We start from the raw sequence: 144179 nt of genomic DNA on the forward strand, positions 1-144179 counted from the left end.
CACATGGGGCGATTAATAAATGTTGTTGATTAATTGATTTGTGGCTGAGACATAAGTACTGTCTGCTGCAAAGACAGAACTCGTCATGTATGCTCAGCAAGTCAAGATTGGTGTCTTTGCCGCTGATCGCTTCTGGGGTTTTGCAGTTATTGAGGTAAAGTTTGGATTCAAAACCGGATCCTTGACTATAGAGTTGCCACACCATGGAACTGCGGGGAAAGTGATGTTTAAAAAGTTTTACAATAGATAATTTAGAGAGTGAAATAGAAGTAATTTTTCCCTACTATTTCATTCCTCCCAAATTAAAAAAAACTATGAAAGTGTTAAGTTTAAGGAGAGCACATGGGTGGCTCAGTGGGTTGAAGCCTCTGCCTTCCGCTCAGGTCATGATCCCAGGGTGCTGGGATTGAGCCCCATATCAGGCTCTCTGCTCAGCAGGGAATCTGCTTTCCTCTCTCTCTCTGCCTGCCTCTCTGCCTACTTGTGATCTCTGTCAAATAAATAAATAAAATCTTAAAAAAAAAAAAAGTGTTAAGTTTAAGAAACGGTTTCAGAGATTAATGAACCCAAACTGCCTGAATTGCAGTCCAGTATGTTTCAATATAGTCCTTACGTTATCAATATAAAGAAGGTTGAAGAAGCTAGTTTGTTTAGAGAATAAGCTCTACAAAGGACATGCTAAATTATAAATTGAGAGAACGCTTTCCTACTAAACGCTACCCATTTGTCAGCATCAAACAAACCTTTTTGCCCTTGCCTGAGAAAGCACCAGACTCTTATCAAGTCTTGGTAAGTTTTGAAAATCACATGGTTGTTCAATGCCTCCATGTGGTAGAAAAAAATAATTTAGCTCTGTCCTAGCTTCCTGTGATAGCAACATTCAGGACCACTAAAGTCTAACAATGCTTAGGTCCTTCAAAGGGATCAGTGTTTTTTTAAAAAAGGCCTACAGAAAAATGACCTGAATTGAAGATAAAAGCCCTAGATATCATTAGACTTTATGGAATTGACCCTTCCTTGCGAACCTTCCTTATCTCTCTGTGTAAGGAATGCATTTTTCAGGCAAAGGAGCATCATAAAATAAATCAAGTGCACTGAAATCTGCAGTGAGTCCGTATTTTCAGAAAGCCTTTATAGGAATTCTTTTTAAATTCCAAACGTAAGTTTTTTTTTTCTTTTGACAGAAAAAGGAAATCCTTTCTATCCAGCCATAAGGCAAGTTTAAAAACGCATATTAACAAGTGTTAATTTGCTTGACGGTTCTTTCGATGTGAAATTGGCCAAAGAGAACAGTTGCTTTTATGAAACACCTGAAGTTCAATGTAAGCAAGGAGCCAAAAATAGGAATGCTCAAAAGTTAGACTAGGTCCCTTTCTTCTGAATCAACTGTATCATTTCACCTACTAGGGATCAGTCAACACCTTGATCTTCAAGTGTTTCTACTTAAAAGTACTTGATACTCTAAAGATGGCTTGAGGAAAAGAGTTGGATTATTCTGAGGATAAGGAATAGGTATTAGTAAAAACTGAAGCCCACTTTCTCAAAGCTCAGAGATATCACAGTATTACATCACTTGGGCTTCTGTGACTGCAATCATCTTTTAAATGTAAATTGAGCATTCCTACCAAAGCATCCAGTGTATTTGTATGCATTTGCTGGCTTAAGCACAGCCCACCGCAGAGTTGGGGGAGTGGCAGAGAGATATTTTCCTGGCATACCTTTGATTTCTTTAAAAATGACATAGCATGAGAATGTATTACCTATTTAAAATATATCCAAAAATATAAAATAAATAAACAATGATGATTTTTCTCAGAATGGGGAGTAGGAACTTCAGTGGTGGTCATTGTTTTAAGTAAATGTTGTCAAGTAGTGATTCTTTTAACTTGCTTCCATTTTTTCCACTTTCCCATCTGTCTTGATTGTTAATATGTTATTTTTTTAAATATTTATTTATTTATTTGACAGAGAAAGAGCAGGAGAGCACAAGCAGGGGGAGCGGCAGATAAGGAGAGGGAGAAGCAGGCTCCCTGCTAAGCAGGGATATGGGGCTCCATCTCAGGACTCTGGGATCATGACCTGAGCTGAAGGCAGTCACTTAACCAACTGAGACCCCCAGGCAACCAATTGTTAATATGTTTTTGAAAATATTACCCAGTTTTTTTTATATATATTTTTTATTTGACAGTCAGAAGTCACAAGTAGGCAGAGAAGAAGGCAGAGAGAGAGAGAAGGAAGCAGGCTCCCTGCTGAGCAGAGAGCCAGATGCGGGGCTCAATCACCAGGACCCCGGGGTTATGACCCTAGCCAAAGGCAGAGGCTTTAACCCATTGAGCCACCCAGGTGCCCCGAAAATATTACTTAATTTTTTAAAAAAAGATTTTATTTTGGGGTGCCTGGGTGGCTCAGTGGGTTAAGGCCTCTGCCTTAGGCTTGGGTCATGATCCTGGGGTCCTGGCGTTGAGCCCCGCATCGGGCTCTCTGCTGGGCAGCGAGTCTGTCCCCCCCACCCCCCCACCCCGGTCTCTGCCTGCCTCTCTGCCTACTTGTGATCTCTGTCAAAGAAATAAATAAAATCTTAAAAAAAAAAAAGATTTTATTTTTGAGTAATTTCTACACCCAATGTGGGGCTTGAACCTACAACCCTAAGATTAGGAGTCTTTTGCTTCACCGACTGAACCAGCCAGGCACCCCCAGAGCTCTTTTATATTTAATACCTTTTTAAAAGATTTTATTTATTTATTTATTTTGAGAGCGAATGAGAGTGACAGAGCACAAGTAGAGGAAGTGGCAGGGGGAGTGCAGAGGGAGCAGCAGAGGAAGAGACAGAGGCAGGGAGAGGCAGAAGTAGGCTTCCCGCTGAGCAGAGATTCCCCCATGCAGGCTTGATTCCAGGACTCTGGGATCAGGACAGGAGCCAAGGGCAGATGCTTAACCGACTGAGCCACCCAGGTGCCCCTTAATACACATTTTTTAATGTAATTGAGGCTTTCCCCTCCTCTCCCCACCATATCATCTCTCGGCAGCATGAGTGATAGCCACAATTTTGCCACCAACTTACTGCATGACCTTGAACAAGACATAAGCAGGCTTTCTTTGCCTTAATTTCTCCATCTATAACACTAGAAATTTGAACTTGAATATATCTTAGGCCCCGTCTAGTAAATAAAATTCTATGGTTCCTTGACTCTCTCATAGGAGGCTTTTTATATTTGTCATCAATTCTAAGTCATAAAGGCTCCATGTCATAACAGAATTCCTGAGAATTAGTATCAGGGTGGGATTATTAATAATTTTCTTTGCATAACAGTTAACAAACCATCTTTATCATAGAGCCTCATTTGACTCTTCTAACAGCTCTGCCTGTCAGTGCAGCACAGGTAGTCTTGCTCTTTAGAGACAGGGAAACTGAGGCTCAGGGAGTTCAATTTAACTCCTTAGGCCTTGTAGCTAATAAGTAAAACTGGAAGGTTGCAAATGAATTTTTAGTTTTTTGTGACTGAGACAACTGTATATTTAAAATAATCTGATGTAATGATTAGTCTTTTGAGAGCAGTGAATTCTTTTCTAAACATTTTGAGGTTTTTATTCCCCCTCAATAGGTCATTCTCAAACCATAAAGCACTAACCAAGGTTAGAGATAAGGGCCCGGACACAAAAGAGGGCTACTATCCTTCTAGACTGGTCGTTGGGAAAACACTTCTCTTATAGAGGAGGAGCCCTTCGATTACATGATTTATTTCCCGAGGGACAGATCCAACCCAAGCATCAACAATAAACACAAACTACCATGTTCAGGATTTTTTTTCTTTAGATATTATTATATTTAGTATCCTAGTATGCGACATATGCAAACCAAAATTGAAGAAAAAATTCACCCACTGTCCTAATCATATCAACAAATCAAACCTTTTATTTTCCTGTGTTCTGTCAGCTCTCTTCTTTATACATACATGATTTTTTACTGGTCATACTCATAGTGTGTACATGTATTTTAATGTATCAGAAACTCAAATTTTTGTAAAAGAAAGCCTCAATTGTAATAACTTTATTTCCTTTATTCCAACTCAGTTTATTTCATACTTGCTTATCGTTTTCTTTTGAATTTATATCTTTTTCATTAGAAGCACAAAAATATATACTTTTTTAAAAGATTTTATTTATTTATTTGATACAGAGAGGGAGAGCACAAGCCGGGACAGCAGCAGGCACAGGAAGAGGGACGGAGCAGCAGGGAGCCAGCCATGGGCTTGGTCCAAGGATACTGGCATCATGGCCTGAGCCAGAAGCAGACACTTAACCACCTGAGCCACCCAGGCACCCTACAACCTGGTTTTAGAGAGAATTTTTTGGTGGTTGTTTTTAAATAACATAGAGCAGAGAATGTCATTTAAAAAAATATATATGCTCCATCAGGACTCCTGAAACCAAATGCTATGTGTGGAGTTCTTTCAAAATTTCTATGCATTGGAGTGACTGAGGGATAGCTCTGTCTGAAGGTAGGAGGCTGGAGGCTGATATGATGACCTATAAAGTTTTTTTCCACTTCTTGAATCTTGGCAATTCCCAGTAGATACAGGTTTCCTGCTAAGGATTAAGAAGCATGCCCAATCACTTTCTCAGTCCTGATAAAGTTGGAGTTTCAATGTTGAGGGCTAGAAGGGTTTCAGGTGGGTGGTAAGAATGCTTGTTTTCCTGCTTAGTGGATTTGCCATAAGCTTTATACCTGTTGTGTTGCCTTATGGTAACTGAAGCCACTGTTGCCATGAAAAAGGATGGCAATTTGAAGGAGATAATTTAGAATGCCCATGGAAATCTCTCAGTGGCTCCTTAATGTACCAGATCCTGTATATGTGGCATTGCACATATATCTTCAGTTTCCTTCAACTGAAATGATAAGTGAGAAACTAAATCATAATTTGATGCATTCATCTTTTTTTTTTTTTTTGATGGCTTAATCTTAACCTTGGTAAAAGTGCTACACAGGGAACAATTCATAAGAATTACTGAGTGATTATTCTAAAAATATTATTTGAATAGCATTTATATTATTGTTTAAGCAGGTTCCAGAGTCCCAAAACTTTGGATCTAATTTTCAAAATCCAACTTTCTATTTAAAGTAAACTGACACCAAAAATTCTAAATCCAGTCTAATTCAATAGCAAAGGTAGCAAAGGGTTCTTTTTCCCAGTGATTTCTCACAATTTGTAAGGTCGATACACGTTGGTTTTACCTGTCACGAATCCTTTGTATCACTTTTACAACACACCACCATTTTTTATGAAAAGTGACTAAAAGAATCTAAAATTGTAAAATTGCACGTGCCTGAGCAGAAAACTCCAACTTTGAGATTTTTCTCCCAGGCGTGCCTAAACCGACCTCTGCTCTTAGCAGGTAAATTGCCAGAGGGTGAAGCCAGTGTCAGCTCAAAGGGAAACCCTGTTGTAGGATTTCTTTTATCCCCTTAAACTGATCACTTTTTCGGGGGAGTTTCCACTGCATTCTCTGGTCCAAAGTCCTTCCCACCAAATTACTACCTTCCCTACCAATTTGTCCCCCTCCTTTCCAAAAGCCCTTATTGGAAAGAACTTCCTCTCGTGACCGCCCTATTCCATACAGTTCCTATCGCTCCCAGCGCCCATCTCGGAACGGCTTGCCCTCTCCAGCCCAGGATCCGGGTCCCCAAACCACTTGAGAGAAAATTCCCACCCCTCGCCCCTTCTCTGGCGTCCCGCGGCGGCGCTGGGGTGGGGGAGTGGGTGGGGAGGGGGGTGGGTTTCCCGGGGTCCCCTGTGTCCTCCTCGCGCCCCCCCCCCGGAGGTGTGCAGGGGGAGGGGAGCGCGGGTGGGTGGGACCGGGCCGGGTGGGGGAGGGGTGAGGGCGAAGAGGAGGAGGAGGAGGAGTGTGTGTGCGAGCGTGTGTGGCTGGGGGAAGCCATTGCCTGTTTAATAGTTGCTGTTGCTGCACTTCCGCTTCTCTCCCAGCGAGAGAGAGACACGAGTGGCCAGGCCCAGCCGCAGCCGCAGCAGCAGCCGCCGCGGCGGCACGGAGGAGCCAGACACAAAGAGAGGTACGGGGATCCCCCCTGCCGCCCGCCGCCCCCCGGCCGCGTCGCCGGGCCTCGGGGACACCCCTCGCCGCCTCCCCCGACCCGCGCCTCCCGGACCGCCCGGCACGGGGCTGAGGGGGGGCGGAGAGGGGCCGAGGAGCCCCAGGGGTCCGGGGCCCGCCCGCGGGGGATGGGTAGGGACCCCGGGCCGCGTGGGGTGCGGGGGCCGCCCGCGTCGGGGATGGGGGGGCATTGTGGCTCGAACTGTCAGCGCTGCCCCGGGAGCCCCCCACTGGCCGCTGAGGGGGTCGGGAGCGGGGGAGGGGGAGGCGGGGGAGCCCCGTTTCCCCCCCGGGGCGGGGGCCCGCGGGGATTAACCCCTCCGGGGCGGAAGGGCTCATTGTTATTCCTCCGCTGTGGAGGCCGAGCCCCCCCTTCACCCTCGCCCCACCCCCACTAGGGGTGGCTGTCGGGCGTGTGCTCGGGACCCCCGCCCCAGCCGCGCAGCCCTGGCCGGGCGGCCAAGCCACAGGCCTGCGGGGAGAGGCGTCGGGGCGCGGCGCTTGGGGGGGCCTTGGGCCTCGTCGCCCCTGCCCCCCCCGCCGGCCTCTCCCTTCCCCCACCGGGCACCCGCTCCCCGCCTCCGTCCCCCCGTTTCGGCTTCCTCTCTTACTCCTCTCCGCCCCTTCTCTCTTCTCGACCTCGCCAAACTCCACTCCTGGCCCCAGCTGTCTCGCCCTGATCAGTGGCCCCCCGCGACCCCCGGAAAGCCCACTGAAACAGCCCCGAGGCCAGCACTCCTTGCCCCGCCGAGGCGCTCGGCGCCCCCACCCTGCCCTCAGCCTGCTTGGTTTCTCCCCTCCCTGCCCCGAGGGGAGCCCCGGGGGGCGCGGGAGGGGCCTTTCCCTGAGCTGGTTCTGGTTTTCCCTCCGCGTCCCCCACTTGGGGCCAAAAATAAACGAGCCGCGTCGGATTTGCTAAAGCCTTAATGGGCCTGAAGACTTGGAAAAGCGAGAGGAGGGCGGTGGGCGGCCGGGTGCACCCCTGGCCAAAGCCCTTCTGACAGCACCCGAGTTCCTTATTTACACTGACTGCATGGTCTGTGTGTTTGTTTTGTTTCTCTCCCCCTGCAGGGGCTGTTTGCGGGGTGGGGTGGGGGGTTCGCTATGTCGGATGACGATTCGAGGGCCAGCACGAGCTCCTCCTCATCTTCGTCCTCCAACCAGCAAACCGAGAAAGAAGCAAACACCCCCAAGAAGAAGGAGAGTAAAGTCAGCATGAGCAAAAACTCCAAACTCCTCTCTACCAGCGCCAAGAGGTACCGTACTCCACCCCCAACCTCCTAGGCTTCCTATTTTCCGAACTGCCTCTTGCTGCTTGCTTCGTTTGGTCTGCCTCCCAATGAGGGGTAGCTTGAATGCTCCTCTTGGTTTGCGTGCTGTTAAAAATGAAAAAAGGGCTTGGAAAAGCTTTAATTATTTTACTCTATTGCTTCTGGTTTTTCCCTTTTAATAGTTACCCACGTGCAGCTGTTGTGGCTTGCCTCTCTCATTTCTTGCTAAAGTTTGTAAGAATCCTCATTACTTTTATTAGTGACCCCCAAATCTGATTTCAAACTACTTGTCCTGTTAATCACTAGCTTGTGACCCTTCTCAAGGCTGTCATCCCACTTAATTACTAATACCTGCCCAGACAACTCTATCAGAATGAATTCTGTTACCGTTTTGCTTCCTCTTCACCTGTTGCACTGTGATCTTTTTTGAGTGGAGCTGCATAAACTGCATAAGGAATAACTCCTGTTAGTGGGGTAAAAAATTTAATAGGTGAAAACAGGTGTTTTCCGATGGAACTTAAAGAGATTCTTCTGATTTGGAGAGTTGAGGCAAATGATAAATGATGTAAAATGGGTGTTGTAGGTTGTTTGGGGGATTCTCTTTTTCTCTTTAAAAACTTCAATTTTGCCAAATTAAAGGGAGACTCACTTTTTTCACGATACATCCTCTCATATGCTCTAAAAATTTTTTTTTTCCCAAACTGAATTCAAGCAGTGGTTCTTTTTTCTTTACTATTTTCCTCTTAGTCTCTAAAAGAACCTACTTTTTTTTTTTTTTATCTCAAGCATCCTTCATTCAGTAATATTCTCTGATTCTGGGGAAACCCCGTGCCCTTTCATAAATCCTGCTGCTCTCAGGTGGACAGTCATTAAACTTTCAGGTGGCAAACCAGGAAGACAGTAAGGAATACAAATGGTGGGTTAGATAGGGGTATCTTTTTTAAAGGAACGTAAAATAAAACAGAATGTGAGTCTTTAGTTTCCACTGAGTAGTGAGCCGGGAACTCAGAGTCAAAGTTTGTTCCGTCATTTTTCCAGAAATTTGAAAACTTGGTAAAGTGCTTTGGTGATCTAACCGTGGGGGGAATGAAGGAGAGATGTTAGCTTATTTTAAAGAATATAGAGGTTTAGAGTTAAATGGCAAGATACCTTCGCAAGATTCTGCTTATTTTTGGAGAGGTGGTTTGATGGCACCTCGGCTTCCCAGGAATCCAAACTGGCATTTATTAGTCCAGAACCTGGCATCTCCCCTGCTCACATTGGATAGGGCTTTCCTTAATCTCCCCATCTCCCTACCCCTCACTACCCTGACCTGCAGTACCTGTGCCCCCTGATCCATGCTGGAACAGCTTTGGTACTGACCTGAGTAAGGCAGGATATTTGCTTCAGATTATTAGTATTTTTTGTGTACCAGGATATCACTGGCGCACATAATATATTTGGGGGTAAAAACACAGGTGTCAAATATAAAATAGTCTTCCTTTGTGTCAGCAAATTACTGAGGGAGATTTTCATTACACACAATTTGTCCATTTATGCTAAGGAAGTTTAAAAATTTATTTGAAAATTCCTGGGAAAGAGATTAGTAGGTGTACAAAAAATGAAAGGTGGGAAGCTACAAGGGGTAATTTTACGTATAAAGTTAACATCAGTTTTCGCTCCTTGAATATCTTATGGAAAGAGTGGCTGTTAGTGTTAAAGCAGAGCTAAGGTTAATAGTGAAGGCAAAAAATGGGAGAGGGGCAGCATATCCTGGAAAGAATAAGGGGAAAATTAATGTTAGTGGGACCCTATTAAAGCTGCTCTGTGAAATACGTTGACTTGGAAGTTGAGTGTTGCTGTAGACTTGGAAAGGGCCCATATACCGGGAGATAGAATAAAAAAGCCTGAATTGGTAGACATAAAGTTACTTAACTGCATATTGGAAAGTGGTTTCGTTTGTAGTCCATGGGTAGATGAAAAGCTCCTATTGAGAGTGGTCTGGAAAAGAATAATTCTGTGAAACGTATGTTACTCGTACGAATCTTTTGTCAGTATTACGGAAATCGTGCAAATGTTAGTTGTAGAGATGAAGTGGTTAAAACTGGTAGTATACTTTTTAGGTATTAAAGAAGTAATCACCTTTTCAGTAAATATAGTAGAGGTTGAATTGGCAAGAAGTGAAGTCAATATGTATTTTTATACAAGTTGTGTTCAGGTGGAGGATATTTTTGCTTATGTTCATAGGTCTTAAGGTATAGTCATTCTAACATGCACATAAAGAATCAGGAAACCAGGATTCCAAACTTTTAGTCCAACATACAGTAATGAGTCAAACAGCCCGGGTGTTTGGGAATGTCTCAAAACTGAAATGCTTATTGGTAGCAAAAGAATTTAGCAAGACACAGATAAGTAGATGTCTGTAAAGGCTGTGATCAAACCGCCTTCTAAAGCTCACCAGATTTGTAGGGGGCAGGAAGTGTCCTCCAATAGGAGGGTCTAAAGAACTTCCCTAATAACCACCCTTAATTTCTCTTTACTTACATATGGAGAAAACAATGCCTTCTGAAACCTACTGCCCATTGCATCTACCCAGCCTATCTTCCCACCCTCAGAGAACCTTTGGAAAGAGAAAAGCAACCATTGTGATTCTGATTGCCTTTAGACAGTGTGTGTGTTTAGTTTTTTACTACCGTTCTACCTCCGTGAGATTTTTTTAAGTTGTACGGTAGCCCTTTGGGGTTTTATGTGATAGGAGCAAGAAAGGTTATAAATATAGAAGGTAGATGTCACAGGCTTAAAGGTCTCAAACTTTGTCTTATTAATTGATGCTCTAAGCGCCTAGGTAAGCAGAAGACAAAGGCCAGGGTTTGGTGTGAACTGCTTGGTGGCGTCGGCCTAGGAGTGGGGGATGGGGCTCTTTGTGAAGTCGTGGGTTGGTGCAAAGATAGAAAATGGGCCAGGGGCCGCGGGGAGGGGGTGTATTGTCCCTGGTTTTGTGTTCATGCTGAGATGGAGAAGGAAGGGAGCAGATCTAAGAGAATTTAGAGGATATCCAGGAAAAAGCAGGTCCGGAAAGGGGGGGGGGCGCCTAGAGTGCGAGCGCTTTGCGGGACGGAGGCTGGGTGCACCTGTGCGGGTCGGCTGCTAGTGTCCAGTCTCGCTGGAGGGGCGGGCGGGAGTGTTGGCGCCCAGGGGTCCGCGCGCGCCGTGAAGGCTGGAGGTCCCAGGGCGCGGTGGAGGCGAGTGGGGGAGTCGCTGTGCGTCCTGGCGCGGGCTCTCGCCACCCTTGGTCCGCAACTTCACCCGCGGGTCTGGCGTGCGCCTCCCGAGTTGTCCCGCGCGCGCGGGCTGGGGGAGGGAAGCCCGGGCAGCCGAGCGGGGGCTCGGCCTTGCGGCCTGCGCTGCGCCGGCACCCCGCGACGCGGGGCAGGTCAGTCAGGACCCGAGGGGCCTCGCGGGGAGCGGCCATGTTGGCTTCGTCACTGAGGACGCGGGACGGCCTGGGGAGGGCGCCCTGCCGAGGCGGCGGGGAGGGCATCCGAGGTGCCCGGAGTGGGGGGGGGGGGTGACCCGGGCGGAGATTGGGGCAGCACCCTTCCCACCCACGCGGCGGCTTGGGTTTCTCGGTCCAGGGAAGACGTGCAGCGCAGAAGTGAGTGTGTCCCGGCACATTCTAATGCAACTTGGGAAACGAGTCCGCAAGCGAAGCTTTACAGTGATTTCCTAAATGGAAAACCCCGAGAAATACAACTGCCTCGGTGTGCGAGGCAAGACTGGAACCGAAACATTTTAGATAACAGCAGGAGACCCCGGACCGCCAGCTCACTGCCGGTGGGAAAGAAGTTTTTTCCTAAACTATGGGCCTGAAGCTTTTGATGTGTAGTTTCCGTCTCCCTCAGTAGAACCCAGTTATCATGGCAGGCAGTTAGGGTTATCTGCCAGACCTGTGTGTTACCGGTGGGAGGCTACCAACGCCTTCATGTTTCTTGTGTTTCTCTCTCACTTCCCTGACTCCAGGATTCAGAAGGAACTGGCAGACATCACTTTAGACCCTCCACCTAACTGCAGGTGAGCTTCCTTTCACATTTTTTTCTTTTTAAAAATCTTCTAATCTTTATCTTGGGGGTTTTCTTTTTGTTATTAAAAACTGCTTTTATTTCATGAATTATTTTGGTGCTAACATCAAGTAACAGCTGAAATTGATTAACCTGGAAGTAAAGTTTTGGTGAGCCTCTGACAGTTTCAGTGTCAATGCTGAAGAGAAGTAATGAATTTATCTGGCGTGGACCCTTACACTTATGTAAAACAGAACTGTGAAATGAATTTAAAGGTGTACATTTGGCCTAATTGTGGACCTTGGATATGTCATTAAGGATTATGTAAAACCTTTTTAGATACTCAGGTACATTTTGGTTTAGAAAATTGCTTTGCCATCTTAATCTGTTATTCAAGCTCTGTGTTAAGCTAATAGATCATAGAGTTAAATCACAACAGATTCTCAAGCTTATTTCATTGTATATATAAATTCTGTGTTGGACTTTGGCAGATCAATTCAGGACATTTGTGGCCTTGATAGAAAGGTTTCTTAAATTGTATAGATTTAAGCTCTTCCATGTATACATACGTGTGTATGTATACTTACGTGTGTTTCAGTTTCAAAGCAATTTGATTCCAGCTTTGTGGGGCATTTGCCAATCACTTTATTTTATTTAGAACAATTGTTTTGCCGCTGTTGAGGTAAAAGACTTGGATTTTATTAAGTCAACAGTGAACTGAGGAAAGAATTAATGTGTTGTAATAGGCCATTTATTTAAGGAAGATTAATTCAAATCTTTTACTCCACTAATTTAAAAATTAGGTGTAACATTTAACCTAATCCTCAGTTCTCAGGGTTAGCATTAATGGGATGTCACATATCAGAAGTGTTCTCAACTTAAAAGAAGTCAGTAGGAGAAAATATTCAGTGGCTGTGTGCAGAATTTAAAACAAGCATGTGGAAATAATTCAAGTGGAAAACTAAATGAAATATTTTGTTTATTAACACTGAACTTTCTAAAGTATGGTTAATGGGTTAAATGGAAACTTTAATATTGCCGTTTGGGTTACATATGTTCTTACTGTTGGTCAGGTGTGGGCTTTTCTTTGGTAAAATTTTGTCCTGTTTTGTAAGGAAAGTTGTTTTGAATTTGAAATGCTCTTAAATTATGGTTTGTAACTGAACCACTTAACTTCTTAAGGATTTCTCTCATGGCTTTTAAGAATTTTTATACTAATGAGAAAGTGGAGAAATAGGCAAGGGTTAGGGCTGTGACATTTTACTTTTTTATTTTAGTGGAATCATTGTTCAGATAGAAGCCTATAGCTTCCCTTGGCTGTGTTGAATCCTTGGCAGTCCCCATGGTAGATGCATGCTGTGTAGTTATTGCTCGTGTTTGGTATCATGTCTCTTCCAGTGTGCCTCATGTGAGTTTAGACTTAAGCTGATGAAGTTATACAGTTTTTAAAGCATCTTTCAAAACTAAGAACATTGATCAAAACCTAATGGTTTTCTTGCAGATATGTGCAGTCATCTTTAAAATTGTAAACACTTTGAGGGTTTTCATGGGATTAACAATTTTTAAAAAATGGGAAAAGTACACTTACTTTCACGGCATTTGAGTTGAATTCATGTGTGAGAGATTTGTGCTGCTGAACATGTAGAACTTTTATTCATGGGAAACCCTCTTAATTACCCCTTCAAGATAAAACCTGTGAATGTTAGGGGTGCTCTGGTGAAGCACCAAACTGGATGGGTATTGGATGGTTGGTGTGGGGAGACAAACTGCGACATACTTAAATAAAAATTCCAAAAAAAAAGATTCTTGAATTTGGGAGAAGACACTAGGTATCTAATTTGCAAAGAATATATTATGGTGAGTTTTAAGAATAAAGACTGCTTTATTTTCTGAAAACATTTTTACAGCATGACTTCTTAGGTGATAATGAATTAAAGTTTCTACTTTGTGTTGGCTTACTAGTGTTACTGACTAAATGTCATATAGTAGTCCCAATATTTAGCTACCTTAAATAAATTTGGTTTTGTGTTTTGGTGTTTGTTGGTACCTTTTGGGATTCAGTTATTAAACATTTTAATGTACATTATTTGAGATGGAAGAGGATAATTTGGGGATACTTTTGAAGTTAAAAATGTATGAATTAAATGACATATTGAATGCATTCATGTTTATTTTTAGTAAATCTTTCTGATGTTACTCAGCATGAGAGCTCCATAGCTTGGTCCTTCTGAAACTGTAATTTCATCAACTATGAATTCTGTTTTGAATGAGTTAAACAATTTACTTTAAATTAACCTATTTATGTATTAATCCTTTGTAGGACTGCCTTTTTTCAATCAGTATTCAGCCTGTAGTTTTAAATTTAACCGTGTTACTTTATTAAAATACAACAGTTGGCACAGAGTAACCTCTCAATACACAGTTGATTATTGCAGATCAGTGGAAGAATTGCTTCTCTTGAAGGTGCATTGCTTGCATTCCAGTAATTTTCGCACTTTACTTGGCAAACTTCAAAGTTACTGAACTTAAACTTGTGTGAAATGCAGTTGCTAAATATGTTATAATGTGTGAGCGAGCACATAAAGTTAAATCCTGTGTTGAATATTGTGTTGAGTAGATTTTTTTTTAAGAATGGGGTGCAGGGGCGCCTGGGTGGCTCAGTGGGTTAAGTCCCTGCCTTCAGCTCAGGTCATGATCTCAGGGTCCTGGTATCCAGAACCCTGCAGGATGGGGGGGGGGGTCTCTGCTCAGTGGGGAGCCTGCTTCCCCCCACTCTCTGCTTGCCTCTCTCGGTCTACTTGTGATCCCCTTCTCTCTGTCAAATTAAAAAAAAAAAAAAAAGAACAGAGTGCAGATTATAGTCAGTGACCAGTCGGAAGTTTTTTAGGTGAATATTTAAAGATTTTTCTATATTACCACATAAATCAAATTCTTTGGTATCTGTTTGGTTCTGTGTATGTATGCAGATTAAGTAATAGTCTCCCCACTCATGTACTATGTATGCATTTGGTTAGTATTTTCCTTGCATTTTGGCTGTTTGGGGAAAAATAAACTGTCTTAACTACTGTAATGATTTCCTCAAGCATGCTCTATCCTGGATTTTAAAATTATGCCTTTTATTTAACTTTTTAAAAGTTTTTATTTAAACAAAATGATGCCTTTTAGATATCTGATGAACTCTGGGCCACTAGAGTCAGTTTTGTACCTGTTATTTATAGTCTAGGGCTCAGGCTTTTCTAAATTGTCTAGTTACAGCTATATAACCAATCTGTAGACATGTTTCTATAGATAGTATGTCTGTATGTAATAAATGATATTTTCCCAAATCCTTTAAATTCAGAATTTGTGTAAGGAAATACTAGTATTTTGAGTAAACTATTTATATAGCAACGTGAAACCTAAAAATTCAAATTTTTTTAGAGCTACTCTTTTAGAATAAAATGTCTTTGAGAAGTCATTAAATTTTTCAAGTAAGGTGGAGAATAATAAAAAATAAATTCTTGTTTTATATGACTTTATTTGATAATTATTTTTGTATTTCTTAAATATGTAAACCCTACTAAATAAATGCGTTTTATTTTTCTGGGAGAACTATAGAATCAGATATAGTTGGTTTTAAAGTTTTACAGATAAATCTTTTATTTTTTTTTTTTAAGATTTATTTATTTGAGAGCGAGCGAGTGTGTGTACAAGCATGAGCGGGGCGGGGTGCAACGAGGGAGAGAATCTCAAACAGACTCCTTTCTGAGTGCAGACCTAGACATGGGCTCATCCTACCACCCCAAGATCATGACCTGAGCCAGAATAATACCGAGAGTTGGATGCTCAATCACGAGTCACCCAGGTGCCCCAGCTAAATCTTTTAAATTATCTTTTTAAAGATAATTTAAAGGCTAAAGTGAAGAGCATTTTAAAAACGTAATGGATTTGTTGAAGAAGTTAAAGTTTTTTTAACCTTTTTCTCATTTACTAAAAGGGCCAACTATCTGACTTGCCTATCACATAATATTGTAAAAATTCAAATGAGATGAGAGTTTTCTGTATGTGTTAGATGTTGGTATTATTAGAGTTGCTCATTTAGCTCCTTTTAATTGCTCATTTTAAAAATTAACATTATCTTTTATTGCTTGTATTTTATTTTTTAAAAAGATTTTATTTACTTATTTGACACGGAGAGAGATTGCAAGGAGGCAGAGAGGCAGGCAGAGAGGTTGGGGGGGTGGTGATTCAGGCTCCCTGCTCAGCAGAGAGCCCAATGCCAGGCTCTATCCCAGGATCCTGAGATCATGACCTGAGCTAAAGGCAGAGGCTCAACCCACTGAGCCACCCAGGCACCCCTATTGCTTGTATTTTAAATAGTCTTAAGCCATTATACAATAATTGGAGTGAATGTTCTTGAAAACTTGAGATGTAGAAGTTGCGCTGTAAAAAGTGAAGAGTCCCCCTCATGATCTCTTCTGATCCTGCTCCTTTACAGAGATGCTCCTAATTTGGAGCTAATTGCACTTTGTGTATATCCTTCTAGATAGTTTCTGTTAATGTACATTTTTGTATTTTTCTGGTTTTATAAAATCTGGAATTAGTGGTAATAATAATGAGATGTTAATTTAGAAATCCCAGGCTGCTAAACTTGAAAGGAAAAGAGGCCTTTTCCTTGGAATAGCAAAGGCCTATACATCTTGTCCAAATTTAGCTTGCTTTAAACGGTGGTTTGGGTATAAGAAATGGGCTCAATAGAAGTCCTTTACAAAATCCAGTATCTCACCTGAAAAAAGCCCTTTTTGTTTTTCATTAATCTAATGTTACTAAATGTATTAAAGATAAAAATGTGACTTCAATATCTGAACAGTGTTCAGTTTCATAATAATTTTCATTTGGAGAGTTACCAGTGCAGTGTGTTTGCTTTTATGTGCGCAGAGGCAATGTTGAAAAACAGCGAGAACCAGGAGACTGGAGTGTCAATGCAATCAAAGCCCCTAAACGAGGGTCAAGTTCCTGGAAATTAGATCATCATCTAGGGCCTGAGTGGGTAGGAAGGAAGGTAATTTATCCAGAAGTGAATTGCTTACTAAATAAGTAGGAAATCTTGTGACTGTTCTGTTTACTAAAAGACCATGTGTCTGGATTATAAAACTATACTACTATTGTTCCTCAGAAAGCTAAACAGAATTACCATATGACCCAGCAGTTACACTCCTAGGTATATACCCGAAAAAACACGGAGTTGAACAGATTGTTGTCAGTGTTCATAATAGCCCCAAAGAGGAAACAACCCAAGTATCCATCATCAAATGATTGAATAAACAAAATGTGGTATTTACAATGGAATATTATTTAGCCATGAAAGGGCATGAAGTTCTGATATATGCTACAATGTGACTGAATCTTCAAAAATGTTAACTTAAGTAAATAAGCCAGATACAGAAGGACAAATATTGTGATTCTAGTTGCATGAAATACCTGGAATAGGTAAATCCATAGAGGCAGAGTATTAGAGGTTTTCAGGGCTATGGAGAGGTCAGAATGGGGGATTTATTTCTTAATGGGTACAGTTTCTGTTTGGGGTGATTAAAATTTTGGAAATAGTGGTGATGGTTATACAACATTTGAATGTCATCAAATTTCACATTTAAAAATGATAAAAATGGCAAATTTTATCACAAAAAAGGAAAACCCCTATACCATTGTTGTTGCTGCTTTTTAAAGGGTTTTTTTTTTGTTTTGTTTTGTTTTGTTTTAAATCTCAGAGAGAGAGAGAGCTCTTGAGCACACAAGTGAGGGGAGGGCAGAGGGGTAGGGAGAAGTGGGCTTCTAGATGATCTGGGAGCCTATTCGGGACAGATCCCAGGACCTGGATACTTGGACCTTAACTAAAGACAGATGCTTAGCTGACTGAGCCACCCAGGCACCCCACATTGTTTAAATGTTAGCAGTATTTTGAGGAAAGATGCTTATACCTTACAAGGCCACATATCATAATCTTTATGGATTACTGCACAGGATACTAATATTATATTCTTGTCACAAACCTTGAGTGCTGTTACATATGAAAACTGATGACCTTGAAGGAGTTCATTGTCTAGTGGTAAGAAATGCATGTATGGTTCTTGAGTAGTACTTGGAAACATGAGTATTATTTGGAAGGTAATGAGTGCACATCACATGTTATGAAGGTTCAGAGAGATTGCTTGGCCTGGGTGTGAGGAATAGTGTCTGGAGCACTCAGATAAAACTTCCTGGAGGAGATGAGAAGTGGAGTGGGAAGAGCAAGAGACATCTCTGTAGTAGAGGAAAGGCTGAGAGGGCACTATTAGGTAAGAGTGAATAAACCTCTGGCCAGAGTGGGAGGATAACCAGTAAGAGATAAAGGTTGTGCTCTTCAGAGTCAGGCTGAGGCTTTGAATTTCATTATATAGTTATTGGAGAATCATTGAAATCCTATTGGGCTGGATGTCTAATTCAGTTAGAACTGAGTATCTGGATAGAGACAAAGCAAGGGTGGAGTGGAGTTTGGTGGGAAGCAGGAGACTTGGTAGAGCGCTGCATTCGTCCCCGTGAGAGGCCAGGTGGGCCTGGGGCAGGTGACAGCCATCAAATTGGAGAGTAGAGAATGGGAAAGCAGTGGAGTCTAGAGAACTTGGCCACTGATTTAGAGATGTAGGACTTGAAAGGACTCGGGTTCTTTGGGTATTGGGGAAGATGGTGGTGCCATTAAAAGAAGTCAGTAAGGCAGGAAGAGGAATTAGTTTGGGGGAGCAGAGGGATTATAGATAAATCCTCTTTCCAAGGTCTAATTTGTATGGTTTGTTGACCATATAGAGCGCTTAACATATTGTTGTCATGTAGTAGGCTCAGTAATATTTGTAGTTCCTTTTTTTTTTTTTTTTTTTTTTTTTGAGGGAGACAGTGAGCAAGCACACGTGTTTGGGGGGGAAGCAGATGACCTGCTGAGCAGGGAGCCGGAGTGGCTCCATCCCAGGACCCTGAAATCATGACCTGAGCTGAAATCAGACGCTTAACCAGCTGAGCCACCCAATGCCTCAATATTTGCAGTTTGATTTTACATTTAAGTTTAATGTTAATCAGTCATTGAACTCTGACATCTACCTAATCTAATTTTAGATTAGTTTAGACAGATGGATTATAAACGCCTTAAAATGCAGGGACCATGGCTTTTCTCCTTGATTTTGATCTATGTGTTTTTCCCCCCAACTTTTTTATTTTGTAGAATTTCAGAGCTACAGAAAAGTTGAAATGATGTGCATCCTTCACTCTATCTACCATATACAATATATATCTTCAAGGAATTGCTGTATGCCCATGGCTTTTTTCTTTTTTTTCTTTAAACTCTCTATATTATTTGATAAAGAGAGAGTGTGAGCGTGCGCACGCCAGTGTGCAAGCCAGCACAGGCAAGAGGAGCTGCAGAGGGAGAGGGAGAAGGAGGCTCCCTGCTGAGACCAATGTGGAGCTTGTTCCCAAGACCCTGGGATAATGACCTGAGCCCAAGGCAGATGCTTAACTGACTGAGTCACTCTCTCTTATCTCTGTATGTTTATTTTGTGGGACCCTTTGACAGTGTGTTACAGGCATCATGGCACAACTGTGTGTTTAGGGTACATGCATTAAATCTGAGGTGGGCTGGCAGGGATGCTGAGACTGGACCTGGCTTTGCGGGGGAAGTACACATTAGATTTAAAAGTTTGGGTGGTGGATGAAGTAATCCTAATTGCCAAGAGGAGGAGGTGAATTGAGAATTGTGCTCTGAGGGGTGTCCACACAAGGATAGGGAGATAACGACCTGGACAGAAGCAAAGTAGGAGGAGAGCTGCAGGCCTTAACGGGAGGTCAAGGAAATTTTTTCGTTGGCCTTTGAAGTGTAGAATTAAGAGTGCTCTGTAGGCTGAGAGGAAGAAGCAAGTAGGAAAAAAAGTGAAAATGCGAGGGAGGGAGTTACTGTAATGTTTTAAAAACACAATTTTAGAGAAGGTGATAGAATATGGAACTGAGTTCATAAGTGGAGAGCGTATGTTTAGAAAGGCTGGAAGCCTGAACTTTATGATGGAGTGACAGTTTCAAAAGGATTGGAAGCATTTTTTGTCCTTGAGTAATACTCCAGTTACTTGTATAGGACAAAAAGAAGCAGCATATGTCCCCAGTGCTATTTGGGTAGATTTTTTTTTTCCTTTCTTTTTGGGTAGATTTTAAGTTCCTTGAGAGCAGGGATGTCTTTGCCATCCCTACCTTGTCCAAGAAAGAGAAGATAAACAATACATATTTGTTAAATTAAAACACAGACACAAAAACCTAATTTGAGTCTGATGGCTTAATGGAATGTCTTCATTACCCTCTTTGGAAAATAATGGAAAGAGCTGGGAAAATTGCTGTCACATTTTACAGCTGTCTGTTGCTGGCAGTCTTTCTGAGTTGGCATCCAAGCAGTTTTGGCAATTTTCACCTTCTCGGAATCACAGAGGAACTCTGGACTGCAGTGTGATGCAAAAGACGGGATCAGTGCTTTGGGCTAGATTGAGAAGATGTATAAAGAAAATACCAGTACCTTTGGTTACCATGTTTTGACTTGATAAGATTACCGTTTGCTGACAAGCATGGGTTTAGGCGTGCTAAGTAAATTGGACTTCCTAGCAATGTTCCCCCAAATCCTAAAGCTATTCCAGATAGTCAGTTATGTTATAGATGCTGGCACCCGCCTGAGACATCTGACACATTCCCAGTCATCAGTGGAGTGAAACAGGGTTTCATAATAAGCCCATTCTTATTCAGCCTCTCTTATGCAGCCATGCTGTAAAGTGAAACAAAAGACCTAGTAACTGGTGTCAGAATATGCCTCTAATCCTCTGGGAAACTTCCTACTCTGTAGGCTAAGAACCTCATCAGAGCTCTTTGCTGGAACATTGTAATCAAGGAATTGCTGTATGCTCATGGCTTTTTTTCTTGAAACCTCTATGCAAGTGATTATGGATAGTTTTGTAGAGTCTCTGCTGCACTGCATAGGTGATAAACCTGTGGAAGGCCAAGGTAGTGTTTCAGCCCAGTCAGCAAAGTCCTAGGAAGCCAACGGTTTTCATATGCAGAATGTAATTGAAAGTTGTCACTGGGTTTTGTTACCTGGGGCAGCATACTGTTCACTAATATGTCAATTAAAAAAGTAGTTAAAAACTGAATTCTGTCTGCTTCTAAAGAACCTGAATATGACAAAGGACAAGGCCAGGCCAAAATAAAGGGACTGTATTATCAAGCTCTTAAATAGCATTTAACATTGCATTCGCCACGGATGTCACATCTGACTTGATTCTAGTACTGAGTTGTGTCAGTATTAAATTTTGAATATAAATAATTAATGGAGAGTCGCAGTAGGATCTGCTAGCGTTGAAATGCTGATCATTATGTGTAATACCAGGACATTGGTTGTTTGTATCTATTTAAATAGAGGAAAATTGATGTGGGATGGATCCTAATTAATTTCTTTAAAAAGAGGCATAGAAGCACATTTTCAAATAGCAATAGATAGAGCAGCTTGGAAGGATTTTACTTAGAAAAAAGTTTTAGGGGCACCGGGGTGGTTCAGTTGGTCAGGCATCTGACTTCTGCTCTGGTCGTGATCTCAGAATCCTAGGATTGAGCCCCTTGATGGGCTCAGCGCTCTGCAGGCAGTCCGTTTCTCCTTCTCCCCCCCGCCCCCGCCATGTACAGACACATGCGTGCATCCATGCTCGCTCGCTCTCTCTAATAATTAAAATCTTTTAAAAAGAAAAAAGGTTTTAGACTATAGTTCAGAAAGATTGTACAAGAGTGACAAAAGCGTAAGTAAATTAGATTATATTCATTTAAAATAGGAGAGTCCTCTCTGTCCTACTCAGGTGACTAAAACAGATCTGGCCTCTGGGTTGTGGAACTTGAATTTTATTTTACTTTTCTTTTTCAAGATTTTATTTATTTATTTATTTGACAGATAGATCACAAGTAGGCAGAGAGGCAGGTGCAGAGAGAGAGGGAAGCAGGCTCCCCGCAGAGCCAAGAGCCTGATGTGGGGCTCGATTCCAGGACCCTGAGATCATGACCTGAGCTGAAGGCAGAGGCTTTAATCCACTGAGCCGCCCAGGCGCCCCTATTTACTTATTTTTAAATCACTTTTTTAACATACAAGAAATACATGAGACACAAAGCCCAAGAAAGTGCTCAGTCCCTGAGTTGGCAGTTTAGGGAGGGTTGATGACAATGAGCCTTTCCAGTCTTCCAGGGAAAGACAGGGTTGAGAAGTCACAGTATCACAAGGCCCCTGGTGAACTCAGCACTGGGGCCACTCGCGGCCTAGATTTTCCTTAACCTGGTCCTAGTCCTGCTTCCGCACTAAGCCTCCAGTTTTCAGAAGTCATCCAGTTCCCAGAATGTCTGCTTCCTTTAGCTCCCTAGCATTTTCAATCAGGGGAAAAGACCCTGTCAAGGTATTAGGATGGTGGGGGGAGAGCTCCCTAGTACCTTGCCATTTAGTTACTGTTCATCTGTTGTGCTTAGAACCTAAAGATCGGGAGAGTCTCAGGTTTCCTTAAGGGCTTGTTCGAGCCCTGGCTATTCATGGTGGTTTCTGAGGGCTGTCCTGCTTCCTTCTTGGAGAACACCTGCTTAGAGAGGAGGGAAAACTAGGTACCCAGAGGCAGAAGAGGAAGTTGCTTCTGCCTCTAAGGGCAGAACAGGCTCTCAGGAAGATTTGATTTGGGGCCTTCAGTTTCAAATACTTCATTCAGGTGTTTAACCAGTGGGTTTGGGAGGCTCTCTGCTGCTGGTTTTCATAGGTGTCCTTGCAATACCAGGGGTAGAAGAGTGGGGGTCTGAGTTTTGGATGTGATTAGGACCTTCCAGCTGCTCCCCTGCTGGTAGGTTTGGCTGTGGAGTGCTCTCCACTGGGATGGGAGTATGCAGAATGACGGTGTTAGGTAAATGGAGTCCACCACTTGGGCCAGAAGTTTGTGTGGTGGAGGCTGTGCTGGAGTGACTGGGGTGCTTTTGGCTGAGCCCATCTCAACCAGGAGGAATCAGGTGGGGCAAGGGTGCAGCCTGGGGAAGGGAGAAGGTGCCTGGCCCCAGTTCCTCTTCTGGGTGCACAGCAGCTTGAGCTTCAACTCCCTATGTTGAGTTTCACACTTCCCTGAAACTTAAATTTTAGTAGGCAATACAGACAGTAACCAAGTGGAAGGTTAGGTATCTACAAGTTGTGTTAGCTAATAAGAGAGAAATGAACAGTGCAATAATGGAGAGTAATTGGGGTAGGGAAGTTACTTGGAGAAGGCTTAAAAAGACATTTAGGCAAAGACCTGCTAGATGAGAAGAAAGGAGAAAAACCTCGTTCAAAGTACAAAAAGAACATCCCAGACTGAGGGAAGCACAGACCTGGAGGCCATGAGGTGGGGAGTAGTACCATGTGAGGCGGAATCGTGTAAACCAAGGTAGAGTTTGGATTTCATTCTAAGAACAGTGGAAAGCCATTCAAGGTTTTGAAGCAAGGAGGTGACATTATTTCAATAGTGATTAAAAAGTCTTTTCCTGCCTTCCTTGCTATGTGGCAGATAGCTGGGAGGAAGGCACAAGTGGAAGAACAGAGATCAGCAAGGAGGGTATTGCTCTATTCCAAGCAACTGGTGATGGCAGTTAGGATTAAGATGGTGGCAGTGGAGATGGGGTTAGAACACCTGTATCTGTTGATGGATTGGATGTGGGAGGTGAGAAAAAGGACCAAGAATGGCTCCAAGTTTCTGTGGTCTTAACAATTAGGTAGACAATGGCCATGTTTTACCGATAGGAACAAGACTGGAATAGGACCACTGTGTGTGTGTTTTGGATGAAGGCAGCATAGAAAATGAGTCCTTTGTGGGTATGTTTGGCTTTATTTTTTAATTTTTATTTATTTATTTATTTATTTAAAAGGCAGAGAGGCAGGCAGAGAGAAAGGGGGAAGCAGGCTTCCTGCTGAGTAGAGTGCCCGATGCAGGGCTCAATCCCAGGACCCTGAGATCATGACCTAAGCCAAAGGCCGAGGCTTTAACCCATTGAGCCACTCAGGCATTCCTATTTTTTTTATTTTTTAAAAAATATTAATTTATTTGACAGCACAAGTTGGGGAGGGCAACAGGCAGAAAGAGAGGAAGAAACCGGCTCCCAGCTGAGCAAGGAGCCCCACACGGGGCTCAGTCCCAGGATCTTGAGATCATGACCTGAATCAGAGGCACACAATTAACCGACTGAGCCACCCAGGCACCCCATGTTAGGCTTTTGATGGAGACATCCAAATAAAGGTGGCAGATAGAAAGTAGAAGTTAGATACAGGTGAATGGAGCTCAGAGGAGTATTTTAGACTCAAGTTAATATTCATAAGCTTGAGATACATATACATTTGGGAGATGTCAATATATAGAGGCCCTTGTCTGAGGAATCCCTCAAGCTCATCAAGAGAAGAAAGGTGGAATGAGAAGAGGGTCCTGGATGCAGACTTGAACCTCTAGTTTAGAGGTTGTATAGTCTGAAGGAGAAGCAAAGGGGACTGAGAGATAGAAGGAAAATCAAGAGAGTAATGTCAGACAGCAGCGAGTAGAAAGTGTTTTGAGGTAGAGTGGTCATGAGTGCCAAAATAACACTTTGAGGTTGGGATAGATGAGCAAGTAATCACTGGATTTTACAGATCTAATGTAGAAGAGGTGATGCACAAGAGGGAATGATTTCAAGAAGGAAAAAATATTTGTGTTACTCTACCAAATTAGAAGATTTCATGTGTTTATCCAGGGGAGGTGATTTAGTATTCTCAGATTTTTACACTTTAGCGCAGAACTTCTTAAAACATTGTATAATTATTTTTCTTGGGGGGTGTGTGTGTCCTTTTCAGTGAATTCTCAGATTCGCCCCACCCCCACTAGAAAAAAGTTGACTTCTGCTTTACAAGATTCAAGTGCTTTGTGATCTTTATGGTTAACATTGTAGTATGGATATCAATATGTAAGTGCCAGGTTCCCATATCACATCTTGATGAATCCCATTACCAAGGCATATTTTATAAATACTGGAGAGTGGATAAATTGGAAAATTCCTGCTGCCATCCTTAAATTTTTTTTACATGCTTTGATTTGCATTGATCTTTTTTACTTTTCACACTTGTGGATGCATGAGAACGAATGGGTATATGTGTTTATTTATTTTTTTAAGATTTTTGTTTATTTTGCAGAGATCACAAGTAGGCAGAGAGGCAGGCAGAGAGAAGAGGAAGCAGGTTCCTCGCTGAGAGAGCCTGATGCGGGGCTCGATCCCAGGACCCCGGGATCATGACCTGAGCTGAGGGCAGAGGCTTTAACCCACTGAGCCACCCAGGCGCCCCTATGTGTTTACTTTTAATACAGTGTAGATTATCATATTCAATTTTTTTATCCTTTTAAGACTGTTTATTACGTTTAAGCTTTACATTGAACTTACCTGGAGTTTTGTTTTGTTTTTACCTGGAGTTCTTAAAGCATCATCATATAAGCATCATCTTTCTAATCATTTACCAGTCATATTTTATGGTTTCATATTAACCAGGTACTCTTGATCCTTGGTCCTGTGTAACATAATTAAGATTGTCACTTTTTCTGAGATTGATCTTCTCAAGACACATACTTATAAATTACACACAGTAAGCCAGGGGAGAGTGGGACAACTAGAGTCATTGTTGAATGTGGGTTAATAGTTTCATATAAGAAATGTCACATGATTTAAAGTTTATCTTAATATTTCCCAGCAGAGCAGTATTTGTACATAATAGTCTGTGTATAAAAAATTCAGGTGCCAGATTCCCATTCAAATTTGGGTGTGGGGGACTTGGGGCATGTGATATGCAAACATTCTAAGTGGTCTAGGTCTGGTGTCTTTTTATCCACGTCACCACAAAAGTGATCAATCAGGTGCCTTTTAAAAAGATTTTATTTATTGAGAGAGAGAGAGAGAGAATGAGCACGTAGAAGAGCAGAGGGAGAAGCAGACTGCCTGTGAAGCAGGGAGCCTGATGCAGGATGACCTGAGCCAAAGACATATGCTCAACCAACTGAGCCACCCAGGTGCCCTCAGCTGGGTACTTTACAATATTTTTAGTCTCAGAAACATGGTGTAGTTCATTGACATTATTTTTTTTTCATTGACACTAATTTTGTTTAAAAGTTTTAAAGGTTCTTTGGTTTAAGATTGATGTTTTTCACATTTTCAAATCATTATTAGAGGTTCTCTTCTAGTATGCCTTTATAGTAAATGAGTATTTAGAGGAGAAATTATTTATGGTATCTCTGATTCAAATAACCGACAAATTTCTAAATTAAAATTGATGACATGGAGACATGGTTTCTATTTGGGTTGTAAATTTTTTTTTTCTTGAATAAACAAATTGATTTAATAAAGGTTGATTATGTTTTATGGAGCTCTTAGTATATCAGAACGTCCTGTGGAGTGTGGTCAAGTGCTATTCACTGCTAGGCAATACTAGATGTGAAAGTTGGCTAATAGCATATATAAAAGGAAGAGTTTATTTGCAGAGTTCGGTTTTGCTTTTTTATTCAGTTAATTAACATGTATTGATTTCAGAGGAAGAGGTCAGAGATTCATCAGTCATTATATATCAGTGCTCATTATATCACATGCCCTCCTTAATGTCCATCACCCAGTTACCCCATCTCCCCACCCCCACCCATCAACTCCCAGTTTGTTTCCTATGATTAAGAGTCTCTTATGGTTTGTCTCCCTCTCTGATTTCGTCTTATATTATTTTTTTTCTCTCTTCCCCTATAGTCCTCTGTTGTTTCTTAAATTCCACATATGAGGGAGACCATATAATTGTCTTTCTCTGATTGACTTATTTCACTTAGCATAATACCCTCTTGTTCATGTTGTTGCAAATGGAAGATTACATTTTTTATGGCTGTGTATTATTCCATTGTGGCAGGTTGTGTGCAGGCATGTTCCTCGTGTGCACATTTTCCACATCTTCTTTACCCATTCCAGATAGTTTGGCTATTGTGGACATTGCTGCTATAAGCTTTGGGGTTCAGGTGCCTCTTCGGATCACTACATTTGTATCTTTTTGGTAAACATCCAGTAGTGCAGTTGCTGGGTCGTGGGTAGCTCAATTTGCAACTTTTTAAGGAACCTCCATATGGTTTTCCAGGGGAGCCCCACCAGCTTGCATTCCTACCAACAGTGTAAGAGTGTTTCCTTTTCTCTGTATCCTCACCCCCATCTTTTGTTTCCTGACTTGTTAATTTCAGCCATTCTGACAGGTGTGAGGTGGCATCTCATTGTGGTTTTGATTTGTATTTCCCTGATGCCAAGTGATATGGAGCATTTTCTCAATTGTCTTTTGGCCATTTGTATAAGACATGGTTTTTATTTGTATAATATGAAGCTTTAGGCTCAGATCCTGGTGCTGGAGATCACTGGGTGAGATGAAGGCAGCTGGATTGCTGTAGGTAGGTAGTGACTCAGACTGTCTTACAAAGGGATACAGAGTTCTGGGAACATTGAGGGTAGAATTAAGACATTTTCAAGATTGGGAGACACCCTTAAAGTTCAAAGTATTAGTTGGAATGACAAAAGTATTAGGCATTGCCAGAGGGAAGCAAATGATAACATGTAGAGCCACAAGTATTTGGCTCCATAGGAGCTTTGCTCCCCAAATAACTTAAATTTCTCCTACTACACATAATCCTTCCTCCTCTATGGGAATACATCTCAGTTTTCCAAGGTAATTTATTGGAGTTGGCTTTATAAAATTTTACTTCGTAGTAGACTTTGCTAGAAACACTTATCCTAAAGAAAAAAGAGATGTTGAATTGGTATACATCAAAGACACTGGAAGAAAACATTTGTTTTTATAACAAGCACCCAGGAGGATGTTTTATAAACATGAAAGATAACTTTCCTCTAACCTAAGTATTTCAAAACAAATATATGTTAAGTGATTATAGTAATGTGTGAGCAGAGACTAGCAGTAAAGACAAAAATATCAACTATTACCTAATAGTATATGATACTTCTTTAGCCTTGGTCCTTTTTCTGAGTAATTGTTTCTGTGGAAGTCTTCCGAACACAGAGCTTCAGTTTTCAGCAGACCGGTAGCCTCCCCAGAAGTTGTTAGTATTTTGAGATGTTTTCACATCTGAAGTGTTTATTACATAGAAAACATTGTCAGCTGATATGGACCAGCCCTAAAATAAACCATATGTTGAGGACACAATTCTTGTTAGAGCTGAAATTTGAAATTGATTTCTGTTCTGTCTGGCCATACTGCTAGGTTTTGTGTAGATGCAGGGCTTTCTGCTACTATTTTTAATTCAGCTATTTATACTTCTCTATATATTGGGAAGGGGTTTTGTATTTAGTACCTGCAAATTAAAACACATGATTGTGGGGGCACTTGTGTTGCTAAGTGTGAAGTGTTTGACTCTTGAACAGGTTCATGATCTCAGGGTTGTAGAATTGAATCCCATGTTGGGCTTTGCCTGGGCGTGGAGCCTGCTTAAGGTTCCTTCTCTGCCCCCTCCCCCCAAATAAAATAAAACATATGATTGTGAAAAAAAGTAAAAAGCTATTAAGATCTTGGAGCCTGTGCCTGAGTGGCTCAGTTGGTTGAGCATCCAACTCCTGACCTCAGCTCTGGTCTTAATCTCAAGGTTGTGAGTTCAGGTCCTGAGTTGGGCTCCATGTTGGGCCTACTTAATTAAAAAAAAAAAAAAGCAAAACAGATCTTGGAGCCCAAATTAATATTTGTGGTAGAAATTTTGTAGCTAAAAGGACTGGCTGCTCCCTTCTCTGTGCTCCTTTGTGTCCTAATTATTACGTTACGTGGTGTGTATTGATAAATGAGTTTTTATCCATTCTCCATTCTGTTGCCAGATGACTGCTGCATTCTTCTTTTTCCACAGCCATTCCTGAAACCTTTCTACGTGATTTTTTATTCCAGTCTAGCTCTCACTGCTTTCCAAAGATACACACTCCCCAGCCCTTTTAGTAAACCCCTCCAGTGCAGTTATCTTCAGTTCTGAAGCTTCCTTGATGATCTCTGGCAGGTCTCTATCTACTGTAGTGCATGGTTTGAGGGAGATAACATTTGCACATTGTCATTTAACCTGGAGGTGCATAAAAGAAATGCTACCTTGTTTTTTTTAAGGGGCTATGTCAAATCTCAGGATACCTAATGACATTACTGCAGGGTTAATTTGCATTTTCCTTTCTGTTGAAATCTTTGACAGTTCACTCTTGGATTTCTGGCTTTCCTTACACCCTGGTTGCCCCCTCCCCCTCATTGTACCTTCTACAAAAAGAGGATGAGACACTCAGGTGAAGTTTTCTCAGCAATTTCTACTGGACATGCTCACTTAAGTTAAAAAAAACAGTTAGTAGGGACGCCTGGGTGGCTCAGTTGGTTAAGCGGCTGCCTTCGGCTCAGGTCATGATCCTAGCGTCCTGGGATCGAGTCCCACATCGGGCTCCTTGCTTGGCAGGGAGCCTGCTTCTCCCTCTGCCTCTGCCTGCCATTCTGTCTGCCTGTGCTTGCTCTTGCTTCTTTCTCTATGACAAATAAATAAAATAAAATCTTTAAAAAAAAAAACAAAAAAACAGTTTGTAGACACTTGACTTTTTGAGGGAAGAGATGCAAATTGTGTGCATCCAGACTATATATATGAATTGTTATTGGCCTAACTTTGAAGGTATGATTCATTTCCTAACAGGTATTTACCAGGCCTTCTAGAGTAGTAATTAGGTTCCTTGAATGAGTTTTTAAAATATGTAACTTACTGAACACACATCATTTGCATCATGAGAATTGTCTGTATTAATAACAGTTTTTTGTTTGTTTCAGTTAAATCTTAGTACTAGTTTTGCCAAGTGTATTGGGGCCTGGCAAGGTTATCAGTGACTCAGCTAAGGTGGGCGGGACAGTCTCCTTCTTAGTCCATTTGTGTTCTCTGCCTGTTACTACTGTGAACGAGGCTGAGCAGTACACATCACTGAACATGCTGCCAATGCTTTGGTCTCTGCCTGACCTGGTCTTTTCTATTGTGTGGTCCTTTGACCTAAGATAACAGCTGTAACCAGCTGCTCCTCACTATATTCATGTGCTCATTCTAACAATTGCTGGGCATTTCCTATAGAGCAGTAAAAAAGACCACGTCCCTGCCCTTATGGAGTTTACACTCGTATGGAGGGAGGACAGTTTAAAAATGCACAAAAGTGGGGCGCCTGGGTGGCTCAGTGGTTTGGGCTGCTGCCTTTGGCTCGGGTCATGATCTCGGGGTCCTGGGATCGAGCCCCGCGTCGGGCTCCCTGCTCCGCAGGAAGCCTGCTTCCCTCTCTCTCTCTCTCTGCCTGCCTCTCTGCCTACTTGTGATCTCCGTCTTTCAAATAAATAAATAAAATCTTTAAAAAAAAAAATGCACAAAAGTGACATCTGGGTGGCTCAGTTGGTTAAGTGTCTGCCTTCGGCTCAGTTCATGGTCCCAGGATCCTGGAATTGAGTCCTACATGGGCCTCCTTGCCCAGTGAGGAGCCTGCTTCTCCCTCTGCCTGTTGCTCCGCTGCTAGTGCGGGCACACGTGTTCTCTCTCTCTGACTTAAAAAATAAAAAAAAATATTAAAACAGGGTAATGGCATAGCAAGTGGCTGGGCAGATTGGGTCATTGTTACAGGCCATTTTAGGGAGATGACCCTTAATGATGACAAGGATCTGGCTATGAGAAGGGCATTTTAGGCAGAAAGATAGCCAACAGGTGTTACATGGGGAAGGCCAGCAAGAATGGCCATTGTGAGTGAGGATGAGAGTGGTAGGAGATGAAGCAGGCAGGAGTCAGATTTTATCAGTTTCAGTAGAAAGCATTGGAGAGCTTTAAGTAAAGGAATGATAGACCACCACACTTGACCTATACTTGAAGAATAAGATTCTCATAAAATTTCCAACTCCTAAAAAAAGAGTTTTTGAAGCTATTCTTTGTAAGTATCCTTTTTTTCTTTTAGTTAACAGATTTACTCACATTTTCTTGTACAGCATTTCTGTTACGTCTACATGTAATTGATATATTTATCATACCTATTATGTCTAAATATCTCTACCTATTACATCTAGAACTTTCATAAAAATTAGAGACATGCTACCCAAAATTGGCATCTAAACCTATGAAGGGAGGTATAACAGTATTCATCTTGTCTTGACATAATGGTTGGGTTGAAGTGTGGATGCTTTGTAGTGGGTATATAGCATTCAAACCCAACAAAAGCAGCTTGTTAGTTGTCTTTGTAATCTCCTTGTCTGGCTTCCTCACTGTGGAGTTGAAGTGAAGATAGTTTGAGTCTGCCAGTGTGGAAGCATCAAGAGTTTGGCTTTGTACCTCTTTAAGAACAGGAACAGCAAATGAAAGCTTGAGGAAGCAATGAAGAACCCTCAGTGGTCTGGGAGGCAGCTTGCCAGATTTCCTCTAGTCCCCCCCTTGGTTGGTTACTCATGGTAAGGAAAAGATTTATCTATGCAATGGGAAGCCTCTTATCAGTGTGATATGACTGTATAGTAGGATGCTTTCCAGTTTCTTTGATTTGGTAGATGCTTTTATGGAGTAATAATTTTGCCGTAATGCTTAGTTAGAATAACTGAAATATGTGGACTAAAGGGGACATGTAGGACAAACATAGGTGTTAAGGCTCTAAAACAGATTAGAGTAGTGATATAAACATTCTTAGACATGTATTTGCAATTTCAGTTACTAAAAAAATTAAGTTATTGAAACCTTTTTTATTAGCTTTTTTATCCTATAAAATGAAATGTAATTCTAGCATATCTTAATATTACAGGAGATACAGGGTTGCATTGATTAGGAATTAAATCGTTTCTTAATGAAGGGCAATTTTTCTCACTGAAAGACCAGTTTTTTAATGATTTTTCCCCCCTTGAACTAATAATAAACAGCTAAGAGAAAGGCCCCTTAGGAAAATTTTTTTCCCCCACTTATCCATTATAGAAAAATTACACAGGTCATTCAGAATTCTTAAGGGGACAAAATTTCAGTGCAAATATAACATGGGTATTTGCTTAAAGGGAAATGAGACCAATAATATAAAATAATCAGCATTCTGAAAAACTTCACGTAGTTTGTATTGGACTTTGAAATGAATTTTAGTATTTATTTATTTATTTATTTATTTATTTATTTATAGATTTTACTTATTTGACAGAAAGAGTATACAAGTAGGGGGAACAGCAGAGGGGGAGAAAGAGAAGCAGGCTCTCCGCTGAGCAGGGAGCCCGCTGTGGGGCTCTGGAATCATGGTCTGAGCCAAAGGGAGACACTTAACCTACTAAGCCACCTAGGTGCCCCGAATTTTTGTAATTATATTGTAAAATGACATCAGTGTGTCCAGTATTCTGCATATTCACTTTATACAAAGTAATGAACAGTGGAAAACTTGATTGGTGGTATTTTGGACAACTCTTTTGACCTACCATACAAATCTTAGCTTCTTTTTGCTTCATATTCTGTGCTGTGGAGATTTTAAAAATAGAATAAAACTTAAATAATAATGATAGCCGTTAACCTGATGTGAATATGATTGTTATTCTCATTTTACAGATAAGACAAGCCTCAAATGTTTAAGTAGCTTGCTGAAGGACACTTGGTTCTCCAGTCATGAAGCTATTTAGGTCCTGGCCTTCAAAGCCTTTATGCCTAACTCTACTGCCTCTTGTAGTAGCTCTATGAATTATATAGGCTTTACTTCAAATTGTTGCTTGTTAAATTTTACTTAGCAAAACTGTATTTAAATTTTAAAAGATAGGCTTATTTTACAGCCTAGCTACTAATACTGTTTCATCAGGCTGGCTATTTACTTCTAAATGTTCTCCTTAGGTTTGAACTTTGTGGCATTCCTCTTCTTGAAAGTTTAAGGCCTCCAGTTGCTCTTCAGATGAAGTGCCCGAAATAATATATATGAGATTTATATGATATAAACTTCTTACCACCTGATTCCAGTCTACTGTATCCCCATCTTATTGTTTCTCCACCCATTACTTAATACATTTAGTCTGCTCCCTGGAATATTTCAGGAATATTTCATCTCTCAGTTTCTGTCCTTATTATTCTTCAAGACTCAGATAAAAATGATTCATTCCACACAACTCTCTCACCTGTGTCCTGTGACATATAATTTTTTTTAAAAGGTTTTATTTATTTATCTGACAGAGATCACAAGTAGGCAGAGAGGCAGGCGGGGGGAGGGGCGGACAGGCTCCCCGCTGAGAGCCCAGTGCAGGGCTTGATCCCAGGACCCTGAGATCCTGACCTGAGCTGAAGGCAGAGGCTTTAACCCCTGAGCCACCCAGGCGCCCCATGACATGTAATTCTTTACAACATTTATCACATTCATAACTATTTGTGTCTATCACTACAGTAGACTAAGTTCTTTAAAATCTGATTTTTTTATTTTTATTGCTTGTGCTTAACACCAGGAAATAACGAACAATTTGAAAGAGTAGCGAAACAAATTACAGTATTTGATTAGCAGTACAGTAGTTGTGTAAATGTTATTAGGGCATTTCTTTAGATATTAACATCAGTCACTGAGAAATTATTATAGTCAAGTTGAAGGTGACTAAACCACGAAGTCTGTTTTAGTTTTTTGTTGATTAAAAAAACCAAAACAATTTCTGTTTTATGTTAAGGGCAATATTTACCCCTAAGATTTTATTTATTTATTTATTTATTTTTATTTGAGAGACTGTGCGCATGAGAGAGCGCACAAGGAGGGAGGAGCAGAAGGAGAGGGAGAGAAGCAGGGAGCTGAGCAGGGAGCCTGACTTGGGGCTCATTCCCAGAACCCCAGGATCATGACCTGAGCCGAAGGCAGACACTTAACTAACTGAGCCACTTGGGTGCCCCTATTCTTAAGATTTTAAATACAGGTTTAATTTTTAAGAAAATATGGTATACCTAGTGATACAAAAGTTAGATCAGTTTTACAGTTTGAGAAGATGGGATCGTTATTTGGATATTTGCCTAAGTTAGTTGAAGCATTTGCTAAAAAAGGCAGTGGTGTTGCAGTCAAATGTTAGAGTAATAGCCACCATCAAAAAAAAGGACTTGAAAATTTTTTACTACAATATATGCTGAGCATTTATGTGTCCATGTGCACAGCATTGAATTAGAATGTGTGGAGATACAAAAGTATGATACATGCTCTTCACGTGGAATGACAAAACAAATAATAAGTAAGACACTATTTATTATTTTTATTATCCCCTTTCATCTAAAATTTTTTTTTTAATTTTTTTTTTTTTCAAAGATTTTATTTATTTATTTGTCAGAGAGAAATCACAAGTAGTCAGAGAGGCAGGCAGAGAGAGAGAGAGGGAAGCAGGCTCCCTGCTGAGCAGAGAGCCCGATGCGGGACTCGATCCCAGGACCCTGAGATCATGACCTGAGCTGAAGGCAGCGGCTTAACCCACTGAGCCACCCAGGCGCCCCTCATCTAAAATTTTTGTCATGTGGTTGCAGCACTATCTAATCCTGTCCCTCTCCATGCACATCTGTAACTGAGTTTTTCAGTGGTTGGAGAGGAAGAGAGATTAGTGAATTTGCCTGGCGGCTAGGTTGGGGGGTGGGAGAATGAAAACCCTCCATCAGTAGCCTGAGGGGCAGTCCCTCCCTCTTTTCTTCGTAGAGGTAAAATGTGAGGGTTTTTACAGATTGAGGGAGCAGAAGGGAAAGGTTACAGACCTTTTGAAGCTCTAAATTGAGCTAATGAGAGAAGGTGAGGGAAAAAGAGTTGAAGAAAGGGAATGGGTCTAGAAGAGAGATTGTATACTTCTTGAGGTTAGAAATGGGGTCTTTTCTGTTTCTCCCTACAGGTTTCATTTGGTAACTTGTACAGATAAGAAACCTCTGAAAGAAAAACAAAAGAAGAAAAGGAGATAGTCTCCTCCAGAGAGTTTGTGACTTAGCATGGATTGACGGGCTTTGCTGGTTCTGGGTCCCTAAGACAAGGAGCCCTAGAGTTTGCCATTATTTCAGAATTTCTGTAGAGAAGCCCTAGCATTGTTAGAATATACTATATGTTTTCCTTCTTTCTCATCTCCTTTTTATTGGTTAGATACATACTGGAATTTTGGCTCCAGAATGATTTAAAAAGATTTTTAAAATTTTTTAATTTTTTTAATTCATTTGACAGAGAGAGAACAAGCAGGGGAGTAGCAGGTGTAGCAAGAGAAGAGGGAAAGCAGGCTCCATGCTGAGCAGGGAGCCTGATGCACGACTCAAGCTGTGGGCAGACGCTTAACCAACTGAGCCACCCAGGCGCCCCTAAGATATATTTTTGCCAAGAAAATCTCTCTCAAGAAAGTCATGTCTGTATGATTCTTTATGGCCTTTATTTTAACCTTTATTCTGATGGCCCTTTAGACCCCTCTGTTTATTTTTTTTTTAATGTTTATTGGTACATTATATTTGTTTCAGGTGTACAGCATTGTGATTCAGTATTGAACAACACAGGTTTGAACTGTGTGGGTCCACTTAAAAATGGATTGATTTTTTTTTTGTTAAGTTTTTAATCTATTTATTTGACAGAGACACAGCAAGAGAGGGGCATAAGCAGGGGAGTGGGAGAAGCAGGCTTCCTACCGGGCAGGATGCCTGATGTGGGGCCTGATCCCAAGACCCTGGGACCATGACCCAAGCCGAAGCCAGACGTTTAACGACTGAGCCACCCAGGCACCCCCAAAATGGATTTTTTAAAAATTAAAAAAAATTAAAATTTTAATTTTAAATGAAAATTAAAATTTTTAAAATTAAAAAATTGTATTTTTCTTATATTTTCTTAATAATGTTTTTTTCTCTAGCTTACTTTATGAGTATATTTTATGTATACTTCCATGTATACATAGAAATGTACACAATATGTGTTATCAAACTGATTGTTACTGGTAAGGCTTCCTGTCAGCAGTAGGCTATAAAGTAGTTAAGCTTTGAGGGGAGTGAAAAACTTATATGTGAATTTTCAGTTGTGTGTGTGTGTAGCGAGGTAGGCATCTCTCCCCCTCGTGTTCAAGAGTCAACCCTTGTGGAATGATCACCACAGTAGGTAGTTTCCAGAAAAGAAGATTTAGTTTCCAAAAAAGAAGATTTTTTCTTATCATGAGAACTTTGAAGATTTACTCCCTTGTTAGCAACTTTTAGAATTGCAGTCTGGTATCATTAACTATAGTCACCATGCTCTATATTACATTTCCATGACTGACTTATTTTGTAAGTGGAAATTGTACCTCTTGACCCCTGCTCCTGCTCTGGCAAACACCAATCAGTTCTCTATATCTATGATTTTTATATTTTTTTTAAAGATTTATTTATTTGGGGGTGTAGGGGGAGGGGAAGAGAGAAAATCTCAAGTAGACTCCCACTGAGTACAGAGCCAGACCCTTGGGGCTGGATCTCAAAACCCCAAGATCATGACGCGAGCTGAAACCAGAGTCAGATACTCAACCAAAATTCATCTCAATTGCTATTTCGTGAAAAGATGTAAGTTAGGCTGCTTAAATATTACCTGAGAGCTTTCAAAAAGTATAAATTACAATGAAACATCTACTTGTAGGAGAATAGATAAATTATTGAGTCTCCATATGCTGGAGATTTTAGTGGTGTATGTGTGTGTTATACTTAGCATATGCTGTGAATAATATAGGAATAATATAGTAACTACTTTTTCAAGTTTTTATTTTTACAATAACTGTGTGTGTGTGTGTGTGTGTGTAGTCTCTGGGTGTCCCCAGCTTTAACCCCTTTAAGAACAGAAACCCTAGAGATGGACACGTTTCCCAGTCCTCTGTGTAGTGGATGTTGTTGCCACATGACTAAGTTTGGGCTAAAAAGATGTGAAAATAAGTGATGCATTTAACTTCCAGGTCATTTCCTTTAAAGGGAAGCACCCTACACTGGACTTTCCTTTTCCCACTTGCTGAGAAGTTGTGACAATGTGGACAGCCACCTTAAACCCAGAGGTAGAGGCAATACTATGAGAATTGTAGGACCACCTTGGCAGAGAATCTCTGAATGTCAGCCCTGTACTGAGCCACCTCTCTTCCTGAAAATAAACATAGATCAGTGAATTTATTTATTTATTTATAAATTTTATTTATTTGTCAGACAAAGATCACAAGTAGGCAGAGCAGCAGGCAGAGAGAGGGAGAAGCAGGCTCTTCACTGAGCAGAGAGTCTGATATGGGGCTCGATCCCAGGACCCTGAAGCCATGACCTGGGCCGAAGGCAGAGGCTTAACTCACTGAGCTATCCAGGTGCCCCGATCCTTTTTTTTTTTTTTTAAGATTTTATTTATTTATTTGAGAGAGAGAGAGAGAACATGAGAGGAGGGGAGGATCAGAGGGAGCAGCAGACTCCCTGCTGAGCAGGAAGCCCACTGTGGAGCTCTATGCTGGGGCCCCAGGATCATGACCTGAGCAGAAGGCAGACTCTTAACCAGCTGAGCCCCCCAGGCACCCTAAACATAGATCCTTTTTAAGCCACTGAATTGTTAGGTTTCTATTAGGACATTTAGCCCATTCCCTCTGAATACAACATGATATTTTTAATTTCTTATGAAACAGGAAATCATTAAATTAGTACCTATAAGAAATGCCACACCTTGGTGCCTGGATGGCTCAGATGGTTAATTGTCTGCCTTCAGCTCAGGTCATGATCCCGGGGTCCTGGATCAAGTCCCACATAAGGCTCCCTGCTCCGTGGGGAGCCTGCTTCTCCATCTGCCTCTGTCCCCTCCCTATAAATATCTGCATAAATAAAATCGTTAAAAAAAAAAAAAAGAAATGTCACACCTTCAGTTATAAAAACAGCAAGCAGTATTCACATCTACCCTGTGCCTGGCCCCAAGGTAGGTGGTGGAACTGCTGTACAAATAAGAAGGTTGCTCTATTGAAGCTTTGGACATTTTTAAAAATGAGATATAGTCGACATATAACATTAGTTTCAGGTGTATAACATAATGATGCAGTATTTGCGAATTTTGTGGAGTGATAACCACAGTAAATCTAGTTAACATTCATCACCATACAGTTGACAAATTTTTGTGTGTGATTAGAATTTTTAAGATCTACTTTCTTAGCAACTTCCAGTTACATAATACAGTATTATTAACCAAGTCACCATGTTGTACATTACTGACTTATTTTATAAGTGGAGTTTGTACCTTTTAACCCCATCCCAGCCTCTGGCAACCACTAGGGAGTGCTTTTTGTTTGTTTTGTTTTTTTAAGATTCTGCATGTAAGTAAGATCAAATATTTGTCTTTCTCTAACATTTCAGTTAGTTAGTTAAGATCTACCCCATGTTGTTGCCCATGGCCAGATTTCATTCTTTTTTATGGTTGAATAATAATTCATCGTGTGTTTACACACACACACACACACACTTCATTTTCTTTTTCCTTTTGTCCTTTGATGAACACTTGGGTTGTTTCTATATCTTTGCTCTTAATAAATAGTGCTGCAGTGAACACAGAGTACAGATACCTTTTTGAGTTAGTGTTTTCATTTTCTTTGGGTAAATACTCCATGTGTCTTGGCCATTGTAAATAATGCTGCAGTGAACATGGGGGTGCATATATCTCTTCAAATTGGTGTTTTTGTTTTTTTTGACTACATACCCAGAAGTGGGATTGCTGGATCATATGGTAGTTTAATTTTTAATATTTTGAAGAATACTGTTTTCCATAGTGGCTGCACCGATATGCACCAACAGTACACAAGGTGTAGAACCCTGTTATTTCCTAAATGCATGTGCTTAATCTCTGGGCCATACTTGGTCCTAGTTCAATCAGGATGATATTCAAATTTTATTCTAAATCCTTTTTTTGAAGTTGTCTTACCCCTTCACAGGACCATTGACAGGTATAGAGGGTCTTGATCATTGCATATCATATAAATCGATTGAGGGTTCACAAATGTCAGTCAGCCTTCTTTGCCCAGTCCCCATTACACACAAAATAAAAATCACAAATAACAAAGAATTGTAATGTTTATAACCATCAGTAATTTTTTTTTTTTTTTTGCAAGCTCAGATCTTTTGAAATAAAAACATACAAAAAATCTTTAGGTTTAGAAACCCAACAGAACAGAATGAGGAGTAGTGTGAATAAATACTGGAGTGGGGGCAGGTTTGGGGTTTTGGATGCATGGAAGCTCTTCACAAGAGAACAGTGCGATGCTTGGAGCAGTGGATTAGCGGCTGCTTTTCCTTGTGCTCTTACCTTATTCCGCTTCCCCATTCACCTGCATGTGGAGCCTCTCGCTGCCTGCCAATGGTGTTGCCTTGCCAGTGCACTCTCTGTCCCTGTGTCATGGGGAAGGGAGTGTGTAGAGCCGAATGACTGGTCACAGTCGGAGCACCTAAATCACAGCAATAGATTCCTCATGGAGCTCTTGGTCACCGAACAACAAAAACAGTAATAGCTCATTCTTTTTAGGCTGTCATTGTGGGTCAGGCTTCATTCTAAGGGCTTTAAATGTAAAAACTGATTTAAAATTTAAACCATTCCTATTAGTGAGTGTTGTTCTTGCCATTTTACAGATGATGAAATCCAGGTGTAGGTTATATAGGTAGCTAGTAAGTGGAGGAACCCGGAGAGGAGCCCAGGCAATCTGGGCTCCAGGGCCTGTGCTCTCAACCACTTCACTGTGGGGAGAATTAGGGAGTCAGTCTGGTACCACTTTTTGTTATTAAGACTCTCTATGTGCAAGTAACAAAAGTCTAATTCTGACTCATTGAAATAAAAAGATGAGATCATTGTAAGGATATCCAAGTATGTGACTGATAACTCAAAATGTTCTGGGTACCAGAAACAGCGGAAGCCAGGGATTCTTTTTTCTCATCTCTGCTGTTCTCTACAAGTATGCTTTATTTTTTTTCGTAATGCAAACTGCTACTGACTGTCCCAAAGCCTGACTGGAAGAGCATGGCCTCAGATGAGGTGGTACAGTTGGGTACATGGGAACAGCAAAAACTAAAACATTTTGAAGTCCGGTGAATTCACAGTTTTTGTAACTAAAGTAAATAGCAGTATCCAAAATGAGTGTTCAGGTCATAAAATTAGCTATTCATTCATGGAATTTAGGAAACAACTGAGTTAGAGTACTACATAAAAAAATAGGTTCTCGGGACACCTGGGTTGCTCAGTCGGTTAAGCATCTGCCTTCAGCTCAGGTCATGATCCCAGGGTCCTTGGATTGAGTCCAGCATGGGGCTCCTTGCTCAGGAGGGAGCCTGCTTCTCCCTCTGCCTGCTGTTCCCCCTGCTTAATCTCTCTCTCTGACAAATAAATAAATAAAATTAAAAAAAAAAAAGTCCCCATTTCATTTATTGTTCACAAGTTTTCACCTATAATGCATTTCACTCATTAAATATCGGTATCTTCATGTGTCCACAGCTGTGCTGGGGATATTTATAAACAAGACAGATAAGGTCCAGGCCTTGTTGGAGCTCTCAGTCTGGGAGAACAAGAGATTTTAAACAAATAAAGGGGCTTTAAATGTTACTCTGAAAACAGCAAATTATTTCTGTTCTGGTGAGAAGCATTTCTTTTTTTCTTTCTCCAAAAGAGCAATATTGGCTTTTCTTGGAAATTTTAGAGCTGAAAGGGAACTTAGTTTTAGTTCACGTCTTCATTTTATAAATGAGAACTCTCAGATCTAGGGAGGTAATGTGACTTAAAAAGGCACAGCTGAGGACTGGTATGGTTGAGGATAGAGCACCAGTCTTCTGATTACAGCCCCTGCATGTGTAAGTGACATGACAAGATCATGCACAGAATCCATTCATTGAGCCCACTTTCATTGATTTGCTTTATGCTCTCTTTGTGCTAGATTGCTGGGATTATTCAAAACAAAGAAGATAGAGCTCATATTAATTATTTGGCATTCTAAAACAAAAGACATGCAATTTTTGGGAAAAATATTTATAAAGGAGTTACTTATTTAGCATATTGATTAGGATGGCAGGTCTTAGAATCAGATTGAGCTATGTAAATTTGGGAGGAACACAAATATCTGTACTTCAGTTTTCTTATCTGTGAAATGGGATAACAATGTTTGTCTCATAGGTTTTGAGGATTTAAAAATACATTGTATGTAAATTACTTGGAACAGTGCCCTGATTGTAGTAAGGCCTCAATTCATAATGACTGTTACTACTTTAAAAAGCATTCTTCAAAAAAAATTTTTTTTTCACTATTTTACAGATGAGAAAGTTGAAGCATAAAGAAGTAAAGTAACTTGTCCATGAAAATAAAGTAACTTGCCCAGCTAGAAAGTTTGACAGCCAGGATTTAAAAGCAAGGAATTTGAACAGGTGTGCTGTTTAGACTTAGGGGGCCGAGTAAGAGAGGTTATTTTTCAAACCTAGCATCAGAACTAGGCGTACTCTCAAAATTCTAAGCATCCCATGATATTAGTGTCACACAGATAGATGTTTAAATATTTAGTGATGTATTTGCTTTCTTCTGAAGTGAGGAGGGACTACATTTTGGGAATGTTGCCCACTACATCCAAGTCCAGCTTGATGTATATTTTTATTTTTAGTGTTGGCTGATCCCACCTTTCAATTCAGAGGTTTATGTGATGTTAGAAATCACAACTGTCTTGTTGCATTTTATAAGGCATTGAACATAGTTTGTGTTTGGTTGGGTTTAATCTTTGGCTTTTTTTTTTTTTTTTTTTTTTTGGTTAGGGGAGTAGCTTACTTGTTTGAGTAAGAATGGTTTATTTGATAAGCACCCTTTTTATAAAATCTTTTGAAGAACTTTGGGTGTAGAGAGAAGTAATATATGGTATGTACCTTCACTAGAAGACAGAGTCTGATAATTTGGAGAATTGAGAATCTTTATCATTCTGTTGAAAAATGTCCCTTTCTTTCCATGGTATTGTTGCTCTGTTTTACAAGTTGATAGTTTTAAATCCCAGCAGGAGAAGATTTTCATATTGATTAGTGGTTTAATAAATGATAGCTGGCACATAACTTTTAAAAAATTTAATAAGAGTTTCTTTTAAGCAGCATATAGTTGGGACTTGATCTTTTCCAATCTGACAGTCTGCCATTAAACTGGAATGTTTGAGCCATTTACCTTTAATGCTTCTTTTGATGTACTTGGATTTGAATCTCCTGTTTTAATGTTTGTTTTCTGTTTGTTCCATCTGTTGTTTATTCCCTTTCCATTTTTCCACACTTTATTTTGGGTTGGGGTGGATTTTTTTGTTTTGTTTTTTTGATCAACATATGCCTTGTTGAGTTAGTAACTATACCTTTTTGTTTTGTTTTTTAGTGGTTGGTATAGAGTTCGTAGCATACCTCTTCAGCATATTATACTGTCAAGTGATATTATGCCCCTTCTTGTAGTATAGGATCCTTTAACATTTCTTCCTTCCAGTTATAAACCCTACGATACTTTGTTACTGTTTTTGCTTTAGACACTTATTTTTTAGAGGGATTTAAGAAATAATTAAAATTTATCTTTTCCATTTTGGGTGTTCTTTAGTCTTTTGTATAGTTTCGGATATACACCTCATTATCTTCCACTTGAGGGACTATCTTAACATTTCCTACAATCAGTTCTGCTGGTGATGAATTCTTCTGGTTTTTGTACACCTGAAAAAAATCTTTATTTTGCCTTTGTTTTTGAAACATTTTTGCTGGGTGACAGTTTTAACATGTTTTCTCAGGTCTTTCCCCTTTTTGTATATTAGGCTGTTTGAAGTTTTTCCACAGATCCCTGATGCTTTACTTTCAATGTCTGTGTGTGTGTGTGTTGAGTAATTTCTATTGCTGTGTTTTCAGGTTTATTCATCTTTTCTTTTGCAGTATCTAACATACTATTAATCCCATCCACTGTGTTTTTCATCTCAGATGTTATATTTTTCATTTAAAAGTTTGATTTGTGTATTTTTATAATTTCCATGCCTGCACCTGACACATTCAGGCATTTGTCTATCATTTTGAAATTGTCTATCATTTTGAACTTGCTAAATAGTTATAACAACAGTTTACTGTCTTTGTCCGTTAATTTTATTCTCTCCAGGGTGCTTGGGTGGCTCAGTGGGTTAAAGCCTGTGCCTTTGGCTCAGATCATGGTCCCAGGGTCCTAGGATCAAGCCCTGCATCGGGCTCTCTGCTTAGCGAGAGGCCTGTTTTCCTCTTCTCTTTCTCTCTGCTTGCCTCTCTGCCTACGTGTGATCTCTGTCAAATAAATAAATAAATAAAATCTTTAAAAAAAATTATTTTATTCTCTCTGTCATTCCTGGAATTTTTAATGTTGATTGGTTTTTCTCCTCACATTTTTTTTAAAAATTATTTTTTGTTTATATATCTGTCAGAGAGAGAGAGATCACAAGCAGGCAGAGAGAGAAGCAGGCTCACTGCCGAGCAAGGAGCCCAACGTGGGACTCAGTCCCAGGATCCTGGGATCATGACCCGAGCCGAAGGCAGCTGCTTAACTGAGCCACCCAGGCGTCCCTCTCCTCACATTTTTGAACTCCTTTCTGTATCTGGGAGTTTTTTTATTGAATACCATATGCTGTGAATCATAACCTTTTTGGGTGCTGGGTATTTTTGTATTTTTAAATATATTCCTAAGGTTTGCCATTAAGGTCACATGCATTTAATTTACTTGGAAATAGATTGATCCTTTTGAGACCTGCTTTTAAGCTTTGTTAAGAATGGTCAGAACAGGGTTGCCTGGGTGGCTCCGTGTCCTAGGATTGAGGCCCGCATTGATCCCTGCTTGACAGGAGGCCTTCTCCCTCTCCCACTCCCCCTGCTTGTGTTCCCTCTCTTTCTGTGTCTCTCTCTGTCAATAAATAAAATCTTAAAAAAAAGGAGTGATCAGAACTGTGATGAAAGCTAACTTTTCACTTCTACTGAGGCAATACCGATTTGTCCATCCCTACATTGCAGGGGCAATTGTAGGCCTTCCTATGTTCATTTTTCTTTTTCAGGAATCATTACCTTGAGCCTGAACTCCCTTGATGTCTATTGTCTCCAGACTATTGTTTCATCTGTTTTGGCTTTTGTTATTGTTTAAGGTGGTAGGGTAAATTTGGTACCTGTTATTCCATCTTGGCCAGAAGCTGAAGTGACTATAAAAGACCTATGACATTTTTTGTAAATAAAAATTAATCATTAGAAAATAGTACTTATTTGTTATTCTATACATTTATATGGATCATATTTACTTTCATAAATGTTGGTGAACTGTTTGAAAAGATTGAAAGGAGTTATTTGAAGAATTAAACTTATCTTAAATGGCTTGTGCTTAAAATTTTATATGCTATAATGAGTAAGAGATTTTATTTGATTCATGTTGATGGGGCACCTGGGTTGACTCGGTTGATTGGGCTTCTGCCTTTGGCTCAGGTCGTGATCCTGGGGACCTGGTACTGGGCCCTGCGTCAGGCTCCCTGCTCAGTGGGGAATCTGCTTCTTCCTCTCCCTCTGCCCCTGCTCTCCCCCCCACCCCCCGTGCATGTGCGTGTGCTCTCTCTCTCTCTCTCAAATAAATGGATAAAATCTAAATAAATAAATTCATGTTGATATTTGGAGACTGATACTGTTTCTGGCCATATCAGCTGCACTTTGTGATTAGAATTTTTAGTTGTTTTAGACTTCTGATATTTTTTAATCCCTCCACTCATACTGGTTTTTAGGATTAGATGTGTGTTGAGAGCATATTAATTCTAATATAATTACAGGTCAAGCCACATTAGAAGAACTTACTGTAGATGTTGATTATAATAGAATTTAGATAGCTACATTATTACAGATTACATTTCTACTTCAAATTTCTGTTGGATATGTAAATATATTTTAAATCTAATGAGAAAATGTAAACATCATAAAATCATCTTTTATACTTTTTTATTTTTAAAAATTGCCTTTTCTAAACCAATGTCATCCAGTTTTGGGATTCTGGAACCACATTTGTAGTCACTATTAACCAAAAAAGCCACATGACTACTTTTTTTTTTTTGGTTAAAGATTTTATTTATTTATTTATTTGACACAGTGAGAAAGGGAACACAAGCAAGGGGAGTGGGAGAGAAAGGAGCAGAGAGCCCGATGGGGGGCTCGATCCCAGGACCCTGGGATCACGACCCGAGCCGAAGGCAGACACTTAATGAACCGAGCCACCCAGGCGCTCCAACACATGACTACTTTTGAACACAGTGTTATGCTGAACTATTCTGACGCAAATTTGAAATCCTATGGGTTAGTGAGTGAAAATACCACATGCAACTGCAAGTCCCAGTTTTATATCATTGTCCTAGATCTATTTGTTTTGTGGAAGTGTGTTTGGGTGGTAGTGGTTTAGAGTTCTAGTAGGAGAGGGGTTGATGGTGGGTGGTGAGGGGTAACTGCTGTCGGAGGCTCCAGCAAAAAAGGAGTCTCCCAAAAAAGTCTGACACAGAACTTAGTACTTTGATTATTCTAGTGGTTGTTAACACTGTGATTATTCTAGTGGTTGCTTGTTTACCTTGAAAGATTTATTACGACTAGATGAAAGTAAGTATGGTGTAACTTTTAGTTTGACTTACTTAAATGGGTGGTAAATCTCAGGTTTAATAGACTCTCTGTTAGGATCAGGTAAGAAGGTAGATTTGAACTGTTTCATGGCCCATTGAAGGGATCTTTGGTCTTAACGGTGGTTCTTAGAATAGATCTTTTCATTTCAGTATCTTGTATCTGCTTTAAATATCCATAAATTCTTTCACATTAATCTGAAGATAGGTAAGCAATGCTTTAGGCCTCCTTTTGTTATATAAACTGAATTCAGAGCTTGAGGAAATAAAACTGAGTCTATTCTTATATACAATTTTGTATCAAAACCTAATAGCAGTTTTTGTGATAAGAAATCTCATTACCATGAGTTACAAGTGTATTTTTAGATTTTAAAAATTTTGATCTTTTAAGTTATACATACGATTTTATACTTTTCAAGAGAATGAAAATTACTCATTTTAGAACACTAAATGAAGTAGACATTTAAAACTTAGACTCTTCGGGGCACCTGGATGGCTCAGTGGGTTAAAACCTCTGCCTTTGGCTCAGTTCATGATCCCAGGGTCCTGGGATCGAGCCCTGCTCGGCGGAGAGCCTGCTTCCTCCTCCTCTCTCTCTCTCTCTGCCTGCCTCTGCCTACTTGTGATCTCTCTCTGTCAAATAAATAAGATAAAATCTTAAAAAAAAAAAAATCTGTTAAAACTCAGACTCCTCTGGAATAGCTACTCAGAGGTTCACTTTTTCCTTACTTGATATCTAACTTTGACCTCTAAGAGGAACAATGTCTTATTTCCTTTAAATAATAGCCTTATAATACTATAGTTATGGTATAAGTACCATAAAGTTTACCATGTGCTATTATTATATAGTTTATATGCTTTTTATATTAAAATATATACATAAATACAATACCATGTATTATTTACAATATATCAATGTATATACTATATATAGTCTATATAATGCATTATATATATATATATAATAGTAGTATATAGTATAATATAAAGCTGCTTTTATGTCAAGAGCATAGTTTGTAGACAGCTTCCTTCAGATTTCTAAGATTAAAACTGACTTTTTTGGAAAGCCATCTATCACCTAAGGGTAAAGAAGGGGACAGGGGAGGCTGTTAGGTTACTGTAATACCTTGCGTTGGCTTGATACTAGTCTTGCTAACTACAGGATAGACAATTCTGTTAAAATACTTTTTGATGACATTCTGAACTATGCCCAGCATCATGCTGTTAAATGAGAGGGCCACTGCACAACTCTGTGGAGCACTGTTCTTAAAACATTCTAGATTTTCTGAGTTCTTGTTTGCTCGCAGAAATTTATCTTAAATCTTTGGTGTCTACTGCTATTGGGTAGATTATACTGTTTTGCTTTGTGTTTTAAAGAACTTATTTATTTGGGAGAGAGTTCATGCAAGCATGAGGAGGGGCAGAGGGAGAGGGAGAAGCAGGCTCCCAGCTCAGCTGGGAACCAGACCTGGGGCTCTATCCCAGGATCCCAAAATCATGACCTGAGACAAAAGCAGACATTTAACTGAGCCACCCAGGAATCCTGACTGTAATGGTATTTTATTTATTTATTTATTATTATTTATTAAAGATTTTATTTTATTTTATTTTTTATTTCAGTGAGAGAGATCACAAGTAGGCAGAGCGGCAGGCAGAGAGAGAGGGAGAGGCAGGCTCCCCGTCAAGCAGAGAGCCCGATGTGGGGCTCGATCCCAGGACCCTGAGATCATAACCTGAGCCAAAGGCAGAGGCTTAACCCACTGAGCCACCCAGGCACCCCTGTAATGGTGTTTTAAACTTAAAAGTATTTATTTAATTTTTGTTACACACAGGTTACTTTCAATCAGTGAGAGCTATAGTGATTTACTCCCTACCTTCTCCATCTTACCTTCCACAGTTACTTTCGCCTCTACTTCCTGTTAGTTTATTTTGTCTTAAATCAGCATCTTTCCACTTTCCTTAGAGCGTTCATGATTAGCACTGCATACATCTTCCATGCCACAGTCGTTTTTTTTTAATGCCATAGTCGTTTTTAATAAATATGTGGCATTTATAACAATGGACAATTCAGATGACTCTCATATCTATCTATAGCCGTCCTCAGCTGCCCTCTGGAGTTCGTGTTTTCAACCAAACACCAGAAACAAACCTATCTAAAACTTAGTTCCTTCACCCAAATGCTTTTCTTGTGTTTCTTTATCTCTTTAATGGGTATCCTACTTTTTATTCAAAATACAGACGATACCATCTTTATCCTGCATTGTGGTTATACCAGTTCAAGATGTCTTCTTGATACTTCTTTTACCATTTATAATTTTCTTTTATGCTTAGGGCTCTTTCACTGTTACATGCCAAACTGGTGTATGTAAAAATAATTTTAGTGGTAGAGTGTGTGTGTGTGTTGTGTTGTGTTGTGTTGAGAGTGGTCTCTCCCAGGTGCAGGCTGCAGTAGCTAGCTTGGTGTTTGTTGGCGGTTTCTCCACCACAAAATAAAAACCGAGAATTTGTATAAACTAAGTGCCTTTTTCTCCTTTTCCTTCTTGCTTATTTTATTCCATTTTATTCTTATTTTCTGGTACAATTAACCTGTAGTGCACTCCTTCTAATGTGTTTCTGTACATTATTAATATGTCTTCTTGCCAATGCATTTAGTGTATTTGTATTTTTAACTTATATAAATGATACTATCTCATTTTGTTTCCTGCTTTTTTACTAAGCACTATGTTTTAATCTCTCCCTGTTGCTCTGCAGAGGCCTAATTTGTTGCTCTGAACTGCTACCTAAAATTCCACCAGGTACATTTCCATTCTGTTTGTAGAAGCCCAGTTGGTTCTAGCTCTCCCCCACCACTGGCAGAGCAACAGGGAGCATTCTAGCATATGCTTCTGTGAACCTCTGTAAGAATTTAGCCAAATTGCAGAAGAATCACAGAGTTTGTTGAAGTTCACTTTTACTTAAGTTGTGCCACATGCTTCTCCAGAATGATTGTGTTTTTCTGCGTGCCTGCTAGTTGTGGGGCATGAGAGTTCTTGTTTCCCTGGATCTCCCTGGCATGGTCGGATTTTCAGCTTTTATCATTCTGTAGATATAAAGTGGTATTTTATAATGTGATTTGCATTTTCTTGGATTATACCACTTTATGTTAGTCTCTTGTCTTATACTTGTTAGATTTTTATGTATCCTGTTCTGTATATTGCCTAATCATAATCATTTGCCTACTCTTTCTACCAAAGTTCTGTTTGGATACGTTAGATATTAAACCTTTTTCTAGGTTTTGCATATGTCTTCTCCCTCTCTGACCACTATCTGTTAATTTTATGGTGTATAGATATTAATTCTTCATTATAAATTTAATTCAGTTCCGGTCTGAATTCCAGTTGGATTTTATTTTTTGAGGCAACTCTATAAACTTAATCTAAATTTAGGTATGGAGAATGTGTTCGGAAACAGGTAGGTCAGTCTTAGAAAAAGAATAAGTTGGGAGGGAGTGGTTGTTGCATTACCAGATATATAAAGATGTGCGTCAATAGTACCCTGTTTTTCTTGCCCTGGTCTTATAGGGTACTAAGATAGACAAATGAAGATGAAGAGTGCTGAGAGATAGACACATGTGTTTTTGGATTTTAATATATGATTACCATGGTATCAGAAAAACAGTGGGGGAAAGGATGGAGCATTTAATAAATGGGTGTATGGAAAACTGACTCGCATATGGAGGCAAATAAAACAACTCCTACCCCAATACCATATGTGAGGAAAGTTCTAGATAGATTAAAGGTCTACATGTGAAAGGTAAACTGTTAAAGTAGTTGTTTTTGGTGGGGGAGATTGGTGGTAAAAAAGAAAATGTGACCTGTAGGCTAGGAAGGACTTTGTAAACCTATCTTCAAAAGTGCAAATTTTAAGATAAAATGAAATCAATTTATCACATGAAATTAAAGTGTTCTGCTTAATGGACTTCTTTTTTATCTCAGGATCTAAATGGCAGTGTGCACTGCATGCCTTTAAGGAGGGAAGGCTGAGTTGGTTGTGCATGTATGTACTGTGTTGGCAGAAGGAAGGAAGCCTCTCTGTTGTCTGAGGTTGCTCACACCTTAACTCAGCTATGAAATTAGATGCCTCTACTGATAATTTCCCCTTTTTACAAGTGTCTATAGAGAAATAGTCTAGATCATTTTTTTCTAAATATATTATCTATGACAGAATTGTACCAGGTGGTGGTTTAAAACAGTGGTTAAAAATTCATTTTCTCAGGTGCCTGGGTGGCTCAGTGGGTTAAAGCCTCTGCCTTCACCTCGGGTCATGATCTCGGGGTCCTGAGATCGAGCCCCACATCGGGCTCTCTGCTCAGCGGGGAGCCTGCTTCCCCCCTCTCTCTGCCTGCTGCTCTGACTGCTTGTGATCTTTCCCTCTCTCTGTCAAATAAATAAACAAAATCTTTTTTTTTTTTTAAGATTTTATTTATTTATTTGACAGAGAGAGATCACAAGTAGGCAGAGACACAGGCAGAGAGAGAGAGAGGAGGAAGCAGGCTCCCTGCTGAGCAGAGAGCCTGATGCGGGACTCGATCCCAGGACCCTGAGATCATGACCCGAGCTGAAGGCAGCGGCCCAACCCACTGAGCCACCCAGGCGCCCTAAATAAACAAAATCTTAAAAAAAAAAAAAAAATCATCTCTCCCTCCCCTGTTGTTTCAGTATATGGATCTACCCTTTTCTGAAAGCCTCTACAGCAGAGGTTAGCCAACTTTTTCAGTACAAGTCCAAATAGTAAATATGTTAGGCTTTGCAGGCCCTGTGGTCTGTATTTAAACTGTTCAACTCTACCCATAGTACAAAAGCAGCATAGACCATACATAAATGAAGGAACATGGTGGTGTTCCAATAAAACTTTATCTATAGGCACTGATAAGATACTAGTGTCACAAAGTATTATTTTCTTTAAATTGTTTTCAGTTACTTAAAAAATGTAAAATTTGCCATTCTTACCTTAATGAACAAAGCAGGCAGTGGGTCTGATTGGCCTATGTGAGTTATAGCTGGCCAACCCTGCTCCAGAAGGGTCCTTACTCAGCTGAAGTTTGGAAACTAGTCCTTGGGATTATCTAATAAAATCGTTAAACTCTGCTATTTTGGGACATTTCTTGTTTTATAATAAACTTCCAGTACTTATGAGAGAAAGTCATTCTTAAAAGTCAGGAAGGAATGATTACATAAATTTCTTACGGTCTGATGCAACATTTGATTTTTTTAATTGTTTCTTAAACATGTTCAAGAATGGATAGTGAAAAGGGAAACTGGAGTATTTAATTATATTTACTGTATCCTGAAGTATACCATTCAAGATGGAATTGTGAAAAGATGAAAAATGGAAGCAGCATTTGAATTTTTTTTCTTCCCTATTTAAAATAACAGTAGTATGGTATCTAGTTTTTGTTTTTGTTTTTGTTTTTTCCCTTTTAAAATGATTTATCAGGATGAACAAATATCTACTACCTTGAAGTACTCTAAGGACAGGGACTGGGTATGCTGTGTGAGGTCAAAATGTTAGTCATGATAGGGGTCCCTGGGTGGCTCAGTCAGTTAAGGATCAGACTCTTGATTTTGGCTTTGGTCCTGATCTCAGCGTTTTGAGAGCGAACCCTACATTAGGCTCTGTGCTGAGTGTGGATCCTGCTTAAGATTTTCTCTCTCTCTCTTCTTCCTCCTCCTGCAACTCCCCTGCTTCATGCATGAGCCGGCTCCTTTTCTCTAAAAAACAAAAACAAACATTAATCATGTTGTTATACACTTATTGATACTTCCAAAAGAGGAATTTACTATAAAATTTTTTTGTAATTTTGGGGCTCCTGAGTGCCTCAGTGGGTAAGCCTCTGCCTTTGGCTCAGGTCATGATCCCAGAGTCCTGGTGTCTAGCCCCACATGGGCTCTCTGCTCAGCGGGGAGCCTGCTTCCCCCCCCCCCCCTGCTTACCTCTATCTACTTGTGATCTCTCTGTCAAAAAAATAAATGAGATCTTTAGAAAAAAATTTTTTTGGGTAATTTTTTCCTTAAGTTGGTGGAATGGTTCTCCTGATGGATGTTATAAGAAGAATAAACTTCTTCTCCCTTTGATTCATTAGTAGGGTGATCATATAATTATCATTGGTAATTTTAGGGCAGTAGGCATAAAGCAGGATTATCCTGGGCAAATCAGGATGCATATGCGTAATGACTCAGTTCACCAGGCACATACAATACTAATTAAAATAAAGCATGGGTCAGTCTTCTAACTTCTAGATGAGAGGAAGACATCTGGTAAATTAATGTCCTGCCTCAGTAGAACATGATGTCAAAATAAGCACTTTCAAAGAAAGTAAGGGTGGTGATAAATATGAGTAAGATAATTACAACTGAAATGAAATGTATTTTTACCTCAAAGGGTAGAAATACCCTGTGGTTTTAATATCTTAAAAATATATTTCAAAAAATAGGTATTTCATACATCTGTATATGTGTTTGTGTGTATTGTGTACATTGTAATTTTTAAAAAGTTTAGTTTGGAGGTAATGAGTGCACATGATAAGACAATTCAAACAATTGAAAAGGGTATAGAGAAACAGTTTTCCCATTTCCACCCTGAAAGGCAGTTGCTGTTGCCAGTTTCCTGTGCAAGTACGCATATATTTTATCTATAGAAACACATTTGGGGCGCCTATGTGGCTCAGTTGGTTGGGCATTGGACTCTTGATTTTGGCTCAGGTCGTGATCTCATGGTCGTGGGGTCGAGCCCTAAATCACACTCAGCATGGAGTCTGCTTGTCCATCTCGTACTCCTCTGCCTCCCCTCTTTAAAATAAAATCTTTTAAAAAAAGAAATACAAACACGTATTCCCCTCCACTACCTCCATTTTTTATAAACACAGATGGTAATATGTTAGAGACACTGTTCCACATCTTCCTTTTTTGTTTTTTTTAAGGATTTTATTTATTTATTTGAGAGAGAGACAGTGAGAGAGAGCATGAGTGAGGAGAAGGTCAGAGGGAGAAGCAGACTCCCCATGGAGCTTTGAGCCCGAAGCGGGACTCGATCCCGGGACTCCAGGATCATGACCTGAGCCGAAGGCAATCGTCCAACCAACTGAGCCACCCAGGCGCCCCACATCTTCCTTTTTTAACTTAGGATATCTTGGACTTTTCCCAGTGTTTTACAACAGGCCTTGGGTATCGTGATTTATACATGAAGAAACTCAGGCTCTGGGTTTAAAACTTGTTTTAAGGTAATGCATATTAAGTAGTTAGTTAAGCAGGTACTTAATAAATGTTTGGTCCCATTATGTTCTCTTGCCCAAGTATGTCTTTATCTTAAGGAGCTCAGAGGAAGATAATTGCAACACAAATTCAAGAAAAATAACAGGAGAAGTAATTATAAATGTCCAAATCAATATGTGATACAATCATGAACTGCCCTGGCAGGGTCAGACATGGGAGAAATAAAAGTGTAGTCAGGGAAAATTTTATAGACATTAGGAGATGGGGAAAGGATTTAAATGGAAGGCCAAAAGGGGAGGACTTTATTAACATTTTGGGAAATGGCATTGTTTTTCATAGTGGGTATACTATTTTAGATTTCCATCTAGCCAATACACTTCTTATCTGTGTTTTATTATAGCCAGCTATTAGGTGCAAAGTGGTATCTCATTGTAGCTTTTATTTGCATTTTTCTAATAGCTAATGATGTTAAACCTTTTTTTAAAATGTGCTTATTAGCCATTATATATCTTCTTGGGAGAAAAGTTTGTATCCTTTGCCCATTTGAAAATTTGCTTTGTCGTTTTATGACTGAGATTTAAGAGTTCTTTATATTCCGTATAAAAGTTCCTTATCAGATACATGATTTGCAAATATTTTATTCCATTTTGTCAGTTGTCTTTTCATTTTCTTGGTGGTGTTTGCAGTCCAAAGTTTGTGATTTTTAATGATGTCCAATTTATCTATTTTTTCTTTTGTATGTGCTTTTGGAGGTTGTAGCTGAGACACCATTATCTAACCCAGGGTCACAAATATTTGCTTATTTTCTTCTAAGAATTTTATAGTTTAGTTCTTACATTTAAGTCAGTGCACCAAATTAATTTTTTATGTATGGCGTGAGGAAGGGGTCCAGTTTCATTCTTTAGCATGTGGTTATCCCATTATCCCAGCACCATTTGATAAAAAGACTATTCTTTCCCCGTTGAGTTGTCTTGGCAGCCTTGTCAAAAATCAGTTTACTCTGAATGTGAGGGTTTATTTCTAGACTCCCAGTTCTGTCCTGCTGACCTCTATGTCTAGCCTGTGGCCAGTACCATACTGTCATAATGTCTGTAGCTTTGTAGTAAGTTTTGAAATTGAGAGATGTGAGTCTTTAACCTTAGTCTTTTTTTATTTTAGTTTATTTTTTATTTTCAGCATAACAGTATCCATTATTTTTTCACCACACCCAGTGCTCCATGCAATCTGTGCCCTCTATAATACCCACCACCTGGTACCCCAACCTCCTCCTACCCCCCGCCCCTTCAAAACCCTCAGATTGTTTTTCAGAGTCCATAGTCTCTCATGGTTCACCTCCCCTTCCAATTTCCCCCAACTCCCTTTAACCTTACTCTTTTTGAGATTATTTTGGCAGTTCTGGATCCCTTGCATTTTCATATGAATTTTAGCATCTGTTCATCAATTTCTGTAAAAAAACAAAAATCTAGCTGGAATTTTTATAGGGATTGCATTGAATCTGTAGACTAATTCAGGAACTCTTTCTATCTTAATGCTAGATTTCCATCTGTCAATATAAGATGTCATTTCAGTTTATTTAGGTCTAACTTAATTTCTTGCAAAAATGTTTTGTAGTTTCCAGTATATATGTTTTGGACTTCTTCTATTAAGTTTATTCTTTTATTAAAGGATTTTGTTTGTTTGTTTGTTTGTTTGTTTATTTGACAGAGAGAGAGAGAGAGAATCACAAGTAGGCAGAGAGGCAGGCAAAGGGAGGGGGAAGCAGGCTCCCTGCTGAGCAGAGAGCCAGATGTGGGGCTCTATCTCAGGACACTGAGACCGTGACGTGAACCGAAGGCAGAGGCTTAACCCACTGAGCCACCCAGGTGCCCCTAAATTTATTCTTTTTGATGGTATTATAAATGGAATTAAAATTTTTTATTTTAGCGGCCCCTGGGTGGCTCAGTTGTTAAGTGTCTGCCTTTGGCTCAGGTCATGATCCTAGGGTCCTGGGATTGAGCCCCACATCAGCTTCCTACTCTGGGGGAGGCCTGCTTCTCCCTCTCCCACTCCCCCTGCTGTGTTCCCTCTCTTGCTGTGTCTCTGTCGAATAAATTAATAAAATCTTAAAAATTTTTTTTATTTTGCCATTATTCATTGGTAAACAATATAGAAATACAGTCAACTTTTGTATGTTGATTTTTGTACCCTACGGCCTTACTTAGTTTGTCTGTTAATCTAATAGCATTTTAGTAGATTCCTTAGGATTTTCTCTGTACAAAATCATGTTATCTATAAATAGAGATAGTTTTAATTCTTTTTCTTACCTAATTGCACTGGCTAGAATTTCTAGTACAGTATTGAATAGTGACAGTGGGTGTGTTTGTCTTGGTCTTGAGCAAAAGCACTCAGTCTTTCACCATCTAACACCACGATGTTAGTCTAACACCACGATGTTAGGTGTCGGTTTTTCACTAGTGTCTTTTTAAGAGCCAAACTTTTAAATTTTTATAAGTCCAGTTTGTTGATTTTTTTCCTTGTATAAGTCATACTTTTTGTGTTCTAGGAATTCTTTGCCTGCCCCAGGATTATAAAGATATTCTCCTATACTTTCTTCTTGAAGTTTTAACTTTTTTTTTTTTTTAATTTTTTATTTTTTATAAACATATATTTTTATCCCCAGGGGTACATGTCTGTTTTTTTAAGATTTTATTTAAAATCTTCAGATTTTATTTAAAGATTTTATTTAAAATCTTGACATTAGCAATCACAAGTAGGCGGAGAGGGAGAAGCAGGCTCCCCACTGAGCAGAGAGCCCGATGTAGGGCTCGATCCCAAGACCCTGGGATCATGACCTGAGCCAAAGGCAGAGGCTTTAACCCACCGAGCCACCCAAGTGCCCTTACAGTTTTAACTATTAAGTTTTAGTTTGTTATACATTTGTCTTCATAATTCAGCATTTAAGATTAAATACATTTAGGAAAGTTGGCAGGAAAAAGGAGGCATTTGTCATGAATTATTTGTTTTTTGAAAATGAGTAAATTGGTGAGAATAACTACATGTAATCCAAAAGCCCTGCTTTGTACAACTTTTTTTTTAAAGATTTTATTTATTTGACAGAGATCACAAGTAGGCAGAGAGACAGGCAGAGAGAGGGGGAGAGGCAGGCTTCCTGCAGAGCAGAGAGCTCGATGTGGGGCTCGATCCCAGGACCCTGAGACCATGACCTGAGCCGAAGGCAGAGGCTTAAACCACTGAGCCACCCAGGTGCCCCTGTACAATTTTTGCATTTGTTAGTCTGCCACTGCTCCTCAAAACACCCTGGTGGTATTTTGGGGGGAGCACACCCTCATGACTGACATAGATGTTATTTGTTCATCTAACATTCCTTTAGGGTACCACCACCCCTCATTTTATAATAACCCTTTTCATTCCATCAAGAGTCTCTCCTGACCCCCAGGAGTGGTACATGACTCAAGCCAGCCCACCAGAGCTCTGCATTCTTCTAAGAACAGTGATTATTTCAGAGTGGGGTATGTGACCTAATCTGAACTGATAGGAGCTGTGGCAAAAGTATTGGGGAGGGCTCTTTAAAAAAGGTTATCCCTTTTCCTGAGGTAGCTGTGAGTTGGATGTGAGTCTTAAACTTCTGATGTCTACTTTTCCAAGCCGCCACGTGTGGAGAGCCTATCTGAAAACATAGTTGAGGTCATGAGCTCTTAATGACTGTATCCCTTTCGGCCCTCCCTTGGTGTTTTATTTTTTTTTTTTTATTAGAGAAAGAGAGCACATGCACGCATGCACGAGTAGAGGGAGAAGCAGACTCCCTGTTGAGCAGGGAGCCTGATGCAGGGTTCAGTCCTGGACTCGGGGACCATGACGTGAGCCAAGGGCAGATGCCCAACTGACTGAGCCACACAGGTGCTCCCTCCCTCCCTTGGTGTTTTAAATTATGTGGGCCAATAAATTCTTCTTTTGGCTCAGGGTCATTTAAGTTAGGTATCTTTGCTTGTAACTGAATAGGTCCTAACTAATTAGCTATTAGTCTTTTCAAAAAAAGGTCTATATCTAGGAATTTAAATTAGGATCTGTTTCCTTAGTAGATAGTAAAGGAATAATAATTTTTATGTGTGTGTTGTGGGAGGAAGCCGCACCTTTGGCCTTTACAGAAGCTAGGAGGTTCTGTTAAATACCTAGCGTCGTGATACTGATTTCATGGAATACTGAATTTAAATCCTATGGTTAAATGAGAATTAGTGAGGACTTAATCTTTAAATGTCTGCTTTTAATGAATATATGGATTAATTACTCATTTGACCAACTTCTTGATAGTATTTTATGGGAGAGTTAAATGTACGATAGAAGCTTCACATTTAATTATGAGAGCAGGTTGTTCTCTGAAATCTTAGAATTTTCAGGTATAACTTATATATTTTTATTTATAATTTCAGGTATAATTTTTTATTGCTTTAGAGTAATTTGTGAGATTATAATTTTGAAATTAAAAATGAGGAATATTTTTTCAACTTAAAGATGCACAGAGTAATTATTTCAGGTTTGTATCTAATGTAGAAATGCAGAGTTCACTGTGTAGTGGTGAAATTAAAACATGCTTAAAGCAATCTTTGGGTTTAAAAAGGTAGGTCTATCAAATGTCTCTCTCTCTCTCTTTTTTTTAAAGATTTTATTTATTTGACAGATCACAAGTAGGCAGAGAGACAGGCAGAGGAGAAGTGGGAAGCAGGCCCCCTGCTGAGCAGAGAGCCCATGTGGGGCTAGATCCCAGGACCCTGAGATCATGACCTGAGCCGAAGGCCTCAGAGGCTTAACCCCCTGAGCCACTCAGGTGCCCCAACATTTGTAGTCTTTTTTTTTTTTTTTAAGATTTTATTTATTTGTTTGTTTGACAGATCAGAAGTAGGCAGAGAGGCAGGCAGAGAGAGAGTGGGGGAAGCAGGTTCCCTGTGAGCAGAAAGCCCGATGGGGGGCTTGATCCCAGGACCCTGGGATCATGACCTGAACCCAAGGCAGAGGCTTTAACCCACTGAGCCACCCAGGTACCCAACATTTGCAGTCTTTAGGAAGCATTTCCACTGTTCTTGCAAGTGTATGTTTTTAAATTTTATTTAATCAGAACGTACCTTAATAATATGTTAACATTTGTATTATTTGATTTCAGTATAATACTTTCGTTAGCTATGTGGAATTTTACCATATTAATTTTGACCTTTAAAATGAAAAGATTAGATTGATTATTGGAGAGCCAAAATGTAGCTTTAGATTTTTGTGATAGCCATTATTAATACTCAAGTAGTCATTATTTCTATGGAAATGTTAGCACTTACTGCTTTTAAAATAATTGTGTAGGTTTAAATAGTGCTGTAGGGTTCAAAGCCACTTTGTAGTACTTCCTTTACTTTTTCTCAGTTTAGTTCAGTGAGGTGGTATGTAGGAGAGTATCATTGGCCACACTTGCCAGATAAGAAACTGAGGGTTGAATTGGAATTTGTATGCTGTTCTTATTTTCAAGTTCCTTGTGTGTTTAGTTGTATCTTACTATGAAGTGTACTTTTAAAGGTTTTTGAAAGCACTGTAACCCTTTCTTAAAACAGATTTCAGGGAAATCAAGCATTTAAAACATCAAAACTTTCTTCCCCCATCTGGAGTATGGTTTGAAAGTCATTGCTTTGTAGTAGACATTATTTTTCTAGTGTGTTGCTGAGGCCCAATATCTGTTAAGTTAATGCTAAGAGTTACTGAATTTGTATCAGATTTTGATTTTGTCTTCTGCTTTCTCCTTCCATGAATGCCCATTAAGTCCACTCTGGACCCCCAAACCCTCCAATGAAATGCATCACTCTTTATACCATTGCAAGGGGAGCTCCTTGGGGTTTGCCCCTGTGCTTTGACAGATTAACAGGGAAAGGCTTTAGAAAGGGGAGAGGGGAGATCAGAGGTAAGAGGAGACTTAAGCTGAGAATCAGAAAACTAATGTCATGATTGGCAAGAAAGTTTCAAGAAGGCAGGGTTGATAAGTTCTTGACCAAAAAGCTGATGAAGAAAGTCAGAAATACTGTTTGAGATTGGAAGGTCATTGGTACATTTAAGAGAACAGTTGACTGGAATATTGAGGTAAAGCAGGATTGAATCTTAGGTGGAAGCAGGAAGTTGCCACTAAAGGGCCAGGGAAAACTAGACCCGTAGCTTGAAGGGAAGTGGGGGGTAAGGGGTATTTAGGAGTATACTTAGGAGTAGGCTTTATTTAGTTGTGTTTCTCTTTTTGCATGGAAAAGTTTGAACTTTTTGTAATGAAGTGCTGGATTCAGTGATAAAGGAAGAGGAATTTGATAGACCACATGTTTGTCTTGGAAAGATGCACATATACTTCTGAAATGAAGCGGGAAAAGAAGAAATAGGGAATTGAAGATAGGGATTTTCATGTGGGAGAATCAAAGTTTGAGGGAGCAAGGGATACCAAGATAAGTGAGAAGTCCTTATAAAATAACACATTTAGTGCTTTAGGATGTTCTTTCCAAAGCCTATATCTTTTTGGTTGCCTGTCAAACTAGAGATGTATACCAGCTTAGACAGAATAACAGCAAATTTATTTAGGAAATAGTTTTGGCACAAAGAGGTTTCACTTCACCTGCCACTTGAGGGACTCTAAACAGTGTGTGTCAGCCTGCTGACAGGCAGGACTTCCTTGTGATTTGGGAGCTATTTGTGAACCTTCTGTGCACGTGGAAGTGGCTGCTATTGTGTGTGTGGTTCTCGGGGAGGAGTCTGAGTGATAGAGGTGCCACTGGGCTGCAGAGGGTTTGGCAGGCGGTGGCCTTAACCTAGGCCTGCTGGAGAGCTGAGATCCTGAGGACACTTGAAAGGTGCTGGGCTAGTTGAGCCTCAGGCTTGGGACCAGTCCTTTTTGCTGTTTAAGTTGCAATGGCAGGGGCGCCTGGGTGGCTCAGTCGATTGGGTGATCGACTCTGGTCATGATCCAAGGATCCTGGGATCAAGCCCTACCTACATGGAGTTCCCTGTTCGTTGGGGAGTCTGCTTCTCCCTCTCCCTGTCTACCACTTCCCCTGTTTGTGCACTTTCTCTTTCAAATAAATAAAAGCTTAAAAAAAAAAAATTGCTATGACAGATACCAACCACCCAGGGTTACAGGCAAAAGCTGTTACTACAGTACTAAATATTAAATTTCAGTTCACAAGGGGCTGATATATGGTTGCTAATTCTATTTTGTCTTGCAAGGACATTGAAAACAAAATTACCATCTACTGTCATCAACATTTCACAAAATGGAAGATAATTTTATCACAAAATAGGAAGAACTGGATATCAGAATGGATAGAACTTTATTTTAAATAAAATTTATGAAAAACAAATACTTTATCCTTTTCCCTTTATTCTTTACCTTTTGGTGAAAAGTTTGTCTTAGAAATGTGTGTAAGAATCACTGACCTACATCACTAAGACTGTTCATTTTGGGAAATTTGTTCTAAATACTTGTCCTCTTTTTTTTCCACTTCACCTCACAAGCGAAAGAACGGGAGCTCTTATGGTGGAAAGCCAGCATGTTTGCGTGCATGTGTGAGAGGGAAGGAAAGAGAGAATTGCCTGTGTGTTTATATTGGCCCATTTCTAAGCCACCTGCACTTGAGTTCACCTTTACTCCATTCCCTTTTATCCGTCTTCTAATAGTCTGCTTTGTGTTTTAATAATTTGTTGTTGACCCTCCTCTTAGCTGGGAATTTTATGAGAACAGACAGCAGACATTTTTGTGACTCTTGTAAGAATTTTCTCCATAGCATAATACTGAACAAATACGGTCTAAATGGATACTTTTAATTGGTTTATTGTATTCTCATAAAACAGATTAAAATTTATCTTACAATCTCAGTTCCATGTCTAGCAGCCCCAACTGCCAGAGCCACTGAAATGTTCCTTTCCTTCCCTTTGAGGAGGCAGTTCTTCTCCAGAACCGTGCTGTATGTACATTTTGCACGAAGCGAATGTGTAAGGGTCTCTGGACGTGGAGGATGGCTCTGATTAACATGATTATTGCTGAAGGACAAAGGCATTTTGCTCGACCAGACTGGAACTCAGAGGCTCGTTCCTTTGTCAGCCTGCCTGCTCCAGCAGCTGTCTGTCTGCTCCTGGCTGCCGAGCGCTCTCACTGCGGCTGGGTACAGACAAACGAACGTTCTGTCCTGCGATCAGGTTTCTGTGGGACTGGGACTGCTGTCGCAAGCTGCTCCTCCTCCCAGGCTGTTGAGGGCACCTCGCAGACTTTGCTGTCTTGCGAAACAACTCTTGACTGCTTGGATTTTGTCTTATTGCTTCAGCAGTGTCTTAGTTGGTGTGCCTCCCCTTGGCTCTGTGTGGCGCTCATCGTTACTGTAGGCGCACGTTCACAAAACACTGAAATGGCTAAATATGGACAATGCTTTTTTGGTTAACTAAATTCTGCTAGAGGTATTAGTGGTTAAAAATCCGCTGGATTTTAGAGGCTAACCTGAGTTTATGTTGGAATTCCTTTTACCTCCTGCTTATGTGGTGTTGAATGTGCCTGTTCATGAGTCTTTATAAACTGTGAGCCCTGGTTCTTTTTAAAAGAAACACAACCCAACCAAGTTGCCAGATAAACTGATAAGATGTGTTTCCTTCCAAAATACTTCCATCTTTATTTGCCATAAAGCATAAATTCGATTTAAATAAAGCCATAAAGCCATTTAAAGGGTGTTTTTAAAAGAATATTAAACCTGGTATTTTTTTAACTTTTTGGAAGAAACCTAGACGGTATCTAAAATAGCATGTATGCTGTATTTTTAAACTACATATATCAGCAAGCAAGTATCAGTTAAGCATATAACTAATGATAAATATTTTCTGAACTAAAATCAGCATACATGGTTTGAGAGTTTTCTGAAATGTTAATACCGTATTGAACATGCAGGAACATACACATAAACTCAAATTTTGTTTATTTAGCAAATGGTGACTTAACTAAGTGCTGCATGGTAGTGTTTGGGATATCTGGTTAGCAATGCTGCCAGGAGACTGGGCAGGCCCTGCAGAGACTCTTAGGGTTTCTTCCTGTTCAGTGGGAATTGGATGTAGGCATGTATGTATAGATATAGTCAGAGGATTTGGTTTATTGATAGCTCTTAGGGATTGTCACAGTGAAGTACTTAGGATTTCCCCCAAGATAATTTTGCTCGCAACTGTCACTGCTCTAATCCAGGTTGTTAGATTTCTGTAGTCTCCTAATTAGGCTCTCTGCTTCATTCATTGAAGATTGAATTTGTAGCTTCCTATTTCTGAATAGGTTGATGTTTTCAGTATTTAGAATTTTCTACTTCTTAAAACAGTGACTGTTTTTCACTTCACTCCTGTAGGTGCAAAGCTGTTAAAATCTAAATGGTTTGGTAGGCATTTAAGGTCCTCTGATTTATTCTCATTTAGTCTTTCCATTTCCAACTACATTCCTGCAGAAAACACATGTGTACCAAAAAAAGTTGTATGTTTTCTCTCTCTCTCTTTTTTTTTTAACCTTCTTTCTTCCTTTTTTTGGAGATTATAACTTTACCCTACATTATATTTTTGAAAATTTTTGGTTCATTGTGTGTATGTGTTTAATTGAGGTATTATTGACACTATGTTATGTCAATTGCAGGTGTAGAACATGGTGATTCCACAATTCTATATATTATGCAGTGCTCACCATTGTAGGTGTAGTTACCATAATAAAATATTACTGAATATATTCCTTTTGCTGCATTTTTACCCCTGTGACTTACTTGTTTTATAACTGGAAGTTTATACCTTTTAATCCCCTTTGCTTATCTTGCCCATCCTCTACTACCATTGTTTCTGGCAGCTATCAGTTGTTAAGGGTCCTCCCCCCATCTAGGAGTCTGTTTCTGGTTTTTGTTTGTTCACTTGTTTGCTTTGTTTTTAGAGATTTCACATATAAGTAAAATCATATGTCATTGTCTTTCTCGGTCTGACTTATTTAGTGTAATCCCCTCTAAGTCCATCCATGTTGCCTTTTCATTTCTCGATAGTTTCCTTTCCTGTGCAGAAGCTTAGTATTTTGGTTTGTCTCTGGCTGGCTTGCTTATTTATTTATTTATTTATTTTTTATTTGACAGACAGAGATCACAGGTAGGCAGAGAGGCAGGCAGAGAGAGGAAGGAAAGCAGGCTCCCTGCTGAGCGAGAGCCCGATGTGGGGCTCTAATCCCAGGACCCTGGGATCATGACCTGAGCCGAAAGCAGAGGCTTTAACCCACTGAGCCACCCAGGCGCCCCTCTGGTTTATTTTTGCTTTTGTTTCCTTTGCCAGAAGAGACCTGTCCAGAAAAACACTGCTAAGGCCCACATCCAAGAGATTACTGGCTGTGTTTTCTTTTAGGAGTTTTATGGTTTCTGATCTTGCATTTAAGTCTTAAATCCATCTTGAGTTTATTTTTGTACATGGTGTAGAAAGTGGTCTAGTGTCCTTCTTTTGCATATAACTGTCCAGTTTTCCCAACACCATTTGTTGCAGAGACTGTCCTTTGCCCATTGTATATATTCTTGCTTCCTTTGTTGTAGATTAATTCACCATATAATGGTGGGTTTATTCTGGTTCTCTATTCTGTTCCGTTGATCTGTATGTCTGTTTTTGTCCCTGTACCGTACTGTTTTTATTACTATAACTTTGAAGTATAATTTGAAATCTGGGACAGTAATACCTCTAGCTTTGTTCTTTCTCAAAATTGCTTTGGCTGTTCATGGTCTTTGTGGTTCTATATGAATTTTAGGATGGATTGTTCTAGTTCTGTGAAAAATATTCTTGATATTTTTTTTTATAAAAGATTTTATTTATTTGACAGACCTCAATCGCAAGTAGGCAGAGAGGCAGGCAGAGAGAGAGGAGGAAGCAGGCTCCCTGCTGAGCAGAGGATCCCCCCTTCCCCCCACTATGTGGGGCTCAATCCCAGGACCCTGGGATCATGACCTGAGCCGAAGGCAGAGGCTTTAACCCACGCACCCAGGCGCCCCAATACTCTTGGTATTTTGGTCGGGATTGCATGGAATCTGTAGATTGCTTTGGGTAGTATGGGCATTTTAACAATATTCCTCCAGTCTAGGGGCATGGTTTGTTTTTCTGTTTATATCATCTTCAAATTCTTTCATCAGTATCTTTCAGAGTATAGGTCTTTCACCTCCTTGGTTAAATTTATTCCTAGATTGTTTATGATTTTTGGTGTAATTCTAAATGGGATTGTTTTCGTAAGATCTTTTTCTGCTACTTCATTATTAGTGTATAGAAATGCAACAGATTTCAGTATAGTCTGTATCCTGCAGCTTTACTAGATTCATTTATTCTGATAGTTTTTTGGTGGCGTCCTTAGGGTTTTCTGTATATAGGATTATGTCATCTGCAGATAGTCAACAATTTTACTACTTCTTATCAATTGGATGCCTTTTGTTTCTTTTTCTTGTCTGATTTCTGTGGCTGGGACCTTTAGTACTATGTTGAATAAAAATGGTGAAGCAGACATCCTCATCTTGTTCTGATATTACAGGGAAAGCTTTCATTTTTTGACCATTGAGTAATGTTAGCTGTGGGTTTGTTACACGTGGCCTTTATTATGTTGAAGTATGTTTGTTTGCTTTCATTTTTAGTTTCTAAAAGCCCTTCTTTCTTTTCTCCCTGCCCCCAGTTTATTGAAATATACCATCGTATTAGTTTAGGGTGTAGAACGTAGTGATTTGATATATGTGTATATTACATAATGACTTTACCACAGTAAGTTTAGTTAACACCCATCACCTCCATTGTTTCAGTTTTTCTTCCTGTGATGAGACTTTTAAGATCTACCTGATAGCACCTTTCAAGTATATGATACAGTATTGTTAACTATACTATATATTATATTCCCAGAACTTGGTATCTTATAACTGGAAGTTTGTATCGTTTGACTGCCTTCGTCCATTATCAGCACCTGACCCCTACCCTCCTTTTTCTTTTCTGAATACTGTTTTGTTTTACCCATATCCTTGTTTCATCAGTGCAGTATCTTCTGTCTCTCTGGATATTAGTAATTCCATTTATTTTGAAAATTTCTTTCTAAATTCTGTTTTCTCTAATTGACTGTCTTCTAGTTTGTTTTGATCATCATTTGCCATTTTAGAGAAGAACCATGTTCCTTGGTTATCTGTTAACTTAGTTAGGGAGACTTTTCCTCTAGGCTGTTTACATCCCCCAAAGGAGACTGCCTGGAGGGTAAAGGCCAAGCTTTGTTCTGGGAGCTGAGAAACAAAACTGGGGATCTTATTGTTGGCCATGCATAAGCTCATTGTCAGTACAGCACCTCTGCCCTCATCCATATTAATGTCCCCTGGTTCAGAGACCCTCAGTTTTAAACCTCTCTAGAAAATAAACCCCAGTCAGGCAGGATAACTATTACTGTATAACAAACTACCACAACTTTAGCAGTTCAAAACAGTACATACATTTTAGTATGTACAGTTCACATGGGTCAGGAGTTGGGGCACAGCTTAGACCTCTATTCAGGGTTTTCTGGGCTGCATTCAAGGAACCAGCTAGCTAGCCTGTGTGCTCATCTGTTGCTCAGGGTTTGCTTCCAAACTTACACAGTTGTGACGTGGAGTTTACTTCCTTGCAGCCGTAGGACTGAAGTCAGTTGCTCTCAGAGACCACAGCAGCAGTTCTCTAGCCCTCTCTTTGGGCAACTGATATCATAGCAGCTTGCTCCTTCAGGGCCAGCAGGACAGTCTTTCTCTTGTCAGTTAAGACCGAGTCTTATGTAATAACAATTTACAGAAAACATAACCTGATCCAAGAGTGGTGTCCAATCAGCTTTGCCTTATTCTGTTAGGGAGAAGCAAGTCATAGCTCTGTCCATCCATGCTCTCATGGAGGAGGTCAGAGTGTATTAGCGGGAGGATATCATGCTGCCCATCTCAGAATTCCATCTGTCACACAGGGTCTTGGAATTGGACCACTGATACACACTTTTAACCAATTCTTATTTTAAAACCTCCCCTGCCTCATTCTCAACCTCCTCAGGCACCACAGATTCCTGAGTCTTTAGGGAGGGTTATGTGGTCTACCTGGGCTTGATTTTTGGCTTTTTTCACAGCCACTTTAGGATTCAGCTTCTTGGATATATCATGTCGAATCCTTTACCACTTGCCAGTTTGCCTCCTAACTTCCAAACTTCTGTGAATATTATCCCCTTTCCTTTTCTTCCCATCTTTGTAGGTTTATGCCTTTAAAAATCTTTACTGTCATATTGTCGGAGTTTGGGGAAGGAGTGAAAGTTGGTATCATGGGTTCAATCTATCATCTTTGTGTTCTGAGATAGTTGTCTTCTCCCTCTGGGCCAGTATTTAAATTGGGGTTATTTTTTTTCCTTTTAAGAGGGAAAAAATAAGAAATTAAAACTTCCCCTCTCATTTCATTTTTCATGTCCTTCTCTTCTTTAACTTTATTTTCCAATTATGTATGTGGGCTGTTAGCCACATTTTGTACCTCTCAGCCAAGCTCCTCACCTTTGGCTTGGAACATCTGCCTCCTCTCTTTCAGAACTTTTCTTGCCTTTTGGCGTTTTCCATAAGACTTAGCCTGAATGGACATAAACCTTAGCAGTTAATTCTCTGCGAGTGTTTTTCATATAAAATTGGGAATTACTAGCTGACGTTTTTGTTAGGACCCTTTTCTGTTTGGGCATTATGCTCTGCACTCCTGTAATATATTATTAAATATTACATGGTGAGAATTTTTTTTCGGAAGCACCTGATTTTAGCATGTGGTAGCATATGCACTGTGTGTGTTAGTTTACAAGTCAGAATGGTAGCTGGTCAGTGGCCACTGGTGAAGGTCACATGTGTCTGCTTACCAGCACTTGGAGAAAATTTGTTAGACTTAGTCGGCTGTGAAATGTCCCATGTGGTTGCTCCCACTTGGGCCGCTTTAGCAGCTGCTGCAGCACCAAGTTTTGTTAAAGCTGTTGTCTCCTCTCCTCAGCTAGAAGGTATGTAGACAGCAGGGCAGAGACTTGGTGATGAGGTTTAGCAGTGAACAAGAGGCCAGAACAGACTCTCCCCTCCAAACGCAGCCCTGTATTTGACCCATAGGGCATAGTCCCTCATTCACACTCTCAGCCCTCTGCAAATATAAGCAGCCTGTGCTTTTCTCTCCTGGCCTTCTGGGGCCAAGAAGGAAACCAGTGACTCTCCAAGTGCAGTAAATAGTTCTCCTCACCTTCTGACCCTGTGATTTCCTGGTGGTTCTGAGCTGTAGATCCTGCAATGGAGAGGGAGGGAACAAAGAGGTTGCAGAGGCCTCAGCTTCACAGAGCATTGAGCAGTGGGTGATATTGTATCCTCAGGCAGGAACTCGACCTCCATTTCGGTGGAGGTCATTCATTCCAGTGATTTGCTGGACCTCCCAGTGCCACCATGGACTAGAATGGAATGGAGTGGAGTGGACCAAACAGACTTCTGAGCTGGGAAAGTAGGTATCATGTTCCACACCTCCTTTTTAGCATTTCCCCCCACTTAAAGTTCTTTAAAAAGAAAGAAAGAAAGAAAGAAAGAAAATTGTATTGCTTATTCTTTTTGCAATTTAAGAACATAACATCTGGACTATTATTCAGTTGAACTGATGCTTGTTTCCCAAAACCATCTTTGGTTTTCATTAAGCTGGGAGTTCTCAATTTTTATAGTTGTCACATTATTATTAAAATCCCCTCTCCTCCACACTAAGTAGTACTCCATGTGGTATGTACTTAAAAAAAAAAAAACTGAATCAATTTTTAAGAAATTTTAATAACCTTCTAGCAGGTCACAAGATTTTCTTGTTTGTAATTCTAGCTTCCTTCCAAGTATAAAAGACAAATGAAATAATAAGGTAGGAAAGGCAGAGTAGTAAATGTGATTAAACAAAATTGGTAGGGAGTCCAAAGCAGATAATTATATTGGAAACTCCATGGATGTATTGGGGAAAAAAATCACTGTGGGAAAGAAAGCCTGGGTTGTATTGACCAGAAGTGTGATTTCCTAGCTTTAGGAATTTGTACAGCCCCATCACTTAATGTTAACTTAACCTTCTGAATGCTTCCCCATCTTTAAAATGGGAATAACGAGGGGCGCCTGGATGGCTGTCAGTCAGTCAGGTGTCTGCCTTTGGCTGCATTGGGCTCTCTGCTCAGGAGGGAGTCTGCTTAGAGGAAAGAATGATTTAAAAAGGTCAATTTCTCTGTACATATTATTTTTCTCCTTTATCTACTTTTTAAGGCACAATTTACCTGCAGTTAAAGCCATCCACTTCAGATATTTTGTATCTTAATAACTATCAGATAAATTGACTATTAGATATCTCGACTATTTAGACATTGAACAGATCATCTTTGCTAACTGTTGGTATTTGGTGGGTGTGTCTGCTAAGTTGGCTGTCAGATCCCTTTGCCATGTTTTGAAAAATATTTGTGGGCTGTTATATAAACTTGAGCCCCTTTGCTTTACACTGTTGAAGGGTTTGCATTCTCTCCCTGGGTTCAGTCTCTCTCTCAGCACCCTATCTGGAGCATGGTATAAAGTAGAGTTTAGGGGAGGGCCTGATTTGAAGAGAGGAGGGAGGAGATGGCAGGATAGAGCGGTAGTGTCGGTAGAAGCTTTTACAGTAGTAGGGCCAGATCTGTCCTTTAATGAGAGACCACAGGACACCTTAACCACAATAATAGTTACTGACGGCTTTCACAGGGCTGTAAATTGGAGATGGGAGCAGTATTACTCATTTCCTGTGAATGACTGTTGTAGATCTTCATCCAAAGATGCAGTACTTCACTGGGTCACTATTGCACACGTATTTGGGCCGTGACAGGCAGGAATGAACTTGTCAAAAGTCACCCCTCTGAGACCCTTAGCAACTCTGTTCTCAAAACTACAGTCTACAGAAACTGGGCTGAAATTGCCTAGATTGAGTATCCTGCATCCCTGCAAATGTGAAGTCCTGGTTTTCTAGGCAGAAACCATCCTTACCCAGGGTAACCACAGTTACTTCTTTATTAGTTGACTTTCTCTGTTGCTAGGTGAATTTGATTTCATTTCTTCTACCCTTTGTTACATTCTTAAGAATGGAAATCCGTTGTTATTGTAAAATAAATCCCCTGCATCTCATCCTGCAGGTACAACCTTGATCAATAGTTTGGTTATGTGGTATGTCTTATAATGAAAATGAGGTTGTTTTGCACACTGTTGGGAAGTCTGCCTTCTCACTACACATTATATTGTGGATTTTTTTTTTAAAGATATTTATTTATTTATTTATTTATTTCCCTAGAGAGGGAACACGAGCAGGGTGAGTGGGAGAGGGAGATGCAGGCTGTCGAGCTGAGCAGGGAGCCTGATGCGGGGCTCTATCCCAGGACCCTGAAATGACCTGAGCTGAAGGCAGACGCTTAACGATTGAGCTACCCAGCAACCCTCATTGTGGATTCTTAAAAACCCTGTTGAGTATGTGTACCTTGTGTCATTTAAGTGCTGCATAGTATACTGCTGTATGGTTGTACCACAGTCTAGCCTGCCTCTTATTGATAGTTTAGCTCATTCCAAACTTGTTTCATCATACACAAGGTTCTTATAAATAGCCTGGTACTGTAGCCATGTGCATGTTCCACTCATTTCCTGAGGGTAAGCTCTGAGAAGCAGAATTTCTGTGTCAAAGGGTATATTGGATTTATATTTGAATATATTTTACTTAATCACAATCTATGATTACTAATTTACTCTCCCACCAGCAATGGGAAAGGATGCCTATTTCATCATCCAGTTAACACAGATTTTTCAGTCTATTAAAATGTTTGCCAAACAAAACAAAAAATATTTGCCAGTCTTGGGGCATCTGGGTGGCTCATTCGGTTAAAAGCATCTGCCTTCAGCTCAGGACATGGTATCAGTGTCCTGGGATTGAGCCCACATCATGCTCCCTGCTCAGCACTCTGGTTCTCCCTCTCCCTGCCACTTCCCCCCGCTTGTGCTCTCCTGCTCTCTCTCTGTCAAATAAATAAATACAATCGTTAAATGTTTGCCAGTCTGATAGGCAAATGTGCCTCCGTGTTTAATTTGCATTCCTTTGAGTCTAAGTAAGATTGAGAATTTATTGGTCATATGAGTTCTTTTGAGAAATGCCAGAGTCCTTTATCCATTGCAGTTAGTATGTTTCAGGTTTTTTCTTTCTTTACTTTTTTTTTTTTTTAAGATTTTATTTACTTATTTGACAGAGATCACAAGCAGGCAGAGAGGCAGGCACAGAGAGGGAGAACCAGGCTTCCCGTCGAGCAGAGAGCCCTATGTGCGGCTCTATCCCAAGACCCTGAAATCATGTCCTGAGCTGAAGGCAGAGGCTCAACCCACTGAGCCACCCAGGTGCCCTTTCAGGTTTTTTCATAGTCAAGATATTAACCCTTAATCATGTACTGCAGTTCTCTTACCCCTTTCTAATCTGTTTGTCTTTCTCTTACAGATTTTCTGCTTTTTATGTAATCATATCTGTTCATCTTTTCCTTAGTGTGTCCAACTTCAGTGGTCTGTCAGCTTTGCTTTCCCCAGGAGATCCTTAAGAGGAGAATTCTAATACAGGTAGTTTTTTAGTGGTGTAAGAAATAAAGGTAGAGGTGGGAAGGAAGACAGGGTAGGAAAGACTGTCAGTAATGGATGCCTTTTATTAAGCGCTCCCAAAGTGAAAGTTGCCAAAGGGAACTCTGGGTAAAAGCACTTGCCTCAGAATTGTCCCACTCCACCATCAACTATTGGTTAAGGGTTATTCCTGGGAAGTGTTCACAGAACAACCTAAAAACTACGTGGTGTAAAACAGCAGCCACCATTTATCATAAACTTCTGGTATATCTAGGGGCTGGCTGGGCGACTGGAACTATCTGAAGGCTTCTTCACTCACAAATCTGCTACTTGGGCCAAGAAGACTCAAATGGCTAAGGGCTGGAAAACCTGGGGCTTCTCATTCATCCCTCATATTTGGTCTTTCCATATGGTCTCTCCAGTAGGTAGGCTTTGGGGTAGTCCTACTTCTTACATGGACTTTACGGTTTCCAAGTTGCAGAGAGAGGGGGAAGGGCAGAGAGACCAACAGCTTCTAGTTCCTATTTAAAACTTTTCGTTTTGTTTTTAATTGTTGCCTAGTTGTGCTGATATTAAAGTAATCTGCCTAGCCATTCTCAAACCTTTATTATTTTAGGACCCCATTATACACTCTTAAAAATTAGGGGCCGCAAAGTGCTTTTGTTTATATGGTTAATTATTATGGGCTTTACTGTATTCAAGATTAAAGCTGAAACATTAAAAATATCATTCATTTTAAAATAACAAAAACATGTTAACATTTTTAATGAAAATAATGTTTTCCAAAGCTAAAACACCTAGAAGAGTGGCACTGTTTAACATATACGCGAATTGCTTTAATGTCTGAAGACAGCTAGATTTTTTATCTGCTTCTGCATTCATTCTGTTGTCATATCACACCTTATGTAGTCTCAGGAAAACTTCACAGTACAAATGTGAGAGGAGGAGAGTTAAAAAGGCAAATTGTTTAGAATTGTGAAAATAGTTTTGACCTGGTGGCTTGCTGTGAAAGGGTGTTGGGAGAAGTGCCAATCTAGCCTTTCCCAGATGTGAATGTCGGCTTTAGCTCCAAACATCTTTATTCTCCAAATCCACATAAGTTCTGTACTGAGGGAAGTTGTAGGGATCTGGACTTAGGATGAGAGACACCGGCCTCAGGTGTTTAACCCAAATCCCTGGAAGGAAGATGCCCCTTGAGGATGAAGAATCCTTAAAATTGCTACAATTAAGAGACTGGCAGGGCAGTTCCAGGCTGACTAGGTGGTGTAGGAAGATGTTCTGAGACGCCCTTTGTCTCACTTTTAAGAGCAAAAAGGGGCAGTAAAAAGTTAAAAATTATTTTTATTTTAAAAAAAAAAAAAAGCTTTACCAAACAAGAGTTCAGATCATGTGATAAATGACCCCCTGCCTCCAAATCACTGCAGCAAGATGGTGCAGGCAGTTTTCTCTGCTCAATGGCAAGATGTTGAACCTGCTCCTTGTGCATTTACACTGTTACTTTGCACATTTCCCTCTGACCGTGCCACCCCCAAGTGCCTCACCTGCAGTGTGAGATTGGCAGCATTTGCATTGTGGAGGCTGTGCAGTTGAGTGTGAGTGAATGAGAAACTGAACTGTGGTCATTTCCTAATCAAAAGATATACTGTAGAATCCTAGAATTGAGTCAAACCTGGTAAGTTCCTTTTTGAGAATTTTTGTATCCTCTGAGTAGCTTTCCTTGCAACACTGTTGCTTTTAAGGACCTGCATTAAATGTGTGGAAGGTACAAGTGTTAACAACTGTACTATATCCCCTACAAAAGTCTAAACAAGAGATTCTGCTTTCCTCATTTAGCCTCAGTACAGTTACCATCCCAATAGAAGAGCTGGTTGTGCTTTTATAGGCCTTGTGAACTGATTACTGTAAGAACCAGAGATTAATAATTGATTTCTACTTACTCACTTAGATAGCAGTGTTACATATGCTAATATAAGCAATGCAACTAAAAAATCAGGACTCAAAGCACTTGACTGTAAGGTGCAGATATCCTCCTCTGGATTATTTTAGTTTCAGTAGAGGAGGAATAGCTTTAGAACTTGATTCTGTTCTGGCCCTGTTTTTCTAACTTCTCTGGGGAAAGAGCAAATTAGAATCGTTCTTAAGCTTGTGTAGTTCTGCAGAAAAGAGCTATTGTCTGATCCACCTTTGTCCTGACCACCTACGTATTTAACCTTGTATAGAAAAAAAAATGGTTTTTGAGACACAAGAAATGCCAATCTCTTATTTAATTCTCTCTAATCATTCCTATGTGCCATTCTCTACCCTTCCCCACCCCAATTCCTTTTAGGCCCTTGACATCTAACTAGCTTGAATTTTACTTGCTTGGTACTTTTATCCCCTACTTTGTATATCAGCAGTCCAAAAGTTAAAGTATGATTTTTATTTTAATTTTTCTTAAGACTTTATTTGAGAGAGAGCAAGCACGATCAGGGGGAGAGGGAGAAGCAAACTCCCTACTGAGCAGGGAGCTGCATGTGGGGCTCAATCCTGGGACCCTGGGATCATGACCTGCGCTGAAGGCAGACACTTAACTGACTGAGCCACCCAGGCTCCTCTAAAGGGTGATTTTTAGTTCAGTTTACTAAACACTATCATTATTCAGCCATCCCTCCCTGACAGTAAGGACCCACTGATGTCCACAGTGTTGTAGATCTGCTTGTTTCACTATCCCTACTGTTGTCTCTTTCAAATTATTATGAAACGAGTTTTCTTTTAAAATTGTGTCCTTACTCCTACATCTGATTTTCTTTCTTCAAGACTGGAGTGTAGATTTCCAGAAAGCCTGGATTGTTTTCTAAAGCAGCAACATATAAGGTAAAAACACAATTGAATGGCTAGCTGAGCAAGATCGAGCTCTTGTAGTGTTTTGTTATTTCACCAAATTTGACAGTATTGTCAACGTAATTCTGAACAGTGGTACGTATTTTACCAGCTAATTAAATATTGCTAATTACTATTATACTAAGCCCTGGTAGTATGTGTGGAAAATCACTATTCTCTAGAGACTTAAAATCTGATCTTTGAGAGATTGTATAGCCACATAGCTGTAGCAATGTATGTAAATACCTGCCAATCTGTCCACTTTCCGGTTTGGAACAGACTTCAGAAATAAACTCTACAGCTTCTATAGGCCTAAAATCAGATTGAAAAGTTGTATCAAATTCCTTTGAAGGTTTATCCCCTTTCTGCTGGGAGAAAGGCACTATTTCCTCAAAGTCGATATGACATGATTTGGGGGGCCTCCATGGGAACACCATTCTTAGTGGACATGGATCATCTTGTTCTAGATCTTAAGTGTGTTGAGTCTGTTTTCCTCCCATGTGTAGGAAACTGTAATCCCCTATTTGGGCCCACTTTGTTCCAGTGCAACTGCTTAGATATACTGGATACTACTGATGTGAATTCTTACATAGAAGTCATTTAGGTTGGCCTTTAAACTGTAATTCTTCCAGGGAATGGTAACCTGGATGTACATCCCCTGCAGTACCACTTTGTAGGAGGCCTCTCTTAGTTATCCCCGTACCCACTTTGTAATAGCAATGCCACCTCACCAAACCATGTCACTCGTGTGTTAGTAGTCACCTTACTGAGGTTTTCTGATTTTTCAAGTTCCTTCTGCCACTCACTTCTAGGTTACAGAGAGCAACTGTTTTATGGAGGGATGGCGAGAACAAGATGCTTTTTTTCATTTTTTATAAAATTCCTCTGCATGTGCTATATAGATGTCATGGAGAAGGCAGCTTTCATTCCCTGGAGAGTAGTCGGTCTACTGGGACATAATTGTGGGCGATGAGGATTCCCTCTGGTAGATTGCTGCATTCATACTATTCTGTCATATTCTCTTTTCATTTCTTAGCAGAAGAAGAGTAAATTAAGAATGGATTTTGAATAGTGGGTTGTCAGGAATATAGATTTGATTGTGGGTCTCTTCCTATAAGCATTTTCTAAGTTCTCTATATGGTACTTAGTAAGCGTTACTAGGGTTGATACTTGTTTCTTACTGCAGAGAATTACAGGTAGTGAAGGAAAGAGCTAGAAAATATATATATATATATTAAGATTTTATTTATTTGACAGACAGAGATCACAAGTAGACAGAGAGGCAGGCAGGTTCCCCGCTGAGCCTTGGAGTGCCCTATGCGGGGCTCCATCCCAGGACCCTGGGACCATGACATGAGCCGAAGGCAGAGGCTTTAACCCACTGAACCACCCAGGCACCCCAAGAGCTCGAGAATATAATTGGTAATTTAAACAGATCAAAAGGTAGAGTTGGCATTCATTTGCCACTTAATGTCCTCTGTAGCTAGAATCTCAAAGTTTTAATGGGCAAATTCTGATGCGTTAGGTGTGGGGTGGAGTCTAAATCTGCATTTCTAACAAACTTCCAGAGGATGCTGATGTTGCTTTGTCCAGGGACCACATTTTGAGTTATCAGGGGTCTATGGAACGTTTAGGGCATATGCAAATCTGACTTTTAAAAGCAACCCTGGATATTGATTTCTGCCCCCTCCCCCTTCCCACACACAGCAGTAAAACAGATAAGAGGATGGGCACTAGAGCCTGACAATGGATTCAAACTGTGAAGCTCTTACCTTATTAGGGCTACCTTGATCACATTTCTCTAAGCAGGATTCTCAGCCTTGGCACTATTGACATTTTGAGTTGAGAGAATTTTTTTAATTTATTATTTGACAGAGAACACATAAGCAGGGGGAGAAGCGGGCTCCTTGCTGAGCAGGAAGCCTGATGTGGGGCCTGATCCCAGGACCCTGGGATATGAGCCAAAGGCAGACCTGACCCAGGAGCCCCTTGAGAGAATTCTTTGTTGTGGGGGCTATCTGGTACCTGGTACATTGGAGAATGTTTAGCAGCACCTCTGGCTGTCATCCACTAGGTGACAGTAGCACACTCCCTCCTAGCTGTGACATCCCAAAATAATCTCCAGACATTGTCAAATATCACCTGGGGGCCCCCACCATCCTCTACTGAGAATGACTGCTTTGGGAGCAGTGAGAATGTAGCAGTTTGGAGGATTTTACGACAATACATTTTGTATAAGCAACTGGTTTGAGAGGTTACTTGGGATTTTTAGGTGGTTAGAATGAACTTCTCAGTTGATCATGAGCCTTTATCTACCCTTTTTTGAAATATGCCGACACATTTGCTAACTTGCTCCATTTTTCATTTATTTTGTGCTATTGCTATCCAAATGCCTGTCTTTAGCATGTTCCTTATCTTTTCATCTTCCCAGCCTTTACCCTCAACTTTTTTTCCCCTAAGATATGAGACCACATAACTAAGCTTTTTAGAATTATGCCAAAAATAATATCTGAGTTAGGGTTTCTTTGTTAGTGTGCAGGGGTCATCTCTCCCAATAAAAATTTTAAAAACTGATCAGATAGAAATATAATCTTTAAAAACACTGATTATAATTTCACCTTACTTCCAGGATGTTCTTTAAAAACTGAAATGCATCTTCGGTTGCTGTTGAAATGGAAGAAGAGTAGTCTATAGTAAGTTAGTATTGAGGATGGGAATGGGGGAGGACTTAAAACAACAACAACATGATTTTAAAACAAATTAAAGCTTAAACATTAGCTTATATGATCATCTTAGAAATTTTCAGATCAATCCAGAGAGCACATCAAATTCTGGAAGACTGCTCTGATGACAGTTTTTCTAACTGGTTTTCTTTCTTAGGATTATACCTTAAATGACTTGTATGGATAACATTTTATACTATTCAAATGCTATTACTAATAATAGTGTTAATAAGGCATAAGAAGTAGGACATGTAGCCACCTTGTCCCGTGGTTACTAGAAGAAACATGGGTTTCAAGCATTAAGGGAAAGGCTGGTGGAGGTAAGAGTCCTTGTCATTGAGTTTGTTGCTGATCAGTCAATAGGCTGATGTCCCTTCAGAAGAAGGTTGTGGTTCATGACAATTCTTGCTGTTAATGTTAATGTATCTCTCTGAAGTCAGAAACCATTACAGAAGTAAGAAAATACTGAGTCAAAAATAGGAATGATTTTTTTTTCTTTTCTTCCTCTTTTTTTTTTTTTTTAAAGTAAACTCTACACCCAGTGTGGAGCTTGAACTCAAAACCCCAAGATCAAGAGTCGCATGCTCTACCAGCTGAGCCAGCCAGGTGCCCTTGACTATTATTTTTCTTAAAATGTTTGCCACAGCTCTCTTTATTTTGACTAGAAGTAAAAAAGACTGAATCAAGGCCAGAATTTTTTTCTTTTGCCTTGTGTAAGAGTTTATTTTGAAAGGGGTTTTTGTTATGAATAAACTAATTCTCTAACAAAATGTCAAAGGCAAATAAATGCATGGTCTCCTTCCACCTTCTCAGTCTCAGCCTCATGTGAAGATTCTAATCACAGTTAATGTTGCAACATCTTCAAATGGGGACTTTTTTTTTTTTGTTCTCATTCTCTTAAACACCCCCATCTCCCATACTTTATATTCATTTTAGTAATTACTAATTTAGATCACATGCTATTCTAAAGTACACTTCCGTAAGTGTTTCAAACTTAAGTTGTATTTCTTATTGTGAAACTAAAAGGTTTCTTAAAGGGTGGGGACAGAAGGTTGGTAAAGAAATATGCTGACCTGTGGGTAAACCTAGTTAGTCATTTTATAGAGAAGAGGGTGGGGTGCTGGAATAGACCTTTCTCTGTAGTGTCCCAGGTAAAGATTCTTTCCTCATTCACCTTCACAGTAGCGTTCTGAAAGCTGTAAACTTGTGCCCTCCCCTCTCCCCCCAAAGGTCTCTTTACCCACCTTCTAGACCAGTAGATCCTTAACTTTTACAGTGAGAACCTGGAAGGAAAAAAAAGGGGGCAGAAGATTTGCAGGGCCATAATTTTTGTTTCATTCTATGATTAATAAAATGCATATGACAAAAAGTTTTATGAATTTCTCCAGTAACAGCTTTAAGGTGAGTAAAATTTTTCATCAAACAGCAATGCTTTGTCCTTCCAATGGGTTCTCATCCTTCCCTGTAACTCCCAAGTCCCCTGGCTGAGGACCTGTAGATAAGGGATCCATGCTGTTTAGTTTCCTACAGGGCTCTTGTTGCATGCTTTAGGATTTCAACTACATTTCATATTATTTCATTTAGTATTATTTTTCTTAATATAGCCCACTTTTATTATCAGTTTTCAAAGTTTAATGAAGCATGTTACTTTTTAAATTATAGTTATATTTATATTGTATACTTAATGCCCTGTCTTTTTTTCTGAACTTTCAGAAAAGTTTATACCCCAGACTGAAAGCTGATTACACACAAGTAGCCACCTTGATTTGAATATCTACTTGTATCATAGGTGATAAGCTGTAATGTTAAAGCTTATGTTCTGAACTGATTGTCTTTCAGTAACTTGTACCAGTGATTCCCAGAAGCAACCAATACCTGTTTAAAGATCACCATAGATTCTTAAGTCCCTTCCGAATATTCTAAATTCAGTAGGCCTAGGATGACAGGTCTCATCCTCTCACTTGAAAGTTCTATAGGTGATGTTGAGGAACAATGAAGTTTGGAAAGTACGTTTTCCATAAAATCCATAAAAGCTGATATAGTGCTATATTGTTAAACCTTTGTTCTTTTTTCTGTACCGAGGGGCCAACAGCATCGGGCCCATGTCAACATGTCACCTCTAGGGTTAGATGGTCTTTACTGTTATTTTTTCTGGGTCTCTTTCTTAGCATTACTAAGCTGACTATGAGGTAAACTGTATGGAATGCTGCTATTACTGGATTTTAGATGGCCTAGCTTCTCCTTCAGGCCTTGGTTCCTCATCGGTAAAAAAGAGGTTTATAGCAGATGATTGTCTTTGCCTTTTAGCCTTTAAACCTTAGATACTATGAACTAGATGAACCAGATTAAATAGGATAGTTCATCTGTTATCTGCAACCTCTGTATCAGTGGTGTCTTTACCTCATTAGTCCACTTTTCAGTTAATTCTAGTCTGGTAAACAGGTGTCCTGGCTGGTAATGGCCAGTGTATATATAGACTTTTTGTCCAGATACATCCACTGGATGCAAACACGTAGGCAGACCAGATAACCAAGGACCAGTTCTAACCTCAGGGTTTGAAGCTGTATCAGGAGAGTATCCTTTCACTAGAGGTTACCTCATGTTCCTAGAAGTAGAAAACTGATTAAAAGTTCTCTCTACATCCCACCTTGTGCAGTCTAAAACAAGTCTTTTAATAGTTCTGAAGAATACCAATTACAAAGGATATTAAAGGACCATACTATTTGAATTAGTAGAATAATTCATAACTGTTATTATTATGATCACTACCATTTAATGAGAAACTGCTGAGTCTCTTTTTCTACAGAGATGCCACCCCCCATTTTAATTATCAAAACATTCCTGAGAATTTGTGATTTAGGTTTAGTGACTTGCTCAAGGTCACATAGCTAATAAGTGCTCAAGTCATTGTCCAAGCTCTATGCCTCTTGGCCAGTTTGGCTCTACTCTTCCCATTAGCTCATGTTCTTTTATCTGTATTTTATCCCTCCTTTTTTGCCACATTATGTTTTCTTCTCCAGCTTTTGTTTCTTTTTGGTTTTCTTTTGTAAACTCATTCTGAAAGAAAAATCTGTAGTGGGTTTGTAGAAAGTGTAGGGCCCAGGCAGGTCCCCGCCCCCCTTCCCTTCCTCTAACCTTTCTCTTAAATGAAGGAATTGAACCTCATCTCTAATCAGTTAGCAGAGGGCATCTTGAAGACAAGGAGTTCTTGTCTTGTTCATTATTGAAATCTCTGCCATTTAACTTCGTGTACATGTGCATTCAAGAGTGAATGAATCCAGTTCATACCATCCATTTGTTTAAAATAGCAGTTTGCCTGCTCTGTAGAAATTTTCCTGTGTATTGACTGGGATATACAAGTCTCTCCAAGTAAAGACCTTCCTGCTGACACACCTCATTATCCTTGAAGCAACTATCAGTAGCTAGGTTTGAGAAATCTGAGCTAAAACATGTAAGTTAACCACATTAGTACTGTCCTATCCATGCTGTGGGAAGTCTTTTTAAATTTAGTATCTAAAACCATTTCCCAAACTTGTCTTTTCCTCTCTCCTCAATAGGAGAGTCCTACCCACACTTGTTTTTATTATTGTACTTGGATACAGAGCAGAGCACTCTACAAGCCAACACAGTGCTTCAGAAGGGTATTATGGTATAACTAAATATAAATAACAGTGATTTAACAGGGAAAGGGATAAAGAAACATCCCCACTCTAATATTTAGAGAACCTGATTACAGAATTTTATACATTGAAAGGCAAATGGAATAACTTGTCATTGGATACTCGGTCATCCTTGTGTTCCTCCCACCCGACATGGTTTATAATGTAAAAGGTACTAAAATCCATTGGACTCCTTTTAGGATAAGATTATGGGAGTAGAAGAGCAAGGAACAAGAACCCCAGTCAGTGGGTCAAAAATGAAACTTTATGCTTAAAGTGGTCATCAGAAACAAATAGCTGTGAGCAGAAACCACTGAATACTGCTTACGTTTTCTTATGATGTATCCAGGAGAGGTTTGAGAATTGAAGAATTTCTTGCTTATTCACAGCTTAAATATGCTTAGAATAGTTTAAACATTCTTTATCCTTCAGTTTACTTGACCTAAGGCTGATGGGTTTGTTGTAGTCCAGAATCAGATTGTGTGTATCTGAAAGACACTTCTATTTTATGGAGAGGATCCCCCCATTAAATAAAAAGGGAGAGAAGAGGTTATCTTTTTTCCTTTTTTGAATACCCTATAAAAACTTGGATAGTGCCACCACCTGCTTACCTTTTGATGTATTACTTCACAGTGCTGGTCCCAAAGGTGATAACATCTATGAATGGAGATCAACCATTCTGGGACCTCCAGGATCCGTGTATGAGGGTGGTGTATTCTTCCTTGATATCACTTTTACACCAGAATACCCCTTCAAGCCTCCAAAGGTAAGAATGTCCCAATTTATAGTTAAATTTACATATTGCTATGAGAGACTATTGAAGGTTTTAAAATTGAGTTTTAATCACAAAAGGTAGATTTCTGTTATATCAACAAATCTCTAAGTACATTTGGATGGACACAAAATACTGCACTGGGAAGGGGAGCTTTGCCTCTTGCAGAGACCATAGTTCTAAAAGTATGTGCTTTGTTTTGATGGTGCTTAAAATTCTGCTATTTTTAGTGACACAGCTGTATCACTGTGTGACTGTATTTTCCACTTAGAAAAAAGTTACTGAACAGTTAAAAATGATTTCAAAATACCTGTGCACTAAAATAATGAGAAAGAATCTCCTACCAAAGACTTGGATTCTGCTCCTTGTCATGTTTTGGTCTTGTTCAAATTCTTAATTTCCAGGCTTCAGTTTTCTAATCTAGGATAGTATCTCCTATGACATTCAATCTATGATTCTTATTTATACTAAGTGGAAATTTTTACTTTGGAATGATTCTGTGTGTCTCACACAAAAAAGTTAGGAAACCAAAATAAAGTAACCCAGGCTCATATGGCTTGTGTTAATTTGTCTACTACTATGATCCTTACCCATTTCTGGCTCCTCATTTGTGGAGACTCCATTACAGTGATTCTGTGACCTAGGTAGACGGGATATCTGTGGGATCTAATGTAAAAATCAGAAAAAGCAGAAACAAATCTCATCTTCATTTTTTTTATAGCCTTTATACCTAAACATCTTGCTTTTGTTTATGTACACACTGTGTTTTAGCTGTTTGAATTCATTATGAAGTTTATTTTAAGGCCATGTAGTACCACCAGCTAACACAAGAGGTCAGCAAACAATTAGCTATTTCAAACTTGAAAAGTTAGGAAAATATTTAAAACATTAAAACTGTTAGAATAACTGAAGTTACCTTGCTTTTTGTTGATGGATATTACTTTTGAAATGACAGAGTGTATCAATGAACATTCTAATCTCAGATTAAAGTCGTTTAACCTATCTTACCAGCTTTAAACTCTATTCATCTTTTAAAATTTAAAATTAAAAAATTTTAAATTACAGAATAGCCACTCAACTGAAAAACAATATAGTAAAAATTTCATTGTTTGCTGTTTAAATTTTAATACTGTCTCTTTTTTTTAAGGTTACATTTCGGACAAGAATCTATCACTGTAATATTAACAGTCAAGGAGTTATTTGCTTGGACATATTAAAAGATAATTGGAGTCCAGCACTAACCATTTCTAAAGTTCTCCTTTCTATCTGCTCCCTTCTTACAGACTGTAACCCTGGTAAGGTTAATATTTTTTTTCTTCTTTCTCACCTGAAAAATACTTGTTTTGATAAAGTACAAGGACCTTCAAAAGAACAAAATGTAGGGGGCACCTGGATGGTGTAGTCAGTTGAGCATCGGACTCTTGGTTTTTAGCTCAGGCTGTGGGATCAGGCCATGTTTGTCCCTCCGCTCAGTGTGGGGTCTCTTTTAGGATTCTCTCTCCTTCTGCCCCTCCTGCTCATGCTCTCTCTCTCAAATGAATAAAAAAAATCTTAAAAAAAAAAAAAAAGCTAATCTTTTTTTCAAAGAAAGTTTTAATCAAGAGAAGTTCAATCTACTAGTTGAAAAAGGCAGTAACTTCTGTGCTCTAGAACAAGAGGTTTTAAATTTTTTCATACAGTTCTCTTAAATCACATACTTACAACTAAATGTTGAGTCATTGCTTAACCTCTCCTGTGCCTTCTGGTTCACTGAGTACTTTCCCTAAAGCTGGTGTTCAATTTCGAAAGTGATAATTCTTTGCTTAATAGTGATTATCAGACTGATTGTGGGGGGTGGGGGAGGAAGCTTATTCTTTTTATTATTACAGATTCTATTTAGGTTTCAGAGCAACACTATACTTAATTGTTAAGGTCCAGGTTTTGACCTGGTAACCTGGCTTTTTCTAAGTAACTAGCATAGATGTAGTGTTATATTGCAGTAGCCCAGAGGACTACAGTATTCCACCAAGTCAGGTGAATACAGTTGGATTCCATGTTCATTGCAGCCTTGAAGTTCTAGTTTTTATTGAACTTACCTAGTAAGAGCAAAAACACCTCTAATTGGGTGGTGTTTGCTGGGAGAAAAATAGAATGAACTAAGGCAATAAAGCCACACTAGTACTAAAGCCTGAGCATTCTGTTTTGCTGAGACGTTTTCCCCTTGCAAGTGCCCAGGATAATGGAACGGTGTTTCAAAACTGTTTTTTCACAAATACTTTGCATACTTCTTCCCAAGCCATCACTGATTTATTTGCTAAAATTTGAAACATTCTTTTCCTTTCTCCAAAGTAATCTACATTCTTTTCTTCCAGCTGACCCTTTGGTGGGAAGTATTGCCACTCAGTATATGACCAACAGAGCAGAACATGACAGAATGGCCAGACAGTGGACCAAGAGATACGCTACATAAATTGGGTTTTCACATTCTTACATTATTTGTCTGTCACAGAGAGAGCTGCTTATGATTTTGAAGGGGTGGGGGAGGGTGGGAGTTGGTAAAGAGTAGGGTATTTCTATAACAGATATTATTCAGTCTTATTTCCTAAGATTTTGTTGTAACTTAAGGTATCTTGCTACAGTAGACAGAATTGGTAATAGCAACTTTTAAAACCGTCATTAGTTCTGCAATATTAGCTGAAATGTAGTACAGAGAATAGACATTGGGTTCAGTTGCTTGTAGTCTGTAAATTTAAAATAGCTTAATTTTGTACAGGTTACACACATGGCCATTTATGTAAAATCCTTCAAGACTACACTTTTTTGTTGTTGTTCAAAAAAATTGGAACTTGTTTTCCTTTCTTGGGAGGGAACATTGATATTTAACAGTTTTTAGAGACTGTCATCTCATATATATAAAATGGATACGTGGCTATAAGACACCATATAGGAAATGAGTAGTTATGTATTTTATTTTATATGCCAATCTACTTTATTGTGACAAGATAAGAGGTTTGAATCACGACTTGTGAAAACCTGTAGTAAAATACCTTAAGCTGTTAACTGTAAGGTGTGAAATAGGAGTTGCTCAGTGGATTGGTTATATGTTGTGGACTACTTAAGTCTGCATTTGTTACTGTGCTAATAAACAATATTAAAACAACCACCTAACACTGCTGTATTCATTCACTTTATTTTGCCTGTGTTTGTAGTTTGTAGATTCTTCTAAACTTGGTAAGGCTTTGCTACTACACAACCTACAAGTACTACACACTGAATAATGTGCAAGGACCTAGGTTAGTTTTGGTGTGCTACTCTGTTTCTTAGGTGTCTTAGAAAAGGTCAGAGATGGATTCTCATGGCTAAATTAATACATCTGAGGGCCGATTTGGCAGTACCTAAGTGTGTGTGTGTGTGTATATATATATATATATCCAGTAATTCTGTTTCTTTGCGTGTACTCCAGAGACTTCTTAAAATCACTGTAAAAGTATTTCTTCATCTCTTTAAAAATAATAGGAAAGAAACCGAGATCAACCTCAGGTAATGACTTAACCATTATCTGAATAGTTTTTTGGGGTTCCCCCCCAAAATTGTGATGAGGAGGTTTAGCCAATTAAACAGAAGCAACACTGGCTGATTTACAAGTTTTGTATTATACAGTTCTTGGTTTGAACTCTCACAGAAATGAACCAACTAAATCCACTATACCTAGCCTTAAAAGTATTCCACTTAAATACGGGATGAGACTCTTAATCTTGGGGTCCTGACTTTGAGCCCCATTGGTAGAGTTTACTTTAAGGTTACAGTGTACTAGTTTTTTTAACATGTCTTTTTGCTGAACAGCTTATTTCATATTTTACATATAAATCAAATAGCTAAGGGAGCTATTTGACAGAGCCTGGGTGGCTCAGTTGGTTAAGCATCTGACTCTTGACTGTGGCCTTAGGTCTTGATCTCAGGGTTATGAGACTGAGCCATGAAACCTGCTTAAGATTCTCTTTCCCTCTCCCTCTCCTCCCTGCCCCCACTTCTTTAAAAAAAAAAAAAAGGCTGCTTTGCCAGTTGAAATACTAAGTACAATAGTGTCAACTTGCAAAATATAGTTAGTCCCATGGCTCGGATATTGCCAAAATCTTCAAAGAATACCACAGCACAAACTCCGGTATCTAACAAGACTACCTTAAGTCCAATATTTTTATGATACGTTTTATTCCACATGACTGTGTATCCAGAAAACTACTGCAAAAGGCATAGTAATACTTGTGGAAAATGGAAGCTTTAGTGCCTTTCAGTGCTTAGCGGTTTTCTAAAGAAAGAGCAAACGCTTTGAACATACTTCCACCACCTACTACCTCAAGTCATGCTAAACATAGAATTTGAACAAAGTTAAATCATGGGTTTTGTTCTACTTAGCAGGGTCTCCATGAGATAAAATTTAGTTTAACACCTAAACTGTTTACTGGTTGTGATCTAAAAATGACATTAGATGATTAGTGAACTTCTTAAAAACAAAATTATATTTAAGCTAATAAGTTTGCGGAGTTATATAGAAAAATGGGTTTCTGGAACAAGTTGGGGGTTGTGGAGCTACTGCTCACAGGTATATCTGCATACTACCCAAACTTTATTTTACTGTTTAGACAAGTACAACAAAAGAGCAGAGGTGCTAAGTTCAGGGACAAGTTTCAAACAATGACAATGCAAATCTGTTATTTCGTATCAGGCAATAAACTTAGTCCAAATAATTTATAACCTAAAGTGCATCAAATTACTTAAATTACTTCTTTAACGGTTTCCTAAGGACCAAAGTAGATGCAAATGGCCTGTTTTAAATATGTTCATGGACACCTAAGGCAATCACTATTCAACAAACAGTTGTAGCATTACTGATTTTTAGTTTTCCGAGTTAGAGTTCCCTTTGTTTTTCCTCCCAGGCAAAGGAAAGCTTGATTTGCTCTGGGGCTGGGTAAGTTTGCTGGCTAAGAGAGTGAATGGCTCAATCAGTGTTCTCCGATCTGTAACTGTTACCTCCCACAGGCGTACTTTCTCACTTCTTGCCCACTGCTGTGCCACCTCAGCATCCACTTGTCTCTGCTCAGAAAGGTCAATTTTGTTTCCCAATACGACAATTGTCACCTGAAAGGAAGAGAAAAAAGATTACACTTAGCCAACATCAGTTCCTAAGCAAAATAGAAAAATCAAGAGAACTGTCCTGTTGAATAGAATTGCTGCTTCAAGACTGATTCTCAGATATGACCTGAGTCAACTTAGTAGGACATTAACCTCATTCTTCCTGAATGCATATTTGTTAAAAATACAGATGCTCTACACCTTAACTAGGAAACATTTTAAGTCATCAGTAAGTGAAGTTACTTAAGTCAGAAATGAATAGAAGCTAAACTTGGGGCAATTAATACCTAAGAAACAGACAACAGTTTCTGAAATGTGTCCACATTTCAGTGTAGCTATACCTGCTGTTTGGGAAATCTGCAATATCTACTTCAAAAAAACAAAAAAGGACCAAGGCTGTGAGAGTTTACCCCTAGAACCTAAGTTCTATGAGAACAGGAACTGTTAACTCCGTTCACATTATTCCTGATCACAAATAAGTGCCTGATGCAAGTGCTAAACGTGTCGAATGTAGGGACCAACAGCAGTATTTTACACTAAATGTAAGGCAGTCAGTCCTTCCCTTAAGCTTGAATGCTTATTCTACACCATGCAGTTTCAGGCCACCAGAACACAGCAGTCACAAGGCAGTCAAAGCTCAGGAGGAGGGGAGGTCTGGAGGAGAGAGAAAATCCAATTTTCAGGCCCTTGACTATATAAAGAAGACAAACAAGATCATGGAAAGTAGAAGGGCAGTAAGAGTTTATTACAGAAGGCACCTCTGAGGAACAGCTTTGAATGAGGACATACAAGCCACTGCTGTGTTTCTGCCTTAAGACAGCTCTCTCTGCTCCAGTTGGACCGTGCCTCCCAGGTAGGATGGAGCAGCAGGCCCAGAGCTCTCGTTTTCTTGGCAGTTCTCGTATTCCTTCATTTCTCAACGGGATCTATCCCTTCAGGCTCTCCTGTCATTCTTCATCACTCATGTTTTCAGCTTTACATCTTATCTCCTATTCCGATCTCCCATCGCCTACCCTGACCTATCCAGTTGCAGAAACTGTTCCATGTTGCCCCTAGACTCAACAAAATCCCCCTTCTGTCCCCATATCTGCTTTGAATATTCCCTTCACCTTTTTAGCTGAAACTGGCTCAGCTCTGTAGTACTTACCACCACAGTGAGCATGGGATGGAAGGGGTAACCTTGTCCCTCAATGCCACCTCCAATAATGTCCTTCTCTAAGAACCCTAAAACTGAAGGCTGGTGCTATTAGTCTAAACTACCTACTGTGTGTTTCCCACCCCCATCCTGCCGCTACTCATTAAAGACCTGGCTCATGGTCACCCCCACACTACTTTTATCTTAAGTCCTAGTGACTTCACTAACCACATGGATGACCCTTCCCAAATAGCCTTAACCTCCTCCTGACTTTGGCCATTTCCTCCCATGAACACACCCTACTCTTGCCATTATTAATGCTCCCTTACGTGGTCCCAATTCCAGGAACCCACTCCCACCTCTGCCTTCCTAGTCCATGCCTAACGCCCTGACTACAACAATCCTCAACACCAGAAGGACCTACAACCCACTGGCTCACCCACCTTTATCACTGTCCTTCAATCCCTCTCCTAAGTTCTCAGCCCAGTTTAGATTCTTTTAATTATTACCTTGCCATCATCATCCCATTATATTCACCTGGTCAAACCCCTCCCCCAACCTTAAATTTAACTCTTAATTGTACTGACTTGAAGTGAGCTGGTGTTCCCCAGCAAATACTGTAACAGCTCCTATCTTGGCCCTCTTCAACCTCCAACATCTCTTCTTTCCCCACGTTATTCTCTCAGCTGATGTCTGGACTATTTCAGTAGGAAAACAAGCAGTTAGAACTTTCACCTGCATCCACCACCACATCTAACAACCTACCATCTTCTACCCCAGATAAGACTGTCATTCCGGCAATTATTCCCCTCCCCATCAATTTCCTCCTCTTTTGAATCATTCCATGAGTATGCAAACACTAGCTCTTGTCTAAAAAAGCCCTCTCTTTTACACATCCTTCTTCAGCTCCTGATTCCCTTTAAAGGACAATATATTTACCCTTTGACTCAAAACTCTTTCAAAGAGCTATCTTTGCTGTGTCCAATCCTTATATCCAGTCCAATCAAACTTCATCTCACTGTTTTACTCTAATTATTTAAAAAACATCCCAAGTTTCTAAAGACTGGCCACATGCTAGTCCTCAGCTTTCCTGACCTATCTGCACCATGATGCAGTCTGACCTCTCTGCTTTTTAAACTGGTTTCTCCTCAACGGGTAACTGTTTTAAGTGCTCCGGAGCAATAGCATTTCACAAAACTTGCTTCTCACCTTGTTCTCCAACTATGTTGTCTGTTGTCAACACAGCAGCCAAAATGAACATTTTAAAACAAGTCAAAAGATGTTTAGCCTTATTTGTATTAAGGAAATTGAAACTACTAAAGTACCATTTTCACCCCGAAGATGCACAAAATCCTCAAACACACACCGTTGTTAAGACTGGAGAACAGGTACTTTCATACCCTTGTTATGGTCAGTAATTTGAGAATATATCCTTTGATTCAAGAACCCCATTTTGGCTGATCTTACAACTATAAAACATACAAAATAATAAATGTGTAAGATTATTCATTGTAGCATAGTTCATAATAGCAAATGACTGTAAATAGCCCAAGTGTCCCATCAGTTTGGAACTGGTTAAATAAGTATGATACAGGGGCGCCTGGGTGGCTCAGTGGGTTAAAGCCTCAGCCTTCAGCTCAGGTCATGATCCTCGGGTGCTGGGATCGAGCCCCGCATCAGGCTCTCTGCTCAGCGAGGAGCCTGCTTCCCTCTCACTCTCTTCCTGCCTCTCTGCCTACTTGTGATCTGTCAAATAAATAAATAAAATCTTAAAAAATAATAAGTATGATAAGTATGATACATCCATACAACGAATATGCATCAGTATTTTTTTTTTTTTAAGGAATCTGAATACTGCTATGGAAAGGACTCCCAAGATACATTACATGGAAAATAAAGTGCGTAACACTGTCCTACCTTTGGTGTAAGAAAGTAGGGGTTGGGGAAAACTATATGTATATTCCTATTTGCTTGTATTCATAGAAGGATGCTCCAGAACAAGTAAAGTGATAAAATAGTTAAAAAAGCATGCTTGAGGTGCACCCTGGCTGGCTCAGGTGGTGTAGCATACGACTCTTGATCTCAGGGTCATGAGTTCAAGTCCCATGTTGAGCACAGAGCTTACAATCAATCAATCAATTGATAAATGAATAAAAAAATAAATGAATAGTATGCTTGAGATAAAGGAACTCGGTGGTTGAGGATAGAGGTGGGAACGAGACCTCACATTAGTCCTTTTTATATATCATTTTTATTTCTGAACCATGTGCAAACATTACCTATTCAATTTTTTAAAATCAAACATGAAAATAAATAAAGCAACGTAATCTATTATGTCTTTCCTTTGCTCAAAACCAGTGGCTTCTGATCCAAAGTGCGGCCCTCATCTCCTACCATCCTCCTCCTAGCCCAGTCTGGCCTCACTGTTGTTCCTGAACATGACAAAGCAAACTTTCCCAGACCCTTGCGCCTGCTAGTTCCCCCACTTGGAGCCTCCACACGGGTCTGGCTCCCTCCCTCATTTTTTTCAAATCTTTGCTGTAAGTCACCTTATCAGGGAGGCCTTCCCAGATGGCCCTACAGAAAAATAGTACCCTTGCATCATGCTCTACTCTTAATTTTTCTACATAGCATCTGACTCTTTGTGATACAAATGTGTGTGTTGTCTGTTGTATTGCCTGCACCTCACCTAAAACAATGCCAGGCATATAGTAGTTGCTCAATATGCATTTGTTGAATGAATGTGCTTCTTAAAATCTCCGTAACAACCATAGGAGAAAGGTACTATTATCCCCATTTTATGATTAAGGACACTGAGGCAGAAAGTTGAGAAGCAGACCCAAGATTCAAGTACCAAATATGAATGGTCAATGAATCACTCTTTCAACTTTTGGGGAGCAGGGAGGAGAATATGAAGGATACCCTGGAAAATAACAACAGCATTTATGTGTTTCGGTGGGGAAAACGGGTGGGAGGAGAGCATCCATCTGCTACCTGCCTCTACGTCTTTTGAAAACTGAACCTTGTGACTGTAAATTATTCACAAAGCAAGTAAGTATTCAGAATAATAAAATACCAACAACTCAGATGTCCTTCAACGAGTTAATGGTTAAATAAACTTTGGTACATAAATACCATGGAATATCACTCAGCAATAAAAAAGAATGAACTACTGATACATGTAAAACTTCGATGACTCTCCAGAGAATTGTGCTGACTGAAAAATGCGGATACCAAAAGGTTACACACTGTATGATTCCATTATGTTAACCCTTCTGAAATGACAAGGTTACAGAAATGGAAAACAGATTAGTCAGGGATTAAGGGAACAGGATGGGAGGAAAGTGGTTATAGCAAAAAAAGATAACAGGAGGGATCCTTGCAATGATGGAACCGTTTTCTGTATCTTGACTATAAATGTCTTGGTGGTAACATTATACTAGTTTTGTACAATGTTAGCACTGGTGGAACTGGGTAAGGGATCGCTGTAATTTCTTTAAAATTGCATGTGAATCTACAATTATCTCAAAATAAGTAGTTTAGCATAATAAATAAAATATAAAAATCTAGGTTAAGAACATCTTAGCCAACGCTGTTAACCAATACATTATGTGGTTCCCTAGATGAAAGGGAGTCAGCCATGTGAAGATATGGGGTAAGAGCTGCATTAAGAGTTCCAGGAAGGGAACCAGCAATTGACAAAGACTTAAGAAGGGAACAAAGTTATCACATTGAAAAAAACGAGAAGTAGGGGCACCTGGGTGGCTCAGTGGGTTAAAGCCTCTGCCTTCAGCTCAGGTCATGATCTGAGGGTCCTGGGATCGAGCCCCACATCAGGCTGTCTCTGCTCAGTGGGTAGCCTGCTTCCCCCCTCTCTCTGCCTGCCTCTCTACTTGTGATCTCTGTCAAATAAATAAATAAAATCTTTAAAAAAACAACAAATAACAAAACAAAAACAAGAAGTGGACCAGTGTCCCCAGAGTGCAGTGACAGAGGAACAAAATTATAAAAACAATGGGGCGCCTGGGTGGCTCAGTGGGTTGCGGCCTCTGCTTTCAGCTCAGGTCGTGATGCCAGGGTCCCAGGGTCCTGGGATCAAGCCCCGCATCGGGCTCTCTGCTCGGCGGGGAACCTGCTTCCTCCTCTCTCTCTGTCTGCCTCTCTGCCTACTTGTGATCTGTCTGTCAAATAAATAAATAAATCTTAAAAAAAAAAATTATAAAAACAAGACAAAGAGGATAGGTACGGGCTGGATCAGTTAAGGCTACAGATCACAGTAAGGAGCTTATTTCTAAGTAGTAAATGAGTATAATCCAATCATTTTATTTATTTATATGTATTTATGTTTATATTTATTATTTTCTGCTAAGGCTGAAAACAATCCTGTTTAGGCAATAAGACAAAGAGAGCCCTAGGAAACACTGATCCCAAACAATATGAAGTGAACTATGTAGTATTTGAGACATCATGTCATTAAAATTCAACTTGCACATGGCAGCAAGCAAAAGCAGAAAGTCAAATGCTGGTCCTGACTGAATTCATTCAATCCTGTATTTCCTGGGCTAAGAAAAAATATTATGAAGATTATAGGTACATGAATACAATTTAAGGCTTTTTAATATTGTTACTAACCAAAAGTCCATGCTACAAGTTAAATATTACAATTCATAGTTAGCATTTTTAACAAACCCACTTACCTCCTTTTTGTCTTTAAACTTATCAATTTCTTTCTTCAGAAGTTCTACTCTTTGAAAGGATTCAAGGTTATTCACACTGTACACAAGAACAAAGCCATCAGCAAATGAAAAATAATGTTTTGGAAGCTCCACACCTTCCTGTAAACCTCTGGTGTCATAAAGATGTAACTGTTCCTTTACTCCCCGATCTGTTTCCACTGAAGCCATATATACATCTTCCATTGTTTCACAATCTTCCATTCCTGGGGTTAAAAAGAAATTATTCTCATATTGAACCATTATGCTGTACACCTGAAATTAATAAAGTGTTAACTCAATTAAACCTCAATAAAGAAAAAATATTATTCTTTTTGGATAACTCAGTACCAATTAGTATTTTCCTTTCCTTTAGAAGTTTGCTTTCTAGAGGTTTCCCTATTTACTACATGTAAGAATTATATTTCCATTTACCAAATTTCTTTAAAGTGAAAGGTAGTTGTTACAGTAAGTGAACAAAGAGGCATTAAAATATATTTCGTCTGATTAGAAATAAAAGTAGAAATAAAAACTTGGCAATGAGACTTGGTAGTAGGTATTTTTTAAAAAGTAACTGTTTACAAAGTCAAAGAACTTAGTACCGAAATTGGAGAATTAAAGGCAGATTTTATTTTTTTTTAAAGATTTTTATTTATTTATTTGATAGACAGAGATCACAAGTAGGCAGAGAGGCAGGCAGAGAGAGAGGGGAAAGCAGGCTCCCCGCTGAGCAGAGAGCCCGATGTGGGGTTCGATCCCAGGACCCTGAGATCATGACCTGAGCCGAAGGCAGAGGCTTAAACCACTGAGCCACCCAGGCGCCCCTAAAGGCAGATTTTAAAAGCAGCTTCAACAACTAAGTACTTCCATTTTCTTCTCCATCACAGCCAAGGACAGAACCTGTGGTAATTTTGCTACCTTTATTCCATACAACTTCCAGTATTTCCAGAGTCTATTTAAGGGACTCAAAAATTGGTATGTCATGTCTGGGCCTGAGCACTAGGCTTGAGTTCTCAAGTACCTACTGGGCATTTATATGTGAATGTCACTGTAATGTGAATGTTCACTTACTTCACTGTCTATAAGGACTTCAAACTAACAAAACCTCTCTCTCCTCCCTGCACTTGTTCTTCCTCCTTGCTTTCTTTCCTTTATCGCCATCTCTCCCTGGCAGTCTTCAGAGTTCTTGCTGACCAAGAAGAGTGGATGAAAGTTATCAAAAATCAGCCACTCTGCTGCTGGAACACCTGTTTTATCTGTTGTTTCCTTCATTCCTGTTGGCTTGTTATATTCACCTGAACGACTGCAATAGCTCAGTAAACACCTGGTAATAGACCTCCTTCCCAAACGTCACTGAAATGTGAACTCTACAGACCCTCTCCTGTCCCTTGTACCAGTAATACCACCTTACACTTCAATTTTTCCTTATCTTTCCCCTCAAAAATGCGACTGTCAATGCTGAGAGCCAACACTGGCTTATCTGTCTTTACAGCTCTGAGGACTAGCAAATTGACTTACATACCTAGAAAGGCCTTAGTAAATGTTTGCTGAATGAATGAATGAATGAATGAACTCATCTCATAACTGATGTCCTAGTTTCTGTTCCCTTCTGGCTTGAGTGATCCTTTTAAAATGCATTTTTGTTTGTGGCATTTGTATGAGTTTTGTCTCTTCAACTAGTCCCACATCTTTGAGAGAAACAAACCATTCTGTGTACATAGCAAGTATCCAATAATCATTTGTTGATAAGGGAATTAAGGGGAGATTAACACTCTGAATTTTAATGAACAGTGAAGAGGCTTATAAGATAGGTTATCTAGAGCCCCAGGAACTATCTTCCTTTTTAAATATGAGCTATATCCAGAAATAAAATCATGTGAATAACATCCTATGCCAATAAAACATACAGGTATATCCCAGACATTTGCTGGTTCTGTTCCAGACCTCTGCAATAAAATGAGCATCACAATATAATCAGTCTTGAATTTTTTGGTTTCCCAGTGCATATACAAGTTAGTTTACACTACTCTGTGAACCAGACTAATGCCATCTTAGACAAATCTGCCATGACCACTCAGTGATCTGAAGCCTTCCAGAGCAGTCTTCCCTGCCCCATTCTGTTTTGCCACACGCTTAAGCACACCCTTGGCGCATAATGTCCTTGATCTGCTCTGGAGATTGGACTATGATTCTCAAACATTCCTTCCCAGGTGGTCTTCCAACCTGTACTCCTCATCCTTCGGGCGGTAAAAGCAGGTCTCATAGGAGGTGGAGTTGCAGAGATATACTTGCTTGCAGCTGCCCAAGAGGGACTTCTGTTCAGAAGCCCCTTTAAACCATTTTTTGTCAAGTTGGACTTGTTGGCCTTTTTCTTCAGTCTTATGGCTCCTCTGGCCTTTGAATATCATTTTGCCTATTACTTCCCTTTCACAGAACGGTTGATGAACCAGCCAGGAGGAGCCCAGAGACTGAAGAATAGGCAAGGGAATGAAGCTTCTTTTGGGGGAAACCCTGGAGTGGCTGACCACAGCAATGCGGGAAGGCACAGTCTGTCTGCTTGATGGCTATGGATTTCTGCATGGGGACACTCTGAAAATGCCATATGGATTAGAGCTATTACAAATAGCTCTAATCTCTAATATCTAATATGTAATATCTAATAATCATATTGCATGATCCACTAGGGTAAGGAAGGCCACCAAGCAATGGTGGGTTGGCTGCTCCTGTGGGCTCTTCAGGATGCCATCAATGCCTGGTTCGGGGCAGAAGTGAAATAAAGGAGCTGGAGAGAGAATTACAACTAGAGAAGGACAGGAGACTATCTACATCCCTTTTGGGTCCTAATTTGGTAGATACTATCTAAAACCAGGATGCACAAATTGAGACTTTAGTGTGTCTGTCGCTTTGTTTGCCCTAGAGGGCATAAAATGTGGCAACCTCAGATTACAGCCATCATTTGAAGCCAGTCTGGGATGCTAAACCATGGAACTCATGGGAAACATCTTTGTATGCCAGGAAAGTAGGATGTGTTTTCAGTAGGAGAAGGTATGAAAAATGGAGATGCTTTTTTATTGAGGAATAGAAAAATAATTTTGTCCTAAAGAGGATCTGATAGTCTGGAGAGGAATAAAAAACAGGACAAAATCAGAATGGAGAAAATCGTAGAAGGTCTGTGGAAAAGGAATATTTGGAAAGGAATTTTATGTGTGACCAAGCTGGCTAAGATTAAAATGGATTTATATTAAAATGAGTTTTAATATCAAAAGTTGATGAAAAATTAGAATCTGGTTTTCTGTCTGTTAAAAGGACATATAAATCTTAAGTGTTTTTTTCCAAACATAAGTGGAAAAAGCTTAAGCCATCTATACAGGTTACCTTACCTTACCTTATTCCATCTACCAAAAAAACAAATTTAGATGCAACATTTGAGTGAGTTTTGTACCTACTTCATGCCAGTAATTTTAAAGCAGAAGCTATAAAGTTTCTGTATCTGTATGTATGTGTGTCTATATGTATGTGTTATGTAGTATTTTCTACCTCTGGATGGTATTGCTAAAATTTGTATTAAAAGAAACCTCTATTTAATTGGCTTAAAGAAAATTAAGCATTACATAATTTAAATTCTCAAATATAATAAAAATTAACCCAAATGTTCTTTAAGTTCATGGGATCTAACATAATTTTTCTTAAAGTTTTAAGTTTGTTGGTTTAATTAAAATAGGTATGTCTTCAGAGTTATCAACATCAAATATGATTCCAATAATCAAATTTACTAGTTAAGTTCATGTTCATCTATTACAGTTTGTCAGCAAAAATAACTTAGAATGTTGGTTGATTTTGTCTAATGTCTTATGAAATTTTCACAGGTCATCTAGACATAATTGTTAGTAATACAAAGACTGAACAGATAAAAAGTTTTAGGCAAATTTTTAATTAGCTTCCCAAATCTTCCTGGTGTCTTGGAACCTTAAAGTTTTGCTAAGTGAAGAATGCTGGTATAAGAGTTCACAATTGCTTACTTAGTTTTTACTAGAAATTAAGGTTTCTGAGGGTTAAGAATTTTATGTAATATATGTAATCAAAGCTGTTAGAAATAAGGTTACTCTAAAACAAAGGCGCCATTAGGGTAGCCCAAAAGCAAATGTGGCATAAACTGCTGGCAGTGGGCATAAACAGAGAAAAGACAGACTGCCAACCAAATACTGTTCTAGTGGTTTCAAGGAAGGAGTTTACTTCTGCTCAGCAATTTAAGCCACTGCCCTCTATCCACCCCTGGGAAAAAAACTAAGCCACAAGTGATTTCTTACCAGGGCCAGGTACCCCCTTGCCTGGAGAGACCAGGGATGGGACCAAGGTTGCTTCCATGTAAGAGTAACAGGGGGCAACAGGAGGTCCCGAGTACAGCTCACAATTTACTGGACACCATAAAATAAGCAAAAAACCATGTCCTGAGTGGATACCAGAGCAGAATGTACCCTAATTCATGGCAATTCAGAATGGCATTCAGGGCAGCCACCAACACTCATGGAGGGAAAAGCCTGGGTGGCTCAGTTGGTTAAGCATCTGCCTTTGGCTCGGGTCTATGATCCCAGGGTCCTGGGATGGAGCCCCAAATTTGGCTCCTTGCTCAGCGGGGAATCTGCTTCTCCCTCTGCCTGGTGCTCCCCCTGCTTAATGAGCTCTTTCTCTCTCTCTGACAAATAAATAAAATCTTGGGATGCCTGGGTCACTCAGTCAGTTAAGTGTCTGCCTTCAGCTCAGGTCATAATCTCAGGGTCCTGGGATCAAGTCCCACATCAGGCTCCCTGCTTCTCTCTCTGGCTGCTGCTCCTCCTGCCTGCTTGTGTGCTCTCTCTGACAAGTAAATAAATAAAATTTTTAAAAATAATAAATAAATAAAATCTTAAGAAAAGAAGAGCATAAGGGGAAAATGCACAACAGTGTGCTTGAGAATAAAAGTCCAACTGCCCCTTATGAGGTTTTCGTTTCTCCAATACTGAAGGATATATTAGTCAAGGATATTCTTCTGGGAAAAATTACTACAAAGCTCTGTAGGAGAATTTCACATTTGATTTACAGTAACTAAAAGGATCTTTTAAAAAAGATTTTATTTATTTATTTGAGAGAGAGTGAGTGAGAGAGAGAGAGCATGAGAGGGGAGAAGGTTGAAGAAGCAGACTCCCCGTGAAGATGGGAGCCCGATGCGGGACTCGATCCCACAACTCCAGGGTCATGACTCAAAGCAAAGGCAGTGGCTCAACTAACTGAGCCACCAAGGTGCCCCTAATTAAAACTATTAAGGGGAGATGCAAGTTGGGATCCCGTATTACTCCCTCCCAGGTTATAAATTAAAGCGATACTGGTTGTTAGGAGGATTTAAGGAAATACCTGCCACTATAGGGGAATTAGCAAGAGTACAAATAATCAGCCCGGCACAAATTCCCTATAATAGCGCTATATGGCCTGTGAAGAAACCAGATGACATCTGGAGAAGGACCTTAGATTATAGAGAACTAAATAAGGTTGTACTAATATTACCCAAATCACTGAACAGAATTTACATGGTGTATGTAGGCTCTTACCATGTGGTTTCAGATTTAGCCAATGCTTACTCCCCCACCCCCCGGGTGGCTCAGTCAGTTAAGTGTCTGCCTCCACAACCTCAGGGTTGTGGGATTGAGCTCTGCATTGGGCTCTCTGCTCAGGGAACCTGCTTGTCCCTCTCCCTCTGTCTGCCCCTCTCACTGCCTGTGTGCTGTCAAATAAATAAAATCTTAAAAAAAAATTTATTTGAGAGGGTATACGCATGCACATGAGCATATGTGGGAGGGCAGCTAAGGGAGAGGGAGAGAGAGAATCTTAAGCAGACCACGGCTGAGCACAGAGCCTGATGCAGGACTTGATTCCATCACCCAGAGATCATGACCTGAGCTGAAACCAAGAGCTGAACTGACTGAGCCACTCAGGTGCCTTCCCCTGCCCCACCCCCAATGCTTTCTTTAGTATCCTTTGCATCCCGAGTCACATGAGATGGTTGACAACAGGTATTCCAGACATCGCCACAAAGATATTTGCCTAGCTCCACTATCTGTCATGGTAGGCCTGCTCATGACTTGTCTTTATATCCACCACTACTCATGGTTAAAAGGTACCATATGTCAATGATGTGATGCTAACCTTTGGAGACTTCCGTTATTGTCTTTTCTTGAACAGTCTCTGCTCTCATCTGAACAAGCAAGGATGTGCCATCAAGCCACAGAAAAGTATAAGGCCCTGGGCCAGTAGTCAAGTTTTTGGGGGTTACCTGGTTAGGTTAACTGACAAGGCTCAGTGACTGACAAGATCCAACAGTTTCCCATCCCTCAGACAGTTAAGCAATTGCAAGGGTTCCTAGATCTCCGGGGTACTATAGGGCCTTTAGCCCAATTTAGCACATTGCCTATACCCTCTCTACCATCTGGTGAAAAAGGAAGCCGACTGGCATCAGGAAGAACATCAAGCTGGCTTTGATGAAGCTATTAGTTACTCAAGCACAAGCCCAGGAATGCCTTTACCTAGTGTCCTCATGACCCTAGATGTGACCAACAATGTCAAATGGGATAAGCTGGGCATTTTGGCAGGAACAGCACAGAAAGTTAACCCTGTTGAACTTCTGATCACAACTCTGGAAGGGAACAAAGATCCAATATTTTCCTACTGAACAAGTAAGTATAGGGGGCTATAAGGCCCTTCAACAAGTAGAGCCCCTAACTGCCACTCTTCCAGTAACCGTCCAGACTGGGTTGCCTATAACAGGGTGGCTAGATTATATATTCACAAGACTGGCCCTAACACAAGCCCCCACATTGCAAAGATAGCATGCTTACCCACAACAGAGTGTTCTTGCCAACAGTCCCCTGGGAGCTGAATTACATGGTATTTTGGAGCCAGAAGAATATGAAACCTTTAATGGCCATCCCCCAAAAGCCTCCTATGGAAACCCCTCACAAGTAAAAGGCACATATCCTATTCCTGAAAATACTTGGTATATGGGTAGCTCTCCTAGAAGGAATCCTAGTCACTAAACTGCAGGAATAATCCTACTCCAGACTGATACTGTCCAGTTTGAGATTGCAGATAATAAAAGCAGCCAATGGGCTGAACTGAGAGCTGCCTAGATGGAAGGTATACATGAACTCTGACTCCTTACCCTCTGCATGGATAGTTAGGCTTTCTATAAGGGCCCAATGGGCTCAGGCTGACTGGGAAGTTTTACAGAAACCATTATGGGGAGAATTATGGAAGAATATATGGAATATAGGACCCTGCTGCCTCCCATACTGTTTTCCATGTCTCAGTGCATAGGCCTGTCTCACACTATGGGAATACTGAGGCAGACACCTTAGCAAAAAGCAGGGCCCTTACCTCCATGCAAAGTTCAGAACTGGCTACGTGCTTTTATAAGCAGTGGGCATTGCAATGTAAGGGGGACTGAAACATAATGAGGGGAGCTGGCATGCCCCTTTACTATACTGACTTCCCAGCAGTATCAGTAACTGATCTGCTCCCATTTGAGAACTAGAAAGCTCCACACATCACAAGATACATACATCACGCAATCAAACTGCTTTTAGATTGCCAAACTGATTATATAAGCCCTCTAACCATAAGTCAAGGGAAAAAGAACACCCTAACTTGTGTGGCTATGGCCAGGGCTCATCTAAATCCTTCCCTGTAAAAGGGCCAATCAAAATGCTGCCATCAATGCCCTAGAACAACTTAGTGCCATATACAGATATCCTCAAAGGATAGACTGTGATATGGAAACACATTACACTAGATATGATGTGAGGACGTACATTGGTGGTTTCATTTTCCCTATAGTCCACAAGCCACCAGGCTAACTGAAAAGAAGAATGGCATTCTTAAAGCTCAACTCAGAGCTCTCTTACAGATGCCATGGCTGCATGGATAGACAAGTCTTGCCAGAAACCATACACTTGTTAAATTCAACTGAGACCATCTGAGGTGACCATTTCTTGCCACAGTAAGAAATGCCCGAGAGAGCTAAGGAGGTCCCCATTGTTCCTGCTGGAGTTGGGGCCGAAAACAGTCAACACATACATATTCCAGACAAGCACCTATACTGAAAGGCTTTAAGTTGCCTTTCATGGTTGATTGTACCACTTTTAATTTTACATGTACAGGCTGACTCTTTGGCCACAGGGCAACATACCTGGTATGTCCCACCTACTCGTGCACCACAGGCTACCTCTGTGCTCCTGACAAAGGGCAAAGGCAATAACAACATCTCAACAGAGGGAGAGAATCTCCCCTAGACAAGTACCTACTACACATTTATTCTTTTATCCTCAGCCTGCTGCTTCTCATGTTCTGATAAAGGAGACCCTTTCCTGCAATGAACATAGACATATGTGGATGGTTTACAATGAGATTCATGCTAGATATGTGGTTTGCTCCCCTTTTCATAGGTCTCTTCTCCTGTTGCTATCTACATTACTGCTGTGGTTTATGCCTTCAACTTGAACACAATCTGGCAAAGGAAGCTACTGACAAGTGCCACTCTCTGATGGCTGAGGGAATACTGCAGAAAAGGTGGGCATGAGAGATTGTGAGAGCCAGATTTGAGAGGTGGAGTGTGTGAACCAAACTAACGTCATCTTGGACAAATCTGCCATGATGACCACTCTGTGATCAGCTTTCTTAAGCACAGTACCCCCCACCATATTCCTTCTGTTTAACCATACCCTTCACTAGATCCTTAGGGCGCAATGTCCTTGATCAGCTCTGGAGATTGGACTATGATTCTCAAACATTTCTTCCCAGGTGGTCTCCCAGCCTTTCCTCCTCAGCCTCTAAGGCTATAAAAGCAGGTCTTATGGGGGGTAGGGTTGCAGAGATCAACTTGTAGCTACTCAAGACACATCTCTGTCTGCAAGTCCCTTTAATAAACCATTTTTTGTCAAGCTTGACTTGGCCTTTTTCTCCAGTCTTATGGCTCCTCTGGCCTTTGGAGATCACTTTGCGTGTACCACCCTTTCATGCTGGTCTATTAAGTGTGCAACAGCATTATGTCTAAAAAAAGTACATACCTTAATTTAAAAATAATTCATTGCTAAAAAGTGCTACCATCACTTGAATTTTCAGGGAGTTGTAATATTTTTGTTGCTGAAGGGTCCTCAACGTTGACGCCTGCTGACTGACTGGGGTGGTAGCTAAAGGCTGGGGTGGCTGTGGCACTTTCTTAAAATATGACAACAGTGAAGCCTAGCACATCAAATGACTCTTCCTTTCACAAAGAATTTCTCTGTAGCATGTGATGCTTTGATAGCATTTTTAAAAGATTTTATTTATTTATTTGACAGAGAGAGAGAGAGATCACAAGTAGGCAGAGAGGCAAGCAGAGAGAGAGAGGAGGAAGCAGGCTCCCCACTGAGCAGAGAGCCCGATGTGGGCTTCGATCCCAGGACCCCGAGATCATAACCTGAGTTGAAGGCAGAGGCTTAACCACTGAGCCACCCAGGTGCCCCTCTGATAGCATTTTAACCCACAGCAGAACTTCTTTCAAAAACTGGGAGTCAATCTGGGGCACCTGGCTGGCTCAGTTGGTAGGGCATGCAGCTCTTGGTCTCAGGTCCAGGAGTTCAAGCTCCCACACTGGGCATAGAGAGCTTACTTAAAAAGAAGAGACAAACTGGAGTCAATCCCCTCATACCTTGCTGCCTTTTTTAAATTTAATTTTTTTAGTACTCTCTATACCCAATATGGGGCTCAAACCCACAGATCAAGAGTCACACACTCTTCCAACTGAGCCAGCCAGACACCCCCTTGATGCTGCTTTTATTAGATCAGTTTATGTGATACTCTGAATCCTTTTTTGTTATTTCAACAGTCTTCACAACATTATCACAGAAATAGATTCTATCTCAAGAAACCACTTTCTTTGCTCATTCATAAGTAGCAAATTCTCATCTGTTAAAGTTTTATCATGAGATTGCAGCAATTCAGCCACATCTTCAGGCTTGCTCCACTTCTAATTCTAGTTCTCTTGCTAATTCTCCCACATCTGAAGTTACTTCCCCCACTGGTCTTGAGCCCCTCAAAAGCATCCATGAGGGCTGGAATCAACTTCTTCCAACTCCTATTAATGTTGACATTTTGACCTGTTCCCATGAATCGTAAATGCTCTTAATGGCATCTAGAATGTCAAATCCTTTCCTGAAGGTTTCAAGTTGGAGCAAGGTCCTTACTCTTTAGGCGGAAGAACCTGGCCAGTGAAAAAGGAAAATTCCTAAACATACTAATATCCAGTGTTCCTTCAACAAATGCTCTACTGGATCACCTTACGGTGAAACTCCAAGTCATAAATCCTAATTTCACTCTTAGAGCTTTCAATTAGCTTTTCAGTTTCCCATTCCTAATTATGAACAGATAACCAAGGATTACCAGATAGTTGAGGAAAAGAGACCAAAAATCAGAAAAAAGCACCTTAAAGGGAAAAGACTATGCAAAGAAAACAAAACACTACAAAATATTTACTAGAAGGGATAAGATAGGGCACCCATGAAGTAAGAACAGGGTACTAAGAAATGAAAACTCAAGAGAAGGGCTAGAATATAAAGATGAGAAAAACTCAGAAAGTGAAACAAAATAGTGAGAGATTAAAAACAGAAGTGAAATTCAAAAATTAGAGGACTAGTCCTCTCAAAAGAAAGTTCCAGAAAGAGAACAGGAACACAGAAGAGGGAAAGCCTCAAGAAAACAATTCAGAACTGAAGAACATCCATTTCCATATTGAAAGAGCCCACTGAGTGCCCACTATCACAGATGAAAACTAATTTGATACACCACTGTGAAACTGCAGAACACTAAGGACAAAGAAAAGAACCTACAAAAGCTTCCACATCCAAACCATCAAGAATCATAATGGCTTCTCAAAAGCAACACTGGAAGCAAAAAGAGAATCTGGTAAAATTGAAAAAACTCATCCTCTCTGAACCAGCAATTTCACTCCTACATATATAACCCAGAAATTGTCCACATATGGGGCGCCTGGGTGGCTCAGGCCATTACGCAGCTGACTCTTGATTTCGGCTCTGGTCAGGATCTCAGGGTTGAAAGATCAAACCCATGGTTCAGCTCTGCACACACTCAGCACAGAATCTGCTTGTCCCTCTCCCTTCCTCTTTGAGCCCCATCCCCCCACCCACCTCACACACCTGTGCATGCACTCTCCACCTCTCTCTCAAATAAAGAAATAAAATCTTAAAAAGAAAAAAAAAAGAAATTGTCCATATAATAGCTGGGCTAAATGTACAAGGTTGTTCATTATTTCTAATAGCCCAAACTGGAATTAATCAAAATGTTCATCAAAAGAGAAGTGATACAATAGCCAAACTACGGAAAGAACCTAGAAGCCCATCAACAGATGAATGGATAAAGGAGATGTGGTATATATACACAATGGAATACTACGCAGCCATCAAAAGAAATGAAATCTTGCCATTTGCTAACAATGTGGATGGAACTAGAGGGTATTATGCTTAGCGAAATAAGTCAATCAGAGAAGGACAACTATCATATGATCTCCCTGATATGAGGAAGTGGAGATGAAACGTGGGGGGCTTGGGGGGTAGGAAAAGAATAAATGAAACAAGATGGGATCGGGAGGGAGACAAACCATAAGTGACTTTTAATCACACAAAACAAACTGAGGGTTGCTGGTGGGAGGGGGGTCGGGAGAGGGGGGTGGGATGATGGACATTGGGGAGGGTATGTGCTATGGTGAGTGCTGTGAAGTATGTAAATCTGGCGATTCACAGACCTGTACCCCTGGGGATAAAAATACATTATATGTTTATAAAAAAAAATTTAAAAATTAATTAAAAAATACATTAAAAAAAGAAGTAATAAATTGAGGTATACTCATATAATAGAATACCATAAGCTTTCATGAAAGAAAATTTTTAAGTATTTTATTTATTCATTTGAGAGAGACAGTGAAATAGAGCAGGAACAAGGGGAGAAGCAGAACCAGACTCCCCACTGAACTGGAAGCCCGATGTGGGGCTCAATCCCAAGACCTGGAGATCATGACCTGAGCTGAAGGTAGACGCCCAACCATCTGAGCCACACAGATGCCCCAAGCCCTTATGAAAATTAAACCATAGCTACCTTCAACAATACAGATCAGTACTAACAATACAATATCTTACAAATATAATGTTAAGCAAAAGAAGCCAGAAACTGAAGAATTTATACAGAATGATTCCACTGACATAAAATCAGTAACAGGCAAAAGTAAACTGTATCATTTAGTGATACATATATAAATGGGAAAACTACAAAGAAAAGGAAATGATTAACTAAAAGTTAAGGGAAAGGCTGAGTTGTGATTGGAGAGAGAAATATGGCAGCTACTGGAGTACTCTCTATTCTACTTTTTGACCTGTATGGAGATTACACAAAGGATTGTTTTATAATTATTCATTAAGCCATTAATATGTTTTATGCACTTTTCTATGTTGATGAATTTGATGAATTTTATAATAAAAAAAGAAAAGATGATAATGGAGCAATGCTTGCAAAATTCTGAAAGGAAATTATTCTCAATCTAGAATTCTATACCCTTCAAAATTCTAATTTTGAGAGTAAGAGACATTTTCAAACATGAAGGCTGGGGTGCCTGGGTGGCTCAGTGGGTTAAAGCCTCTGCCTTTGGCTCAGGTCATGATCCCGGGGTCTTGGGATCAAGCCCTGCGTTGGGCTCTCTGCTCAGCAGGGAGCCTGCTTTCCCCTCCACCTCTCTGCCTGCCTCTCTACCTGCTTGTGATCTCAGTCTGTCAAATAAATAGATTAAAAAATATATATGATGGCTCAAAAAAAATGTGTCATGCACATTTCTTCAGGTAACTATTTGAGTAAGCCCTCCATCAAAATTATCACATACTCATAGAGAGATGAAGACTTCAGATCCAGAAAACACACCCTAACACAGAGGTACAAGAAATCACAGGAAAAATAGAAAATACCACTATTCAGAAGCTCCAGGATTACTACTGGCATAGTAGTACCAAAATAGTACCATAGTAGCAGGCATAGAGGGCACTTTAACAACTGTCATCACCTTGATGCTCCACTCCTGTACAACCTCTTCAACTGACAAAAAGTCCTGTAAGATATGTTCCACCAAGAGGGTGTAAACCCAAAAAAGATAAGAGATCTAAGACACAGGACTCAGGGGTTCCTGGATGGCTTAGCTGGTTAAGCAGCTGACTCTTGGTTTGGGCTCAGTTCATATTCTCAGGGTTGCAGGATCCAGCCCCACGGCAGGCTCCACGCTCAGTGCAGAGTCTGCTTGGGATTCTCTCTCTCCCTCTCCTTCTGCCCTTTCCCCTCGTATAAATAAATCTTTTTAAAAAATAAATAAATATATATTTTTAAGGATTTTATTTATTTGCCAGAGAAAAAGAGAGAGAGAGAGAGAGAGAACAAGAATACAAACAGGGGGGAATGCCATGCTGGGGGAGCAGCAGGCAGGGGGAGAAGCAGGCTCCCTGCTGAGCAAGGAGCCCAATGCAGGACTCATCCCAGGATCCTGGGATCATGACACGAGCCGAAGGCAGATATTTAACTGACTGAGCTACCCAGGTGTCCCTAAATAAATTTTTAAAAAAGGAAAACAAACAAACAAACAACAACAAAAAACAAACTAACTCAAACCCAGGAAGAAAGGTAAAGAAAAGTTCCATAGTGATAGCTGTGTAATAAGCTAACATAAGAGAATCACTAACTCCTGGAAGGATAATCTCCAAAGGTGGAGGTATTTGATGTAGCTGACTTTGTAAAAACTGAGAACCATGTGTACATGTGGAAGAATTAGCAAAAGAATAAAACTAAAGAGATGACAAAGCAAATATCAGCCTCCAGAAAAATAAAAATAAAGAAAAGAAACAATCATAGTACAAACTATTGATCACTGAGAAAATTTACATGCACCAGCAGTTTTTAAAGTGTGGTCTAAAGATCCCTCAGTGTCTCCTTTCAGGGAATCCATATGCACCAAAATATTTTCATAATGATCAGAGACATTTGTCTTTTCCACTGTGTTGACATTTGCACTGATGATGTGAAAACAATGGTGGGTAAATCTGCTGGTGCATTAGGACAAATCAAGGCAGAGTACCAACTGTATTTATTAGTAGTAGCATTCTTCACCACCTCATACTTGCCATTTGGGGGGGAAAAAGCCAATATAAGAATGTTCTTGACAGGGGCACCTGGGTGGCTCAATGGGTTAAGCCTCTGCCTTTGGCTCAGGTCATGATCTCAGGGTCCTGAGATGGAGTCCCACATCAGGCTCTCTGCTCAGCGGGGAGCCTGCTTCCCCCTCTCTCTGCATGCCTCTCTGCCTATTTGTGATCTCTCTCTCTGTCAAATAAATAAATAAAATCTTAAAAAAAAAAACAAAAAAAAGAATGTCCTTGACAAATCAGTAAAAATTTACATATTTTATTAAATCTCAAATCTTGAGTATACACATTTACATTTTTAAATATTCTGTGTCATTAATGCATAAAGTATTCTGCATGATGAATTGTGGTAATTGGAGGAAAAGCTCTTGTGTTTGAGTTGCAGATTGAACTAGCCAATTTTTTTTTTAAAGAAGGACAGGAAAACTATGTTATTTGGGGTATTTGATAGATGTTTTCTAAAAATGAATAAGGGGAGCTTATCATTTTTGAGAAATATAACTGACAATATTTGTTGTCAATGATAAAATTTGAGCTTCTGAGTGAAAATAAGAATTGTACCCATCACCACGAACTTGATAGCTTCTTAATACTGGTAAGATTGGTGATGACATTAATAAATATTATTTGGAAGATCTGCTTATCTCAGTGAGCCAGTATTTTTCAAATGACCAATTCATGATGTTTAAAAACCAGTACTGGGTAAAAATGCCATTTATAGTTCAAGATAGATCAATAGAGTAGGAAAAGTTTACTAACGTGGTTTCCAATAAGCTTTAAGTAAACATCACTTGTTGAGTTTTAGTGAAATAGCAAAGAATACTGACAATTATCTGGAAAGGCTATAACATACTTCTACTTCTTCCAATGATTTATCTGTGTGAGGCAGGTTTTCTTCATATATTTCAACTAAAAAAAATATACCACAACTGATTAAATACAAAAGCAAGTAGATATGATAATCCGGCTGCCTTATAGTAAGCTGAACATTAGATTTTTTAAAATGTAAATCAATGCTCATTCTCTCACTTCTTTGAAAATATAATTACTTTTCATAAAAATGTTATCTTAGCATATAACAGGTTTATTAAGCAATAAATGAGTATTTTTAAAAATTCCTCAGTTTTAACTTCTAACACAGTAAAAATATTGAATGATAAAGCCTACATAAACAAAACCTGTTTGGAATTTTAAGAAGATAAAGAGATTTTATCCCCTGGACATAATTTATTTTTGCACAGGCATAAATTAGAATTGGGAGGTAAAAAAAATTAAGAATCAATAGTGCGGGGCACCTGGGTGGCTCAGTGGGTTAAGCCGCTGCCTTCGGCTCAGGTCATGATCTCAGAGTCCTGGGATCGAGTCCCGCATCGGGCTCTCTGCTCAGCAGGGAGCCTGCTTCCTCCTCTCTCTCTCTGCCTACCTCTCTGCCTACTTGTGATCTCTGTCAAAGAAATAAATAAAATCTTAAAAAAAAAAAAAAAAAAGAATCAATAGTGCGGGGGCTCTGGGTGGCTCAGTCAGTTAAGCATCTGACTCCTGATTTTTGGCTCGGGTCATGATCCTAGAGTTGCGAGATGGAGCACCACCTGGAACCAGCTTAAGATTTTGTCTCTCCCTCTCCCTTTGCCCCTTTCCCCGTCTCTAAAAGAGAAAAAAAAGGGGGGGGTGCAGAGAAACCATAGTGCAGTGTTTGTGACAGGGGGATTCTGAAACCAAAAATTCTCAAAAAGTTTGAGAACTGCAGGCACTGGCATCATAATAAAAACCAAATATGGATTTAACCAAAATTGTTAACTATTATTTTGGGAAGCTGGAAGAGAAGACGGGTCAATAAAAGATCATCAAGACCCATCAAGATGGGTCAATAAAAGAAATGTGCTCTGAGCTACTTGCTAGAGATAAATACTTTGAAGATCCATGGTTCCACTTATCTAACAAACCTCATTTCATTCTAACCTGTAATGTCTATATTCCTTACTAAACGATGATCTCCTTAAAAAGACAGAGATATGGTCTACTTCAATTCTGCACTTTCAAAAGGTCTCATTACAGCCTGTATCATACCGCAAGTATTTACTAATTATTTAACTCAATGAATGGAAAAATGAATGTGATAATCCATTCACAAAATTAGGTCATATTAGAGCAAATAAGAGTTTCTTCCATTTTTCAAACTTTTATAGCAGAACTGGAAAGTCCTGTTTGAAACTTGAATAATAGATCATTGTTCAGTGTATTCTTAGGTCAGTGATTCTATGACTCCAACGCCACTATTTATTATATAAATACACGGGAAACTACATATACACATACACATTTGTACCTGTTGTAACTTACAGCAAATACTCCTGAATTTCCATAACAAATATTATTTTTTTTCTCTCCCCTACTTCCCCTGCTTTTCAGTTTCTGTTGACTTCAACCCATTAGTCCTTATGGATTATACCTCATTTTTGATACCATTACCCATCTTTAGGTTAGCATGGCCAACAAAAGACCCTGAACAGTTCCCAGAACCTACAGAGAAACTAGAAAAAAATAATCTTACCAATAGTATGATTTCCATAAAGAAGCTGCTCCAAAATTGCTGTTTTCCCCACAGATAACAAGCCACAGACCACAACCTTGCAGCCCTTTCCCATCTTCTCTCAGGATATAACACTGTGAAAAGAATAAAAGATCTGTGAAACTGTATACTGTTTGAATCAACCGTGTTTCCTTTTTTCTATGTTTAAATAAGTCATACATATGCAAGGGGAAATGCCAAAAATAAAAAAGGATATATACAATAAGGCATAGCCTTCCAAACCCATTCCTAGTCTGCCATTTGCTCCTTTAGAGCGATCAGTGTTACCAGTTTCTTACACATTTTTGCAGAGGTAATCTAGATAAGCACAAGAATACATGTAGATACAAATATACGTTTCTTTTAAAAAAACACACACATTTTCTTCAAAGAATATTTCAACACTAAGTCTACAGAAATCTAAATCAAATCCTAGATGAAACAAATTCTTGAAAAACACTGCCTGCTCATCAATATTTACCTGGAAAAAGCCCAACATTCAAACAAAAATTTAAGGAGGCATGAAGACAAAAATTTGGATAGAGAATGGACATGATTTTTTAGAGAAACATTAATGCTATTAATGCCATCCGTCTTTTCTCAGGAGAGTGAAAAACTAGGCTCTCTTCTTCTTGCTTCTTTTTGAGTCATGCTTTTTTTTTTTTTTTTTAAGATTTTATTTATTGGGTGCCTGGGTGGCTCAGTAGGTTAAGCCTCTGCCTTCGGATTAGGTCATGATCTCAGAGTCCTGCGATCGAGCCCCGCATCAGGCTCTCTGCTAGGTGGGGGGCCTTCTTCACCCTCTCTCTCTGCCTGCCTCTCTGCCTACTTGTGATCTCTCTGTCAAATAAATAAAGTCTTAAAAAAAGAAAAAAGATTTTACTTATTTGACAGAAAGAGAGAGAGAGAGAACAAGAAGGGGGAGCAGCAGGCAGAGGAAAAGGCAGAAGCAGATTCCCCGCTGAGCAGGGAGCCCGATGGGGGGCTGAATCCCTGGACCCTATGATCATGACCTGAGCTAATGGCAGATGCTTAACTGACTGAACCACCCAGGTGCCCCCAAAAGTCTGTAATTTTTATAACCCAAATTAGCCACAACACCAACCTGCTGACAGGAAAAATTTTATTGCTACCATTATTGCAGCACAGTAGTAACACAGCACTCATTGCCAGAGGAGTACAGTACATTTTACCAGTAGAGAAATAATCATCACTTAATGCAATGTAGCCATTATTTTCTGGTGGCATGCCTGGGGTCCTTCCAAATAGTCCCAAGAATACTTATCACTTATTTCTATGAGAACTACTTCTCTTAAGGGACATACATTTGCTCAGGGTCCTGAGATCGAGTCCCACATCAGGCTCTCTGCTCAGCGGGGAGCCTATACACACACACACAAATACATATATATTATATTTACTTTTTAAATATTTAAAGTCATCTCTATGCCTAATGTGGGACTCAAACTCATGACCCCGAGATTAAGAGTTGCATACTCTACCAACTGATCCAGCCAGGCACCATTTTTAAAAATATATTTTCAACATAACTGCAATAGAAAAATTCTCAGCCTTTATTTGTAAGAGGAGAGCTCTGTGACACACTGATCATCTATGGTATTATAGCTCCCATGTCAGCAGCTATGGACTATTTTAAAAGGTTTTCTACACCTGAATTTATGATTAATCTAATGTCATCTCATTGATTGTAGGATTCTACTCCTTTTGCATTTTGTGATCTCCTATAAGTTTATGATATCATTGAATCTTTCTTTCAAAGCGTTTTTAATGATAATAGTTAAAATTTAAAGGAAGTTGCCACTTAACCATGCCACCAACCAAAAGGATAAAAAAGAAATCTGTCAGATAAGAAAAATGATGGCAGCATAGAGCAATTCCATTGTCAGAAAAGGTTGCTACTGGAATCGAAATTCTAATTTTTTTATTGTTATTTCCCATCCCCTGAAAATGTCTTAGTCCCTGCAGAATTTCTAAATACCTTACCTTCTCTTCTTTTCCTGTTCAATAAGAAAATGGCCCTTTCACATGTCATATCAATCTTCAAACAAACACAAGTGCTTTAAAAGGGCAGGTACATGCTGCAGTTAAGTGAACTAGATAGTTAAAAGGAAAAAACAACCCAATTATTAACAGCAATAGACTCCCCATAAAAGAGAGGCAAATATGAGTTCTGGGGACTCCAGCAAACTGGGAAAATGCTGAAACCAACAGAATCCTGAGAAATCCCAATCGAATACTCCACTCTTAGGAAGTGGTCTTAATATACTTGCTTTAAAAGTGGCATATTACTGCAGCGCCTAGGTGGCTCAGTCATTAAGTGTCTGCCTTCAACCTGGGTCATGGTCCCAGGGTCCTGGGATTGAGCCCGCACTAGACTCCCTGCTCCTCGGGAAGCCTACTTCTCCATCTCCCATTCCCACTGCTTATGTTCCCTCTCTTGCTGTCTTTCTCTGTCAAATAAATAAATAAGATCTTTAAAAACTATATAAATAACTAAAAGTGGCATACTACAATTACACTTCGATCACTCACTGCTAATAGGATTAGCAGATGAAGTGTGTTAAAGATACACACTACTTTTAGTGTATGTGTGTGTATAAATAAACTGGGGGAGTTATTTTAGTCTATCAGAGAATCTCCATCAAAGGCAAACAGTAAAAATAATTGAACAGAGGGTACTCAAACACTTGGTAAGGATTTTAAGGTATTTCATAAGGAAAGAAGCAAGATAAAACAGAATAACCCATGTTAAATATTTTATACCATTAAAAACAAAACAAAGATGAAAGGATAAATATGATTAATCAAAGTACAGCTGAAACACTCTAGGTTCTAAGTCGTTGTCAAGTGGGAAACAAAATTACCTAAAGCTGAAGGTTAACAACCTGCTAATGAAAGTATTAATTTTTTTTAATAGTATCTAATGTTTTTTAGTAGCCTCCACACTCAGCTTTGAGCCCAATGCAGGACTTGAACTCATAACCCTGAGATCAAGATCTGGGCTGAAGAGTTAGACACTTAACTGACTGAGCCACCCAGGCATCCCAGTTAGTGCTTACTGTAAAGCACTAGTTAGAACTACTTAGTACAGTCCCTATCCTAAGTAACCGCTGAACAATAAAATTCAATCTGTGACCTATTAATCCTCATCTGATATAAATGACTTGAGAGAACAGCCTTAACAGGCAAAATCCAATGCAGTCTTAACTGCATATTGCTTTGCTTTCCAGGCTAATCAATAATGTTTCTAGAGAATAAAAACATGACTTGATCCATTCCTGTGGAAAATACTATGCTTGGTCAATAACCCCTTTAACGAGCTATCAGAAACAGCTGCTCGAAACTGCCAGTACTTCTGTTTTTCTAAGGAAATCATTCTTTTATAAGTTAAACACAACTTTTTTTATGCTACTAAAACAATATTAATACTGAAACACTTAACATCACAGAGAGATGTTATAATCATATTATGAAGCCTCGCATGGAGAAAACTTTTACACTGTGTATTTATGCAAACAGCAGGTACTGTGTGCAACACTTATCCATATATGAATAATTTTACATAAACATACATTTAAAAGGTTTTGTAAACAATACTGCACATAATAAAATATAATGAGCAGATTCTAGCTTACCATTCTTTTATTCATTAAATATTCACTGAGGTCTTACCATAATGCCACTCATGAGGGACAAACTAGGGGGGCAAAACCAGAAATGATACCCGCCCTCAGCAATCTCAGAGTCAATTGAAAATACCAATCCAAATCTTACAAAACTACTAAGAAACTACAAACTGCAAATGAAGAAACAAAACAGCAAAAACTAATTAAGGAATTAGCAGAAATTATTTGCATTGCCAGAACTCCTTTCCAAATGATTCATCCAACTTTGTAGTCATTTTTTAAAAGTAATCTCTATGCCCAACATGTGGTTCAAACTCGACCCTGAGATCAAGAGTCACATGCTCTAGAGGCATCTGGGTGGCTCAGTGGGTTAAGCCTCTGCCTTCGGCTCGGGTCATGATCCCAGGGTCCTGGGATGGAGCCCCGAATTGGGCTCTCTGTTCAGCAGGGAGCCTGCTCCCCGCCCCTCCTGCATGCCTCTCTGCCTACTTGTGATCTCACTGTCAAATAAATAAAGCCTTAAAAAAAGAAAAAGTCATATGCTCTACTGACTGAGCCAGCCAGGCATCCCTTTATTTTTTTAATTAATTAATTTTTTATAGCCAATCATTGACTCATTTTTCTTTTTATACCCCACATCTGATCCACCAGTAAAGCCACCACCTTTGGAACACATCCAGGACTGGACCACTTACTTACCAGGTCAACTAATGAAGTGATCAGAGGAACCAACTTCTCTCACCTGGTCTCTTAAGGATGTCTATGTGATAATCCCCAAAACCTGTGAGTATTTTATTTTACAAAGTACCAGGAACTTTGCAGCTGTGATTAAATTATGACGCTTGAAATGGGGAGACTATACTGGACTATCATCTGGGTAGACCCAGTGTAATCACATGTATCTTTATAAGGAGAGAAGTGTGTCAGAAAGAGAAACAGAGAGTACAAAGATGCTATACTGCTGGCTTTGAAAATGAACAAAGGGGTCAGAAGCCAAAGAATGCTGGGAATAGCAGGGGCACCTGGGTGGTTCCGTTGGTTGAGCATCTCACTCTTGGTTTTGGCTAGGGTCATGGTCTCAGGATCATTGGACTGGCCCCTCAACCCACTTTGCCCTCCTATGTGGAATTGGCTTGTCTCTCTCCCTCTGCTCTTCTCCGTGCACTGGTGCCTACCCCCCTCCTCTCATATAAATAAGTAAAATCTTTAAAAAAAAAAAAAAAAGGTGGAAAAAGCAAGCAAATGGATTCTCCCCTAGCTTCTCTAAAAGGAACACAGCAATCTGATTTCTGACCGGTGTAAGACAACATATTTGTGATATATTAAGTTTGCTGTAATTAGCAAAAAGAAACTAATACAACTTCCTAGTCTCTCTGCTTCAACATTTTCCCTTCCTAGGGTCAAAACTGCAATCCCAATAATCCTTTAAAAATGTAAGTCACAAGAAGTCACCCTTCTGCTTAAAATCTTCCAATAGTTTCTGATCTCAGGCAGTGTGAAAACCTAAGAACCTCCATCGCTCTCATGTTATCTGCTAGTTTCCCTTACGGTTCATTCCTGCCACGCTGTCTCCTTGCTGTTTCTGTTTGAATCAAGGCATACTACAGCCTTGGCAATTTTCCTTTTGACTGAAATCAGCCCAAATCTCCAAGGTTCACATCCTTCCGGGTTTTTCCTCAAACGTTATTTCTCAGGAAGACTAATCCCGAATATTTCATCCAAAATTCTGACCCCACCCCCACACCAACACTCTCCTTTCTCTCCCCTTAACGTTTGTCATTAGTACTTTTTACCGAACATAATATGTATCTTATTTATGTTTATTGCCCATTTCCAAGAAAGCTAGAATTTCTGCGTTCACTATTGCTGCATCCCCCAGCAGCTGGGACACTATCTGGCACGTATTAGGCATTTCATAAATATTTGCTGAATAAATCAATGAACCATGTGAGGATTCCTGCAATGGTAAAGCTACAATTAAAAAAAAAAAAAAAAGGAAAATAGGGGGGAAAAAAAAGGAAAATAGGGGGGAAAAAAAGGGAAAACCCCGCTAATAAGTTAGAAGGTAAACTACATGAGTGCATCAAAAATGAAAATATTCTGGAGACGCAAAAAACTGGTTAAATGTTTCTCAATAAAATAACTCAACCCAAAACGCCAGCATTTTCTCGGCATTTCTTCCCCCAAACACTCGCACCTGCAAACCAGGTCTTGGCATAAAAATATTTTGCCTTTCTTAAAAAAAAAAAAAAAAAAAAAAACTGGTTCTGACGTAGCAAATCTGGGACCAAGTCGGCAGGAAAGGCACGAAAATGGAAAGGCGCCGAGCCACCCGCGTACCCCTCCCTAACCCCCCCCAGTTCCCCACCCTCCGACCCTACTTGAGGGTAAAATCCCCCGGAACCCGAGCCTGCAGAGGCTGAAGCCCGAAGGCGGGGCGCGCGCCCCCACCCGTGAAGCCCTGACAGCACGAGCGTGTTATCTGGCTTGCTGGGGTGCAGCTAGTGGGATAAGGGGGATAGATAGCGCCGCACTGGGATACCCGCCGCGACTCCCCAGGTGAGGAGCCTGCGGCGCGTTAAGCTCTTCTCTGTACCTCAAGACACAAACCTTAACACCTCCACAGGCTCCAAAGACGCGGTGCTTCGGCAGAGTGGCTCCACGACCGGCTTCGGCCACGTGAGCCCCGCCCCCAACTTGCCTCCTCCCCTACAAGACCGATGCGGACGCGGCCAGTCGAGGCCTAACCAAGGACTCTCGCTCTTTGAGCAGCCCCTGCGTCTTAAACTCAAATCCTGAGGACCAGAGGGGTGGGATAATAAGGGAGGCTGCGTCCAATCCGGGCCGAACTCCGCCCACCAGGCTCGCTGCCGGAACTACATGTCCCATGAGGCCGTGAGACCTGAAGCTTTCCACCGGAAAGAGGCTCGCCGCTGAGGGGGAGGAGCCCAAAAAGGATTGTGGGAGAAAGGCTCTTTCCTTTCCGTCGGGCGGCAGCCATCAGGTAGGCTGGGTTGCTGGTATTCGGTGTTGCATCCGCCGCTCATCTCCGTTCGCTTCAGCCATCCAGACTCAGGGACCCTGCGTCCTTGGAGCTCCTTCTGTGTCCTGTGCGGCGCGAGTTCGATCGGGATGCGGGGCTGCGCGGGCTTGGAGAGGCGGCTCCCGAGGCGGGCTGGGGTGGTGATGTGATGGCGGCGCGAATTCGAGCGGGCCCTGTAACGTGAATGAAAAGGAAGCATGGAGCTGAGGAAAGGAAGGCCGGGCCTAGACGGTCCTAAAGCGAGGCCTGTGGATTGAGTGCAGTAGTGGATTTTCCTCGAGACATCCTTCGGGGATAACGGCCGCAGCACCTTAACCTATGGTATCGGCGAGGTTTCTTTGCAGGCCAGGCCCTAGGGGACACCGACTGCCGCATTCAGCGGCCCTCCTCATTGCTCAGGTCTGGTGCCATTCATTCATCAAAAATGTACCGAGACCCTTCTTGGCGCTGCTCCGCGCTAGGGTCGCAGAGGTGACAGAGCTGTTTTCCTGGGGCGCAGCTATTCCTGCAGCTCATGGAGAGCCGTTTTCAGCCTCAGTGGTTTTCTTGTGGCTGGTGGGGAACTAAGATGGACGGACGCGATCGTCTCATATTTTAAATGCATATTTTTTTAGCTCAAAGGTAGGCCAAGATGGGCGCTTACAAGTACATCCAGGAGCTATGGAGGAAGAAGCAGTCCGATGTAATGCGCTTTCTTCTCAGGGTGCGCTGCTGGCAGTACCGCCAGCTCTCTGCGCTCCACAGGGCCCCCCGCCCAACCCGGCCCGATAAAGCGCGCAGGCTGGGGTACAAGGCCAAGCAAGGTGAGTAGTCTCTGGATCCTTGGATAAAGTGGTCTTCCTGGGGAAATGCTAGAAGACTGGTATTTATACGAGATACTATGGCTCCAATATCTCCGTGTAGAGTGGGAATGAGAAGTTAGTCTTCTTGGGTCACAAAGTACTTGGGAAAACAGTGGGATGTGTGTTTTTAGAGTAAGTCTCAAGTGGTAATTTATTTTATCTTCAGGTATGTAGTATTTGGCTTACAGCCCAAAATACATTCGACATTGCAGCAGTTAGTAGCAAGTTAATGAGTCTTCATCCGTCTGGCTTTTATAAGACCACTGTAAATGTGTTTGTATAGGTTATGTCATATATCGGATTCGTGTGCGTCGTGGTGGCCGCAAACGCCCGGTTCCTAAGGGTGCTACCTACGGCAAGCCTGTCCATCATGGTGTTAATCAGCTCAAGTTTGCACGAAGCCTTCAGTCTGTTGCAGAGGTAAGTGATTTTTCAGCAGTTGTATCAGTCATCTGGAAATGGTGGAGAAGAGTTAGAGGACCTTTGTAAAGTGTTGCTGTCGAAGTCATAGTCTTTGTTATTGTGTCTTTGCTTGTGTGTAATGGAACGTGTTTTAAGGTTAGTGTGAGCCTTGGAACCTAAGCTTTTGAAGGGAAGTGAACTTTGTTTTGAAGAACATACCTCCCCAGGTGTACAGAAGCTATGCATTTGTTCATATGGCTAATTTCCGATGTTCAGTTGAAAGTTGTCTTTCTGGGTTAGTAAATGAAGCTGTGCTCTCTCCGAGAGCTTGACAAACAAGGGTTTGTTGCCTTCTGTAAACTGAAAATTTATTATTTTTAAAAGAAAAGACAAAGACATTTTATATTAAAGAGACCATTGTGACCATGCAAAGCCTAAAATAATACACTCATTAAGATTTTGTATGAAAACTTCACTGATCCCTCAGTTGTCTTAGAAAAGGACTAGGTTCCTAAATTTTGTTAGATATTACTAACATTTGTGCCTTGGTCAAGGAGAGGGTGATAATAGGCAGTGGTTTCAAATAAGAATGTTTCATGTGTTTATTGTAGTAAGTCTTACTCATATTTGGGGTCCTGGCCTCTGGGAAGATGCTTAGCAAATATTCAGGTAGCTAAGTGAACAGTCCTAGTGAGTTTCTTGTCTGGTATGGTAAACTAAAGGGGATTTTTCTTAATTTCCTACTGTGGGAAACAGACTGACCTTGAGCCTTTTTTTCCTATTACAGGAGCGAGCTGGACGTCACTGCGGGGCTCTAAGAGTCTTGAATTCTTACTGGGTTGGTGAAGATTCCACATACAAATTCTTTGAGGTTATCCTCATTGATCCATTCCATAAAGCTATCAGAAGAAATCCTGATACCCAGTGGATCACCAAACCAGTCCACAAGCACAGGGAGATGCGAGGGCTGACATCTGCAGGCCGAAAGAGTCGTGGCCTTGGAAAGGGTCACAAGTTCCACCACACTATTGGTGGTTCTCGCCGTGCGGCATGGAGAAGACGCAATACTCTCCAGCTCCACCGTTACCGCTAATCAAAGTAATGTTTGTAAAATTCTTACCTAATAAACAATTTAGGACAGTCATGTCTGCTTAAAAGTGTTCTTTAATTTGTCTGTTAAATTTAGTTGTCTGCAGATTGTTCCATGAATGCATTGTCACATTATGAACGTTAAAGTGCAATAATGTGTGAAGACTAAGTGATGGTGTATCTTGTTTTTAATAAGATAAACACTTTTGTCTTTGCTTTATCTTATTAGGGAGTTTATATGTCAGTGTTTAAAATACTGTTTGGTATAATAGGTATAAAATAAATTCTGTAAAAGTGGAATGCATAAGCTAGCCATGTAGATTTGTTGGTGCATGTAATGAAACCTACAGCTTCATTGGGGTGATGTAATGCTTTGGTTTACTCTCAAATGGCTGTTATTAGGGGTTTGGAAAGAAGAAGCTTTTAAAACTGGACCTAACTTGGAAATGTGAAGACTATCCTAATCTTTAATCATGATCATACGCAAACAGCATTAACTAGGAACTACATTTTTTATACTGAATCCAATATTCCAACTATGTAACTGTTGCTTTGGAAAGGATACTTTAAAAGAATCCCACCAATTTTTTAAGAGAATTGAATAAACCTACCTGTTACAGGAAGGTTTTCTTAAAAATGAAAATACATCCTGCTTAACCAAAGCAAAATTGCCTTGGTCTCCACAGGACTGTTGAAGTTAACATAAAATGTGGAGGCTCCTGGTTGTATCCCATAACTCCATAGGATCTGTGGAATCCTGAATTTCCTGCAAAGCGGTTAGTTAATGGTCTCTATGAAAACTGATGGAAATTGAACATTAGGTAAATGAGAAGACTAAGATAATGTAAGCTAGTAATTAGTGCTAGAATTGGGAAACTGGTGGCCCTCAGATAACCTTTGAAGTGTGAGGATAAAAAATTAAAGTTGGCTTTGATTAGAATCTTAAATACTTTATCCATGGTCTTTGTGACCTTTATGAATCCACTAGCCACCTCAGGAGAAAAAAGGGTTGGCTTTAAAAGTATGTCCTTGCTCATTCCAAGTCCCAAGTTCTCTTGGATCAACCCACTTAAACATTCCCATAGGCTATTGAGAAAAGTCATGTAGTTGGTGTCAATACAAGTCTATAGTTTACAATCTAATCCGTACATGTGTTAGCCCAGTCATTTTTCTCCTTAATTCAAACCCCTCAAAATCTGCCAGTCCCATCAATTGTGCCCATGTTGATGTTCAGTATACCACTATTCTGTGTCCATTTTGTCTTACAGTAGATGAGGTTTTTGTTTTTCAGGGTGAATTTGGGTGTGTAGGAACTACAGGAGAGGAATTGCCCCAATTTTAAGTTCGCTAACTTAATCCGTAGTTTGATTTCAAAATCTAATTGCTGGTTTCCTTGAACCAGTTTTTACATTTTTTTTTTTAGGGGTCTTAGGCTCAGTTAAATGATGACCAGAAAAAGGCTCAAAACCTCTTGAGACCTAAATTCCTTTTCCACTCAGAGATCCTAAACCATATATATATTTTGTGTGTAGAGGTTGTTCAACTAAAGGAATAAATGTTTATTAAACTAAAATGGACCTGTTATCTTTTGTCATCTAATGCTAATAAGCAAGCCAAACACCCTAACCTACAAAAAATTGTAATGGCAGAAACAGTCACTTTGAGAGAAAATAAAATGTATAGTATTTAGTCTTGAGAATTTTTTCCTCTTGGTTCTTTGGTGCTTGTGTGAATTAGAAAATACCCATTTAAATGTTTTTTCAAACAACGCTAATTTGGGAAAGACAACAGGGAGGGTTCAGGCTAAAGGTCAGTGTTCCTTATTTCCAAAAAGGGCTTGCTTACATTCTTGGTACTCTATAGTTTGCTGTCCATTACTGTAGCTATTTAAGTGTTGTCATTCCAGTGCTAGAAGCTGAAGTCCTAGATGACTTCCGTGATCTTTACACACTTCCCCACCACTGAATTCATGTCCTACTGCTCTCTTGATACTGCAGTGTCTTTGCTGTTCTCAAGACAAGCCAAGCACTCCTAATGTCTTTGTGATGAGAAAACTCCCAGATCTTAAATGTCACTTTAGAGGCTTTCCTGATAATCCAACAAGCATCTTCTTGTTTACGTCAATGTAAGTGTGATTAAAAAACACCTAAATCAAAACTTTCTTTAGAAATAGAGCAGTTGGCTTCTTACAACCCCACAAAAGCAGGTTGTACTAATAACAACTCTTGTGATCACACAAACCTAAAGATGAAGCAACTTGCTCAAGGTCACAAAGTGGCTGGCTGAATTCATATCCTCCCAATAAGATTAAAATTTTGACTAGGTAATACATTGACATGTCTAAAAATTCAAAAGGTACAATTAAGGTTGACAGTAAAAGTCTCAGGTCTCCTCTGGAGACAATCTGATCAGTTTTTTGGATTTTCATCAGGAGATTAATACGTGCACAAAAAATACTTTGATTTTTACCCAAATGTTAATATTGATTTTTTTCATTTAGTTACAGAGAGCTTGTTCTACATCACTTTATGACTGCATGGTATTCCATCATAACAGATGCATCATAATTTGATGTGGCCACTTAACGAAGAACATTTAAAATTACTTCCAGTCTGTTGCTTTTACAAAATTTTTTTGCATATATCAGTCTTATCTGTAGGTTAAATTCCTAGAAGTAGAATGGCAGTTAAAAACTATTGGCAGAGATTCTGCTCTACCAATCTGATAGGAAAAATGGTATTCTTACCTAGTTTCATTTTTGCACTTAAGAGTGTGGCAGAGGCAAAGCCATGTGCGCATCATAGTCTTTTTTTCCCTCTGGACACATACCTAAACTATGTTTTCCTGGTCCTTTATACAATTAGGTTGGAGTTTTATGACATTCTTGGAATGAACACAAATGATTTATTACTTCTTCCAAGACAAGGGTTGGTATACCAGTGGAGGCCAATAATCCAAATAGCATAGCTACAAGAGGAAGAAAACTGCTCAATCCCTATCAGACTGGACAAGTGAGAATATTTTGTGTTAAGCCGCTGTGTTAGTTGTGTTCATTCTTATGGCAACCTAGCCTCGCTTGACCCTAACTAATTGAATAAGTAAAGTTGAGCCTTATTTATAAGAGTTGTGTTTGGGGGCGCCCGGATGGCTCAGTTGGTTGAACCTCTGCCTTCGATTCATGATCCCCGGATCCTGGGATGGAGTCCTGCATTTGGCTCCCTGCTCAGCAGGGAGTCTTTCTCCCTCTGCCTGCCTGTCTCTCTTTCTCTCCCCCTCCCCAGTCTTGTCAAATGAATAAATAAAATATTAAAAAAAAAAAAAAAGAAAGAAAGAAAGAAAGAAAAATGTTGGCCTTAAAAAAAAAAAGCCTTAGGTTTGCTTTACAGTGACCTTTCTTTATAATCTTTTGTCCATTTTTCTACCAGAATCCATACTGTATTAAATGGAGGGTGGTTGCTAGCTTATTGCTAACCATCATTACTCTGCTCTTAAGAGCCTATAGCTGGGGGGCGCCTAGGTGGCTCAGTTGTTAAGCAGCTGCCTTCAGCTCAGGTCATGATTCCAGCCAGGGTCCTAGGATGGAGCCCCACATTGAGCTTCCTTTTTGGTAGGAAGCCTGCTTCTCCCTCTCCCATTCCCCTTGCTTGTGTTCCCTTTCTCGTTGTGTCTCTCTGTCAAATAAATAAAATCTTAAAAAAAGGCAAAACAGCTTAGAGCTGGACCAGTTTCCCACACCATACACAAAAATAAACTCAAAATTGATAAAAGACCTAAATGTGAGACCTGCAACCATGAAAATCCTAGAAGAGAGAATAGGCAGTAATTTTTGACGTTGGCCTTAGCAACATTCTTCTAGATATGTCTCCTCAGGCAAGGGAAACAAAAGGAAAAATAAAGTATTGGAACTACATCAAAATAAAAATCTGCATAGCAAAGGAAACAATCAAGAAAACTAAAAGACAACCTACAGAACAGAAGAAGCCATTTGCAAATGCTCTATCTGATAAGTGATTAATATCTGAAATATATAAAGAAGTTGTACAACTCAACACTGAAAAAACCCCAAATAATGCAATTAAAAATGTGCAGAAGACATGAACAAACATTTCTCCAAAGAAGACACATAGATGGCCAATGGATAGATGAAAAGATGCTCAGTATCACTTACCATCAAGTAAATGCAAATCAAAACAACAGTGAGGTTTCACCTCACACGTGTCAGAATGGCTAAAATAACACAGGAACACAAGAAACATTGGTGGGGGGGGGGGTTGTGGAGAAAAAGGAATCCTCAGGGACACCTGGGTGGCTCAGTTGTTAAGTTGCTGCTTTTGGTTCAGGTCATGATCCCAGGGTCCTGGGATCAAGCCCTGCAGTGGGCTCCCTACTTGGCAAGAGGGAGAGCCTGCTTCTTGTTCTCTGATTACCCCTGCTTGTGTTCCCTCTCTCACTGTGTCTCTCTCTGTCAAATAAATAAATAAAATCTTTTAAAAAAAGAAAGAAAGAAAAAGGAATCCTCATGTACTGTTGTTGGGAATGCAAACTGGTGTAGCCACTGTAGGGAAAACAGTATGGAGTTTCCTCAAAAAATTAAAAAATAGAATTACCATATGACCTAGAAATTCCAGCCCTGGGTATTTACACAAAGAAAATGAAAACACTAATTTGAAAAGATATATAGACCCCTAGGTTTATTGTAGCATTACTTAACATAGCCAAGATATGGAAGTAACCCAAGTGTCCATTGATAGATGAATTAATAAAGAAGAGGTTGTATATACACATACACAATGGAATATTATTCAGCCATAAAAAATGAATTATTGTCATTTGTAATAACATGGATGGACCTAGATGATATAATGCTAAGTGAAATAAGTCAGAGAAAGACAAATACTATATGATTTCATTCATATATGGAATTTAAGAAACAAATAAACAAAGAGAAAAAGAAAAAAAACAAATTCAAATACAGAGAACAAACTGGTGCTTACCAGAGGGGAGAACCATGGGGGTGGGGGGTGAAATAGGTAAAGGGGATTAAAAGTACACTTTCTGTAATGAGAATTGAGTATAGGATTTTTGAATCACTATATTGTATACCTGAAACTTATATAACACTATATGCTAATTATATTGGAATAAAAATATTCTTTTTTAAAAATATATTTTTCTTATATATTTTTTAGAAAGAGAGAGAGAGAGAGCACGAGAGGAGAGAGGTCAGTGGGAGAAGCAGACTCCCTGGCGAGCAGGGAGCTGGATGTGGGACTTGATCCTGTGACTCCAGGATCATGCGCTGAGGCAAAGGCAGTAACAACCAACTGAGCCACCCAGGTGCCCTGGAATAAAAATATTCTTGAAGGTGACTTTCTATAGAGTAAGTTCTGGAAACTCAGCTGTTCATTTTATCCTTTTGATTCTGAGCTGTGATTTCATCTCTAAATTCTGAAATTGCTAAGGGATATTAGTAGGTATATGGTATCAGTAAGGCAGACTTGATTAAGCTATAGTAAAAAGCATTCCCCCAAATCTCAGTGGCTTAAAATAATAGGTTTATTTCTTGCACATATTAGGTTCATCATGAAGGTTCATCATGGTCCCCTCTCTAGAAACCAGGCTATTAGAGTAGCTGCTATCTGGAACATTGCCATGTGCCCAAGGCAAAGGGCAAAGAGCACAGTATAGCATGCCCTGACTTTTAGTGCTTCTGCTGAGATTTTCAGAAGCAAGTCTGAGATTAAGGGGTAAGGAAGTGAAATCTTACCATGTGTCTGGTAGGAGAGGAAGAACCATTTTATTTGTGAATAACTCTAATAGCCATCACATACACTAATCCATTGATTTTCTTTTGTCCTTGTATATGTGTGAGGTATTGTGGAGAAGAGCTGGTATATGAAGGGGGCAGAGCAGAAACTACTGCCATCCACCCTGGCAAAGAGGAGTACTCTGTAACTGACATTGTTTAGAATTGTCAGCATGTAAAGGTAGTAAAAACAGTGATGACATTTAGCCAGCTTTTGTTGTTTTTAAACTCTTTACAGAGAATGCAACCACCTACTGAGTTGATTTTTTTTTTTTTTTAAATACAAATTAAGGTTACCTACATACAACTCAGCAAACAATTTGCCTGCCACTTTATTATGTGACATGGCTTCTTTCTGGAAACCACACAAATATTTACTGGAAAATACTTTAGAATTGTGCCATCCAATGTGGTAGCCACTAGTCAGCTGTGACTATATTTAAATTAAATACAATTTTAGGGGATGCCTGGGTGGCTCAGTCGGTTAAGCTTCCGCCTTCCGCTCAGGTCATGATCCCAGTGTCCTGGGATCTAGCCCCATATATGGTTTCCTGCTTAGCTGGGAGCCTGCTTCTCCCTCTCCCTTTGCCCCGACTCCTGCCCCTGCTCCTGCTCTCTTATGCTCTCACTCTCTCTCATGTGTGTGCTCTCTCTCTCTAAAAAATAAATACAATCTTTAAAAAAATTTTTTAAATAATTTTAGAAGTCAGTTCTTCAGGGGCACCTAAGGGCTCAGTTGGCTAAGCATTCAACTCTTGATCTCAACTCAGGTTTTGATCTCCGGGTCATAAGTTCAAGCCCCACATTGGGCTCCATGCTGGGCATGGAGCCTACCTTAAAAAAAAAAAAAGTCAATTCTTCAGTCCTACTAGCCACATTTCAGGTGCTCAACGGGCTACACTGTTTATCACTTTGGAAAGCACAGAAAATATTTTAACCATCAGAGAAAGTTCTGTTGTACAGGTCTGCTGCTTTAGACCCTTGACATTCTTTTCTTTTTTGTGGTAATTCTCAGTAGGTAAAAATGAGGTATCTAACGTCTGGTTTTCCCATACAAAATCTGTTTGATGCATACATTTCTTATCAGAATAATATTTATTGCCACGGATTTTTAAGGTGTGTATGATTCCATTTCCTTTGTTGGGTTGATATTGGGTTTATAGAAATTCTAGACAAGAGTTTTATCCCATGGGGATTTGGGTTGGCTCAGTTAGCAGAGCATGCGACCCTTGATTTGTGGATGGTGAGCTCAGGCCCCACATTGGGTGTAGAGCTTACTTTAAAAACAAAAACAAAAACAACAACAACCAAAAAAGAGTTTTATCCCATCACCATTAACTATACAAGAAGGAACTGCTACAACTTTCTAAGAATGAATATTTGGGTTGATAAAGACCTTACTTTTCCACAGGCTTCAATGTAGCCTGCATTTTCCACTCCCCCCCCCACCCCAACTCAAGTACTGGATACTCAAAATAAGTTTATAAATATTCATTATTTGGAATAAAAACAGTCATTGGATTTGTCCTAGAAGGGCTAAGCTGGGCTGAAATACCAGTTGTGAGGTGATACGCAGCCACAAATTATATCTTGACCACCCCACAGAGACTCACCCAAATTGGCAGTTTTGCCCAGCAACCTTCTCCCCACAGCCCCATCAATACCTTCTAGTTCAGCCTTGGGAATGTTGCTTGAACATTAACCTCATTCATAGATTTTAGCTATTGTTATTAATGCTGCAGTGAACATCATCATTATACATATAGTTTTTAATCTATTTTTATATAGGAAAAACAAAACAGAGGCCTTTATTAGGAAATACCGATCAGGTTACCTTAAAAAAGTCTCTGCAAAGGTGGCTTGGTTAGCTTGTACCTTCAAAACTCATAATTAAAGCGTTCAAATTTAATGAAACATCTGGAATTCATACTTCACAGCTCACTCTCAAATCTTAGTGAAGGAAGACTCACCTTTAAAATTGATTGAACCATTTAATTTGTTGTACCATGACCATCTGAACTCTTTTGCTTGCAATTCTCATTGCAAGCAAAAAGAGGTTGATTATTTGGCAATCCTAGTTGATTTAGAAATAGTAATTGATAGGTAATATAATTATCAGCCATCTAATCACTAAACTTCTTTCTCTGAGACTGTAAACAGACCATTTAAGTTCCAGAGGTTGATTTTTTTTTTTTTAAGATTTTATTTATTTATTTGACAGAGATCACAAGTAGGCAGAGAGGCAGGCAGAGAGAGAGGAGGAAGCAGGCTCTCTGCTGAGCAGAGAGCCCGATGTGGGACTCGATCCCAGGACCCTGAGATCATGACCTGAGCCGAAGGCAGCGGCTTTAACCCACTGAGCCACCCAGGCACCCCAGTTGATTTTTTTTTTTTAAAGATTTTATTTATTTATTTGACAGAGATCACAAGTAGGCAGAGAGGCAGGCAGAGAGAGAGGAGGAAGCAGGCTCTCTGCTGAGCAGAGAGCCCGATGTGGGACTCGATCCCAGGACCCTGAGATCATGACCTGAGCCGAAGGCAGCGGCTTTAACCCACTGAGCCACCCAGGCACCCCAGTTGATTTTTTTTTTTTAAGATTTTATTTATTTATTTGACAGAGATCACAAGTAGGCAGAGAGGCAGGCAGAGAGAGAGGAGGAAGCAGGCTCTCTGCTGAGCAGAGAGCCCGATGTGGGACTCGATCCCAGGACCCTGAGATCATGACCTGAGCCGAAGGCAGCGGCTTAACCCACTGAGCCACCCAGGCGCCCCAGCCCGGTTGATTTTTGTTTGTTTGTTTGTTTGTTTGTTTTTTTGGTAATCTCCACAGCCAACATAGGGCTCAAACTCCCAACCCCGAGATCAAGAGTAGCATGCTCGTCCAACTGAACCAGCCAGGCACTCCCAAAGGCTGATTATTAACTAAGCTAGGAAGTTTCACTTATCAGAAAGGAAAATCCCAAATATGATCACTCACATTAAAGAATTCTGTCTGTTGGCCTGTAGTTGGATTCTTTTAGAATCTATTGCTGCTAACACACCCACGTTAGTATTGTGATTAGGATTAAAAAATAGCTGAATGTTCCACCCCTTCCCAATTTAGTTCTCTAATTTGTTCATTCTTGGTCATTTTTGTATGGTATATGTTGGTATAATGACTGCTCATAGATTTGATCCTCTATGTCCTCACCATACCCTGGCTCTTCCCTTTCTTAAAATTAGTCAGTGAAGAGAGAATTGGAGGCCCCAGTATAGGATCAATAACAAAACCTAAGAACAAGTTCGAGAAGTGCCTAACTCAAAGATCAAAATCACACTGAAGATGTTAGCCACCAACTAAAAAGTTTGCCTACTGAAATGCATCCTACAATGTAATGGTAGAAATAAATATGTGTAAGGCTACAATATCACTGATTGTTTTTATGTGACATGCAAAATACTTTTGAAGTTTTGAAAATGCTTTGAGCAACAGCATTATTGCTGTTTCAGTATGGTGCTCTTCCTCTTATTATTCTTCATAAATGTCATTATATTTTAAAAGCTACTGCCTTTATTTCTATCTCAAGAAAGAAAACTCTCAAATAAAGAGCCTAACCTTACACCTAAAGGACCTAGAAAAAGAAGAACAAAGAAATCCCAAAGCCATAGAAGAAAGGAAGTAATAAAGATTAGAGCATAAATAAACAAAGTAGAAACTAAAAAGCAATAGAACAAATCAATGAAACCAGGAGCCGGTTCTTTGAAAAGAGCAGCAAAATTGATAAACCTTTAGCTAGATTCATGAGAGAGAGAGAGAAAGAGAGAGAGAGAGAGAGAAGTCAAATAAACAAAATCAGAAATGATAGAGGAGAAATAACAACTGACCCCACAAAAATGCAAAGGATTATAAGAAAATATTATGAACAATTATATGACAAAAAATTGGACAACCTAGAAAAAGTGGATAAATTCCTAGGAACATATAACCTCCCAAAACTAAATCAGGAAGAAATAAAAAAGCTGAATAGACCAATTACCAACAATGAAATTGAATTAGTGTTAAAAAAACTCCCACCAGGGGCGCCTGGGTGGCTCAGTGGGTTAAAGCCTCTGCCTTCGGCTCAGGTCATGATCTCAGGGTCCTGGGATCGAGCCCCACATCGGGCTCTCTGCTTGGCAGGGAGCCTGCTTCCCCCTCTCTCTCTGCTTGCCTCTCTGCCTACTTGTGATCTGTGTCTGTCAAAGAAATAAATAAAATCTTTAAAAAAACAACAACAACAGGGTGCCTGGGTGGCTCAGTGGGTTAAGCCGCTGCCTTCGGCTCAGGTCATGATCTCAGGGTCCTGGGATCGAGTCCCGCATCGGGCTCTCTGCTTCCCTCTCTCTCTCTCTCTGGCTGCTTCTCTGTCTACTTGTGATTTCTCTCTGTCAAATTAATGAATAAAATCTTTAAAACAACAACAACAACAACAACAACAACAACTCCCACCAAACAAAAGTCCAGGACCAGACAGTTTCACAGGTAAATTCTACCAGACATTTAAAGAAGAGTGAACACCTATTTTTCATTAACTGTTCAAAAAAATAGAAGGGAAGAGAAGGTTCCAAATTCATTTTGTGATGCTAGCATTACCCTGATACCAAAACCAGATAAAGACATCACAAGGAAAGAGAACCAAAGGCCAATATCTCTCATGAATATCGATGTAAAAATCCTCAACAAAATAAAAATCCTCAACAAAACAAAAATCCTCAACAAAACAGAATCCAAAAATACATTTTAAGAAACATTCACCACTATCAAGTGGGATTTATTCCTGGGGTGCAAGTGTAGTTTAATATTTGCAAGTCAGGGGCACCTGGGTGGCTCAGTTGGTTAAGTGTCTGTGTTTGGCTTAGGTCATGATCCTGGAGTCCTGGGATTGAGCCCCATGTCAGGCTCTCTGCTCAGTGGGCAACTGCTTCTCCCTCTCCCTGCCACTCTTCCTGCTCGTGTTCTCTCTCTGTCAAATAAATGAACAAAATATTTAAAAAAAAAAAGCTTTAAAAAATAAAATAAAAAATTTATTTAAAAAATTTTGCAAATCAGTGTGATACATCACATTAAGAGAAAGGATGAAAATTATATGATCATTTTGATAGATGCAGAAAAGCATTTGATAAAGTACAACATCCATTCATGATTAAAAAAAAAAAAAACCTCAACCAAGTAGGTTTAGAGGGAACATACATAATAAAAGGCATAGATGAAAAATCCACTGCTAACATTATATTCAATGGTGCAAAATAAGAGCTTTTCCCCTAAGATCAGGAATAAAACAAGGATATCCATTCTCACTACCTTTATTTGACATAGTACTGCAAGTCCTAGCCACAGCAATCAGACAAGAAAAAGAAATAAAGGTATCCAAATTGGTAAGGAAGAAGTAAACGTTTCACTATTTATAAGTGACATGATACTATATACAGAAAATCCTAAAGATTCTACCAAAAAGCTCTTAGAACTGATAAATGAATTAAATAAAGTTGCAGTATATAAAACCAATATACACAAATCTGTTGCATGTCTATATGCTAATAATGGAATAGTAGGAAAAAAATTTAAGGAAACAATTCCATTTATAATTGTACCAAAAATAATAAAATACCTAGGAATAAACTTAAGAAGGTAAAAGACCCATATTCTGAAAACTATAAGACAGAAATGAAAGAAACTAGAGATGACACAAACAAATGGAAAGATATGCTATGATCATAGATTGGAAGAATAAATATTGTTAAAGTGTCCATACTACCCAAAGCAATCTACAGAATTAATGCAGTCCCTATCAAAATATCAATAACATTTTTTCACAGAACTAGAACAGATAATCCTAAAATTTGTATGGAACAAAAGATCCTGAATAGCCAAAGCAATCTTGAAAAAGAAGAACAAAACTGGACGTATCACAATCCCAGATTTCAAGATATACTACAAAGCTATAGTAATCAAAACAGCATGGTACCAACACAAAAACAGACACATAGATTAATAGAACAGAATAGAGAACTCAGAAATAAACTCATGATTTTTGGTTAATTAATCTATGACAAAGGAGGCAAGAACATGCAATGGGAAAAAGACAGTCTCTTCATCAAATGGTGTTGGGAAAACTGGACAGCAATACCCAAAAGAATGAAAGTGGACCACATTCTTACAATATACACAAAAATGAACTCGAAATGGATTAAGGACCTAAATTTGACACCTGAAACCATGAAAATACTAGAAGAGAGCATAGGCAGTAATTTCTCTGATGTCAGCCATAGCAGCATTTCTCTAGATATGTCTCCTCAGGCAAGGGAAATAAAAGCAAAGATAAACTACTGGAACTATATCAAAATAAAAACTTCTGTTGGGCGCCTGGGTGGCTCAGTGGGTTAAGCCACTGCTTTCAGCTCAGGTCATGATCTCAGCATCCTGGGATCAAGTCCCACATTGGGCTCTCTGCTCGGCGGGGAGCCTGCTTCCTCCTCTCTCTCTGCCTGCCTCTCTGCCTACTTGTAATCTCTCTCTGTCAAATAAATAAATAAAATCTTTAAAAAAAAAAGAAAAAAACACTTCTGCACAGCAAAGGAAACAATCAAGAAATCTAAAAGACAATCTGTGAAATGGGAGGAGATATTTGTAAATGACATATTTGATAAAGGGTTAAATTCCAAAATATCCAAAGAGATACAACTCAACACCAAAACCCCAAATAATGCCATTACAAACGGGCAGAACACATGAACAAACATTTTTCCAAAGACACATAGATTAATAGAACAGAATAGTGGACAATTGGCCAGTGGACACATGAAAAGAAGCTCAACATCACTCGTCATCAAGTAAATGCAAGTCAAAACCACAATGAGATATCACCTCATATTTATCAGAATAGCTAAACACACACACATGCACACACACACACACACACGCACACACACACACACAGGAAATAAGCCACATTCAAGAGAGTGTGGAGAAAAAGGAGTCCTCATGCACTGGTGGTGGGAATGAAACTGGTGTAGCCACTGTGGAAAACAGTATGGAGTTTCCTCAAAAAATTAAAAATAGAATTATCATATGATACAGAAATTCCAATCCTGGGCATAATACTATATGTTGCCTAGAATCATATTCATATACAGTATAGTTGCTAGTACTAAAAAACAAAACAAAAGTCATTTCCTTTTTTAAATAAAATAAAACTTTAATCTCCAGGGCTTGTAGATTGAGAATGGTTTCTAAGTGGGATTGGGTGGCCAGACTATTCAAGATCCCCTTTATCTTCTAGAGCTCTTTGTGGTCATCTCTGTCACCATGCTGACCTCCTTGCTACTCTGTAGTGTAGCTGGGAACAGGAGAAACTATTCGAAGAGAATTTTAGAAGAATCAAGAGGTTAACAAGAAGGAAAGACCCACACACATATCCAACTAGGTAATCTAGTTTGGGGGAATTTGGCTGGCTCAGTTCAAAATCTTTAAAAAAAAGATTTTATTTATATATTTGAGAGAGAGCATAACAGGGGGACAAGCAGACTCCTCCCTGAGCCAGGAACCCGATTCAATCCCAAGATCCTGGGATCATGACATAACCCAAAAGCAGATACTTAACCAAGTCAGCCACCCAGGCACCCTGAACATGTGACTCTTGATCTCAAGGCTATGAGTTCGACCCCCATATTGGATATAAAGATTACTAAAAATAAGTAAATGAATAAATTAATAAACTTTAAAAAATGTGATTTTTAAAAAAGATAATCTACTTTTACCATTTGGGACTCACTGTGATGCCTCAGGCAAGCTTCTTAGTCTCTCTTGTGTTTCTATCTCCCATTATGAACATGAAAGAGAGTGCTGTGTGTTAGTAGGGTGATAGTTAAAGACAAGGAGGCTGGAGTCAGATCACTGGAATTCAAACTCCTGTACTCCCAATTCCTGGCTGGAATCATCTGGGGCACATGGCTTCAAGTTCTTGGGTAAAGTGGATAAAACAATAACTTGAGTTTTGTCAGTAATTTTCCAATTCCACCTGGAAGAAAGAGTATTCTGAGAGTCTGGATGTCTAGGTCATATATTTTTTTAATTTTTTCTTTTTTTTTTAAGCTTTTATTTATTTATTTGACAGAGAGAGACACAGCAAGAGAGGGAACACAAGCTGGGGGAGTGGGAGAGGGAGAAGCAGGCTTCCTGCTGAGCAAGGTGTCCAATGCAGGGCTTGATCCCAGGAACCCTGGGATAATGACCTTGAGCCTAAGGCAGATCCTTAATGACTGAGCCACCCAGGCACCCCTAGGTCAGATCTCTTAGAGAGAAGTATTTCTGTAGTGGGACAAAGGGATCTACTTAGGTCATGATAGCTGCCTGAGATTTCTCTCAAGCGTCAATTTTCAAGATTCTGGGGCAAGATGGTGGGGGAGTGGAGACCTAAATATCATCAGGTCCCAGAAGTTCAGCTAGATAGTTATCAAACCATTCTTAACACGTACAAACTCAACAGGAGATCAAAGAGAAGAATAGCAGCAATTCTAGGAACAGAAAAGCAACCAGTTTCTGGAAGGTAGGATGTGTGGAGAAGTGAATCTGAGGTGATATATGGGAAGATAGACCGTGGGGAGGAGGGGCCGGCTCCTGGCAAGTGGCAGAGCAGCAGAGCACAAAATCAGAACTTCTAGAAGTCTGTTCCACTGAGGAACATCACTCCAGAGGCTAAGTGGGGGGTGGGGTCCTCACAGGGACAGTGTGGTCTTAGGACCCATAGGGTCACAAAAAGACCAGGGGGATCTGACTGGGGTGGCAGTGCTCCCAGGTATTGGAGCAGGGAAGTCGGTGGCAGAAACAGAGGCAAAAAGATGCTCTCAGCTCAGGGTTACCTTAAACCATGATCTGAGGCACCATCAGGCCACTGCTCTTCAAGCAGGAACCCCATGGGTGGTAGATCTGGGAAGACTCACCTTCCTCCTCTAGGAGGAGTGGCATGGGAATGTGCTGCAAGAATCTGCTGGGTTTGGAGACTCTAAATGGCGCCATGCACCAGAGATAGAAATGTTTGGTCACAGGCTGGGTGAGCATAGAGTGTGGCCAGAAACCAGGGAGATGGGAGGAATTAACTGCTTTTCTCTCAGGGCACACTGAGGAATGAGGCCCTGAGCTTTCAGCTCCTACAGGCCGGAGATTGGGAGGCCGCCATTTTCATGCCTGTCCTCCAAAGCTGTACAGAAAGCATTCAGGGAAAAAAAGCTCCCAACAGCAAACATGAGCAGATTGCTTTGCCTGGCCTCTGGCAATGGCAGTGAGATTCTACCTCAGGCAAAGACATTTGAGAATTACTGCAACAGGCCCCTCTCCCAGAAGATTAGCAAGAAAGCCAGCCAAGACCAATTTCACTTAGCAATGAGAACTGTGGAACTCCAGAGCTAGGGGAAAGCAACACACAGAATTCATGTCCCCCCCCCCCCATGAATCTTTTGTCTTTCAAAGTTAAATTTTTTAAATTTTATTTTTTTCTCATTCTATTTTAAAAATTTTTCCTCCTTCTTATTTTAACCATTTAAACCACTCTTTCTTATTGATACCTTTAAAAAAAATCTTTTAAAATTTTCATTGTTATAGTCATATTCTAACCTTTCATTGTCTTTAACTTTATTTTTTGTATACATATAGGTTTTTCTTTCTTTAAAATTTTGGGATACAGTTTCTTCTAACAGATCAAAGTATAACCTAAATCTAGGGCATGGCTTTGTTCTGATCTCCAGCTCAATCACATTCTTTCTTCTTTTTATTTTTTCTTTCTCAACCAACTTCTTATCTTATCAATTTCTTTTTTAGAATCTTTTAAAATTTTCATTTTTACAGTCATATTCCATCTCTTCATCATATTTATCCTTATTTATTTTTTTGTGTATATATATATATATTTTATATATATAAAAACTTGTGTGTGTGTGTGTATACACACACACACATACACACACACACACACACACACACACACACACAAGTTTTTCTTTCCTTATAATTTTGGGAGCATTTTCTTCTAACAGAGCAAAATACACCCAAAATCAAGTGTGTGGCTCTGTTCTGTTCACCAGTCTAATATTATATATGTGTGTATACATATATATATACATATATATATGTATATATATATATAATTTTTTTCCACCTTTTTTCTACCCCTGGCTTTAGGTTTCTTCCGATTTGGTTAGTGTATTTTTTTCTGGGGTTGTTGATACCCTTTTAGTATTTTATTATCTCATTCATCTATTCTTATCTGGATAAAATGACAAGGTGGAAAAACTCAGCTTGAAAAAAAAGAAGAAGAGGAAGTACCTCTAAGTACCTCTTAGAGTACCTCTTGGGCTAGGGACCTAATCAATATGGACATTAGTAAGATGTCAGACTAGAGTTCAGAATGACAATAATCAAGGTGCTAGCTGGGCTCGAAAAAAGCATGGAAGGTACTAGAGAATCCCTTTCTGGAGAAATAAAATCCCATTCTGAAGAAATAGATAAACTAAAATCTAAGCAAGTTGAAATTTAAAAAAGGTATTAATGAGGTGCAATAAAAAATGGAGGCTCTTACTGCTAGGATAAATGAGGCAGAAGAGAGAATTAGTGATATAGAAGACCAAATATTGGAGAGTAAAGAAGCTGAGAAAAAGAGAGATAAACAACTACTGGACCATGAGGGGAGAATTCGAGAGGCAAGTGATACCATAAGATGACACAATATTAAAATAATTGGGATCCCAGAAGAAGGAGAAGAAAGAGGGAGAGAGGCAGAAAGTATATTGGAGCAAATTATAACAGAGAATTTCCCTAATTTAGCAAAAGGAACAAGCATCAAAGTCCAGGAAGCACAGAGAACCCTTCTCAACATCAATAAAAATAGGTCAATACCCTGTCATCTAATAGTAAAACTTAGAAGTCTCAGTGACAAAGAGAAAATCCTGAAAACAGCTCAAGACAAGAGGTCTGTAACATACAATGGTATAAATATTAGATTGACAGCAGACCTATCTACAGAGACCTGGCAGACCATAAAGGACTGGCATGATATATTCAGAGCACTAAATGAGGAAAACAGGCAGCCAAGAATATAATATCCAGCTAGGCTGTCATTGATAATGGAGAGATAAAATCCTCCAGGACAAACAAAAAGTAAAAGAATTTGCAAACAACAAACCAGCTCTACAGGAAAATTAAAAAGGGTCCTCTAAGCAAAGAGAGAGCCTAAAAATAGTAGACCAGAAAGGAACAGAGACAATATACAGTAAGAATCACCTTACAGGCAATACAATGGCACTAAATTCATATCTTTCAATCGTTACCATGAATGTAAATGGGCTAAACACCCCAATCAAAAGGCACAAAGTATTAGGATGGATAAAAACAAAACAAAACAAAATAAAACAAGACCCATCAATATACTGTCTGCAAGAAACTAATTTTAGACCTAAAGGTACATCTAGATTTAAAGGGAGGGGGTGAAAAATAATTTGCCATTTTAATGGACATCAATAGAAAGCTGGTGTGGCAATCCTTATATCAGATAAATTAGATTTTAAGCCAAGACTATAACAAGAGATGAGAAAGGACACTCTATCATATGTAAAGGGTCTGCCCAACAAGAAGATCTAACAATTTTAAATATCTATGCCCCTAACATGGGAGCAGCCAATTATATAAACCAATTAATAAAATTAAAAAAATGGACAATAATACAATAATAATAGAAGACTTTAACACCCCTCTTCACTGAAATGGACAGATAATCTAAGAGAAAGATCAATAAGGAAACAAAGGCTTTAAAGGACACACTGGACTAGAAGACATCATAGATATATTCAGAACATTCCATCCCAAAGCAACAGAATACACATTTTTCTGTAGTGCACATGGAACATGCTCCAGAATAGATCACATCCTGGATCACAAATCAGGTACCAAAAGATTGGGATCATTCTCTGCATATTTTCAGACCACAATGCTTTGAAACTAGAACTCAAAACCACACCAGTAAAGTTGGAAAGAACTCAAATACATGGAGACTAAAGAGCATCCTACCAAAGAATGAATGGGTCAACCAGAAAATTAAAGAAGAATTTTAAAAATTATGGAAACAAATGAAAATGAAAACACAACTGTTCAAAATCTTTGGACACAGCAAAAGCGGTCCTGAGAGGAAAGTATACAGCAATACAAGCCTTTTTCAAAAAACAAGAAAGGTCTCAAGTACAGAACCTAACCCTATACCTAAAGGAGCTGGAGAAAGAATAGCAAAGAAAGCCTAAACCCAGCAGGAGAAGAGAAATAATAAAGATCAGAGCAGACATCAATGAAATAGAAACAAAAAAACCCAACAGAACAAATCAACTACGAGCAGGTTCTTTGAAAGAATTAATAAGATTGATAAACCCCTGGCCAGACTTATCAAACAGAAAAGAGAAAGGACCCAAATAAATAAAATCATGAATGAAAGAGGAGAGATCACAGCTGACACCAAAGAAATAAAAACAATTATAAGAACATATTATGAGCAACTCTATGCCAACAAATTTGACAATCTGGACGAAATGGATGCATTCCTAGAGACATATAAACCACCACAACTGAACCAGAAAGAAATAGAAAACCTGAACAGACCCATAAGCAGTAAAGAGATTGAAGCAGTCATCAAAAATCTCCCAACAGACAAGACCCCAGGGCCAGGCAGCTTCCCAGGGGAAGTCTACAAAACATTTAAAGAGGAATTAATTCTTATTCTCCTGAAACTGTTCCAAAAAATAGAAACGGAAGGAAAACTTCCAAACTCATTTTATGAGGCCAGCATCACCTTGATCCCAAAACCAGACAAGGATCCCATCAAAAAAGAGAATTAGAGACCAATATCCTTGATGAACATAGATGTGAAAATTCTTACTAAAATACTAGCCAATAGGATCCAACAGTACATTAAAAGGATTATTCACCATGACCAAGTATGATTTATTCCAGGGCTGCAATGTTGGTTCAACATCCACAAATCAATCAGTGTGATACAATACATTAATAAAAGAAAGTACAAGAACCATATGATACTCTCAATAGATGCTGAAAAAGCATTTGACAAAGTACAGTATCCTTTCCTGATAAAAACTCTTCAAAGTGTAGGGCTAGAGGGTACATACCTCAATATCATCAAAGACATCTATGAAAAGCCCACTGCTTTCTCAATGGAGAAAAACTGAGACCTTTTCCCCTAAGGTCAGGAACACAGCAGGGATGTCCATTATCACCACTGCTATTCAACATAGTACTAGAAGTCCTAGCCTCAGCCATCAGAAAACAAAAAGAAATTAAAGGCATCCAAATCGGCAAAGAAGAAGTCAAACTATCACTCTTTGCAGATGATATGAAAATATATGTGGAAAACCCAAAGGACTCCACTCCAAATCTGCTAGAACTTGTACAGGAATTCAGTAAAGTGTCAGGATATAAAATCAATGTACAGCAATCAGTTGCATTTCTTTACACCAACAACAGGACAGAAGAAAGAGAAATAAAGGAGTCAATCCCATTTGCAATTTTACCCAAAACCATAAGATACCTAGGAACAAACCTAACCAAAGAGGCAAAGAATCTATGCTCAGAAAACTATAAAGTACTCATGAAAGAAATTGAGGAAGACACAAAGGAATGGAAAAACGTTCCATGTTCATGGATTGGAAGAGAACAAATATTGTGAAAATGTCTATGTTACCTAATGCAATCTATACGTTTAATGCAATCCCCATCATGTTACCTAATGCAATCTATATGTTTAATGCAATCCCCATCAAATATCATCCTTTTTTTTTTCCAAATAACTAGAACAAATAATCCTAAAATTTACATGGAACCAGAAAAGATCCTGAATAGCCAGAGGAATGTTGGAAAAGAAAACCAAAGGCAGTAGGATCACAATTCCAGACTTCAAGCTCCTTTACAAAGCTGTCATCATCAAGACAGTATGGCACTGGCACAAAAACAGACACATAGATCAATGGAACAGAATAGAGAGCCCAGAAATGGACCCTCAACTCTGTGGTGAACTAATCTTCAACAAAGCAGGAAAGAATGTCCAATGGAAAAAAGACAGTCTCTTCAACAATTGGTGTTGGAAAAATTGGACAGCCACATGCAGAAGAATGAAACGGACCATTTCCTTATACCACACACAAAAATAGACTCAAAATGGATGAAAGACCTCAATGTGAGAGAGGAATCCATCAATATAGTTGAGGAGAACACAGGCAGCAACCTCTTTGACCTCAGCTGCAGTAACTTCTTCCTAGGAACATAGTCAAATGCAAGGGAAGCAAGGGCAAAAATGAACTATTGGGACTTCAACAAAATCAAAAGCTTTTGCACAGCAAAGGAAATAGTCAACAAAACCAAAAGACAATGACAGAATGGGAGAGGATATTCACAAATGACATATCAGATAAAGGGCTAGTATCCAAAATCTATAAGGAACTTATCAAACTCAACACCCAAAGAACAAATAATCCAATCAAGAAATGGGCAGAAGACGAGAACAGACATTTCTGCAAAGGGGACATCCAAATGGCCAACAGACACACGAAAAATTGCTCCACATCACTCAACATCAGGGAAATCCAAATCAAAACCACAGTGAGATACATCACACACCAGTCAGAATGGCTAAAATTAACAAGTCAGAAAATGACAGATGTTGGTGAGGAGGTGGCAAAAGGGGAACTCTCCTACCCTGTTGGTGGGAATGTAAGCTGGTGCAGCCACTCTGGAAAACAGTATGGAGGTTTCTCAAAAAGTTGAAAATAGAGCTACCCTCTGACCCAGCAATCACACTACTGAGTATTTACCCTAAAGATACAAATGTAGTAATCCAAAGGGGCATGTGTACCAGAATGTTTATAGCAGCAATGTCCATAATAGCCAAACTATGGAAGGAACCTTGATCTCCATCAATAGATGAATAGATAAAGATGATGGAGTATGTGCATATATATATATAACAGAATACTCAGCAGTCATCAAAAAAACCTGAAATCTTGCCATTTGCAAAGATGGGAATGGAGCTAGAGGGTATTATGCTAAGTGAAACAAGTCAATCAGAGAAAGATAATTATCATATAATCTCTCTGATATGAGGAATTTGAGAGGCAGGGTGGGGGGTTGTAGGGGGAGGGGAGGGAAAAAAATGAAACAAGACGGGACTGGAGAGGGAAACAAACCATAAGAGACTCAATCTCAGGAAACAAACTGAGGGTTGCAGGGTAGGGGTGGGGAGGGTGGCTGGTGACATTGGGGATAGTATGTGCTCTGGTGAGTGCTGTGAATTGTTTAAGACTGATGATTTACGGACCTGAAGCAAATGATACATCACATGTTTTTTTTTTTTTTTCTTTTTTAAAGAGCCAATTTCTGGCCCTCTAATTCTACATTTCCCCTGAGCAACCACTTAATCAATAATTTGGTTCTCCACCTGGGCCGGGAATAGCTCTTTTTTTCTGCAGACCCTAGGTCTGGAATTTCAGTTTATATATCATCATATAAAAATGGTCCTAAGTGTATACTATTTGTGCTCATTTACCCCCCAGTCCCCAGTAATTCCTTAGTAAATTAATAACATTTCTGAATATAACAAGACTATTTAATTTTAAAGTATGCCATATTTGATTTGTGACTAAAAGTAAATCCTGTTGCATTTTGACATGATCTAGAAAAAAAATTATACTAATATTTTTTTGCCTAGAAAAGTTGTCATTTGAAATAATGACATCTATAGAAACTGATCCCACATCAGGGATTCCTGTGTTCGAGGTTATCACGGAAATCCTCTTGGGGAATACTGGTGTGCAAGTTATGCCTCAGAGTTTGTCCTAACACATGGCAAAGAAACTGGATTTTTACACATTCCTGCACCAGTCTCTCATGGGCTTGGGGTCACCTGGGGAGAGTGTAAACTCCCAGGCACTAGAATGTCACCTAGCAGGCAAGTGGCACCTGTAACTCTAGGATACAGGTGCGGGCCCTTAGAAACAAAAGCACACAGAAGCTGAGGAGGGCAACATAGGATCAGTAAAAAAAAAAATCTTCAGGGCGCCTGGGTGGCTCAGTGGGTTAAGCCTCTGCCTTCAGCTCAGGTCATGATCCCAGGGTCCTGGGATTGAGCCCCACATCGGGCTCTCTGCTCAGCAGGGAGCCTGCCACCCCCTCTCTCTGCCTGCCTCTCTGCCAACTTGTGATCTCTGTCTGTCAAATAAATAAATAAAATCTTAAAAAAAAATCTTCAGTATTCTGGCTGAGCACCAACAGTGTCTGTCTCAGAAAATTACAGTGCTTGATCTCCATCATCTTCTCTCCATTTTTTTTCTTGAAAGCATTTTCATTATCAATAATTTCTTCGGCCAACATTTCAAGGCTAATAGAATCAAGGAACAGTTTTACATGACTTACTTAGTCTTCAGTGTTTTGGAACTGTTCTTAAAACTGAACCAGTTTTAGATAAATATTTAAATGTGATTTTTCAAAACACATTCGAGTCTGTAGTGGAAATATAATTATTTAATTACATGTAGTCTCTTCTATATACAATAATTTTCTTTTTTTTAAAGTTTTATTTATTTAAGCAATCTCTTCAACGAAAATGGGGCCCAAACTCATGATTCTGAGATTGAGTCTCGTGCTCTTCCAACTGAGCCAGCTAGACGCCCCCAGTGATTTTTTTAATAGTCAATTAAATTGTAATTTCTAGGTGAAGTATGTTTCCAAAATCTCATATATCTTAAAATAAATGACAGTGTTCTTAACAAGCTTACACTAAATCACTTTTAATTTTAAATAAGTAGTAAACATATATTCGACTTCTTGGCTAATCAAGTGTTCAGAGTACTCCAAGGAATACTAAGTTACTTTAAGTTTTTCACATCATTTAAAAAGAATGTTTAAAATGTACATTAGGGGTGCCTGGGTGGCTCAGTGGGTTAAAGCCTCTGCCTTCGGCTCAGGTCATGATCCCAGGGTCCTGGGATTGAGCCCCACATGGGACTCTCTGCACAGTGGGTAGCCTGCTTCCCCCCACACTCTGCTTACCCTTCTACCTAGTTGTGATCTCTGTCAAGTAAATAAATAAAATCTTAAAAAAAAAGTACATTAAAATTGACTATAAAAACCACAATCTAGACTCCCTGTACAAATTATTCCTATTTCTAAATATGCTTAGAATGTATGGGACTTTTTTTTTTTTTTTTTTAGTGTAATCTCTTTACCTAACATGGGTGAAGCTCAAACTCATGACCTGAGACTAAGAGTCACATGCTCTACTGACTTAGCCAGCCAAGAGCCTTTGGACTTTCAAACTACTTCTTCTTCTTCTTCTTCTTCTTCTTCTTCTTCTTCTTCTTCTTCTTCTTCTTCTTCTTTTAAGATTTTTATTTATTTATTTTAGAGAGAAAGAGAGAGAGAGAGAGAAAAGTGGGGGGTTGGGGGATGGAAAAGTTACAGGGAGAGGGAGAGAAAGAATCTTAAGCAGAATCCCCATTGAATACGGAGCCCAAAGAGGGGCTCAATCCCATGACTCTGAGATCACAACCCGAGCTGAAATCAAGAGTCAGGTGCTCAATGCACTGAGCCACTGAGGCACCCAGACTTTCAAACTTCTTGAACATAAGGCTAAGAAGCAAGAAGACTTTTTTTTTTTTTAACTACAGGAAATTTGAAAATACAAAAAATAATTTTAAAATTACCTGAATTCTACCACTTAGAACCATGTTATCATTTGGTTTCTTTTCTTTGAGATTATTTTTTTTAAATCATAAAAGTCATAGAAATTCCACCTTTAATAACGGTGGGATCTATAATTGGTGGAATAGGTAATCTGGACAAGTTCTCTCTCTGAGGACAACTAGAAAGGTAGAATAAATTTTATATATAATTATATACACACACATATATAAAGTGAATAAAGTATATATCCACACACATATAAGTATGTAATGTAAGTATATAAAGTATATATATATACTTTATCTATATTCATGTATATGCAGGCTTCGGAGCTAAAAGCAGTGAAAACTTAGAGAACCCAGATCCAGGAGAACATGAGGAGTCTGGAGAAGGTGTGTGGCATTCAGGAAGGGGTATGTAGGAAGGGGTAGCCGAGATGTAAAGAAGCAGAGCAGCACTCTGATAGCCTTGGTGGGCTACAGTGATAAAAATGTAGGGATCCACCAAGTAGTGTAGAAGGACAGTCCTGATAAACCTTCTACACTTTGGTTTGGGATTTCCTAAAATCTATTCCCTACAAAGTAGCAAGAGTGACACTTCTAAAATTTGTTAAATCATGGTACTCCTGCTTAAAACTCCCCGGTGTCTTTCAACCTCAGAGTAAAGGATAAAATAAGGAAAAAAAAAAAAAAAAAAAAGGAAAAAGGCCTACAAGACTCCTACACTAGCAGTTTCCACCCTATCTTGAGGTTCAAAGGACCCAATCCTTTCTTTTTAAAATTTAAAATCCAGTTAGTTAACATACAGTGTAATATTAGTTTCAGGTGTACACTGTAGTGATTCATCACTTCCATACAACACCCAGTGCTCATCACAACTGCACTCCTTAATCCCCACCACCTATTTCACCCACCCCTCCTGCTCCCGGAACCATCGGTTTGTTCTCCGTAGTTAAGTTTTGTTTCTTGGTTTGCCTCTTTCTCTCTCTTTCTTTTTTTCACCTTTGCTCATTTGTCTTGTTTCTTAAATTCCACATATGAGTGAAATCATATGTTATTTGTTTTTCTCTGATGACTTATTTTTTTTAAAGATTTTATTTATTTGACAGACAGAGATCACAAGTAGGCAGAGAGGCAGGCAGAGAGAGAGGAGGAAGCAGGCTCCCCGCTGAGCAGAGAGCTGGATGCGGGTTTTGATCCCAGGACTCTGGGATCATGACCTGAGCTGAAGGCAGGGGCTTTAACCCACTGAGCCACCCAGGCACCCCTCTGATGACTTATTTAACTCAGCATAATACTCTCTAGCTCCATCCATGTCATTGCAAATTTCATTCTTTTTTATGGCTGAGTAATATATTCCATTATATATATATATAGATGGATATATACATATATCTCTCTGTATATCTCCATATACATAAAACACATCATCTTTCTCTATTAATCAGTCAATGGACACTTGGATTGTTTCCATAATTTGGCTATTGTAACTAATGTTGCTGTAAACACAGGAGTGCATGTTTCCCTTTGAATTAACATTTTTGTATTCTTTGGGTAAATACCAAGTAGTGCAATTGCTAGATCATAGGGTAGTTCTATTTTTAACTTTTTGAGGAGCCTCCATACTGTTTCCCAGAGTGGCCACACCAGTTTGCATTCCCACCAACAATGTAAGAGCGTTCCCCTTTCTCCACATCCTTGCCAACACCTGTTTCTTGTGTTGTTCCTATCAGCCATCCTGACAGGTGTTGAGGTGATATCTCCTTGTAGCTTTGATTTGCATTTCCTTGATGATAAGTGATGTTGAGCATCTTCTCATGTGTCTGTTTGCTATCTGTATGTCTTCTTTGGAAAAATGTCTATTCATGTTCTCCACCCATTTTTTAAAAAAAGATTTTATTTATTTATTTGACAAGAGAGACACAGTGAGAGAGGGAACACAAGCAGGGGGAGTGGGAGAGGGAGAAGCAGGCTTCCCACTGAGCAGGGAGCCCAATGTGGAGCTCCATCCCAGGGCCTTGGGATCTTGACCTAAGCCAAAGGCAGATACTTAATGACTGAACCACCCAGGCACCCCCCCTGCCCATTTTTAATTAGATTATTTGTTTTTGGGGTCAACACCCTCTTTTTTATTTTTATTTTTATTTATTTATTTTTTTTTGAGAGAGAGAAAGCAAACACATGTGTGCGAGTAGGGAGGGGAAGATTGAGAGAGAGAATCTCAGATAGGCTCCACACCTGGTGTGGAGCCCAGTGCAATTGAGCACAGGGCTCAATCTCATGACTCTGAGGTCATGACCTGAGCCAAAATCAAGAGTCTGACACCTAATCAACTGAGCCACCCAGGCACTCCCAACACCCTCTTTTTATAATAAAAATTTATAATGCCCTCTTTACTTTCATAATAAATGTATATATAACAACTAATCTACAAATATAATTTCAGAAAAATCAATATAATGCCCAAACTGTAATATAAAGGAAATATAAAACTAATCTATAACAAAACAATATGTATTTAAATATGTAAATTTCTGCATATAACTAGTACAGATGATCTAATGAAGTGATTAATAGTGTTTATACTTGTCTGCAGAATAACTGTAAATACAGCCTGATACAGGTGTGTATGTTATCAGCAACTAGAATACCATAAATGGTGTTGCCATCGATGATATGATTTCTTTTTTTTTTAAGATTTTAAAATTTATTTATTTATTTATTTATTTTATTATTTATTTGCTTATTTATTTATAAGTTAAAGAGACACAGTGAGAAAGGGAACACAAGCAGGCGGAGTGGGAGAGAGAGAAGCAGGCTTCCTGCTGAGCAGGGAGCCTGATGCGGGGCTCCATTCCAGGTCCAGGGATAATGACCTGAGCCGAAGGCAGACGCTTATTGACTGAGCCACCCAGCACACCAATGATCTGATTTCTGAACGGTTTAAAAAATCTTAGCAAAGTTCCAAACTAGATAAACAACCTTACCTTCATTTGCAAAGTAGTCACACTCCTAGAGAATATGGTATATATTAAAATCATACCAAAAGTAGTTTGTGTTTATATGTGAAATGTAGTTCTAGGCTCATATAATAAAATATTCTTTCCTCCTTTCACTGTGACGATACATTTGGAAGTTGTGTTAAACACAGGACAATTCCCCACTGAGTCGGACTGTCCCACACAGTTGCAGGATTTCTGGCAGTCTTGAAATGCAGGTAGTCATGAAATACAGGTAGCACCCCTGCCATCATTGTGACAATCAATAACACCCCACGATTTTCAAAATGGTCCCCCAAGACAGAGGAACACATTCACTGCCTTTGAATCTCACTCTTACCAGGAACTGAGGGGTATAGTTACCTCCCCGAGTTCATTTCCCACTGTTTTTCCTTCTTCCTGCCTTTGCAGCTACATTGACCTCCATGCTGTCTTGGAATACAATTACCCGTGCTCCAGCTTTAGGCTCTTTGCAGTGGCTATTCTCTCTGCCTGGAATGATCTTCCTCCAAAGACATGACTCGCTCCCTCACCTCCATTGAGTCTTTGCTCAAATGTCACCTTCTCAGTGGGACCTTCCTAGACCCTTTATTTAAAATTTAAAATTCCCCCATCCTTGCCCTTGGCATTCCCTCTTCTTCCTTTCTCCATTTATTTTATCCCCATAACAGCACCATCTGCCAGTCCCCATGTTTCACTTATTTATTTACTCTTTATCTGACCACCTTCACCGCCAGAAGTCATAAGTCTAGTGCAGTTAGGCTTCTTGTCTGTTTTGTCTATTGTGGTGTTCAATAAATATCAGTGGAAGGGGAGGAAAGGCAAAAAGAAAAAGGGAAAGGAAAGAGAGGGAGAGAGTGAGGGAGGGAAGAGGGCTTCCAAAAAG

At 39.7% G+C, this 144179-nt stretch overlaps 3 protein-coding genes and 3 long non-coding RNA genes across 11 annotated transcripts; 3 read left to right on the plus strand and 3 right to left on the minus strand.

Annotated features, from left to right (window-relative positions):
- The first annotated feature begins 5870 nt into the window (after positions 1-5870).
- On the plus strand, positions 5871-83096 carry LOC309842455 (ubiquitin-conjugating enzyme E2 E1). 4 transcript variants are annotated; one of them, XM_082686663.1, is made up of 7 exons: positions 5871-6070; positions 7183-7367; positions 11382-11432; positions 72733-72789; positions 79811-79943; positions 81097-81244; positions 82301-83096. In XM_082686663.1, exons 2-7 carry the CDS (start codon positions 7216-7218, stop codon positions 82396-82398), a joined length of 639 nt encoding a protein of 212 aa, XP_082542789.1. In that variant the 5' UTR covers positions 5871-6070; positions 7183-7215; the 3' UTR covers positions 82399-83096. The 4 variants fall into 4 exon arrangements, with proteins under 4 accessions (XP_082542789.1, XP_082542790.1, XP_082542791.1 ...); XM_082686666.1 differs by lacking the exons at positions 5871-6070; positions 7183-7367 and adding exons at positions 10978-11195; positions 42856-42975; XM_082686664.1 differs by lacking the exon at positions 72733-72789 and having other exon boundaries at positions 5872-6070.
- Positions 21472-28030, plus strand: LOC309842499. The gene is made up of 2 exons (XR_014299664.1): positions 21472-24022; positions 24076-28030. It is a non-coding gene; the product is annotated as an uncharacterized lncRNA (long non-coding RNA).
- On the minus strand, positions 50420-75461 carry LOC309842515. The gene is made up of 2 exons (XR_014299666.1): positions 75419-75461; positions 50420-50803 (listed from the first exon to the last, which is right to left on the minus strand). It is a non-coding gene; the product is annotated as an uncharacterized lncRNA (long non-coding RNA).
- Positions 56949-66639, minus strand: LOC309842507. Its single transcript, XR_014299665.1, has 2 exons — positions 66563-66639; positions 56949-60712 (listed from the first exon to the last, which is right to left on the minus strand). It is a non-coding gene; the product is annotated as an uncharacterized lncRNA (long non-coding RNA).
- A 1024-nt stretch (positions 83097-84120) lies between the features above and the next one.
- Positions 84121-114114, minus strand: NKIRAS1 (NFKB inhibitor interacting Ras like 1). Its single transcript, XM_082686699.1, has 4 exons — positions 113984-114114; positions 107709-107821; positions 90891-91132; positions 84121-85064 (listed from the first exon to the last, which is right to left on the minus strand). Exons 2-4 carry the CDS (start codon positions 107800-107802, stop codon positions 84822-84824), a joined length of 579 nt encoding a protein of 192 aa, XP_082542825.1. The 5' UTR covers positions 107803-107821; positions 113984-114114; the 3' UTR covers positions 84121-84821.
- On the plus strand, positions 113994-117053 carry RPL15 (ribosomal protein L15). 3 transcript variants are annotated; one of them, XM_082686679.1, is made up of 4 exons: positions 113994-114377; positions 115031-115219; positions 115542-115678; positions 116448-117053. In XM_082686679.1, exons 2-4 carry the CDS (start codon positions 115048-115050, stop codon positions 116751-116753), a joined length of 615 nt encoding a protein of 204 aa, XP_082542805.1. In that variant the 5' UTR covers positions 113994-114377; positions 115031-115047; the 3' UTR covers positions 116754-117053. The 3 variants fall into 3 exon arrangements, with proteins under 3 accessions (XP_082542805.1, XP_082542807.1, XP_082542806.1); XM_082686681.1 differs by having other exon boundaries at positions 114350-114483; XM_082686680.1 differs by having other exon boundaries at positions 114362-114815.
- The last annotated feature ends 27126 nt before the right edge of the window (positions 117054-144179 follow it).

The sequence above is a fragment of the Mustela nivalis genome (assembly GCF_964662115.1).
Source record: "Mustela nivalis genome assembly, chromosome: 1".
NCBI lineage: Eukaryota > Metazoa > Chordata > Mammalia > Carnivora > Mustelidae > Mustela > Mustela nivalis.

Excerpts from the sequence above, each read along its gene's own strand:
- RPL15 (XM_082686679.1), top strand. The coding sequence starts at position 115,048 with ATGGGCGCTTACAAGTACATCCAGGAGCTATGGAGGAAGAAGCAGTCC. Across the intron at positions 115,220-115,541 it reads GGGGTACAAGGCCAAGCAAG|GTTATGTCATATATCGGATT; the intron begins GTGAGTAGTCTC and ends GTGTTTGTATAG. Across the intron at positions 115,679-116,447 it reads GCCTTCAGTCTGTTGCAGAG|GAGCGAGCTGGACGTCACTG; the intron begins GTAAGTGATTTT and ends TTCCTATTACAG.
- NKIRAS1 (XM_082686699.1), bottom strand. The coding sequence starts at position 107,802 with ATGGGAAAGGGCTGCAAGGTTGTGGTCTGTGGCTTGTTATCTGTGGGG. Across the intron at positions 91,133-107,708 it reads TTATGGAAATCATACTATTG|GAATGGAAGATTGTGAAACA; the intron begins GTAAGATTATTT and ends TTTTAACCCCAG. Across the intron at positions 85,065-90,890 it reads AGTTTAAAGACAAAAAGGAG|GTGACAATTGTCGTATTGGG; the intron begins GTAAGTGGGTTT and ends TCTTCCTTTCAG.
- LOC309842455 (XM_082686663.1), top strand. The coding sequence starts at position 7,216 with ATGTCGGATGACGATTCGAGGGCCAGCACGAGCTCCTCCTCATCTTCG. Across the intron at positions 11,433-72,732 it reads GACCCTCCACCTAACTGCAG|ACTGGAGTGTAGATTTCCAG; the intron begins GTGAGCTTCCTT and ends TCTTTCTTCAAG. Across the intron at positions 79,944-81,096 it reads ACCCCTTCAAGCCTCCAAAG|GTTACATTTCGGACAAGAAT; the intron begins GTAAGAATGTCC and ends CTTTTTTTTAAG.